Source organism: Dermacentor silvarum, chromosome 11, assembly GCF_013339745.2.
Source record: "Dermacentor silvarum isolate Dsil-2018 chromosome 11, BIME_Dsil_1.4, whole genome shotgun sequence".
Lineage (NCBI taxonomy): Eukaryota > Metazoa > Arthropoda > Arachnida > Ixodida > Ixodidae > Dermacentor > Dermacentor silvarum.
Window position 1 is genome coordinate 95,805,538 of NC_051164.1, and position 140,000 is coordinate 95,945,537.

The 140,000-nt window shown below is 44.9% G+C and overlaps 2 protein-coding genes across 2 annotated transcripts in view; both read left to right on the top strand.

Annotated features, from left to right (window-relative positions):
• The first annotated feature begins 38,530 nt into the window (after positions 1 to 38,530).
• Positions 38,531 to 91,128, top strand: LOC119433899 (neprilysin-1-like). The gene is made up of 21 exons (XM_037701182.2): positions 38,531 to 39,032; positions 41,971 to 42,075; positions 45,383 to 45,433; positions 48,780 to 48,941; positions 49,594 to 49,680; positions 53,016 to 53,212; positions 62,331 to 62,528; positions 65,923 to 66,009; positions 67,650 to 67,783; positions 67,862 to 68,087; positions 69,841 to 69,939; positions 75,993 to 76,070; positions 76,152 to 76,264; positions 76,634 to 76,692; positions 77,160 to 77,211; positions 81,689 to 81,756; positions 85,266 to 85,396; positions 85,754 to 85,819; positions 86,765 to 86,866; positions 89,723 to 89,799; positions 90,991 to 91,128. The coding sequence occupies exons 2-21, from the start codon at positions 41,988 to 41,990 to the stop codon at positions 91,100 to 91,102; spliced, it is 2,187 nt and encodes a 728-aa protein (XP_037557110.2). The 5' UTR covers positions 38,531 to 39,032; positions 41,971 to 41,987; the 3' UTR covers positions 91,103 to 91,128.
• Positions 91,129 to 128,367: 37,239 nt separating this feature from the next.
• Positions 128,368 to 140,000, top strand: part of LOC119433898 (neprilysin-1-like) — a 43,950-nt gene continuing 32,317 nt past the window's right edge. Inside the window, exons 1-4 of the mRNA XM_049659153.1 lie at positions 128,368 to 128,466; positions 131,775 to 131,825; positions 136,752 to 136,913; positions 137,547 to 137,633. Coding sequence (XP_049515110.1) covers positions 128,379 to 128,466; positions 131,775 to 131,825; positions 136,752 to 136,913; positions 137,547 to 137,633 — 388 coding nt within the window. The 5' untranslated portion in view covers positions 128,368 to 128,378. The remainder of the gene's footprint in view (positions 128,467 to 131,774; positions 131,826 to 136,751; positions 136,914 to 137,546; positions 137,634 to 140,000) is intronic.

Genomic DNA, 140,000 nt, shown 5'->3' on the forward strand with positions numbered 1-140,000 from the left:
TTGGATGGGTGACGATCTCTATTACTGATTTTTAATGAGTTTATATTACGTCATCTCAGCAGGTATTCGAAGAAATCGCCGAACTTTAACTGAAGTGTGAGCAACAGAAAGCTGTATCAGGAATTTTTCATGTTGCTGTACAATTATTTCATTGACACTTTTCATCTAATTTCATAGACAAGTTTATTAAGACAATGTAACAAGAAAGAATGCCACAAACATTACTGACTATCTCCAAGCGACGGCAGACAACAGTACCTTGGTTCTGTCCAGCTACGTGGCATTTGCATATTTATAAATCTTAGTGCATGATAGGACCAACAATGGCAAGCATAAAGATATAAAAAAAGAATTAAAAGAACTAAAAAGGAAATAAAAGCCGACTCTAAATCACAATTACACAAAGTCTCGTCCCATAAGTACCCTAATGCCACACTAAAACTGAAAGTCAACTCAGAAAAACTGCATACAAGGTTCAGTCACATAAGTGCAATAAAGTAAACACAAAGTCCGGTCCCGTAACTCTACTGAACACACGGCACGTAAGATAGCACTGATTCGATTCAAATGAAGGTATGTACATGAATCCAGGTGTTTAATTCTCTTGGTATCCATTCTGTAACTGTAATGGTACACCGGTTATCCATCCTACGCATTATATGGCCTGCCCAGCACCATTTTTTTTTCTCTTTATGAGAAATGTAATGAAGTACAAATTCTCCACAGATGGTCCAAAGTAGAATTGTCTTTCCTTCACTGTCACACTGTTGTAAAACAACTAATGCACAAGTTTGTCCAATTGATCAGTTCGAAATGTCCGTTGCACGTCACATGAAAGCAAAATGATGAAGATCGTCAGCATACGCTGAAGTTTATGTCCCGCAAAACGTAAGCGAAACGTGTAATCAAAGCCTACTTCTTTCTGGGGTTTTACGTGCAAAAGCCAGTTGTAATTATCAGGCCAATCAAAGCCTATGCAACTAATGGCGACGCGTCCAATTCTGCTTAATTACATCCTGTGCATCGTGTAATGCAACACAATTTCTGTCTATCCACCACAAATGTTACATCGCCAATATCTTGGAATTGATTTATGTTTATGATTTCTAAGAATTCCGTCTTATTACATAACTAATCATATTTATTCCACCTCTCAACTACTTTAATTAGATGAAAAATGTCAATGAGAAAATTGTAGATAGAGCAACATGAGAACTCCCTATAAACCTTTCTGCTCAATACGTGCTACATGAAAGTGTTTTGACGAGCGTGAAAGAAGCCCGCAAATACACGCAAGGTACCTCGAGCGGCCGGCAATTTTGCGTGTGTTCGCAGGCTTTTTTCACGTTCAGCCAAGCTCTTTTATGTAGCACGTATTGAGCAAAAGGAAGCTATATAGGGAGTTGCAGTTTAATTTCATCGTCCCACCTAATTTGCTGCCATCCTCGACTGCGCTTCTCTTCCCTTGACAATCATTCTGAAACTATAAAGGTCCACCGCTTATGCACCCTACCCATTACATGGCCTAAAAAATTAAATTATTGGGGTTTTACGTGCCAAAACCAGTTCTGATTATGAGGCACGCCGTAGTGGAGGACTCCGGAAATTTAGACCACCTGGGGCTCTTTAACGTGCACCTAAGTCTAAGTACACGGGTGTTTTCGCATTTCGCCCCCATCGAAATGCGGCCGCCGTGGCCGGGATTCGATCCCGCGACCTCGTGCTCAGCAGCCCAACACCATAGCCACTGAGCAACCACGGCGGGTTTACATGGCCTGCCTAGCTCTATTTCTCGCTGTTAATGTGAATTATAATATCGGCTATCTCCGTTCGCTCTTTTATCCACAGCGCTCTCTTCCTGTCTCTTAATGTGACGCCTAATATATTTCGCCCCATTGCGCTTTCCGCGGTCCCTACCTTGTTGTCGAGCGTTAAGCTCCAAGTTTCTGCCCATATGTTTGCATCGGTAGAATGCAATGATTGCACACTTTTCAAGGACAGTGGCAAGCTCCCAGTCAGGATTTTTTAATGCTTGCCGTAGGCACTCCAACCCAAATTTTATTCTTCTGTAAATTTCCTTCTCATGATCAGATCTCCTGCGAGTAATTGTCCCAGGCGAGCATACTCCTGCACACATTCTTTAGAGTCTCACGGACGATCCTGAATTCTCGCTCTCTTGGGAGGATATTGAACATTACCTGTGTGTTCTGCATATAAATCGTCAAACCCACACTTACACTTTCTTGGTTTCAACCCCAAAATCACGATAAATCGGCGATATGACGACTATGTGATGATGACTATGACGTCGGTGACATGCCCACTTAAGTGCTGCGGCAGAAAAAATATTGTAGAGAAACCATCGACGATGATTGCCAATGTAAGCCAATAGCAGAAACGACCGAATGAGAGAACAAGCGAACTGGCATACCAAACAATGAACGAAGGAACGCACAAACCACTGACTAAACAAACGATTGAGCGAGCCAACTAACGAATGACCCAGTGATCGAACGACAGTAAGAAATAACAAAACAATAAACGAACGAAGGTTTCCTTGACGAGTCGGACCACCTGCCAAGCACGAAAACGGGCGAAAGAGAAAAAGAAACTGTTCTCTAGAAGTTGGCAACCATAAACATCAAAGTGCTCGCTGCTGCTTTCGCCGCCACCGCTGCTTAAGCATAATCGTCAATGACAACGCACGGCTGCACATGTTTATACTTTACTTTTTCCTACCACAGCAGTTAAGTAGTCACGCCACCGACGACACTGTCATCAGGTCACTATACCAACGTCGATGTCTCGTAATCTTGTTGACCTTTAGGGTGTCACTGTCATATTATTATTATTATTATTATTATTATTATTATTATTATTATTATTATTATTATTATTATTATTATTATTATTATTATTATTATTATTCCCTAAGCTGCAACCGAAGCTGCATTGTTAGTTCCCCGAGGCTGCGACCCGAAGTGAACAAAAAAAAGAAAAGGTACGTGTTGCGCACAAACTAAACTTTCATAGATCGCCCACAAAATAAGCAAAGAAAAAAAGGCACTGGATGAAACAGACCGTTACACAATACACTGCTGTCACGAATAATGCCGCCTAATAATGCAGCATTCTTTCTCATTTTAACCATGCACGTTGACCTTCGACGAATACGTCCTTTCCCATAATGATACAATCACTCCTGAGATACTCAGGGACATCAGCACGTAACCACCACAGCGGAGGGTACATGAACCTCAGTTACCGTCTACGCAAAGCTGCCCGAACCGCGCTTTCTCAACATTACAACTACGTCGAATATCTCCCTAATACAGGTGATTACAAATGTGTCCTACTTATCTATGACATACATGTGTCATCAGCATCCTTCTCTTAACAAGCATGACACATCGCCTTCGTCCTCCGGACATCACCATGAAGACCTCTCACAATGGGCATCTGCCTGATTTGGCGTTTGAATTTTGGTACAGGATCTAGAAGGTGTAGATCACAGTTCTGAAAATTGTGTGAGGTGAAGGCTCTGCATAAACATTGTATGAATATACTCGTTGCGAATGAAGAAATCGAAGAATTGTGCGCATCGCCGTTAGTAGTGTAGCATATATTAAAAAGCTTCGATTCAAATAAATTATAACAAGTGCGTCGGATCAGCAGTATTCCCTGATGATGTCACGATAGAAATCCATCAAAACCAAGGGGAAACGCCAGTAAATGTAAACCTGCCTGCAGTGTTTCTCGAATACTCTATGATTAAGTTTTGAAAATTACACGACATCAATTTCATGAACGTGCTGCCCTGAACAGGTAGTTGTAGCACAATTTTCTAACCGCAGATATGCCCACATCACGAGCACGAAAGAGGACGCGGTTACAGCAAAAGGAAGCGGACTGGCACTTCACGTGACTGTATACACCAAAAGTCCATTGAGCGTAATTCAAAACAGTCACAAGGATTGTGCTCACCTCCTCTGCTAGAAAGCGGAACTTCGCCCGGCTGTCCATCTCCGCGTTTTTTGAGCCAAAAGCCACGGGGATGCCCTCCATAAACGAGCAGCAATCGTAGATCCAGCCACTTCATTGTATCTTCAAAAAAGCGGCGTGAGTTGAGTTCTCGCGTTATAGGTTAAAGAGATTCACGAAAGCAGATTATCACTCTCTCCCGCATCCACATCCACCGTCAATGGCAAAATGACAGCCAACGCGAAAGAAAACCGTGATATCCTTTCCGGATACATTGCCCGTTATTGCCGCAAAAGCAATATTTATAAATACACAGAAATGGCCGAAATCACACCGCGAAAGGAACGAAGTTAACACAGAGGCTGATTTTGCATGTTAACCAACAGCTCTGCCAACTGGTCTTATTGATATAATTGGTAGATAAAAATTTTTGGCCACCTGCGATTCCTAAACGCATGCGCGATCTTCTGATCAGCTGTCCAGGAGACCATAAAAACAGCTAGCCATCAGGACTGCGGGGCGCGCAGAAAGATGACACGAAACTGGAACAGCTGGACACCCGTTCATCATGGCCGGCATCGACTTACCAGGTCGCAAGATCAGCTGGACGCCAGATACGCAGCACGTAGTGAGGGGGGGGGGGGGGGGTCATTGCGAGTCCAGGCTACAAGTTGACAGTCGCTGTAGCATACGCTAAAGAGGATAGAGGCGAAAGCCTGCGCGCTCACGAGACATTCATTAAATAACTTGAATTTCTTATTGGAATGCCTTTTTACTTCTTAACACTTGTTCTCTCCTGCCAAAGGTGGTTCAACTCCCACCAAACGTCATGTGTTCGAGTGCCTTAATAAACTATTCTAAATAGCTGTGTCTAAATTAACTTTGCCTTCAGTAACACAAAGGCCATGCGTTCGACTCCAACCAAAGGTCGTGCGCTCGAGTGCCCTAATTAACTTTTGATTAAGATAGAGTTAATTAAGGCACTCAAACCCACGAACATTGTTGGTGCCACAATGGTGGCACCAACGCATGGTGGCAGTAGGTGGCAGAGTGGCACCAGGAATTTTGGTGGCATGACGCCAGACAACGGGTTTTTCGACGCATGCGCCATCTAAGGCTTTCACCGTAAAAGCTGGCCACCAGATGCGCAGGGAAGGCTGCCAGGCACTATCGTGCTAGAAGGCCTGGCCACCAATTCCGCAGGGCAGGCTGCGAAAAACCGGGCCGCTAGAAAAGCCCAGTCAACCAAGTTGGCGTCAAGTAGGTTGATAGAAATGAAGCGATACCCAGTGGCACACACCCAGTTACCCAAGTTCGCGTAAATGATATTGACTGAAGGGCAATGCGTACCCAACGGCACATAAAGCAAATAAATCTTGGGCTATTTACGTGCCAAAACCACGATAGCATTAGGTGGCACGCGTTAGTAGGGCACTCCGGAATAATGTCGACCACCAAGGGTTCTTGAACGGGCACGAAAGGCACGGTACACGGACTGTTTTTGCATTTAGGCAGCATTTAAATGCGGCCACCGCGGGCCGGGATTCGATCCAACGCCTGCCCTCGGGCTTAGTAGCGAAACGCCGAACCGACTACGCCACCACGCCGGGTAATGGCACATAACCAGAAACCAAAAGTGGTGTAAAAGAGGTTCACTGATGAGCAGAACATGCACACTGGCCGAGAATGGCGTGAAAAGAAGTTCAGTGAGGGTACCATCACATAACCAGTGTGCCAAGTTGGTGCGAAGGCTGGTTTTGAAATCTCTTAACTCAGCTCAGCCGCCAAATGTTCTATCCATTAGACCACGGACTGCCTGTCACCCAAGCTGGCGTGGAACAGGTCAGATTGGGATAAACAAACATACAAATAGACAGGCAAACGTACCGCAAACTGAGTTTAGTTCAGAAGGAATGCTAACGACAATAATTTCAAGGCACAACAGCGAGTGTCCGCAGCTATCGAGTGAGATGTGTTCCTGTTTACGTGTGCCGTAGTCGAGGGCTCCGGATTAATTTTGACCACCTGGGTTCATAAGTGCACGTTAAAGAACACCAGGTGGCCAAAATTAATCTGGTGTCCTCCACTATGGCGTGCCTCATAATCAAAACTGGTTTTGGCACGTAAAGCCCCAGAAAGGAGAACAGTGTGCGCGCGTGACAACGTGCTTGCTAATTTAATTAGCAAGAGAATGTGTAAAAGAGTTGATGCCCAAATAAAACGACTAACCTTACTTCGTACAGTTTAGTGCGCGTGAAATCGTTTTATTGGAAATACATTGGCAGAACGAAAGGCAATAGAAAGTTTACGACGTCACATGTAACGTCTCCGATGCGCTCACCTTGCTGGCCTGGCTCGTATAGCAGGTCACCGTGCTGCCTCGCATGGTGGACCTGGTGATGACGCACGAAAGGCAAGCATCGCCTTTGCCTGACAGATGCGTGAACGACAGGAACATGTCGATCTCGTGCCGTTCATAGAAATAGAAAAGACATCGCACATGTATGCAAGAAGCACGGTGAAAGATATGAGTACACCAAACCTTGACCTTCTACTGTGTACACTGTCAGATAGCGAGCTTTGCACAGAGCCAGAAACGCTGTTGGCCGTATACTCGCACAAATCCGGTGTGAATCGCCGAAGAATGTGATCGCCCCAGATGTTGCGCCCAAAGCACTAACTGACCGCGCCTCGATGATAGTTAGTCACCTACATTGTCCCATATACAACAACGCTAGCTGAAACACAAATGTACGTACCTTGGTGTGTTCTGGTAAGACAATAATGTCTGATGGACCATAAATGATGCACAGTAAATGAAGAACAGCCAAAAGCAACCGCATACGAACATATCCTCAGCGCCCAACAAATTACTGATTCTGAAAAGGTGACGGTAAATAGTGTGTCATCACAGCGAAAAAGAAAAACAGAGCAATAAAGCGCAAAATTATAGACCACGACAGAAACCTGCAAAAACCTGGCAAAACGTCGGCAAACGTAATGCTGCCTCCACTAGTCCTTGGATGCACTTCCAGCAAGTTTTGAATTGCGTTTAGAAATAAGGAACGAACAGGTTATGTTTTCCACGCACCGACATCAAATTCAGCGACGTGCTGCACTGAACAGGCAACTCTAGCACTTTTGTATAAGGGTCGATACGCCATTTCGCGAACAGCAAACAGAAATCATTTTACAGCTAACAGGAGCGGAAGGCACAAGTCACATAGCTGCTACACGACAAGTTCACTAAGCGCAATTACTTTGTGTCGAAAGAAACGCAAAGGATTGTTCTCACCTCGTCCGCTGCGAAGCGGAACTTGGCCCGGCTGTCCGTTCCTCCCGTTGTTCGAACCGCGGGGCAGTCCTTCATACACGAGCAGTCAGCATTCTTTCAGTTACTCTGTGGTCCCTCGGAAAAATCGGCGTGAATTGCGGCTAGACGAAAGAAGCAAACACACGTAACCACATGCACCGACATATGGCAAAATGGCAGTCAAGGTCAAAGCAAGCCGCGATATCAGTGCAGGCTATATACATCTTCGCTATTGTGGCGAAGGCCAACCTCCCAGTACAAAGAAACTGCCGAAATCAAACAGTGACAAAGGAATGAAGACAGACGCGATGTTAGCCTAGCAACTCGCCCAACTTGCAGTTTTGATAACGAAATTGCGGGAGAAAAGAAAGAGATAGGTAAAGAAACTTGCGCCGCTTGTGATTCTATAGCGTGCGCGTTAGCTTATAAATTGACAAACGAAATACATAGGCATTATTTGTATTTTACAGTACGCACTAGCAGTATATGAACTAGCAGTTGAATATGAACCAACGTCCATGTTTAATGTAGCCGAAGTCGAATAATTTCAAGAAACCGGCTATTAGGGAACCTTTCCACTCATCTTGCCATATTTAAGTCGGCAGTTTACAGGTCGAGAAGCCAACGAAGACGTTCCAGTTGGACGACGGCGACTGAAGGTCTTTTAATGTGGCCCTAATGATGCACTACTTTTGCCGCAAGAGAGAATTAAGTTGTGTGCAATTGTGAACGCCTTTTCGGTCGTCAAGAATGTTGCTATATCGCGGGAAGTTTTAACACAGCTGGAACCAAGACAACACGGACAGCGCTGCCGGCCGTCTTTGTTTTCTGTGAGATTCTGCACTCCGAATATATGTGGCTCGCTCGCCTCTACAGAGACTGCCGGCATAATTACGTGAACGAAGAAGGCATACGCTCTTACATGCTAGTAAAATAAAACTTCAACAGATCTGTCAGTGTTCTTCGTCTTGCCGGCGCCTGTTTTCAGTTTTGCGCCGTAAGTATAAGACAGGTCAGCTTATTGCCGTGCACAGCGCATGAGCAGGTAGTTCTGCACCGTGTTCGTGGACGACGCTTAGCTGCACTTGCTGGTTTTGATATTGTGAACAAAGATTCAAGCGCGAGCACGCAGATGTGTAAAATTGCGCACGTTGCTCTTCCTGAGCTGCAGCGCTTGATAAGTGTGTCCGTTTTGCCCTAGCAAGCTGCTTGCGCGCTCTACACAGCAATGAATGGGTCTGTATACATATTTAGGACTCCCCGCCAACTACACCAATCTTGCTATGCGTTATGTTGGCCAGATAACGGCAATGAAGTACAAGCCCCCATTCGAGTAAAATTCTCGAAACGCCATTTTCCTTCCGCGTTTTAATAAGCATGCTCGAACGCACCTTCGAGGCACTTGCCGGCTAGTTGCTCTTGCGGATGGTCGTTCTCTGCAACGTTTCTGCAACGCCGTCTGTGATGACCTGTAGTTCACACTGGGACGTTAGGCATCCGCAAGGAGGAACTTTTTCTTGCAGCCGCAATACCGAGTCGCTCACAATTTTCTGCGCCCTCGTCGCGCTTCGCAAGCGGCTACGATACGGTTCTCGAACTTTCTCGAAGACAACGAGGTTACGGCTGGCCACGCGATTCTTTCCGTCAGCGTTATCAGAAGAGTGCGCTCGAAACTATAGCGTTGCCGCACTTCTACCTGACAAAAGAATAAAAAAAAATACACGCTCATGGGCCTCGATTGCGTGCCAGCCACAAGTTCTTATCTTATTCACGCGGTTAACCGATCTTATCAATCGTGCCAATGTGCCGCTCAATTGTGGGCTTGTGCGCGTCGGTGTTCGTGCGACTTGACTGCATAATTATTGTCTCGACAAGAGGAACCTTAACCTTGTAATGCCCAACGTATCATTTCCACTATACGCAGAGTTACACAACTGAAAAATAAATTTAAACGTATTAACCTAAATCGCCTATAGCAGCATTTTAACACGAAAGTGTTTTATTCCGGGGTCCACCAAGACTTCACTGACGTATTTCCGTCACGGAAATACGTGACGTATTTCCGTCACGGAAATACGTCATAGAACATAATACAAAGAAAGAAACCAGAAGAAAAAGTTCCACAAACATGCAAAATTTGGGAATCGAACCCACGACCTCTCGGTCCGCGACGATAGATCGCCGAGCGTTTAACCCATTGCGCCACAAACGCATTCGCAGAGAGCTACACAGACGCGCTTTATATATCTAACACTCCTCCGTGTACCCGCGCTCTTGCTCGGGGCGGTGCCGCCGCCTATGAGCAGAAAAGAGAAGTACTGCATTATGACACTAAAGCCCGGGATACATGGAGCGAACTTTCTCGACGAACTTCACGCGTCAAGTAACGACGCGGCGACACGACGCAGGATGTTTGCTGTGTTGCAATACATGCGGCGAACGCCGCCGCGCGTTGGCCGCCGTGTTGGCGGCGGTCCCGGCCGCCCGCTTCGAACTGAATTTGGCGTTGTCCTTGTAGAATTCACTTAGTTGGAAGCAAATGACTGCGTAAACGGCTTTCGCTTAGTCTCAGGCCGCTTCGACGACAGAGTATTATGGATAACCTTGAGTAGTTTTCGAGATCGCTTCTCGTTTCGAACGCGTCTAAGCCTAGCGAAAGAAATATCCGATGCCAACGCCATCTATCGGGGAAGTCGGGAGATAGGCATGACGACAGCATGTGGCCTCTGAGATCAGAAGATTTCTGTTGAAGGTTGTTGTAGAGAGCTTGCACTGCTTGTCTGTTTCCTCGCAGATCAGCGGATATGGGATGTACAAATACAACGCGATTCCTGAGAGATCATACTAGGAACTACTCAATCGGTGCAGAGACATGAAGACACGGCAACACCAACGCGATTGCAGACGACGCGAAAAGGCGCGCGCGCGCGAAACACCAGCATGCATTGCGACCGGAACTAGTGCCTCCTGATTGGCTGTCGTCCACCGCTGCGCGCTAGACGCTTCCGGCGGCGGCGTTCGCCCGACGAAAATGTTTGGACAGGCAGATCGGCTGCGGACGGCAAATTTCTTGACGCCGGCCGTCGGACGTTCGCCGCCCGACGAAGTTCTTCGCTCGGACGCCGGTTATTCGCTCCATGTATTCCGGCCTTAACGCGCACCGACAGTGAACGCTTCGGTGGTCTCAGTACTACCACGCCTCGATGCCAGCATTCGAAGGGACGCTGGCATCAAGAAGCACTACCAACGCCACCTAGGTGGCGTTCACCGTACTCAGCACAGCGGAGCGTGGCCTCCGCAATTAGCTCTGAAAATGTTTCTGAAGTTGATCGCGGAGGCTGCAATTACGACGCGCTGTACGCGCTGATTTGACTCGGTGACGATTCAGTTACGTGCTTTGTCTTGCGCGTTGTATTAGTGTGTCAGTTACGTGCTTCGTCTTTCGCGTTGTGCTAGCGTGTGCAGCGTAGTGCAGCTTCCATATGCACGACGGTTGCTCATGGTCATCGACGTTGGTAGTCGTGATGGAGGAGACGTGCCACCAGGCGTCAGCGTGGGTGCATCAACGCCTAAGGGCGCTTTAGCCACAAAACACCAATAGACATTATATATCAATGTGCAATAAACATTACACTACTTCTGTGAAGACACGTTTCACTTTCGTGTTCTATACCGATTCCTATATAAGAGGGATCAACCACATTTTTTTATTACGCTGGAGCGACGTTACAGCTGTGGATAGTTATGAAAAATAATTGCCAATTAGGTTATTGCTTTACTAATTAACCCTTTACTGAAACATTTTATTGGGCTTTGTATTTTTGTATAAGTGTACTCTCCATGGCCAGAAATAAAGGCGAACAAATTGCATTTATTTTCCATAATATGAACTGTTTGGGCATTAAGGGGTCAATTAAACTGCAAGACACTGCGTGTATAGAATATGTAAGTATGTTTTAGGGAATAACTCTGGCCATTTGGAAAGAGGTGCTTTTCACTAAAAGGGAAAAAAGAAATTACGCAAACTGCATTGTGTGTGGGCGAGGTGCACAGTATTTCTTACATTTACTGCGCCAGGTATGACATACATATACAACGCGTTTCTACGGCGACTGTCTGAAATCGAACTATCATTACCTAACAAGCTAATTTTAAAATATTACTTACTCAATTTATAATCGCTGTTTACATGACTAAGGGGAAGTCGTAATATTCCAATAGAAGTAAGCCAGTGATTCGGCGTAACCGTTTATTAGAAGCCTTATGCCTTGAAAATGTTTCGCGACATGCCGATCTTAATATGTGCGGCGAAATGCATCACTGCCTCAGCAACTTTTTCGTAGTGTGTACTTAGGCTGGTTGCGGGTACAAATTCACTGCCACAGCAAAGCATTTCACTGCACATTCCGATTCTCGAAGTTGGCGCGAGCCACAGTATTTCTAGCACAGGATAGCACTTTCATTCCTAGCTGACCTCACCTCTGCAATTACACCACGCATTTTGAAATAAATCTTTATTACTGAAATTTCGTTTCTCTAGTTCTGTTCACTAAATGATCAAGGTATTCTACAAATGGAATATACTTGCATTGCTTTTTATTACACTGTAGCTATTGTATCAACACTTATTAAGTAAATTAGAATTTTCACCAGTTCTATAAAGTTTGGCCACTAATAATCATTCTGTCGGGAACCCCCGTTTTTGTCTATCTATTATTATTATTATTATTATTATTATTATTATTATTATTATTATTATTATTATTATTATTATTATTATTATTATTATTATTAGGCTGTTAACAACATGTAAAACAGTAAGTGGTATCCACAATTACCTCCTGAAGTTCAACGGGACAATAAATGTGAAAGCCGTTCCCCGAAGCTGCAACCCGAAGTGAACAAAGAAAGAGAAAGCACGTGTTGCACGCAAGCTGAACTTTCATGGATCGCCCACAAAATAAGTAAAGAAAAAAAAGGCACGGGTAGAAACAGACCGTTATACGATAAACTTGTCTCTCTAATAATGCAGCATAACCAAGACAGACGTGATTCTTTCCCAGTTTTACCATGTGCGTTGACCAACGACGACGACGTTCTTTCCCATAAGGATACAATTGCTCCCGAGACACTCGGGCACATAAGCACGTAACCACCACCAGAAGATGGTACATAGAGCTTAATTACACTAGCAAGTACACTAGCAAGTACACTAGCAAGATACTCTGAGTGCTCCTCCTCATTGCGAGAGTAAATTATATCGTTGATGTACAGGTTACAAAATTTTCCAAGAAACGGTCGCAAGACGCCATTAATCATTTTCTGGAACCAAGCGGGGGAGTTCTTCCATTCAAAGGGGAGTCGATTATACTCATAGATGTCAAAAGGCGTTATGAAGGCAGAGTATTTCTTGTATTTTTGAGAAAGTGTAAATTGCCAAAATCCTTTACATAAATCAATACGCGAAAACACTCTGCATCCACCCGTCTCGTCTATGATAGAGTCTATCGGTAGGAAAAGAAAAAAGCTCTGTCTACTTAATAATTTGCCTGTAATCTATGCAGAGTCGGAGGCTTCCATCTTCCTTAGGTGAAATAGTGATGGGCGACGCCAATGTAGACGTGGATGGACGAATTACCAGTGCATCCAACAACTTTTGAAGCTCGTTCTTCTGCCACATTCTCTACTCCCGCGACATGTTTTTCTTAATGACCGTTCTTTCCACTGTTCGCAATTATTAATTTCGTATATACGCCGATGACAGCCATTATTTTATGGAAAGTCATACTGTTAATAATTGTCGCATCCTGCATTCTGACTTGGTTTCTTTTTCTAAAAGGTGCAATAATAATCTGACCTTGAATGGTGCTAAGTCATGACTTTCACACGGAAAACGGCAAGCATTTTTTTCTTATTGTGTCGATTCTATGCCATTGTCTAAGGCCTGCGAGGTCAATGATCTCGGTGTACTTTTTGATAGAACCTTTCACTTTTCAGGTCACAGTAAACGCATTGCAATGCGGAGTAGGCGCTCTCTTGGCTCTCTTTGCAGACTATCGACTGAATTCAATTCTCCTACACCATTTCGCAAGTTGTACACAACTATGTCTTCCTCAACTCGAATACGCATACACCGGTCGTCTGCAATGTCATTTCTAGATCCAACAGTAGCATCATAGATCGGTTGAGAAAAGGTTTCTAAGCATATATCATCAACGCTTTTCTCACACAGAGACTTGACCTTGTTTGAGCAGGATATTGCTAGGATACTGAACCTTACCATAGCCATTGCCGTTACTTCGCTGCCGACGTAGTCGCGCTGAGCTTCGGTTTCTTTTTAAACTCGTTTCAAGGCATCCTCACCAGCCCGAAACTTCTCAGTTGTATCATGTTTTGAATTCGCGGAAGATCACCAGAGAACATAGACCTTTCCATGTTCCTGCCTGTCAATACCATTACTCTAAAGTCCACAGAAAACAGTCCTCATAACGCTTATTTTGACAATCTTGATATTTTTCTTAAGTCGATTTCACTGTTCTTTCCCGAGCTTTGCGTTGTTGTATCATAGTTTCACATATTGTTCAACTGCCCTTCTGCTCCTTTTTCTTCTGTATTCACCTTGCGCCTTGCTGCATTTACACTCTTCTTTTCCATATGCTCTTTATTCATAGATATTTTTTACTTCTATTTCCTACTCTCTTTTTCTATTGTTAATGTATGTGAGCACCAGCAGTAAGATCTCATGGTTGTTCTATGGGCACGGTAAGTTAAGCATTGATTGATTATTATGATAGTTTCATATTGAATGTAACAAAATAATTGCGGTCCAGAAATAACTTCTAAAGAATGACGTGACGAGAGAAGTGTAAACAGTCCCCGAAAGCCACAAACAGAACATAATAGAGAAGTTATATATTGTACACAAGGAAACGTTTCAAGGATTGTCCACAACAGGATGACAAGGTTTGTCAACAGGCACGGGCAGAAAGAGAATGGTTTACCACAAACTCATCTCACAAATGACGCAGCATGGAAATCGTAAACTCCATTGTTCAAAAATTTCACCTAGTGCATTGGCCAATGGTGAAGAAACTCATCTTTCCTATAATGGTAACATCGCTCTTTAGATAATGTGGAAGATATGAAACAAGGCACGTTTCCGTAACAACCGTGGGTACATGGCCCACTGTGACTTATCCACGCAAAGCTGCCGAACTGCACCTTCTCCAGATTACAAGTGCCGTACTGTGTCCAGATTTCACGTGATTACAAATGTGTCCTACTTCTCTGGGCACACACCTGTCATCAGCATTCTTTCCTCGACAAACATCACATATCGCATTCATCCTCGTGACATCACGAAGACGTGTCACGGTGTCCATCCGCCCGATTTGGTGTTTGCATTTCGGAATAGCTTCTGAATGGTGTAGTGCCCAAATATAAATATCGTACTAAGGTGAAGGTTGTGACCTTGCTATTCATAAATATTCATGAATTTACTCGTTGCATAGATGAAGCTCTATATTAAATGCAATAGAACTGAGGACCATGTGCACATTTAATTATAAAGCTTCGCTTCAAATAAATTCACACATGTTCGTTGGATCTACTTATAATTTTTAGTTCTGCATAATTTTTTGTTCTTGGAGTATCCCTGATTCGTGTTTTTTTTTTCACGAATGGTGCCACGACAGAAAAGAACAAAAACAGGGCAAAACGTCGGCAAACACAAATCTGCCTGTAATGCTATTTCAACCCACTTTCAACAAGTTTTGAATTGCATTTCAGAATAAGGAATGAACAAGTTCTTTTTGCAATGTACTGACATCAACTTCAGTGGCGTGCTGCACTGAACTGGAAAGCTGCAGTGCATTTGTGTAACAGTGTATACGCCCACTTAGCGAGCAGGAAAAAAAAAGAAAAAGCCGGCAGATCCCACGCCCTGTTCGAATCGATGTTATGCGAAGCAGTGTGCGGGGAGCCTACCAAGTTAACAAAACGACCATTAGAGCACCAAGACGTAGGCGGTTGTTTCATGACCTACATGACACGCATGTCATGACATTCATGTCATGAGTCCTCAGGAGTCCCTTTAGTTACGGCTAAGAGACCTTAAGGCGAAAGCCTTTGTAATGCTGATGACTATGACCTCGACTATCAACCTTTAGCCTTTTCCTTCACTTAGCATCTCATCCGAACCCATTCCATTGGTTTTTGAGCGTTAATCTTTTTTCCCTAAGTCATTCTCATTTTTGCTGAGTCATGGTCATGACTATGACTTCTACCACAATCCCTTAGTGTTTCCTTCACTTAGTGCCCACGTCCAAGCCCCATTCAGTGGTTTTTGAGTAATCTTTTTTCGCCGAGTGTCGTTTTTGCGGAGTCATGCCCATGATTATGACTTTTACCATCATCCTTTAGTGTTTCCTTCACTTAGTGCCCACGTCCGAACCAACTCCAGTGGTTTTTGAGTGTGAATCCTTTTTTTTTCGCTGACTCATTGTGATTTTTGCTGAGTCATGCTCATGGCTATGACTTCTACCACCATCCTTTAGGTTTGCTTCACTTAGTACCCACGTCAGAACCAATTTCAGTGGCTTTTGAGCATTAATGTTTTTTTCGCTGAGTCATTGTCATTTATACCGAGTCATGCTCATGTCTATGATTTCTACCACCCTCCTTTAGTGTTTCCTTCACTTAGTAACCACGTCAGAAGCCATTGCAGTGGTTTTTGAGTGTTAATCTTTTTTCGCTGGGTCCTTTTTCGCTGGGTCACATGACATGCATGTCATGACCTGTCACATGCTCGTCATACACTCCTGTCATACTATGCCAACTTTGGTACTTATTAAGGTAACGAAACGACCATGATAGCAGCAAGACCTAGACAGCTGTTTCATGACCTACATGACACGCATGTCATGACATTCATGTCGTGACATATCATTTAGGTTCGTCATATACTCTTGTAATATTATGCCAATATTGGTACATACCAAGTTAATGAAACGACCATGACAGCACAAAGACGTAGGCGGCTAGATAGACAGATCGATACTGTTAAAGTAGCAAATGTTCGCCAAGAAATGCTTCGCATTTAAAAAACTTTTCAGTAACATAGACCCGAAGGCACATATCGAATCACTGCTACAAGCAAAGTTAGGTAAGCGTTACTATACTAACTTCGAAAGTAGCAGCTTGGTTTGTGCTCACCTTGTCTGCTGGAAAGCGGAAGTTCGCCCGCCTATCCGTTCTGCCACTGTTCGCATCACGCGGACGCGGCAATGACCAAGATGCACAGACGCAGCAGTTTTACTATAGCAACATGCTTCCTGACACAGAGCTGCAAAGAAAACCTGATTAATTCGAAAGAAAACTCGGTTTATTGAACCCTAACATCATGTTTGCTTGATGTGGTTATTAAAACGAAAACGAGTACATCACTAGAAAACAAAAACGGTTATACGTTTACTTGAAAGCACACTGGAGAATTTTACATGCAATGAATTGCCATGAAGATTGCGGAAAACTCAGCTACGTCTCAGTGTAGACATTTACCGCCTAATTTTCTCCCGCAGAACACACATGGCTGACTTAAGACTAGCAGCAATCGGCATTTCCGAAGGATGAAATTGGCCCAGTGCTACACGCATCGTTGAACCATGCTTCACTGCACTGTGGTTGCCAACCTAGTACAATCGCTTTCACAGTTCAATAATTCCAGTACGGATGCAGCAGAGACAAGCTCCCGACAAAATATAAACTCCACTTTTAACATCAAAACGTGCAGCATTTCTGATCGCGAAGGACACAACCGAGTAACTTTAGCGCCACATTCGAATTGTGCGCCTCGGCCAGACGCACGATGAGGTCACGATTGTATTCGCCAATCACAGAACGCCATCTCCTCCGCACCATTCCACGCGACCACTACTGGGCCGCTATTTTGTAGCGATGCCTTTAAAGTAATAATGCCTTTTCGCGCTTATCGCGCTTTGTCAGTGGTCAGAGCGACGGTCCGCTCACGATATCAACGTTGATAACGCGAGCGGACCGTCGCTCTGACCACTGACAAAACGCGATAAGCTCGAAAAGGCATTATTACTTTAAAGTCATCGCTACAAAATAGCGGCATTGCTCGTGCGATGTTCTATGGCCTCTTAAACAGCGATTTTCGTATTCGGGGACTCAATAGGTATAGAGTTCGATGGAAGTTCACTTGCTTTAAATGTGCCTCAGCGTCGCTTTAAATAAGCACTCCGGTGAATAATAGACCTCTCCCGGCCTGCGTCACGACGAGTCGGTCACGTGGTCTTCGGGTACGCGCTGAAGTGCCTGGTGGGCAAAAAGCAGCGCCGCAGGCATCTTATCTGCAATGACAGATTGGTGTATTGGGGTGTCGTTTCTTTCCTTTAGGTTTTGTGCGCGTCCGCAGAGCCGGATCGTCATGCCGGCGAGTTGTTGCGCGGTTTGATGCGTAAATCGCACGAAAAAAGGCAGTGGAATCGGCTTTTTCCGTTTCCCGAGATATGACAAGCAGCGATAAACGTGGGTGCTGGCAATGTACCGCGACAAATGGCAGCCGCCAGACACGGACAAAATCTGAGGAGCTCACTTGCGCTTTTCTCGAAAATTAGAACTAAGCGGCTGCTGCTTTGGCAGTGCCCTGCTACTTTTATGCTGGGTGATGTTAAATTAGAGCGCGAACACAGGAGGCAACCACCTGGACATATGCGGTGACGTTCGCGTTTATGTGATTAAAAAAAGAAAACAGCACATGGCACGTAGGCAGCTCTCTACTTGACATATTGTATTAGAGCAGTGTGAACGGTGTGAACAGCAGTTTGCGGCTGCTGCGAACATGCATTTAAACCTCCTGCCACATCGACTGATGTCGCACGGGCAATTTTGATCCCGGCCGCGTATATTTAATATCTAGAATGCACAGCGCCTTAGCAACCGCCTTTGAATGCGATTGGCTGAAACGCCGTAGGCGACGCTCTGATGTCACGCCGAGAAGATTATTAACTTTGCATGACGCCCACGATAGGATAGGTTAGGTAAGGCTAGGCTAGACTAGGTTAGGCTAGGTTAGGTTAGGCTCGGCTAGGTTAGATTAGGCTAGGTTAGGTCAGGTTAGCGTAGAAGGCGTTAGGTGTCGCGGCGTACTCACAGCGGTCGCAAAGGGCGTCGAGCGTCACCGGCGGCATTTCAGCCCAACGCGTTCCACCGTGGTCGCTAAGGCGCTGTTTCTAGATTTTCAATATATGCATCCCGCCGAGCCAGATCCGGATAGAGTGCTGCTAGACGGGCTTTTCTGATCACTCGATCCGGATCCATTCAACCGTGATTGAGCTTCTTGATCGCGATCGTAGAGGTCCGTCGTCTGCCCCTTCAATGCTCAACGAGGTCAACGGCACATGCCCGATCATGTCCCTCCATGGCAAGGCGGTGCACCCTAAGCGAGCAGTACGGTTTCATGTCACGAGGTAGTACACGGTGTTTCAGCGAACACTTTCAAAAAGTTTTAAAAATTGCCTCTGGCAGATAGCGCAATTCAAATCCATGGGCTGTCCTACTCGAAGAGGTCTACATTCTAAGCACAATAAATTAAATTGCACAATGAACTATTAAAAAAATACACTAATCAGGATTCTAACTAATTACCTTGTGGCGCATATTGCAATTTACAAATTCTAGCGCGTGAGACTGCAAGCCATATTCATTTGACAAAAATTGTGTAGACACCACTTACGAGATATGCGCCGTTAAACTCAAGGTAAAAGTGAACTGCCGTTCCACTTACTTTTTTTTTACAACCATCGTTTAATGCTTTGAAGCACAAAAGTAACTGGAACGCCAATGCATTTATCCACGAAGTTCGGGTATTAATATCTCGAAACTGATGTCATCCTGAAAATTCCTTCGAACTGGATCCGCCTTGCGAACTCCCCGGCTAGAATTTGTAAATTGCAATATGTGCCATAAGGTAATTACTTAAAGTCTTAATTGGTAATTTTTAATTAGTTGGTTATGAATTTCAATTCTTTGGGCAAGTAATGTCCGCCTCTTTGAGTAGACCAGCTCATGGACGAGAATTGTGCTATCTGCCACAAGCAATTAAAATAAAATACACTCACTCAAGTGTCCTTGTGTGATTTGAATGCGAACTCAATATGACTTCTATAGGTTATCACCTTAAATTAAAACTCTACCTTAATCAACTTTATTCCACCTTAATTCACTTCACTTCGATTTGATTTAGTTCACTCCACCTTAAGTCATCTTACTCTAACATGTTGTACCTTTAATTCTCTTCGCTATTTTCCCTTAATTCAACATAATTCAGTTTATTTCACTTAAATTACATTAATTACCAATGAGAACAACTAATCAACGTTGTTATACCATTTACTGATGACGTCACATTGATTTTTGGTAACAGGTGTTCCGGACAACGACGGCTTTTCTGCCTCATGGGATATGTAATGCTTCCGCATGAACATTTTTGATAGTGAGACATCCGATACATGTCGCAGAATCGCACGTCGGCCTTCGTATCGTTTTTATAGCCATCCAGAAAGAAAGCATCAGGAAACTGCTTGCCGCTGACGAAGAGCTTTTCGACATACCTCTGACGAGCAGCTTCTGGCAGCAAATCAGACCGATCCATCGCAGCATATGCCATGGTAGCCATGACACGAGGCAAATGTTTCGCCCATCGGCTATTTCCACACTTCTCGCCCTTCGCTTTGCACACGGCTCGTGACGTCATGCTGTTTACACAGGGGAGAAGTAAATTTAGCTCTCTTAGGACACTGTTAAAGCACATTAACAAGTGCTTCCATACTCGAAGAAACAGCTTCGGCGTCGCAGCATGATAGAAAAAGTTCCGTCTTTTTGTATACCAGATCTTGGCGGGGGCTTGGTATGGCACATAAGATTGCATCTCGACAGCCACTCGGAAAAGATAACGTCAGCCAGAGGTCCTGTTGCATTCAGCTATTGACGGCCCCGAACTAAACGCGTGGGATCGGGCTTCATGGAAAGCCGGACTTCATGCAATCAATTCGGCGCAAACTTTTAACCCCGTTGCAAGCGTTAGATGCAACTGATACTGCGCCTAAAACTGAGTTTTACAGACTCGAATACTTCCCTATCCTTTGTCCCTGGTATTTTATGCGAAATCGTCAGATTCGCTTGCAAGAAGGGCTATAACTTAAGTTCGGCGGTTTTACATGCCAAAACCACGATGTCATTATGAGGCACGCCGTATATAGCGAAAATTTTGACCATCTTGATTTCTTATAGCGTAAAGGTTCTAAGTCAGTCACACCGGACCGTAACTGCACCTTCACCATTTCGCTGTTGGTATATTGCTGAACACGAAGACAGCAGAGAAACAATTACACTTGCTGACACTCATGAATTAAAACAAAGTTAACTTGGTTTACCAGTGTTGTTAGCTAGCAAACCTTACGTGGATTCAAAGTTGTAATTGAGTGAAACTGCATTGTAGTGGCAGGCCCTGTCCTGCCGTCTAAGCAGATTTGTTCAATCGAAGACGGGGATGTCAAATGGACGTTTTAAACAGTTCTGTGAGTACCGCGGTGCCAGGAGCACATTAAGGTTGCTACCCCATTTAAAACAGTATGCTTGTACCTGACTATGTAATTTTTTACGTATTAGTATTTGCGGCAAGTCGTGGTACCCAAAACCAAAGCGTAGAATGGCCGGCATCAGGGGTCACAATTGCTTCTGTTGTGGTACCAATAACGGAAGCGCATACAAAAGTTCTTCCCTCACCAAATCTCGACCAATATCTTTCCCACTGCTACGGCAGAGAGGCTTGCACGTGCGTTGCACTGTTTGAGCGAAAAATTTTAAGTAGCTAATCAAACCTACTATTTCATTCCCCCTGCTTCCAATCAGAGCGTCTGATCGAAGTAGATGCGCTAACGACTGTGCGCTTTAGCTAGAGAGATATGCACGTCAGGCTTACACGGCACGGCAATCTTTGGCGCCATAATTCGGCAAGACACGCTCAAAACGAAGCCTTCTTCGCGATTCCTCAGCAACATTTAACGCATTCCTAGTTCTCACCAGTGTATCTACACGTTAAGAAAGTTGCATTTCACTGACTTCCCCCCAAAAATTAATATTTTGCACCTTTTTGGAAGAAAAATTTCCGTTCGGCTCACCTTGCTTGCAGCCGTGGCTCCTGCAGGCAGCTCTCGACACTGTTCTGTCGGTACTCGGTGGGACTGCGCATGCTCGGCTGTTGCCAAGGTGACCGAGCCGAGTGGGCCGGCGTATCTACGGTCTCATCTCTCTGTCTGTTCTCCTGCGCGCACTACGTTTGCGCTATCGCGCTCAGTTACCGTCCTCAACAGTAGCAGATTCGTCGACACGTTCGTATGCTCAAGCTCGGTAATCGCGCTGCAGAACGCCGATTCCTGAAGCCTTGCATATTTTCGCAATCTCGCGTCGAATATTTGCCGATTTCCATCACCGACACGGCGCGTATTCATGTAGCGAGAATAAGGTCCTCGCAAAACTGGTGTTTGCGATATTCTTTTTTTATTGCGATAAAGACTTGCCCTTAACATACGTACACCCGTGATCAAAAGTACACGGACCTCAGGCTCGCCGAAAATAACTGAACTTATTAGCGGTTCAGACGCGCAAACTGGAATTGATGAGTGCACTGGAATGTTTGCAAGTCTAAGTTTCGACTGAAGTCTTCCATTTCAAGGTTCATTCACTACGGGAAAACGAAACTGCCTTTATCACGAAATTCTTGGTCCATATCTTTTTGCTCTCCAGAGTGCATATGCAACACTTCGCAGCATTACATGCTATTGCTAGTAAAGCTAACAGTGTACTCGAAGCTGGGGGTGCCATGCACACAATTTCTATGGTATGATGCGGGACACATTCTCTAATAATGAAGGGCCAGATAAATTGTATGCCATCACTTACGAGAACAAGCGCACCAAGAGGCTAAGTCGCTACCATCATCTCGCCTGCAGCGCTTGACAGAATGTATAAGAAAGGGTTCGAGACGTTTCAAAGTGTTGAGAAATTTCGATGGCTCAATACAGGTGCTTAATTCTCGTTTTTTGCCCTGACGTATTGTGCAGGTCTTTGTTGAAGCCCATCATATGAATCATCGCGCTCGCGACAATGGAATTCCTGCACACCTTGCCTCATGCAAGCCCACGTTGTCTACCGGGACTACCCAAACTTCATTCCTACCGAACCTGTTGTGTGCAGACCGCTATCCCGCTCCTCGGAAGGCGCCGAACCCGACACTTTGCTGCTGCACGACCTAGTGCTCGAGTTGGTCACGGGCCAACCTAACGACCGCGTACCGGTCGCCTTGTCCGTCCAAACAAGTCAAGACCAACAATTTGCCGTGTGGATCGCTGTCAGCACGTCGTTTGTCGAGCCTCTCCGTGGCAGGGATTGTGTCGCCAGCCTCCTGCATGTCGACGGCGCGAGTTCCGAACGCGTGACCCATCTGGCCGAGTAGCACCGGTAACGAGGAGCGTGGTAGCTGACTACTGATGGCGCCACCGCCAGAAGAGCAAGCGCCGAGTTCAAGGGGCCTTCATTTAGGCTAGAGTTCGTGTCTTGGGACGACACCGAGATGCTCGTCGTAGTCGCGAACTCCTCTGGCAACATCCCAGTAGGTGGCTCTCTGGGTGCCGACGAGAGGGCTGGTCGTCGCGCCTCAGGGTTATCGGGCCATGTGCTGCTTGCAGGACCCTGTTATACTGTGGATATGCGCAAACTCCTGGATGATGCTTGTGGAACATCAGAATAGCAACGTGCTCTTTTCAATTGGCGGCCTTTGCGAGGAATCTATCACCATCACTAACATCTGTTCAGGTAGCGAGTGGTCCCCGCACCGATAACGTGCAAGTATTTATCGGCGCTGTGTCAACGGGACGATGCCGGATGCGGTGCCGTTTCGCGTGGACGACGGTTTGCTAGACAGCTTGACGGCCATGGACAAAAGTGCGAATCTGCTTCAACCATGCATGGTGGTCTTGCGTTCAATAGTAGCCATCAGACCTATTGAGTGGGCAAACAATATGAAATCGTCGGGGCTTCTGCGTGGCATTGAGCATGCATCATGAATATGCGAAAATATATTGAGAGTTTTTTTATCTAGGTGAACTTCAGTCTGCGTCTGCTAATAAAGAACGGATGACCACTCGCATCATGCTCTTACTCTCTGAGCAACGCCCTGTACTCTGTACGGTTATACGCAATATCATGAATATGGCTTCAGGCAGAGCATACGCAGAGCAGGCGCTTCTGAAACGTCTTTTAAAGACCTTTTCACGTTTGGTGATGTTCACTTAATGCACGTGCTTCGAACATGTCACAGTGGCACGAGCGGTATGCCTCACCGCATCTGTAGGTTGCTGCAAAGGCAAATAGAGTCCTGCTTCTTCCCCGGTCGAGTCGCTCTGACAGCTTAGTTTGGTATGCGTGTCGAGCTAGCAAATGTTCGAAGTCCCCGGTTTGAATCCCGAAGCCTGCACTGTCATTGCACTGTTTTCTCTGGCATGCAGGGACCGGATCTCTCACCTAGCTCACTTTTCGCTTACGAAGCCAATACCTGGCAATAGCACGGCTACGGAGTGTTGTGTAAAAGGCGAAGTCGATATGTCTTTTCGCACTGTGTTTCTTTTCGGCGTGAATCTCTGTCGCCATTTTTCTGCGACTATGCTATCGCTTACTGTACATCGCTCACTCATGTTGGCAGCCCTCGTCGAGAAAAATTTATAAAAAAATCCCAGGAATCCTCACATTCAGTGCGAGAAGAAACACCGTTTGACATGCTCTGCATGTCAAATGATATTCATGAAGTATCGAAATACACATTACGAGGTGATCTCATTCATAAGCCAAAAAATCACGCGCCATTCCAGGGCTGTGAAGGGGAATTACCAGCGAAGCAGTTTAGCACACGACATAGAGGTGACGCAAAATTTAGATCACAGGTATGATCAGATTTTATTTCTCTTGAGCGGCGACGGCGGTACATCCCGAACAAAGACACACGCACATACACTTATTTTGATCGGTGGCATACATTCGCTTGGAAGACTACCGCCCCCTCGGAAGCCGGAAGAGGATGGACAGGCACGACGGGACCGCCACGCCGGGAGAGCGGAAGGAAACTAGGCACGCAAGTGCATCGGAACGACGACAAAGAGAGGGCGGTGCGAGCGTGCACATGGCCAACGCGGATCGCACAGCGGCAAATCTTTGAGAAACCTAATTATCAACCTGAGAGGCTGCTGATACTGAAAATTGTGCCTATTAACTAATCTACTGCAAATGCATATCCAAGTGACGGGACGTACAAGCTTTTGCATAGGATGAAGCGATTTTGCATTAAATTCGGGAGCTGAATTTTTGCACACGCAGATCTGTTGACGGGCACGAAAAATACATAGAACCCTAGCCATAGACAGCTTCGCTGTAAATGTGACGATCGCTTATTACGAGTGGAGCGGAAGGACCTCCTACACCAACAGCCGAACTGTGAGGTAAATTGCCGTGCGACTAGCGGTTCGAGGCACTTTGTGTGTATTCGCGGGCTTCTTTCACGCTCGGAAAAACACTTATGTAGCTCGCATTGAGCAACGGAAAGCTGTATCGGTAGTCTTTCATGATGCTCTACAATGTTCTCATTGAACCTTTCATCTAATTGTAATATTTGAGAAGTTGATTAAAAATTCATTAAGACTAATTAAGTAATTATGCAGAATGCAAAAAAATCTGAGTACCTCCAAGCGACGGCAGACAACATTACCTTGGTTCTGTGCCAGCTACTTGGCATTCGAGTAATTTTAAATCTTGGCGCCTGTGAGTAATTGATCTAGATAAACGTACTCCTATACAGACTCTAGAGGCTGACTGGCGATCCTGAATTCGTGTTCCCTTGCCAGGCTATTGAACATTATCTAGGTGAACTAGATAATGTGCAGTCGCAGTTACGCCCGAAAGCCTAACCGTCGATTGCGATAGCAAATGCGTAGACAGCTATGCGAAGTCAGGATTGTAGTTTTATCATCCGGGTAAACTTCCACACATTCGCTTACTATCTAAATTAACAAGCATGGCGTCAGCGAACACGGGCAAACACGTACACATCGCACTCGATGATTGCGGACACTCGCTGTCAAAACGCTGGCGTGAGGAAGCGCGGCGGCAGCAGCGAGCGAAGAGACCTCGTGCTGTGTGTCGCTTTAACGCAATCAGAGAACGACGAGAACGCAGCACGCACAAAGGTATGAGCCGCCGTCGCACCTAGACTCAGCTCCCGACGCAGATCGCTTTCAAGATAGGATGCGCGCAGCCGCACAATGCGCCGTTCTTGCCAAAGTACAATGCCGCCCCACTCCCTCCCCTCCCTCTGGGTCTTTCACGCGACGGAAGACGGCGCGTATCCTCCTCGCTATCCTGCCATTGCGCGCGCGTTATTGAGCCGCGATCGTCGGCACCCCTCGCACGCTTTCACTTGCACCTACAGGATGCTGCGCGCGGTGAGGGTGTTATCGGCCCTTGGACTTTATAGGGAACATCAGGGCGACGGCAGAAATGCGCCTGGAGTGTCCTTATAATTGCTATCGGAATAAAAGTTCTTGTACCAGAACTGTTTGTTTAGAACAGGTTCCAGTCAACTGTGACGTTGGACGTCTAACTAGGGATAGCGCAGGCCAACAGCAAATAGTATTTAAAAACGAAAAAATTAAAGATTTCTGCCAGTGAGGCTCATGTATAGACTAGCGAGATCGGCAGCTTTCGCGAGCTCCGCATGGATTTGGCTAAATCTATGCGGATCAAACACAAGTTGCTGGAGATAGCAGGGATAGATCATCAATCTGCAGTATACAAATAGGTTGATGATAATGACGATGATAATAATATTCAGGAGGGCTCCCAGAATTACTGACATTAAGGTATCTGTTGTCGAAGCACTGTAACGAAGAAAGTGTGGCGGCGATGGTATGACCACTTGTTTCTTGCACTGCGGCGAAGAAACGTTGCAACCAGTTTCGTTGCGATCTGGGCCAATCACGAAGGCGGTAAGTTTTACGAAGAACTATGGCAGAAGGGCTTGGTATAAGGCAAAAAATGCTTTCCATTAAACCGAAACCGAAATTCGGCTACCTAATTGGTCCGTCATGCTGAAATCCAAGCAAATGTAAAACTACAAGCGCGGACCTACGATGCAACAGGAAAGAGTGACGTGTGTTGCATCTTATGCCCATCGTAGACCTTTTCGCGCTAATCTGATTCCCAGCTTTGTACGACATGACCAGTATAACGGAGGATTGATTAAATCTCGCCAAATTCCTGTCTCTTTTATATGTATTGTGAACGCCTCTACCACGAAGACCACTACAACAAATTGGCCTGTACGTCGAAAGAATTTAGGCATCTCCGAAGGTTGATTAACGAATCGTTCAACTTGCACGCCGCTTGTTGTAACACAGCAGCTGGTGCGACTGGCTGACGAATGCTTCACAATTGATGGCGCGTTGTGATAACGCATTAGGAACTGACGAGCGACACTGTCTTCAAAGCCATCTAGTCCAGAAAATACGCAAATGTCCACGAAGTCAACAGTGACGAGGAACCTGTAAATGGAGCAAAAACTTTTACGGCAAGAAATCGGAGAGGTATATTCTATGATCTGCAGCTTTGCCTTACGTCGCGCCAGCGTTTCGTCGCGGAGAATGACATGTACTTCAGTGCAATAGGTTCGGCAGTCTTCACACATTACATGTGATAACATTTGCACACAATTACTGACTGCTTTCGCTATGTCTCTGTTGAATTCATGAATGTCAAACAAAGGTTTTCTCATGTTGAATGTGCTTTTCCTGCGCTATTGTGAGTGGTACGGTGCGCGATCTTTACAACGAAGTGATCTGTATGGCGACGGATTTGGGAGGTCCTGAGCACTGCGGAATGAAGGCGTTTAGCTTAAATCAGTTCTTGGAAACTAAGGGCCAGCGTAACTAGTTTCTCATATGCCATGGTTATCGATTACTAAATCATTTAGGCAGCTTGTAGCGCAACGTTTGCGTGCCAATTAAGAAATGCGTTGCATACTTCCTGTTTGAGTTCTATTTTAAGTATATTTATGAAGTGGGAAGTGCCAAAGATAAGGTTTCGGCGGCTAGAAAAAAAATGCAGAAGCGGTAACAATAAGCCTAAAAATCGACATCTGGATATAGGAGGAGGAGGAGGAACAACTTTATTAAAAATACCAGTCATTGAACGTCAGGAAAGAAATCCATCTCCCCCGTCACCCCTAGCCGTCGGCCAGAATACCTTGAGACATAGCAGCAGCAAGGGCTTGACCAATGATGTCCTGCTGGACGTTGTGGTCTGGGCTACGGAACAAAGCCTCCCAGGATTCTATAGAGTGCGCGAGCTATCATGCTTAGGCGGACATGGCCACACCTTGGGAACCAGATTTGCTGCCTCATCACAGAATTTGCACTTTGAACTGAATACTCCTTGATGCCACTTGAACCCCCGTCGTTATTTTCCCCCCATATAACCTCATCTTTCTTACCGAGCGTTCTGTCCGCTCCCGGGTAAATTTGTCGATTTAGCCTGTAGTGCACTGTTATTTCCTGGTATGCGCGCATATCCTCTCTTCTGTTTATAGTTTTGGTGACTTGGGAGGTTCCGGGGGTCGACCGGTAAGTGAGACCTCGGGCGACAGAATGAGCCTCCTCGTTCCCTATAAGTCTCTGATGAGCTAGTGCCCAAACGAGCAGAACCATCTGTCTGGGTCCTCCTTCTCTGTTTAATATACCGATGGCAGTCTCCGTCACCCTCCCCGATTCGTAATTTCTTATCTGGATAGAGAAGAAGAAATAGTTTGTGCGTTTCAGTATTCTTGCGAAACAAAGCACAAATGAAGGCAGATACGCCACTATCACGTTCTCTTGTCATGCATATTGAGAGGTATTCACGGATGCGCTTCATTCTGAGCAAAAATTTTCGGCGTCGTTTTTATACAGGTCAACAGTTTCTTTATGTAGTAAAAAGCATGGACAACATGAAACGGCAAATGTGCACAACCGAGGAAAAATATACGCACGACATGCCCGCCGAAAAAAAAGTCATATTTTTTTTTGTAGTTCAGACACAGTAACTAAAATTTACGAGTGTACTGGAAAGTTCGAATGCGAAGAGTGGGCTGCAGTCCTCGATTTCAAGTTAGCTTCATAAGCGGAGAATAAAACTGGCTTCATCGTGTAATAATTTGGGCTGTACATTTTTTGCTCAGAGGAGTACGTAGTTCTCGAAACAGCAGAATTAATTTTTATAGGTTTTCGTATTCTTGCGCAAGAGAAAACAACAGAACGTATTAGATTAATTATTAATGTGGTATTCCTGTGGGTTTCGAAGTGTTTACTGTTGTTTTATTTTCAGCAAATTTCCTTCTCCGGGTTCTACTTAGATAAGACCCTCCTTATTAAAAAGAAAGCTGCAGAAAAAAATTAGAACATAGAATCTATACCCAGCACATGTATTCAGTATTTTTGTCTGACTTTTGTCCATGAAATGAGGCTAGTCTGTAAGCCATGGACGCTGCCTTTCGCGGTACAGAAGGGAAGCGAATGCAGTGGAAAGGGCACGGCCTTTTGCGTGACTTCTGGCGCACTTGGCATATTTTCCTAACGATATTTACATGAACGCGTACGTCACCATTTGCGTCTGTGACAGCTGGAATTCGCCGCATTACTTAACTGAATTCTACCGTCAGCACGAACGTCAGTTGTACCAAATACTCCCTGCTTAGTGTCCTCAGGTGTTTCATTATTTACTGATAGAATAAAAAAAAAGAGAAAAAAAAAAAGGTCGCAGTGTCGCCCGAAAGGCACAGCATCGGTGGCGATAGCAATTTAGTAGACGCTATACAAAGTAAGCATATTAGTTTTATAGGCGGTATAAACTTGCACGCATTCGCTCACTAACGATATAACTGTAAAAATGTTTCTTGGAAAAAACAGAAATTGTCTGGCAGCTGGCCTGCCAGAAAATATCTGTTGTGTTTTGTTTTCGGTTTTCAGATTTTCTGTAATTTTACATAGGCTGTTCTGTTTAAAGTACAGGAAGTTTCTATGATTTGGCAATGTTTTTTTTCTGTTTTCAGTAACAGAAAATTTCTGAAATTGTAGAGTTTTTCTGTTTCCGGTAACAGAAGATTTCTGTATTTCTACATACTTTTTCTGTTCGCATCAACATATCGCTTTTCAGATTTTCTGTAATTTTACACAGTTTTTCTGTTTTTGTAACAGGAAAGTTATGTAAAATCTTAATTTAGAGAGAGTGAAAACAGAAAATATCACAAACACAAAACTTCAGAGCCTCATGCAGGGAAACACAAAGTTATTTAAATGCAATAAGAAATTTCAAAAGAGGTAGTCTTTAAGGCGCTTATAATGAAACCACTTCACGGTTCAAGCTGTGCTGTTTGGCATTGGTCCATTGTGTCTTAATTCCCTTCCCCGGGTTCTCAGTTGCAATCGTTGTAAACCAAAAAAAAAAAACGAAAGTGGCTCCTGTTTAGCATCATGGATGCAACAAAATATGGTTAGGTATGTTGTTACTACAAAGGCACGCACCTAATTGCTCCTCATAAAAAGCAACTACGCCCAAGTCTACTAAAACTGCCTTCACTTTAACGAAAGTGTTGTACGCTTGATGCACACACAATAATGCCACATAAGCATGACACAAAATATTATCCTCTCCAACACTAAAATTTGAATCCAGGCCTTCCAATGTGTAGGTGCTGTCAGCCAGTATTCTTGGTAATGTGTAGGTACTGATAGCGAGTAGCCAGTAAACTAACCATTTTGTTTATTATCATTGTTCCACTATTGAGTAGAAAAGCGTACATTAGGCACAGGCGACCGCATAAACGAGCATTATGTCAGTACAATTATTAAAGAGACCCCATAATTCGCATCTTACCACATTGTAATTATTGTCGTTGCAATAATTTCTTCACATCTACTATTATGTTAGCTTGAATTACATGGCGTATTTTGCAACAGGCACAAAGATAAACTCATGCCGCCCGTTTAATTGTTAGCTCGCATGTCGTGACTTCTTAACGCCGAACTAATGGCATGTGTGAGCAGGTGGTGTTTTCTCTTAGCATACCTCCATTCTTAGGCGGCAATTATTCTATGTCCTCTTCACATTGTCATTGTTTTGTTTCTGCTAATATCAAATATGAACTATCCTGCGCCATGCACACATCAGGCTTGCGAGACTCCCAGCAAAACCACCTGCTGTGTACACTATAAAGCAGCACAACTAATTAGTAGCCAGTGGACAGTTCTCACAAATTTCCTTCATATACAGCAAAGGCACGCAGCGCCATGCTTTATGACATACACTGTATTCAAGAAATTATGTTCATAAAAGGAAACTAGCACAGTTGACTGAGGCCAGTTTCTCCTTCACACAGCGTGAAAGCGTTTGACTACCTGAAGCCTGTTGCAGTTGTTCCTTAGTCACGCATCTGACAATAACACGTACTAAATTTCTGGAAGTGCAACAAGTATTTTACTGACAGTATTTTGCTGGAATCACCAGCAAGCAGTAGTTACCTTCTAATTGGACACATTATGATTTGATTTTAGTGATAATTTTGTTCCAAAAACGCTTTCTCTTCCTTTTAAATAAATGCAGCATTGTGCCTTATATGCATTTTATGTGGCCAATACACATTTTTACAAATATTACGAAACAGGCAGACGGTTATCGACTTAAATATTCTGTCCGAGTGACTAATTGCAACCGAGCAGATCTAGTTTCATTCCCACCGCTGATTAAACTCCACAGTAAGACTTGTCTCTTTGCGGTAAGCAACGTTGAATGCGAAGGGGGCCAGGAAGGCAATCTTGAACACTTCTCTCGGACTGGATGCATGTATGACTGGAATGTTGTCAATGCAAACTGTGAAGGACTTCGCCGTCAGAAAACCACCACGTGCATGCTGAAAATTTGGGTTCAGAATGGCCGCATGAATGGCCACTCGAGGCACTTTGCGTGTATTCGCGGGCTTCTTTCGCGCTCGGAATAACTCTTTTATGTAGGACGTATTTGAGCAACAAAAAACTGTATCGTGACTTTATCATGCTGCTTTACAATTTTCTCATTGACACTTTGATAATTAGGACAGTACTTCTCAAATTAGATAGTTAAATGCAATTACCTAAATAAATCTCAGTAACGAAAAAATTACTGCTTGGCTACTCAACTGTATCAATACTTTTTGGGCGAGTTGGTACATCTTGAAACTTTGGATAACAGCGCAAACAGACGACGACAAGAAGGGAGACACGTACACACAGCGCTTGTGTGTACGTGTCTCCCTTCTTGTGGTCGTCTGTTTGCGCTGTTATCCAAAGCTACTCAACTGTTCTGGAAATAATATGCACTAGTTTTTCTTCGAGTAACGCAAATGCTCTTTTTTTAAACCTTGGTTGGGACACTCTGTATATTGGAACCTCTCCGCATCTCTTTGCAACTGGAGAGAATGCAAAGCAAAAATACAGGGACAAAGAAGACAGTGCACTGGATGAGGGCTCACTAACAACTTAATGTTATTGTAGCGACCATTCGCTTATGTTTTCACAGAGCCATATCACATTTCCGCATGGAGAACGCCTCACTGAAATACCAGAAAATCAAAACTGTGTCAACACGGAGCGTTTGCCCCTATTATTTAAACGGTGAGCGCCCAACAACTTTAAGCACCACAACCATGCTCAACAAAAAGCACCGAAGAAGAACGAATACAAACAATCAACAAGCTATTTGACTGCAGACGGGACGTTTCTATTGGATATCCGCCTTGCGTGGCAAACAACTTAGACTTCACGCAAGTATTTTCCTACATGCAACACCGTGAAAAATAAAATGGGGATGAGGTAGTTTTCCTGGATCATCAACGGGCGAAGTTGTGCAACTGAATCAAGCGAATTCGCTTAAGCCACACTAGAAACGCAGCAGGTGTCTCTGTGCTGTTTAGCGCATGTACAGAGTCGTCCACTGCTGTAGACAGCGTGCGAGTGGCCCGTTGTAGAAATTAGTAGTGCACACAGCTATTCCTTCACTGCTCAAAGATTCTGTGTAGCTAAATAAAACTGATATTGTTTCTTATGATACTAGCCATGTTTTTCCATTACTGTGATGCCTGTTTTTGACATGGCACTCGTTGACTGTTCTCTCTATATATTTTTTAAAACAATTTTGTTACCGGTACATTTTTGCGGCCACTTTGTAACTGTGTATGAGTGATTCTTGTTGTGTCATGTGTATGTTTTCTTAAATTGCTGTCTACGTCATTTGAAAGAAACATTCGTAGTCCTAAGAAAAACTTGTTCTGGACCAGGGTGAATTTTTTTTCGACTGCTAAGTATTATTCCGGACGAAGATCTCAACGTTCAGCCCTTATACTGTCTTTATCTGTTCTATGTTTGTGTTCCTGCCCCGGTTTTCTCAGATGAGGGGCTCTTAAGTTTGACTACTTACTGTGTACTTACTTTGTTCATAATGTATGACTTAATTTGTAGAATTGTAATTTTATTGGACACACAAATAGCGTTCAGCTATGGTAATTATTGGAAGTAATGTGTGGCTTTCGAGACAATAAAGACGAATCTTGTATGTTGCTTGAATAAAAAAGGGACATCATGAAGGATTTTATGCTTCCATATATACTAGGAACTTTTGGCACACTTGAAATGTGAGCATGCTACTTCAACAGTACAGCAAGTAGCATTGCACACGATTGGCTATATATATATATATATATATATATATATATATATATATATATATCAGTTGTAGTTAACACAGTCACCAACAGGTTGAGCACACTTATCGAAAGCTGCGGCGGCCGCCTAAGTTATACGTACCTGGTAAACCTCAAACGTGCCCTGCAAGTCATTCTGTAGCATTACAGACCACTGCCAAGTGTATAGACTTGCCGTCATCGCTGTCGCCCCATCCGCACACTTGCATCATTCCGCTCACGATGTCATCCATGGCTTCTGTAGCAGGTAGGCGTAGGGGATGGTCGATGTCGAACGAGTTTGGAACCCTTATGGCCAGTTGTGGTACGATCACCTCAATTTGCGATAAGCGCTCGTCCATTGGGCGAGGTGGCGGACCGCCTCCTGTAAAATAGCATATCTCATTGCCAATTCAGAAGAAACGAGTAAAGCCTACCTGTGGCCATGACGTCGCGGATATTCCTTGCTTTTTTGCGCTTCCAATTCGGCTCCATGTTGTCCCACAACTTTTTCAGTTGCTCCAAGTCGCAGGGACGAACGAAAGGCCGGTCCTGGCCTTCGTGTGCATAGACACCACGTCTGAACGCTTTTTCTTAATGCACGCCTTATGCACATGAACAAGCTCTGCCATTAGGTCTTTTTGCTTCTTCTGTGAAATATGCTTTTCCCGGCATGATTCCTAAGTTATAGATTGCGCTGCTGGAGACAACCGCCGCTCGAGGCAAAACGTGACGAAAGAAGCGCGCCTTTTCACAACCGGTGGGCAGTGATGATGCGGGTGCTGTTGCCAGACGTCATCCGCTTTCGTGTTTTTCCGTTGAAAACCTTTAGATGAAATAACCAAAGTAGCGAAGAAGGCGTCTATACGTCTCCATCGACATTTTGTGCTAAACTAAAAGTACCAGCGTTCATTTATTTGGTATAATAAAGGTGTTTAGATGCAATTGTTCACAAGAACCTTCGGACCCAGACGGGCGACATTCGTTTCTCTCCTTACTGAGGCGGTCCTATCCTTGGGTCTGGGGTCTGGTGAAGGGGGATTTCAGAATGCGCTGCCGCCCTTCGCGCACCCTCAGGGGCTAGGAAGCACGAAGGGCTCCTTGCATAAGGATAGGAAAAGGTCGGAGGAAAAGAACGTTTCAGAATTTGGGCCTTAATCCTAATGTGGAGGGTCCGTGTCACTATCATGGGCATTGACTTCTCGTTGGCATTATGGTAGTACGGAAGCACTGTGGTGGCAATGGCATAGCCAGGCGGTGGCACACCGGGCACGTGAGCCACCAAAAAAAAAAAAAAAAATCTGCGTTAGTATGTGGCCTTCCCTACCCCCTCACCCATTGCTCCCCCTTCTCGTCCCCGGTCAAGTGTGTGTAATCCCCCTCCTTCCCGAAAAAAAAAAACATTTCTGGCTACGTCCCTGGTGTCTGGTCTTATTTGTATAAAAATGCACAGCTGTAAATGCGAAGGCCAGCGTATTAGAAGGAGCCGTAGTTACTCGCTCCCGATCAGCGCTCACTTCTGTTAAACTTTGTCTTCCCTCTTCTTCCTACTAAGAAAACACTTCAGGTTCGATTCCGTATGTCGCCCCCTCAGTCGCACGCATTACGCGCTCCTTCCCCAAGTGGGCGTGGTATAATTCTCAAGCTTAAATCTACTGTTGAGCGCAGGTTTAAGTTTGCTGATTTACACCTGCTGTGGCTGAGCGAGCTCTCTCAAACGCGAGCACTCCCACTCGGACCGACAGACGTACTGCCCAGCTACGCAACCCTGAGCGCCGAGCGAGAGGCTACATTTAGCTCCAGTTGCGTCACGCGTGATGCTACGACGGCACCGCGCGATGATCGAGTAATGGCTTCTTTCTTGTACACAATGATATCGAACTAAGGCGCGTAGATAGTACGGTTACAAAAATATAGGCAATAATAGCAAAACACGTTTTTAGTACACGACGTCCTAGCAAGCGACCCCCTATATGCTAACCGAACTAAAAGACGCTTCACGTCGAACAGAGACAACAGCACTCAGTTGGTGCGTAAACGAGAAGTTGCTGCAATAAAATGAGCCGCATTTGATGTGCCTATTCAACAATATTCGATAATTCTGTGTCGTATCGACTATAAAGGCGCGAAAAATTCCTCAGAAACATTCGACGGAAAATGCTAAAACGTTGTACTGCATTATCGCATGTAGTAATGCAAAGACCTATTGAAATAATGTACCTAAATTATGGGGTTTTACGGGCCAAAACAACGATCTTATTATGAGGCACGCCCTAGTGGGGGATTCCGGAAATTTGGACCACCTGGGGTTCTTTAACGTGCACCTAAATCTAAGTACACGGGCGTTTTCGCATTTCGCCCCCATCGAAATGCGGCCGCCGCGGCCAGGATTCGATCCCGCGACCTTGTGCTCAGCAGCCCAGCACCATAGCCAATGAGCAACCACGGCGGGTGAAATAATGTACCTACACGTAATAATGTAAGACCGTCTTTGGACAGTTTCCTTCGAAAGCTTCGGACAGGAATCATTCGTTAGGATACGAGCCGTAATATTAAACCGCAGCTTCGTAGCTTTAGTACCTTCCCGCAAAAATGGGCAGAAGTAAAACCAGAATTCTAAATATTGCTTAATTTCGGCAGCATTATTAGGAAAACTAATAAAGGTACATGAATGAAATTTTGCGTCCTAAATGGAAATTCTTTGAACTCTAATTTATCAAAAATTTAGCTTCCTGAAGCGTGTAGTTGCCAGGCTGTTTACAAAAGATGTTTGCAATGTTTGGCAATCTTCAAAAGCGAATTATCCAAAACGTAAAAATTCACCATTATTTTGCTGCATCTAGGAAATAGATAAATATGTCCTAAAGCTACAGAGCAAGCCGCAATGCAGTAAATGCGGTAGTTCCTCCTAAATATGGTCGCAACTGAGACACAGCTTGAAAAAACAATGTATCTCATGCTTGTTCTTGAACATTTATTTCTAAATCACAATAATCAATTTCTTTATATTATATATAGTTAGAATCTACAAGAATTAAGATTTTTATGGTATATGCCACAACTTTATATCCTAAGTAGAAGAGCCGCCACGGTTGCTCCAGAAGTACTGAAAACGGGGGGCTCGTGCCGCCGGAGTGGGACCGCCACCTTAAATGAAGTAGAGGAAGTCGCTATGTTCGAGATGTCTTACTTCAAAAGACGAACGAGTTCTTCGAGTGCATATGCGACCTATAACACATAGCTCGGTATTTCTGAAAGCTGTGTCCAAGGCCTGAAGTTTCGCCTATTGCAAAAATGTTTGACATTTATAGGTCGTACATGTACAACCTAGCTGCATGGCAAAAAATGTTCCAGCTGCTTTTGCTCGGAGAACTCTCAGACACGATGCCGTTCGTGATAAGGCAAACGTACATCGAGGAGGACTTCGACGTCAATGGCAAAAGTGACGTGAGTCAACTCCGCATTTTAAGCTCCTATCGTAAATACTTGAGAACGTAGAGCCATTTGAAGTCGTATATGTACTTTTTCGAGTGCATATACGACCCGTAAGACAAATTTCAGTATTTTTTAATGATGTGTCCAAGGACATGCACAACCTAGCTGCATGGCGACATGTTCGAGCTGATTTTTCTGCTTTTGCTCGGAGAAGTCTCAGACGCGATGACTTTCGTCATTTGGCGAACGTACATCGAAATAACTTCGACGTCAATAAAAAACTTGCGGCTGTCGATACCGCCGCCAACATGTGATGAAAAATGAATCTGGAGAATTAAGGAAAACTAATTGGCAAAGCGGGGAGGGACGCACTGTAAAGCTTCAGAAAAGTCGTGACAGTAAGTTGCTTAAATCTGCACTTAAGGGGAATAATTCCAGCCTGCAGGTAAAGCACATTGTTCGCCAAATAACTTGGCAGCCCAAGCATCTTGCCTTTCCAGCAGTATTTATTAAACGTCTTAGCTTGTATGCAGCCCATCCTGAAAGAGAACACAGCCAAATTCGAGAATGGAGCGGACGTAAAGTTTATAAATCATAGCCAATGTAGCCCTACGCATACCTGTGTTTTAGGGGCGAAGCACCTTAGGGCGGAGCCTTGTCCCTCGTCGTCGTCCGTAGCTCTGGTTTGCATGAAGACCGCTAGGGGTGCTGCGGTGCACAAGAGCTATATAAGCGCTGTATATGCTGTACACATGTACAGTATATATATGTATAGTATATGTATGTATATGTACGCGAAGCTCCGGCTTCCGGAGAAAGCTTCCGGCGTTTTGCCCGAATGATCCCCCGGTGCTTCGCCCACTCATCATCATTCACTTCGTGGATATGCGGTGTTTTTTTATTACAGAATCGACGCAACAATACCATTGCACGTACTCCTTCACTAGCATTTGCTTCGATTTTCTGCTGCCAGTTTAACATAAAAACTTGCGGTATTGGCTCATTTCATAATGAAGAGAAATAAAAACGAGATTTGAGATTGGAAACGCAAGTAACGAGCATTTCTTGACGTTAAAGTAAAAAGATGGTCCATCCAGCCAGGACTCGAGTTCCGACAAATATCATTGTAAAATTTGGTAAAACGTACTGATATCCCGCGATGAGGAGAAAAATGCAATGTCATCAACATAGAGATAGAGTTGCACGTCCTGCTGAACTGGGGCAAAAGATAACAAAATATTAAACAAAAGCGGAGAAACAAGTGATCCTTGTGGTAAGCCTTTCGACTGTTTATATTGTTACGGGGAGTATTTATACCCGATGTTACCCCATCTTTGAAACAAAACAATTGTGTACGCGATAGGAACTCTTGTATCCAGGTCACTATACAGGGTGTTTTTTTTTAGCTGCACCAAATTTTTAAAATTAGAAAAATATAAAACTTGGTCACGTTAAGTTTATCATTCGAGTGTACGGATTGGCGGCCTCTAGACACAGAGCAATTTCCTCACTTACGTGCGTAATTAGCGAAGTTACGGTATTTAACTTTCTAATTATCTACAATAGGTGGCTACCGCAAATGAGCACTTTGGGGCCCGTCCTCGACACTACCTAACCCAACGATCAAATTTTGAATAGCGGAGTTCATGTGGGAGCTACGCGAACAACTAGTTCCCCTTGGCAGGCTCCTTGAAAGCGAAACTGGCCGCAAAAAGAGCGTCTGTGTCGTCGATGTCGCAGCCTTGGTGTCGTGCAGCCGTTGCTTGCTTGTGTATTTTTATTGTCAGCTTTCAATAATAGATCATTTTCTACACATTAGCAACATACTTTTTATACCTGTTTGTTTGCACTCAGAGAACACGCTCAATCGTTAATGTTATCGAGGTCGCCAACACAGGTTGTTTTGTATATGCACATGATAGAAATAACAAACATGCGTCATTGCGCCCTTAATTACTATGATGTTTTCATAATTAAAGCAGGCAGAAGCGAACGAAAAAACAAGAAAGAAACTTCAGCTAAAGACATGCATGATATATGAATCAGCACGGAGTCATATCCCACCGTAGCGAAATACATAGTGGCATGTGCGTAGCAATGTTTAATGGGAACTAAAAGATAAGAGGTCAGCTTAGCTCCCAAAGTTCAACAAGAACAACAGGCCCTTCAGTTGCTGACGCGGAGCTGAGATACCACATTTAATATTTGTAGAGGGAAGCCGTAATGCTAATGCTGTACGAAAGGACCGAAAATATATCACTGGTCCCAAGATTGTTGAATGATTTTCATCAACATGACGAAGCTTTTCTCTATTGCCCACTCATCATGTTTTGAGCAAAGCTAGAAAGCTGGCCCAATCGACTCCAAGGTTTTCAGTGAAGACCAAGAGGATTCACAACTGTGCTTTAAAGTTTACTTCAGCGACGCCATATTAAAGTAAGTGTGCATCCTGTATACAGTTACATCGACGTAGGGTGAATAAGCGTAACGACAACTTCACAGTTCATAGGTTGTTTGCGAGTTCAGCCTATATACCTTCACCTTGCATAAAAAAGTGGCGTTTTCTCTCAAAGGCGAATCATTTATAGCAATAATTGGTCGAAGGCCCCCTTATGCTATAATTAAGACGACTTGAAAGCAAAAGTCCGAGCGCCGTTACCTGAATGGCACGAGGACGACTTTTTTGCTGAGCCATCTTCACTTCGAACCCATATTTTGCAAAGTCAATTTTGCAAGTCATCCTTATTTCTCCAAACTCGGATCGTGACTCAGCACGTTTTTGGTAAGTCATCATCACACTGAAACCACAACTTACAATCATTTTTGCGAGTCATGATTTTTAGCAAGTCACCCTTCCTATGATTCAGCAAACTGGAACCGTGACTCACCACTTTTTTTTTGCTGTGTAACTCCCACTTGGGCCCTCAAATCTCACATATATTTTTTGAAAGTCACTCCCTTAACCCATTGATTTACTCTTATTGCACACTTGATTTTTTCTTGATTCACCCTATGACTGCTTGGTTCACATTCATAAACTCTACCCATCTCGGTTTTACTTCCATCATACTTGGTTCGTTCTAGTACTCCAAATTCCCAATTTTCATCACTCTTGATTCACCCCATCACCAATTGATTCACCTTCATTCGTTCTCAATTCACTCTCACATGCTCTTCATTACCTTAGCTCACTATCTCATCATTGCTTTCGCGTTTGACTCCTATCACCTTACTAAAACCTTTTATTTCACCTTCAATTCACCCTAAATTCACTTTATTCACCTCTCTCTATACCCATTTTTATTCATTATCATTACCCATTACTACCATAAATACTCGGTTCTTTCGGATTTTAACGCGACAGCATTAAGGGCCCCGTGTCGCTGAAAATCCGGTGTCGGCGTCGGCGCCAGCGGCGTTGTCCGGCCAGGAAAACCATTCTAACCACCCCGACCACGCAGGCCCTACGCGTGGCGCAGACGCGCTGGTGAACTAATCAACTTTCTCGAAGTAAAATACGTCAGAAAAATCGTAAAGTACAACATAACCACAAACTACAGACGTGATAGCGACGGATTGTAATTTGAATGTACGAGAAAACAATTCTCTTACGCGGAAACTTAAACACGAGCCCCTTTACCAACATTTCTACCACTCATACAGCGGCACGCCGTGGTGTCCTACTTGCAAAAATACCATCCAGATGGCGCTCGCCTCCTTGGCAGCCTACAACAGCGTTGCATGTAGGCTCCCAATGGCAGCCGCATGTGGAGGTGAAGTTGGAGAAAAAGAAAGCTGCAGTTGCCGGGAAGCCTGATAAGCAGCCAGTGATATTTAAAAGCTATCGCGTTCCACTCTTAATTAAAGGCAAAGCTCAAGCGTCCTGCAATTTTTTTGACCCGTTTTCTGCTTCGTCATGCAAATTATCATATTTTAATGACTATCATAATCATTTATCGATATTTATATTCATCGTGTAATTAGCTATCGATTAATATATAATGTTGTGGGATTTGTAATGATCTTATTGAGTTATCGACTTTTTGTCCGATTTCTGGCTCCACTTTTTGAAGGTCACCTCAAAACGAGACATGTAAGGCTTTCGCCATAACAGTAAAGTGACGCGTGGCACTAGAGTTCTTTACCGGGTGTCCTGGCGAAACACGGAGGCGATATTGACCGATGCAGCACGTGAGCCAACTGCTGTGTGGCAGCAGGAACAGCGACCCGAAAGATACCAGGCGTCTCAAAACGCTTGCGCAATCAGGAACGCCGGCGGCTGCGCTACAGGCGTCATACCTCGACGGTGCACGAGCCGAGACCAATGGAAAGCCGGCAGCGTTTTTGGGGGCCCAGTGATAGTACGAGAACAATTCAGCTCCACGTGTACAGTCCTTTCATGTCAGCCTAATGTGTGAACCACAGTTTGGTATGCACAGAGTTGCTCAGCAGGAACGCTGGCGCGTGTACACACAACGCACATGCCAGTATAACGGAAGCAAGAACCCTGCCCTGGTTCTGGTATAGCAGATTGAGCAGAGCGTGAAAGTGCGTCCACTTGGTTTCGTCGGTGCCTCAGCCAAGCGCACTACGCCTGTCTGGAGACTTCCGAGCCTGCCATGGCCCACCGCGCATGCGCTTCAGTATCGTGACACCATGAAGGCGGTGGCGCCAACGGCAGCGCCGAAGGCTCGAACGCGCTTTAAGTACTGTATATGCAACCAAGTTGAATATGTACACGTGTGAAGAAAACCACACACAAAGCACCGAAAACGCCACACATAGCCGTGAAACTCAATTCACTAAGCACCACATCTCGATCAAAATTATCTTTGAGTGAGCATACGTCTTATTTAAATACGAGATCGCGGATTTTGTTATTGTTATCGAAGGCCCGCAGGCAGTGGTATTCATTATTTGAAGGCACAGCCTCCGCAGTGACAGTTTCCGCAGTGTTTTAGGGAGTCTCTTGTGAACAAACAGTTATGCAGCGGCGAATAGAATGTTTACCGCGTGAAGCTCCACACCGCTCCACAGATGCTTTCCGTATAGAACGACAGAAATCTGAGCAAGTTCACAAAGATTTACGGTTGAGATAGTGCAACGTGGATGTTGTGTTGTTTTTCAGGTTTTTCTGTGTCCCACTTTTCCGTATCATGCTGAAGGTATTTCGTGTCCCGTGATTTACCGCGACCTGTCATACCTGCTGCCTTTCTTTGAATTGAACATAACACTCGGCCTAGTATGTTCGCCATAAAACTGTCTGTGTGCGTGTTCTTTTGTGGCTGAAGGAAGTTCTTAGATCAATACATTCGCGTAGTCATTTATAAGAGGCACTGAATCCATGACACTCATGGTGCGTTCCTTGGTGCAGGTGATAAAAAGGAAAATATGCATCTCTCTACTGCAGTGGTCTATCTTCTGGCACCCACGTTCGGCCAGCTAATTCCGCACAGTCTATCTCTTGCCCCGAATAAAGGTAAATGCCTCATTGTCTCTTGTCCAAACCATCATAAATCAAAGTTGGGGCATTTGATGCACTTGTGTATAAACCTCAATTGAACTGCGCCCCCTGCTTTTGACCTTCTGCTGACCGCATAAGACACACAGTATGTATGCAACAAAAGTTAGCAAAATCATCTATTTCGTGCGGTGCGCTTCTAGTCGGCAAATTTCTAAATGAGGCTTTTGCAGAAAGTGTACACACAAAAAAAGTATGAAAACACCACTTATAAAGACGCTAACGTGTTTCAAGATAATAGAGAGTTTTAGATTTTATTGTACTCGGCTAATCGCTGGACGATTGGGCATTTTGCCGGATGGGTGGAGGCGCGAACTTGAGTGATGTGCATGGTGCAGCACAATGACGTTGACGGCCCCGCTCACGCGGTATTTCACCATATCTGCCTTCGTTCAGCGGAATACCGGACAAGATAAAACTCTCTAATGAATCCTTATCTGAAAGTTAGTTTCACCTGAATTCAGCAAGCACAAAATTCGGCAAGGGCAAATAGTTTTTGTCACAATATCCCGAGGAACACAGATAAAATATTTGAGAAATGATAGCATAAAGAACGTGGTGAAGAGCCAAATTGTACAAAAAAAAAAAAAAAAACGGAAGACGGCAGGGGCCCACATCCATGCAGACATGTTCTACAATACCAACCGGGTGTTTCCGAAATTTTTGGGGTTCGAAATGTTTTTTTTAAAAAGCCACTGGGATAATTAAGATATCTTTTATGGATTTCATTTACAACGGATGCGAACATTCTAAATGTAATGTGACATTAGAGAAATAACACATTAAAATTGGACCTAATCCCGTTTTAACCGAAATGGTCAGGAAATTGGTTATGCACCAAGACTCGAAGCTTGCCACCAGGTGTTTCATAATCGGTTCCGGACATTGAAGCAGAAACTTCTGATGTCTACATCCTAATGAAGTCCGACCAATTTTTATGGATAAAACTTAATCTAACTGCCTGACAGAGCAACTATCACACCCTCAGCAGATGCCCACGAGTGACGGGACCGTTTAGGCCTCGCCGTTCAGCGAGCGTGAAGCTAGCGAGACGAAGGCTTGAATGAATTTTATTGAAAAGGGGTTGCGCTATGTGGTCTATTCTTGAATACGATAAGATGGGTAAGGTATACAGAGAAGAGGGGCGGTGAACCTTACCGCTGTCGCCGATGACGAGATCCTGCTCAGAACGCCAGCGCCCTAGACGGTAACGAAAGGTGTCACCCCGACCTAGAAGACCTAGATGCAGGCGGCCACGCAAGTCTCCAGGACTAAGTCCCGCTGGGATTGTAGGGCAGTCCTGAGATGTGTCGGTTAAGCAGTTAATTTATCCAATATGCATAATTACTTGCCTAAATATACTAGCTCGAACAATTTTAATACACACAGCTCTCGGGTAAGAACAATTCCAAAGTTTGTGTCATCATCATCAGCCTATACCTATGTCCACTGCAGGACGCCCTGTCTTGCGCTAGCTGATTCCAACTTGCGCCTGCAAATTTTCTAACTTCATCACGCCACCTAGTTTTCTGCCGTCCTCGAATGCGCTTCCATTCTCTTGGTATACATTCTGTAACTCTAAAAGTCCACCGGTTATCCATCCTACGCATTAAATGGCCTGCCCAGCTCCATTTTCTTCTTTTAATGTCAATTAGAATATCGGCTATCCCCGTTTGCACTCTGATCCACACCGCTCTCTTCCTGTTTCTTAACGTTAGGCCAACATGTTTCGTTCCATCACCCTTTGTGCGGTCCTTGACTTGTTGTCAAGATTCTTTGTTAACCTCCAAGTTTCTGCCCCATATGTTAGCACCAGTAGAATGCAATGATTGTACACTTTTCTTCTCAAGGACAGTGGTAAGCTCCCAGTCGATGTAAATGGGCTTTAAAGACGAGGACGATAGGTGAAGAGGAGACACACACAGTGATGTGATGCGATGTCTTGGGCTATGCGTGTCCCGTCTTCACCTATCGTCCTCAAACCAAATGGTCCAACATTGTGCAAATCCCCAATATGCCGGTTTACGTACTTATCACCGATCCTCAAACATTAAGGAATTTTGAATATACTTTCTAAAACATTGTTTCGGGAATTAAAACGGCGAATTGAACGGGTTTTTTGGGATTGCAAAAAGTCTAAAAACGGGGGACGAAAGGAAATCGTCTGTTGTTCTTCGCGCTTTAAATGGTCTTTAGGAATTCTCATCTGAGCCCATAATAGTTTCATGCCCGGCTAGTCAGGGAAATGTCTTATAAAATCGCCAGAAAAGTATCTGGTATAGCTTATCTCCATATATCCGTAGTAGGCAACAGAAATTTAGACAATGTTTTAGGAAAAACACAATTTCTCCATCAAAGAGACCTACATGCTTTCGTATAATTTGATTTAAGCAATAAACAGCGTGACAAACCATGCGACCCCCCCCCCCCCCCCCAAACATTAGGTATATTTCAAATAAAATAGGACCTTGCCGTACATACCCCTCTATGGTTCTACTTTATCCGTTTATTGTTGCATCTTGTATCTTGCATGTCAATTTCTCTTATTTTTCGCCGTCGTACTTTTCGGTGTGAGCGTTTCCGATGGGTGCCTCTTCTTTTCCTTCCTAATTCAACCTATTCAACTTTTTGCGTGGTTGTTTCTATTCCTTTGCTGTATTCTTTGTCGTTAGTCTTTGTGATGTTATGATGTGATGTGATTCTGCTATGTATTGTGAATCACTCTTTTTTCGAGTCCAGACACCTTTTGATGAACCAGTATATCCACCCGTTCCCAATGACCAATCCATGGAATAGTGTAGTCCAAAATTATCTGTCACCGGGATGACTGGGTATCTATGATTAGGATGACCGGATGTGCACTGTGGCCACTAGAAATGCGCCACTACAGGCTCTACACTACGCAGTCACAAGGGCCTATAATCTGTACTTTAGCGTTCACTACACATTTTTTACAATCACCAATGCTTCACACTACGTAGATGACAACTACAGTTCAATCGGCCAAAACTTGTTTTAATTTCCCTTCTTTGTATTTGCCATCTCTGTTCTATTCTCTTCTTAAAGATCAAACAGCTGAGAACATTCCGGTTTCGTAAGTTTCCATATTTTTGTACGTTTCCATAATAAATTATATTTTGTATGGGATTACCTGCTAAGGTACTTACCTGTTTTTGTAGAACGAATAAAGGTGGAAAATTTTTTTAACATTTGAGAGGCAACAAACTTCTAATACAATATCACGGGAACCTTTTTTTATTGTCAGAGAGAGACAAGAACTACACTGTTTGCGAGACTGAAGTATGCCAGGAGAGAGGTAAGCCTTAAATCACATGTTTCCTACCATTATTCGAACTCTGTGAATTACAGTTATGGCACTTAATTACGTACCCCACATACCAGTGCCGCAAGCCGACGTTGTACATGATCGTATCTTCCTGAGAAGTGTGTTGAACTAATGACACCCAGTTACACCTTAAGAGGAAGCTTTAGGTCGAGGCCAACTCCGATTTGCCTATTCAAACTTAAGTATACGCAGAAATTCTATCATGAGCCAACGGCTGGACCGATTTAAGTGAAATTGGTTACATTTCAGAGAGAAAGTTAAAAAGTAGTGATTCTATTAAGGAGACTGCGAATTTGGAGCCAGGAGTGTTACAAAAATTGCCGAAAACCCAATGTGTAAAAGCATCAAAGGCGGACAAATTTGAATACTGAATTTACAGCCTACGTGAATGGCTTACGAAGTTTACGATGGTTCCGCAATAGTGATACTCAAAAACTAGCGGTGTTTTAGGCATGAAATGCTTTTAGCTCCCGTTGTCGGCGACGTTCACGCGAGCTTGAGCTAAAAGCTAGAGCCATTATCTGGACACTCAAACGAGAACATCCGGGCATCGTTGCGAGAACAAAACGAGATCATCCCAGCAACCAGTAAAAAGTTAAGGCGGACTCTGGCCCCGAACCCTTTGTACAGGACCCCATTACATACGCTAGTTACTGCCCAAACAAGTTATAAAAAATATTGCTTCCGAGTTCTTACTAATGTTTGTTCACAATATCACTCCAACTGTAACTTCTAGTACGCTGAAGTTTTGTCATTTCCAATAGCGATGTTTAAAAGGCAGATACATGGCACCATACACTTGATTATGATCTTTTGGCACTGAGTTTTGGTTGCCTGTGCTCTTTTCAGCGCAAGCTGTCCGTGAGTTCCGCGGCGCGGGTTTTGCGCCACCTCCTTCAAGAGATGGCGCCACGCTGCGCGCCGCAGATGGTTGTTTGACCGAGAGGAGACTTTCAACGAGATTCAGTTCAAAACAGATTCATTTCGGCTCAGCAAGCTTTCAGGTCTGCGTCACGGCACCAATCTGCTTTGCCGGTAGCCATTTCATGCTTAGATCTACTCTCAATTACGGGAGAGCCAGCAATTTTTTTTTGCATTCTTAATGTAAATTCTCGGGAGCAAGCACTATCGACCATCCACAAATGGTGGATGTTCTCTCGGGCGACAATGACGGGACATTGCGATGCGTCGGGTCTCAGTGTCAGGTGCTGTTGCTCCTTTTTTTACGACAAGCCAGCACAATGCATGTCCAGCGTTGTTTACTACGCTAATCACGACATTGCAGGCACAATCATGCTAACTTGATTCTGTGCTGATAGTGCTCAATGTCAAGGGGACAATTTATGCACTATTCTTTGTCATGATGACTGCTTTGTTGCAAAAAGATTGTTTTTTTATTTGTAAACACATGTAACAGCTTATTTCAATAACAGTTAACTTGATATAATTTATTTCCTCACATGCGTTAGTGTTTTCGTATGGGTGTTATGTCCGTGCAAGTAAATCTAGTCCTGCCAAAAGTCCGAAACGCAGTCAGCAGTATAATAGTAAAAACAAATAATGGCATCAATAAATTAAAAACAAATAATGAAAACGTGTACATAACCTTTTTATCGAGTTTACTATAGATACAATCCATTCATACCATGTTTCCGAGCAACTTCTAACCGGAGAAAAAGTCCTCTCAAATGTAACATTCTGCCTACGAATTGAACTTCGCGGACGTGCATTTTTATCTTCAATCATGTTTCGCGTCCTTAAATTTTAATTTTCATCGCTAGCCATTTTGCGTAGTGGATGTCAATTTACATTTGTAAGCGCCACGCTGAAAGTCCGACATTGTCTTCTTTTTGAAGCACATTTTCATGACATATGGTATATGGCTTGTACTCTATGGAGCCATTCACCTTTAGTTTCCAATCGCGCTAACTTGATTTTGTGCTGATAGTGCTCAATGTCAAGCAGATTATTTATGCACTATTCTTTGTCAAGATGACTTCTTTGTTCCAAAAAGTTTTTTTACCGATCAACAATTAAAAAACACAATATGCCTATTTGTGACGGTCCGTTGTTTGACATAACACAGTGAGACCGCCGAGATGATAGGCATTTCTTCGCCTGTTATGTGCTCATCTAAAATAAGGTCATTTAAGCATTTCTTTAACAGATGTTCCTTCTTTCTGTGAAGGAGGCGTGCGAGCTTTCTCCCCAATATTGAAGCGAACCACTGCTTAACTTTAGTTCACAAATGATCCTTTTGAATGGTATAGGAGTGGGAAAAATCCCTATCGAGTACTTGTTTAGATTATTCACCAATTGCCTGTCGGTGTGTAAGATACCTTAAAAACAACAACAAAATCAGAATTTTGTCAGATTTTTCACATACCTTCTTTACATTTCTTTGTGAACTCTGTAGTGTTTTTCGGAAGCCTGTGCACTTTGTCCTATGTCATATGACTAAGCTCACCAGTGCCGAATTTTATCTGGAAGCTACAAGTCTGGTATTCTTACTCTAGTACACTCCACCGATATAGTAACGCTTTTGTTTGCCAATCATTCGAGCAATCTCAGTCAAATGTTTTTATTTAATAGGAAACGACGATTCCTTGAAACTAATGAACAATTTTATAAACCGTGATTAAGTTTCGAATTGTCGACAATTTCACCATTTAAGCGCTACTGAGAAGTAAAATTTCGAACTAATTCCACGACAAACACTTATACCACAAATATGCAGACAGCACATTCTGCAGCGTTTTAAGGGATCGAAACTAATGAGTAATGAAGGGTTCAATAAAATATAGCTACCTTTTACTTCTAGGGTGCGAGTTTGGCACTACTAGCGTTTGTTAGAGACATAAAAATTGCAATTATGGATTTCTTGAAATCACACAATCTACCAAACTTAGTCTAGAAAATGTTTATATATGTCGTTATTACCGAGTTACACTCCCTGGTGGTAACTTTATAAGTCATTTTATAGGTCATTTTTTGAAGTATCGGCCCTATTTATCACATCTCCAACCGTAAGCTCGAAATTAGGCATTGGAATGCGCTATAATTGCTGTGGGACATTGTGTATTAAAATTTAAAATATCTAATTTGAGACTGCTCTTGTTATTGCCTAATGAGAACACATCTGTGCTTCGCACGTGTTCAACTTAGCGAAAACTGTATTTTATACTCGCCAGCTGGACACTAGTTCATTATGCAAATTTAGGATTAGTATGCGCAACTGTTTAATTTGTCTCATGCATCTTTAAACGTATATAAATACATCAACTGGCATTTCATTTCTTTGTCGTATGTATCTTAGCAAAACTGCTCAATGCAAGCATCAACGAAAGTATGGATCCTTGCGAAGATTTCTTTGGCTTTGTGTGTGACGGCTGGAACAGAGATCACCCTATTCCAGACGTCGATTCATCGTTTGGAACGTTTGAACTAGCGGAGCAAAACGTGCGCAATGAACTAAAAGGTAACAACTCACTCATATACGAATAAGAATAAATATAATTTAGCCTTTATTTTTATAATAGATTCTATCGAACGTTTCAGAACACTGTCTTGTTCCGCGTCGCATTTTCTTTGACATGAAATGACGAAAGGATAGGCGGCATGCCAAATTACATGAGCTAGAAAAATTGCTCTTGTATAGTGATACACAAAGTGTGAATGTAATCGCTCTATTGATTCGTTTCAATTGAACATTTCCAGTTGTCGCCTATTTTCTTGCGCAAAGTACAGGTGGTCTAAGCCATTGCTAGCGTCTGCCATATCTTTTGTTAGTATGTTTGTAATCGCACTGTCCCCCTTCTGAACGCAGGAGAATGCACCAAGCGCGAAGGTGTGTTATCGCTGGTAATTTTGAGCAAAGATAACATGTTTTGCGCACAGTCACTTTCTTTCATAAGTAATTCGTGTTCACATTGGGATCACTGAGGACAGATTAATACACCATTCTTGAATTTGTTTTCAAACAGGCTGCTTCTGCTGGTATTACTCTTTCAAAAATTACTAATGCTTCCTCTCCGATCATTTGTAGTGCCAGTTCCACGTGGTTTTCAGTGTACAACCTGTTATATAATTTTACAGCTTGCATGTTGAAGTCGGCGATTAAATCCTTGCAGAAATAATTGAAAACATAACTGACATCACTGAACCACACAATGTGAGAAAGATGGCTGCCACTATGTACAAGGCATGCATGTGTGAAGGTAAGTGGATGCAATTTCTTTTATTCTCTCCCTGACCTCTTCTGCAGTTTCCAAACATTCCGAGTTTTCATAATTCAGTACTCGCACAGTGTCCACCCGCTCCAACAGTGGAAGCGGAAGGCGTTCAGAAGTATAGCTTGACGACAAGTTTTGCGTTACTTTTTTTCATGCCGCGTAGTGATCGGATGCTGTCATATAATGCTAGTATAACCAGTGAGGCGTCGCCATTGACTACTGGTCATGCAAACGTAAAAGCGTTCACGAAGAGGTGATTAACCACGAAGAAAGGAAGGAAGGAAGAAAAAAAAACTATTTCCTCAGCGTTAGGAGGAGGTATTAGGCGCGTCTTCTTCAAGCGGGCCAGATGGCGATCAAGCGATGTTTGATGACGACCTATTCAGGTCGTTATAAGGCCTGGAGTTGGGTGTCCAGGCCAGAACAGAGCAGCACCGTCTCCCATGCCTCAGGCGAGGGCGAGGCCATGAGGTTAGGACGAAGATTGCCCTCCTGGCATCAACATATTATGTAATTCAGTGATGCTAGTTCTCCACAGAGTCTATAGAGTGGACTCACTTGGCCGGGGTATATGTGTGCATGTATGTGCGGATTTGAGTAGGAGTTGGTTTGTAGTCACCGCCACGTGATTTCTTGGCGTTTGGTGAGCAACTCGTGTAGTGGAACCACGTAATATTCATTTTAATACTTGAAATAGGCATTGCAATAGGCGGACGGCAAAAACCAGATTCTCCCTAAGAATTTTGGGGTACGGCGACTTCTGCTGGCACTCCCGGTTCGAGACGCCGTTTCGCCGTATGTGCATTGCTGTGCAATTGCTTCCTCCATGCTCAGTCGGTACTCGCGGTCGCTTTTACCGCCAATCTTTTGCATAAAATCCGGAGTGCGACGAAGCTTGGCTGATTAACCAATTCAATCACCGTTGCAGAGTTCCGGAAAGATTGAGCTCTCATTCGTTCATTCAAGTGTATACAGTTCCCGGAGTCCGCCCTGCTGCATTTTGTTTCGCTGCAGAGAGCTTCTTTGTCGCACGTGTTTTGTGCAACATAAACAGTTGCTTCATCTCACACCATAAGTATGACGACGTCCAATTAAACGAATTTATTTCATGGGGCTTGATGTTTCCAAGACGTGAAACAATATTTTATTTCATTCCGTATAACGCATCGCGTCCCTATATTCTAGGAGATAGCGTCCGTATAAAACCGTAAGTGTAGTGTACAACAATTTCAGACTCTGTACACTGTGCAGAGGAAGGAATTTGAAATGACCATCCCAGTGTAACTTTGGCTGTTCGTTCCGCTTGAATCATTTATTAGGCATACCGAAATGCGAAATTTCATTTAAGCAAACCGATAAAAGCAAACCCTGTCTGGATTCCTTTTAATTGAATCTTATTGAAACCTGAGAGCTAAGAGTGTAATTGTGCAGAACGCTCCGAGCGGCATCGTGTAATTCGACCTCAGAGCAACGCTGGCAGTAGCAGTCCTGTTACCAAGAGGGGTCTTGCAGCGAAACTGTTATAGGCTAGGTTTCCGGCGATTGCGTCCATAGAAAACAGGAAGTGTAGGGTACAAGATTTTCAGACACGTTGCGCCACCTCGTGGAGTCGTTTGAAAACGCCGGGTTGGAGGCATTTTCAAACTTAGGATTGTAAAAATGTGTGCATTATACCGCGGTTTTCACCTGATCTTACGTTTGCTTCTTCATTATGTGATGTAGATCCCCCTGGCAACCACATGAGCCCGTTAGCGCTTGTGTGCGCGCCGCGATTGGCGTCGCCGTCTCTAGCGTTCAACGCAAAGGTGTGAGCAATACGCCCCTACATGTCCCAGATATAGCCACAGTACTCCACGTCCCAGTAGCCCCCCCCTCCCCCCCCAAGTAATGGAACGGGTGTTACGTTTCTTGTTCTTTCTCGGCTCAACGTCCTTCATATATTTGATAGTAACTACTTTACGTAGCAAATCACGCAACGAAAGTATGCTGAATCGATGCCCTACTGTTATCAGAAACTCCGCCCGTCCGTCCGTCCGTCCGTCCGTCCGTCCATTAAAAAATTGCAGCCATAAAGTTCGCAAGGCGAATCCACTTGGAATTCTCAGGATGACACCGGTTTCGAGATATTAATTCCCAAACTTTGTGGAGAAATGCATTGGCGTTCCAGTTATTTTGCGCTTTAACGCACAAAGGGACGTTTTGTTAAATTAACTGGAACGCCAATGCATTCCTCCGCAAAGTTCGGGAATTAATATCTCGGAACTGGTGTCATCCCGAGAATTCGTTCCAAGTGGATCCGCCTTGCGAACTTTACGGCTACAATTTGTAATTTGCAGTATCGGCCATCAAGCAATTAGTTAAAACTTAATAAGTGAATTTTTGTCCATTATTCTATTATGTATTTCTATTGCTTATTCAAGTAATGTCCGCCTCTTCGAGTAGACCAGCTCATGAACTAGAATTGTGCTATAAGCTACCGGCAACCTTTAAAAATTTTTGAAAGTGTTCGCTGAAACACCCTGTATAGTGGCGGCTACGCTCGGCATCCAATCCTAACCGCTACCTCTCGCTCAATAACTGTGACTGCCCATTTGCACTTGCGCTTTGTTCCATGGAATCGGAAACATCTTTCCATTCACGGAAGATTTCAAGCAAGCAATCGTTGAGGAGCCAGTCATAATCGCGTCTCAGAAGTTTACTCCTTTCCTTCCTAGATGAATGTTTGTACCCCAGTGATTGTGCAAGTCGAAGCGATCAAGCTGATCGCGCTCTCCTTACTGTTCTGGGATTAACTGAAATTCACGTTTGTAACATATAGACTGTTTCTTCTATTTAACGTTTTTCTGTAGTGTGACCTGCAGTGACCTGCTGTGACCGGCCCTACTATGTGTGACCTGTACTCTGTGTTCTACTTTATTCTTTGTCATTTTTATCTGGCTCTTTCCTCTTTCCTCCCCTTCTTCCTATCTTCCCATCTTCCATTTTTATGTTCCTGTCTCCTGCTTTCTGAAGAGTAGGCAGGCGTTGTGCCCCTTCCGGTGGCAGTGGCCAGCCTTGCTCCTCGTTTTCCCTTCCCTGTGTGTGAGTTTTCAAATCAGACGATAATTCCTTTACGATTACACCGAAAAACACAAATTCTGGAGTATCGAAGAGCTGGGACATCGAACCGGAAGCGCCGTAGCAAAGGACGCGCCATTTTGCTATCCTCCTGTTATATCGAGTGCAGACCGTAGGCTAACCTTATTGTGTTTCCGCTTATTGCTCCGTACAATTTCCAACAAAATTGATTGCTCCCCTTTTAATATCGTACGTTCTCACAGAATTCACAGAAGATCAGCTCCTACAGATGGTCAAGGACGTTCTTTCTCGTAGCGGATTTCCTACATGGCCGATACTGAGACCATCAGAACTTCCTTATAGAAACTACACGGAGTTTCTCATGAGGACATCTTTATCGCCATTCTTTTTCATTAATGTCGCTCAAGACCTTAACGATACAACGCGCAACGTCATTGAGGTACGTATGTTCTGTATGGTTAAACGCGAGACACTTATTTTCGGGGAGTGTATGCATCATCTGGAAGCCAGATGACAATGTTCGTTTCAATTTTCATCGTCGAGTTGTAGTTGAATAAAAGTGCGTTTTGTGTGTGATGGCACTTATAGCGAATTCTTTGCAGAAATAACTCATAACTGCGAAAAAGGGACATGGTAACAATCATAGCGGTAACGCAGTGCGATTTTTAAACATGTCATAAGGTGTTCAAAAATAATTAAGGCTAGCAGAATTGAATACGTAATAGAAAAGCAGTTTTGCGGAAGCCCACGAGGTGGAGAAAGGATCACAAAAGGGAAAATTGTTATGCACTCGACTGAAGCACGAAGCCGCAAAGGAAATCAAACACAGGTTTCTCATAAATGAAGCTTCTCAATTGAGAAAAAAAAATTCACCGACGATTACGATACTCCCTAATGCAAAATTTGAGTGCAGCTCTACACGTGTTTTCATTTTGCGATATATTGGCTGGCGCATACAATCTATATCGAACTGCACGTTGCAAACAGCGCGAAATGTGGCGCGACCGCCTCGCTAATTTGGAGATCACGAGAGCCAGTGCGCGGGTGACGCGTGGGCGCGATTAAATGCAGCCGCCGCACACAGACCTCCGCTCATGCAGCGCTTTGTTTGGCGCGCTCGCCGCATGCCTTATCAATGGCGTCATCAGTGAACGGACGATACGCGCTACTCTGGCGCCATCTGGAGCGATCGTAGACGCAGAAATCCTCATACACACTAGCGGTAAAACGCACGCACCGTGCCGCCAGCGTTAAAACGCCGCAGCGGCAGAACGGCCGCACCAACTGGTACAGGCCGCTGCGGCAGTCACGTGACAGCATGAAAATCTCGCCTCCTTTTTGTAGGATGTAACGTGTTCTTTCCTTCGTCTGCTGATAGGTCGGCACTGCGTTTGCGTTCGTCGTCCTTCGTTCTTAACGCGAGTCTTGTCTTATGAAGATGATGACGTCGTTGCCAATGATCATAATCATGTTGGTGTGTTGTCTTCTATTGCGGCGTCGCCGCGTTACTTAGTGAATGAGGCACTAGGTGTCGCCTATGCGTCCTTGCATTCAGGGTCCATCTTGTACAGAATCGGATATGACGCACTGTCTCCAAAAAAGATTTCCATCAGGACGCCCAGGTTTAAGCTCATCTTTTAAAAACAACTAAATTATGGAGTTTTACGTGCCAAAACCACGATGTGATTATGAGGCATGCCGTAGCGGCAGGCTCCGGAACAATTTTGACCACCTGGGGTTCTTTAACGCGCACCTTAACCTAAGTACATGGGTGTTGTCGCATTTCGCCCCCATCGAAATGCGGCCACCATGGCCGTGATTTGATCCCGCGACCTCGTGTTTAGTAGTCCAACACCATAGCCACTAAGCAACCACGGCGGGTAGAGTCATCTTCGTAAAAAAAAAAAAAAAAAGAAATCTCAAACCACGACAATCGAAACAAGCGCGAACGAGACCAAACCAAGCAAACCAAACAAGCGCGAGCGAGATCTGACGCGAGCAGACGATAGGTACGAAACGAGCGGTCCGGCTGACACCAGATACAAGTACATGTCCTTTCTTTGGTTTCACGTGCCAAAACCAGTTCTGATGAACGCACGCCGCAGTGGAGGGCTCCCGAATAATTTTGACCACCTGCGGTTCTTTAACATGCACTACAACGCAAGCACAGGGGCGGTTTTGCATTTTCGCCTCCATCAAAATGCGGCCGCCGTGATCGTGATTCGATCCCGCGATCTCGTGCTCAGCAGCGCAACACATCGAGCGCTCGGGCGGGTCCGCATGACACCAGTCTCGATCCCGCGTGTGCGTCACTCATTGGTCTCCGCCGTTCGCGGCTGGCGTCTTTCATCTCCCGCTCCGCGTTCGGTCTTTCATCCTGCGCTGTTGTGCTCATTAGCTCGGCTACGCCGATGGCCACCGGAGGAACGGGCGCTTAAGAGCTGCGCACTAAATTATTCAGTCTCGGATACAGAAACGAGAACCATGACCAACACCTGTCCCGAGCACGAGCTCTACCATGAGCTAGCGCCAAGAGAGACTGGCAGAGCGACTGTCCTGAAAAGGCTTTGATCTGGGTTCAATCCCGAGACCCAGAAGAATTCCAAAGCGTTTACATTTCTTTGGGAAGTAATCACGTTTTTATTCTGGTTGTATAACCGGGTTGGTGGACAGATGCCAAAGATAGCGCCGTCCAACAAAGCGTTAAAAGCCGCACAGTTGTAGGGTATCACTATGCAGGGGTACCAGTGGTGCCTTTGGTACGGGGAGTGTTACCGCACTGTTCCCTAGAGACAGCTAGCGTTTGAGACACTTGTCGTTGAGAAGTGGCACCTCTAGTCGAAGACGCAAATGCTGTGGTTTGACACGCTGCTCATCTGGTCGCCGACGTTTCATAGGGGTTTCGAACTAGTCCCTGAGGAAGTGGCGCTCGAAGTACCAGTAACCTCCCGCGTGAATGTAAAGCACGGTGGTAAGGGGAGCGTCACCCAGAACACAAACTTCAACTTAGGGCCACAAATAAGAACCTCCCAAAGAATGATAAACGCATTATTGGATAGCAGCCAGCTTTGATTCTTCATGCATGTTTTTTTCAACGGCGAAACCTTTTTTTCTCAGGAACCCGCTTCAGATTTTCTTGCTAGCTTCGTGCAATATTAGTCGGATTTATGACGTTGGTGACCATAATTGAACTCGTGAAGTTTCATAAAAAATTGTAGGCAGCTAGGCAAAATTACAACTGTGTTGTTTACTGTGGATTACACAGTTAAATGAAAAACCAAATTATGCATTCTTACTTTTGCCTGTTCATAGAGTCTTGACACTTCATCTCCGGTGCCCACAGATTCCTGTAATTTGTTGTCTAGTCTGTCGGAAAGGAACCCGTGTAATGGTATTCTTCATGCCAGATTTCTTTTGATGTTGTGTTGTCCCATTGTCAGGAAAAGGAAGAAGAAGACGACCGAGGCGTGCAGACGTGCTTCGCATCGGCTCCGTGACTTTTGGAATTTTCCAAGCGCCCAAAATTTCCTGGCGCCGCTGGGATCAGCGGAATATCTTCGTAAACATCAAGGCGACTCAGCGAAACCACACCTTCGGTGAGCCGCAGTTTTTACGACCAACGAGCGCCCCATTCGTTCGGCCACGCCGACAGGAGGGTTAGCCCTAACGCCCAACGCTGGCGTGCGGGAGGCCGGGGACCCACAAGCAGCCGCCGCATCGTCGGTGAGCTGCGGAGGCGACCCAACCCGCAACGCTACGATCGCCCGAAACCCAGGCACCATGGCCCATCAGCCCACCACCACGGAAACTATGGAAATTGCATCGGAGAGTCACCCGACACACCTGCCTGACGAGGCCCTGCACGGGCCGTCTGCGGTTCTCTCTGAGCAGCTCCACCATCAAGAATCCCAGTGGCAAACGGTCGTTTCCCTTCATCGGAAACGCCGCCTGCAAAAACAACAAACCCCGGGTAAGCAGGACCCAGTCGGGCAAACCGCGGCATCGAAAACCCAGGCGTCAGCCACCGACGCGAAACCCAGTTCGCCAGCTACCTGCGAGGAGCGTGGAGCCCGAACACCCATTTCTGAAGACGCGACTGCAAGGAGCAGGCCTCGCCGACGCGCGCCTCCGCTCCCGCGCACCGACATGAAAATCATCATCCGCCCGGCCCCGGGCCTCATACTTCGAAAACTACAGACCCATCAAGTGGCCAGGGCGATCGTCCAAGCCACCGGAGGGGCGCCGACCTGCAAGGGGGACGATTTCATCACCCGCCTGCGACCCGGCTCGAATATCATCATTGTGAGCACCCCTCACGAGGGTACGGCGGCCACCCTCATGAAAATTATGAGCCTCACGTTCCACGGACGATCACACCCTGTGAAGGTGTATCTATCAACACCCGAGGACCTGCTTAAAGGTGTCGTACACGGCATCGACGTAGGCACCAGCGAAGAAGAGCTTATGGCGAATCTTCGAGTCCGCACACATGGAGTCCGCATCGTGCGGGCCCGTATGCTTGGTCAATCTCAGACAGCCCTGCTCCACTTTGAGGGACCCCAGGTGCCTAGATTTGTGTACTTCTACGGAGGGGAGATGCCTTGCCGAGACTACCAGCCGACAAGGCAGTTCTGCCCCATCTGCAGAACCACCGGACATCGACCAGACGTCTGCCCCAACCCAACGGTTCGCGCGTGCAATACCTGCAACCACCCTAACCCAGAAGCCGGTCACACTTGTGTTCCGAAGTGCGCCCTGTGCGGAGGGGCCCATCTCACGGCCGCAAAAGACTGCAACAATAAACTAAAGCGCATTCGCCCCCGAGGGAAACCAGCCTCCACCACCGCCCCCAAAACCCAACGACATCCCCGCCCACGGTGGTTCAGCTCCGAGCGGGAAGACTCCGACTCCGACTACTCGGAGTTGTCGATGACCTGCAGATCCCGGTCCGGTTCCAGCCCGAGGTCCAGGTCCCGCTCCTGTTCGCGCCCTCAGCGAACTCACCCTCAGCGAACTCACAGAAGCCCTTCACGTCTCACAACAACAGAGACTTGCGCGGACTCACACGGGCCTGCAGGTCCTACAAACTTTGGGCTTCAAAGCCACAACACGAACCCAAGAAACCTGCACGATACCTCGTCACGTCCAGGACAGGTATCATATTGCCCCAATACCACGCAACATGGACCCTAACCTACACTCCGGAAGGAGGAAAGCAAGGGCCCAATACATAGAGAAAACATTCAGGTTCGATACCACGGCCCGTTTTACGGACGCCGCTATGTACGGAACGAATAAAAAGGGCGCAGTGGCAGTGGTATGCGACCGCCGAGGCCACGTCACCTCCAGTGCATCGACCCGCCCCTGCACGATCACGGAAGCGGAAGAACTGGCCATCGCGTTAGCCATCCGCGAAGGTCAACACGCAAAAAAACCACTGACGATCCTCACGGACTCCCAGCAGGCCTGCCGCAACTTCCTACAGGGAAGAATCGCAAGACCTGCGGCACAAGTCCTAGCCCAAATACCTAAGGAGGACACTGACGACAACACCATCATAACCATCATTTGGATACCGGGTCACGCTGCCATCACGGGTAACCTGTATGCCGACAGAGCAGCTCGAGAATTTGCATATAACCGAGCACTCATCACGCCGACTGCAGATGACCCTGACCCAGTTGACCCCGAGTATTCAGCAATCCTGAACTACCACAGAGGGAGTCGCTTGCGATATCCCCCACCCCATCGAATACTAAAGACGGAGGATGCCGCTGCCTGGCGTAGGCTCCAGACAGTCACTTACACGAACCTACACATATTACATCGCCTGCACCCCACAGCCTACAGGGACGAATGCCCGTGGTGTGGGGCCACACCAACCCTATACCACATTACGTGGGAGTGCACGCTACACAACATAGAACACCATGACACGAACACCACGAGGGAGCAATGGGAGGCACTGCTGTCCAGCTCGGCCCTCGACGACCAGCTCAAGCTGATCCAGAGAGCAGAGAAGATGGCAAGAGCCAGCGGAGCCCTGGACTAGGGGCCCCGACCATTAGCGATGCCCCATTGGGGCAAGACAAAACTATATTTGAATTAAAGTTTATCTATCTATCTATCCCATTGTCAGCTGGATTTACGTTGTGTATTGTAATTATGTAAGGTTAGTATAGTGACATGCATTGTTTTATTGCTCGCTTTGCCGTTGCAACAAGCTTAATTTTTCAGCTTTTGTTGTAACACCTGTGATTCCAAGCGTAGCATGACGGTGCGTGGGATGCGGAGGTATACGAGGCAAAAACGTGTGCTGTGTTTGTTGAAGCAGGGTTAGCTGTGCGCCTTCTATTTATTTGCAATTCCGGTACTGGAAGTCAAGGTCTCTATACTTGTCTCACCATGATGGCGGCTATTGGCTGCCTTGAAATACAGTCCCCAATATAAAAAAAAATCATCTTGAGGCTGCAGAACATGGAAGGGCCTAAAAATTAAGAAGTGATCGCCTTAACCCATGACTGCACTACTGAGCATGAGAGGTGTGGTTAGTAATTCATCTTTCTGGTAGAATGATTCGCGTGGGAATCTATTTCAGAGGACAGCTCTTAGGTGCCCGTTTCTCTGTCGAGCGTCGGCGTTCCCGGCGTAACGGAGCGAATGAGCGCAGCGGATGAAAGAGCGAGCGCGGAGTGCAGCAGAGGATGAAAAAAAGCGGCGAGAGCGAAGAGGGCGTGAGGAGGAAAGCAGACGAGGAGAGTTTCAGTTTCAGTTTATTATCCATTCAATACAATGATTATGTAAACGATACTATACAGACGAGGGTCCCAAAGTCAAAGACTGCAACGGGACGCTCGGTTAAAATTTAAAAAAAAATGTATACAAGTCATGGGTTAAAGCAGCAACATTAACAACGTTGAAAGAAGACAAAAGAACGCGTGAAATACAATGGTAAGATACAAAAAAAAAACAAGGAAATCAACAGGCGTAATTATACAGGACAACATATTATCGGGCATGAAACTATTTACAAAGAAAAAAACACTTCAATTCATATTTGAATGTATTCAATGATGATGTTTGTTTAAGAGAATGTGGTAGGTCATTCCATATTTTGATCGCTGAAAACGAGGACGTCATTTTTCCATAGTTGCTGCTACATTTAGGTAGGAGAAAGTTGTTATTATGAGCAAACCTAGTGGAATTGGTATTAGTAAGTAAGTTGAAGTCTACAAATTCGTAAGCAAGCTGTTTGTTAAGCAATTTAAAGAAGATAATACTTAAATGATACTTAAACAAGCCAGATACAGGTAGAATAGAGTTAGCCTTAAGAAGCGGGAGAGCATCTGAAAAAAAAGGAACTGTTGGTGATTATGCGAATGGCCTGGTTCTGTATGTGTTGAATAGACAAGAGGTGACAGCTATATGTGTTTCCCCAGGAAGCAATATCGTAGGTGATATGACTATGAATTAATGCAAAGTATAGAGATAGTAATGCGTTTTCTGAAAAAAATGCTCGTGATTTAATCAATGCTCTTATGCCGTAAGCTGTTTTTTGTTTAACAAGTGCAATATGATTAGTAAATTTCAAGTTAGGATCTAGTTGTATGCCAAGGAATGACACACAGTCCGCGGCAGCAATAAGATGACTGTCGAGGGTAACTTGGGGTATACAAGGTAACATGCTCTGTTTTGTTTTAAATATCATGAACTGAGTTTTAACCGGGTTTAAAATTAAGTGATTCAACTGACACCATTCTACGACTTTCGCTAGTTCATTGTTCAGTTTAAGAAGTAAGCTTGGTAAAGACTTGTCTGACAGGGAAATGGTGGTATCATCAGCATATAGGATTTTATTAGAAATACTAAGAAAATCAGATAAGTCATTAATGTAAATGCAAAACAACAAGGGTCCCAGTATTGAGCCCTGTGGTACCCCTTGATTAATTACTTTTGATTCGGAATAAGCACCCCTCACACAGACTGTTTGCTCGCGGTCGAGTAAGTAGTTTTTTAGAAAAGTTAAAGCTGGACCTGTTATACCTAACGATTCTAGTTTGTTAAACAAAATGGGATGATTAACAGTGTCAAAAGCTTTAGTAAAGTCTAGAAACACTGAGCCAACGAATTCACCTCTATCAATAGAAGATCTCATGTAATCGGTTAATGCTATACAAGCTTAGCTGGTGGAACTGCCAGGACGGAAACCAAATTGGCAAGGTTTTAATAGTTGAAATTTTGTTAGGTAACTGTTTAAACGCTTCAGAAATAATTTCTCGATAAGTTTACTAATGGAGGACAAAATAGAGATTGGGCGATAATTGGACACCTGAGATTTATCACCTTTTTTATAAACAGGGATTAATTTGGCCTTCTTAAGCGAACTGGGAAAGATGCCACATTTGAAAATTAGATTAATTATGTGGCTCAGTGTTTCAGCAATACGAGGAGCAACAAGTTTTAAGTGGTAGGCAGAGACATTATCTAGTCCTGGGCTAGTTTTTTTTCAAATTTAATATGGCCGAACAGACCTCATCGGCTGAGACAGGAAAAAGAAAGAAGGTATGATTCCGTCTCGTGCAGCGGAAGCACGAGACGGAAAGCGGAGGAGGAGGGTATGGCGAAAGTGTGAGAAGAAAACGCTAGTGCCGCACAAGGCGCGCATTCTGGCGACGATGCTGAGAGATGGCACCAGAGTAGCACGCGATGTCTGAGAGGTCTGTCTGCGGCGGCTGCTGTTGTGAATCGCGCCCAGGCGTCACCCACGCGCTGCTTCTCGCGATCTCCCGATTGGCGAGGCAGTCACGCCACACATCGCTCCATTTGCTACGTGCCGCAGGAGACAGATTGTCCGCGCCAGCCAATATATCGCGAAATGAAAACAGGTATAAATCTGCGCTCGAATTTCGCGTTAGGGAGTATCGTAATGGTCGGTGAATTTTTTTAGAAAGTATAATCGAAAACTATTCTCATAAATGTCAGTGTGACCAATAGTAACTACATAAGTTGCCAACTTGTAGCTGCAGAGTAATATGACTATCCATCTAATTCCTTAGATGTCTATGCGTCGCGTCACTCTCACGTTGGGCGTTTTTGAAGCCTGCTGCCTACTGCATGTATAACCTGCCTCGGATGGCACAAAAATGGTTTTCAGATAATCTGTGGTCACATTTCATTCTATTGTCATTGTGAACAAAAATGCCTGAAGAATCGCATATTGATTAGAACGCATCGAGCTGCTGGCAGTTTATTATAAAAATAACCTTCGATTTGTTGCCTGAAACTCCAGTGAGAATTTTTACGTAATATTTATGCGTCATTGTCGTTCAGAAGCGCGTCAAACTTATTTATTTGAAAAAATTCCGATCAGAGATGGTTAAACGATCGAACACTTTATAACTAATCCCAAATTTTCCAGTTGCTTATGTGTTAAAGCTCCTTACCACTAGTGACTCTATGAGAACAGCAACAGGCTGCGACATAATAAATGAAACTGCAGGACTCTTTTTCCTGAACCAGAATTCAGCATTATTTACGCTTCTGTTGCATTCTTTCAGTTGGATGAGATACCATTACCTGTTTTGGGCAAACAACAACTGCTTAATCCTAATGCGACAGATTACAATCGACGGATTGTACAGGCATACAAAGATCTCATTGCCACAGCTGTAAAGGTACTACAGCCGAATGTAACTGTGTATGATGCTGACATGGTTGCTGAAAAAATTTTCGTATTTGAGGCATGGCTTGCTTCGGTAAGTAAAAATTGTACAGATGACCATTCTCACGATATTTTGTTGTGCTATTTAGCATGAAGCAGACAGTATCAAACCAAAGATACAATTTTCCGATTCTCACAAACAAACGCTTTTGTGTTCAGTTGAAATCGCAACGCGTTTAACGTATGCTTAATGACTCAGTTGAATCTCCAAGAACCATTCAGCTACATTCTTTGACTTGTCAGATACGCATACTACATTATTCTACGACGACGCCTTGTCTCTGGAATTTTTTGCGACTTCCTGTCACAGATGACCAGCCAGACTAGGAGCATTTCCCTGGTCCTTGCACTTAATTTTCGTACGTCCAAAAACTTATTCTGTGGAAATTGTACTCGTGCAGGTGTGGGACAATTATACTCGTATAGATGAAATTGCCAACAAAGCGTTCATTTTACCTCCCTTTATGAGAAAATAACTTCTTTCTACACTAGTTATATCAACTGCGATTCGCTGTGGTGCTGTAATATGCTCGTAAACACACACACGCACGCACGCACACGCGCGCGCGCGCACACACACACACACACACACACACACACACACACACACACACACACACACACACACACACACACACACACACACACACACACACACACACACCATCACATCCATATCTGAAAAAACAACAACGAACTGCTTTCAGAGTTTAAGCTGGGCCGGCCTTTATCGGGATTGATATTAGAGACAAATAAGAGCCATCTTGCGAAGACAGACGTAAAAACCTCGACACAGAGTTTTCTTTGGCCATCCGCACAACAGTTCGCCTTTTCCGTCCGGTTGACGAGGACGGCAGCAACCGTCGTCGCGATTGTTAACTCAGAATTCTTATAGATGTAGATGTAGAGCCTTAGTGGTAGTGGCACATACCCACTCTGGGGGATTGGCCAAGGACCGGGTAGTTCGATATAACAATGAAAAAGAGATGTATAAAATACTGCAAACATAAATTTGGGAATACGGACGCATATGAGAACGAATAGGTAGAATATATCACATGACTATAATAGAATAAAAAAAAACTTTAAAAATAAGCAGCTTGTCATCCAATTTGTAAAAATATTTCGGAACCCTAGGCCCTGATTTTATCATCTAAATCTTTCTGACCCTGCAATGAAATCCCGGATGGCATCGACAACCTTCCATTCTTATCATGACGTCAACAAGGCAACTTCTTCATCGTCACCTTCCGCCCCAACATTTCTCGACCTTAAAACAGTCATAGCCCCAGTAAACCGGCTTATGCGGTACGGAATGTTTCATCACAAGCTACTGCCAATAAAGGCATCACTGCTATTGTGATAAATTATCAGAAGATGCCTACATTATTAGAAACACGTGGAAGTGGCCATGTTCCTTACTTACAGACAAGGGGGCTAAACAATTTCTCCTCGTCGAATGCAGTATGACGTATTCACTGGCCTAAATTTAAACTACACATGGAAAATGCATGAAGAGAAGACCTTGGTCATAGCCGGAAGTATACCATCCCCAGAGGCAATGAGAGAAGCTTCATGCCTCCCAACGTAGACAGCGAACCATTCCCAATTTAACGTAGAACTGGAGAAGCTAACTGGCCGCTTCGTACTTACGACGCTTCTCGATGCGTGCGGCTTGTTCTTCCTCCGTCTCCTCGGCTTGCTGCCTCCTCTTGGATTCGTTCCGACGACGAAGCCTGGCTTCTTTCAGTCTCTCCGACTCACTTTCCCTGTCTGCTGATGAATCCCACTGAGCCGCCCGTTCTATATTTACGATGCAATGCCGGCTCCTCCGGCGATGCAATGCCGGCAACGCCGATGCAACGCCGGCGGTTGCTAGGCAACGGCTGAGCTCGCGGTTTCACCGGCTCCTCCTCTGACGTCATGCCAGATGGCGCGGCGAGCGGTGCTGGCAGCTGCGGCGGTTGCTAGGCAACGGCTCAGCTCGCGGTGCGGCCACCGACCGCAGCGAAACGGCGAGAATACGGCCAGTGTAGCTCTCGCTACAAAACCGCAGAGTACATGTGGCATGCGTCCGCTCGCTGCGAACTCGCCGTAGCGTCCTGATCTAAATCACGCCTGTAGCGAACGCGCCGAAGGAAAAGCAACGAGCGTCTAGGGCACATTCACGCCAGGCGTCATGCAGAAAGTCAAGCATGGGCTTCAACTTACGAAGCATTTCTAAATAGGGGGGCTATTAGTGATATCGCAATTAAACAACTTCTATTGCGATAGCAATTATATGGACACTCAAAAGCAGATTTCTGCCGTCGCCGTCGCCGTCGCCGTGAGGTTCCGTATATGACGTCAATAGAGATGAAATCGTCGCCGATATGATAAGTGGTTCTTGAGGGAAAGGGAAAGGTTGGCGCTATCTTCTGCAGCCCTTGAGGGAGCACGGCTCAGCGCCAACGTCGCCGAGCGCCGAACGCTGTATGTGCGAGTGAAAGGGCGCGAGGGGCGCGCGCTTTCACGGAGAGTGAACGCACAGCGGAGAACAAACGCGCGTTCTGCGCCGTGCTCGCTTATTAAGGGCTGCAGAAGTAGGCGTCTCTTTCCTCCTTTACAATCGCCATATATGTAGAGCAAACGCGCCTTCTTCCGACGCGCGAGAGGCCGTGGGGGAGGGGGGGGGAGGGGGAGGGAAGGGAGGCGACGTTTAGCTGCGGCACCAAGTGCCTATTTATATCAGAGGCTCCGGCAACAGTCACCAACGCCGCACGCATTTTGAGCGAACGCGGGCAAAACGCCGACGGCGTCGACAACAGTTCTGCGTGTTGCCGGTGCTGCTACATGTCCAAGCTGATAAAGCTAATATCATTACTACGTATAGCTCTCTACAAATTTGCTGTCGCAATTGATGCTTCGCCTTTCAGGTGAAACTGCGACAATGTTTTTTTCTTGTAGACGGGGCCTGCTGCGAGAGCCTCCTGATGTGTCGGTGAATCAGTTGAACGCCACGGGAATGGCTGAAGTTGGCGAGTTTTTATACGGCCACGGCGGAGCCTACAGATCTGAGTGCAATAAGTTACAAAAATGACTACACGTAATTCAGAAATACACGGGGAGGTACGTCAATGCGCCCTTACCGAAACATAATTTTGCAGAGTGTTATATAGTCACAAAGCCGGGAAAACTGAACCTACAGGGACGCTTACACAGATTCCGATCCAATATACTTCTGCAAGGACTTGTCAACATGTGTCACGGAAATTTCTGAGACTGCGCGTGTGTTATCACTGTACAGTGAAGTGATGCCTTGCGATTTACACTTATTCGCGCACTTTACTAATATTCAATGTTTTCTGCATGAAATTTGTCTACGTAGGCACACCCATGTTTATATTATTAGAAAGCTGCTATCCAAAAAAACTATGTCTTTTTTGCAGATGACAGGGCATCCGGACGACAAGCGAGACCTTAAGGACATTTACGAAACGTTCACTATTGGAGAACTGGAAAACAAAGTGCCTAACGTACGATGTTTCTCCGTTTTAGTTTCTGTCAAATGTTTTATTCTTCTTTGAAACATCTCATCTTTTATGTAAGTCTCAGGGAAGAAACCGAGTGTGGCAAAAAAAGAAAAAATCAGTATTACCCACCAGTTGACTGGCCTCGTCAGCCCGTACAGTCGGACAGTGTCAGCGCATGATTCAGGTGGATGTATAACAGACATTGCGCATTTTTTATAGCGAACTACCAAACGAAATGCACTGTCCAATACAAAATTTTGTTCTTTTGAAATGAAACACAGTTCAACAAATAAATATAACTGATTACAAAGAATAATAAATATTACAATACATGTAGAGTGATAAAAACGAAAAGTTTGTGCAGGAAAATATTTGGCTAAGAATGAGTCTTAGGTCAAGTTATAGCAACGGTAAGATGGCCGCAGTAGGAAGACGCCGTTTGCTATTTCTTTCGCCAGCAAGCTTGTATTCACATTGATAAAATAAACGTCATATTTACCGTTGTGTATATAGAAAATGAAGCTTCTAACGTGGAAAGTCGTTTACTTTTTCCTTAACACGGGAAAATGTTCTTGGGGCAGAAATAAAACGGCTGACTTTAGGGATGAATATGCGCAGAAGAGGAGGTAACAAAAAAGACAGCAGGTCCAATGCAGTTGTTGAGTCTACGTTAAGCCTCATTTAGCGAAGCTTTCGTTAAACATGTTGCTTAGATGCTATACAAAGAGACACATGATGCGCTCATTCTTATTATCCACTACGCTCGAGGAATTGTTCTCGTTCGCCCATCGCAGAAGGTTTTGTGCCGTTCGGCTTCGCAGTACCGCGCATGCAAATGTTCGCGTTCCGCACAGCGTTCAGCAAAATAGCGAATAGCACAGCAGCACATCACAGCCAGGCAACAGGTTTCTTCTTTACTTGGTGAATGCTCTTTGATGTCATGACAGAGGTGCGAATGACCCGAACTCCTCCAATGCAGGTGTTTATATGCTCAGCCTTAACCTAATCTCTCTAACCCGAGCACCCATACGATCGTGAGGGATCCCCCTCCTCCATCTACATCCCTCCGCCCCCCCCCCTCCCCCACCCCATACATGTACGACTCACATGGCGAAGAAAGCTTTGGCATGTGTGTGTCTTTGAATCATGGATTTAAATTAAACAATTGTAGCAGGCACCAAACACCGCCTGGGTACTTAGAGCGACAGATGATCTGATCTAGCATGAAAGCTTCGATGTAAGAACTGTGCTCATTGAGCGCGGGTATAGGAAGCGCTGGGCGAAAAATGTGGTGAGGAGACCTGAAAGCATTCTCTGAATTGTCACAGTACTGTCCATCTTATGCTAGTGTCGATCATCCCCATGCTCGGATCATACTACAATTCCAGGTCCGGTGGTAGGCTCGTCTACTTCCAGCGATAGCGCTTTCAGGTCTTAAATTGTTGAAAAGCACTCTCCGACCCTGTCGCACCATATAAAGCAAAAAAGTAAACAATATATAAATAAGTAAAAATGGAAGCATTCAAAAATAAACTGTCTGTGGCGTAAAGTCTTATTTGAAGGCCAGTTATTTTTCATTGTTTTTCAGTGTACGTACTGTTTTGAGATAATCGTAAATAAATTATCGACATTTCTTTTTCTAGATTCCACTACTACATGGCTTGAACAAAATGTTCTCGGTGGCGAACATCACATTAAACGAGACAGAGCAAGTCGCTATGTTTGGGATGCCTTACTTCAAGAAGGTCAACGATTTTGTTGAGTGCATATATGACCTGTAAGTTCTCAGTACTTTAAATATATATATGAACGGTCACGTATTTTGCCTATTTAAATAAATGATTGTGCTTTTTAGGACAGACATGTACAATCTTGCTGGGTGGAGACGCACTTTCCAGCTGCTTTTGCATACGTCGAAGCAATTCGCAAAAGCTTGGCAAGCGTATCTACAAGTTACGTATGGTGTCCAAAAAGCGAAGCCGCATTGGCAGTATTGCCTTGAAAATGTCGTCGACACGATGCCTTTCGTGATTGGTGGAATGTACATCGAGAAAAACTTCAACGTCACAGCCAAAAATGACGTGAGTTTACAAGAACACCTGAAACAGAGATATTTATGTATTTTGTGCAACTTGGAAAGGTAGATGTGCTTGGAAAGTATCTATGTTTGGAATTATACATATATATGTGTATGGAAAAACATACATACGCTGTGTGAAACTTAGAGACCAGTAGATAAGTTTTTGAGAAAATGTGCTGGTCCCTCTTGCTGCCAAATTTGTATACGCGCAGCTGAATGTGGTTAAAGATGCCCCAATGTGGCCCACGCCAACGGTGGTGAATGGTGGGAATGAAGAATGGTGGCGCCATCTAGTTAAGGCACTTGCAAACGCAGCGTGCGCATGCGCAGACGACGAGATGCAATTTAGACGAGACGCGCAATCAACGCGATCCCGAGCCTCCGCCATTGTGGTGGAGCCATCTAGCTAAGGTGCCTGAAAACGCAGCGTTCATATAGAAATTGCATGCTGCATGTAACTGGACCTGGTTAATTCAGGCTAGGTGACAATTTATCACCACCCCGTTTTGAAGATTCCAATAAACAATCATTATCATCATCAACAACAACAATGTACCATGCCCCGGGTATAAAGGGATGCGAGATGTGCGCCACGTATTCTGGATACCTCTTTGGTACACGTTATGGCGTCTCCTCGCAAGGTACGAACCACTGCTGAAAATGCGAATCATAGAGCTACGTCCACAGCTACAATCAGGCATCATCGGGCTCAGCAGACTGCTGTGCAGAGAGCATTACAAGCCGCAGCTCTCCGTCGAAACCGGGCGGACAGTTCAGATCGTTCTCGTCAAAACGAGGCGAAGAGACTTTGCCGCGAAGAGCTTGGTGTGCGTGGTGCCGAAATTGGAGCTACTTTTGAGCCGCTCCACCAGCTTACCCTGTGACTGTTCTGCGTGTGCCGCGCAGACCTGTGACTTATCTTATCTCACAGATGATCTGAAACTGAACTAGGTTAGGTATTTGTTGAATGTTTAAATGCACAAGAGCAGCGAAATAACGCAGCTGCTTCCAAAAAACAAAGAAAAAAGAAGAACCAATGGCAAGTGTGCGCGTATCCTCCTAGCAGTGCTGCGACATAGGCTGCGACATGGGCTGCGACATGGACAGGCGTGGTGCATCATCAACGCTGTAAAGATGAACTGCTTAGATGCGTAACACGGTCAAGGCACACCTTGCATGCGTAAGTTTGCGGTTAAAATGTCGTTTGTTACGTTACGAAGCAGCAAATCTAGGAATGAAGGTGTCTTAGCAAGACGCTTCTACCACCCCTTCCCTCCCCCTCTCCAATCCCCAAACTTCCCACCTGTCCGAAGCGGACGCACACAGAACGCCTCCTTTAAATTCTAGGTGCCTGGACAAACAACCGGATCCGACGAAATTTCTGCTGTACAATGCTTTGTGGAGTTGTGCATCTTTGTAGAGGTTGTTCTTTACTCTAGAATGTGGCTCGCTGGAGGAGTTAAAATTTCATTATGCCACCAAAAGCCCTAAGCGACCCTTCGCGGATAAATTTTCTCATCTGCAGAGCCAAAAATTCGCAAGAGTTACTGAGTATTACACGGTGGCCTTTAAGCGAAGGCAAATCTTGAACATTGTTTCAGTAACATTTGGCCGGTCGTAGGACCGTTGGTCACGCGAAGTGCCCATGACATTGAAGGTGCTTAACGCTGTCGTTGACTCCGTGCTGCGCAGTCTGTCAAACTTTTCATTAACATTGTTATAACGACATCCTTTCTTTTTCTATTTCATATCAGGTCGAAACGATGATTGAAAGAATAAAGAAGACCTTCAATGACTCGCTTTCAACAAGACCCTGGATGGACAACAGCACAAAAGAAACAGCACTGCAGAAGGTACCGCACAATGCGTTATTTGTTGCACATGATACGGTTTCTCCAGTTTTATGGCCAAACGTTTTTTCGAGCTATCATTTGGTTTCGCGGAAACTGTAAAAACTCTACTCTTCTGTGAAATATCTTGTGGTGTCTTGGAATCCGGCGTATTACATTCGTAGTTTTCAGCATCTGTTACACCATGCACTCTAGTCCAATTTCCTAGCTCCTACAGGAACTTCCTTCTAGCCATACACACTGTCACAAGCATAGTGAATTCATAGACTTTGCCAATTCAGGTCCACTATAACTTGTTTGCACGTCCTCAGGAATGTCCTTTAGAAGAACAATGTCATCTGGAAGCCATCGTCCACCCATAAGTGACGTGTCAATACTCCCACCGAAGCGTTAGGTTGAGACATGCTAAGGGCAAGTAACTAAGACGGATGTCTTAAAAATAATAACTCCGCAGTTGACGTCGTCATGTATACAATTTTTCAAGGTGACGGGAAACCAGTGCTTGATTGCCTGATTCAGAAAAGCCCACAAACGTGTTCAAGAATACTGAACAAAAGGAATAATAATCTGTTTTTGAAGTGACTGACAAGCATAAACGCGAGTTTACGATATAATCAGCAGTTAGAAGCACTCAGCGAGAGCAAAAGAATAATAGTTTCATTATACAGTCTCACGCACCAAAATACGACCTCATTATGTGGCATGCCATAAAGTAGGACTCCGCAATAATTTTGACCATCCGGGGTTCTTTAACATGCGCCAACCTGCAGTGGTTGCTTAGTGGCTATGGTGTTAGGCTGCTAAGCACGAGGTCGCGGGATCGATTCCCGGCCACGGCGGCCACATTTCGATGGGGACCAAAAGCGAAAACACCCGTGTACTTACATTGAGGTGCGCGTTAAGGAACCCCAGGGGGTCCAAATTATTCTGGAGTCCCCCACTATGGCGCGCCTCATAATCAGATCATGGTTTTGGTGCGTAAAACCCCATATTTTAATTTTTAATATGTGCCTAAATCTAAGTACACGAGCGTTCTTGCTTCTCACACCCATCACAATACGGCCGCCGCGGCCGGGATTTGACCCCGCGACGTCGAGCTTAGCAGCGCAAATCCTTCGCCGTTAAGCCAACCCGGCGGGGACTATGAGAAGATAGTTCTAAAAAAATAATAATAATAAAAACAATTTTACTGCGTTTGGAAGTCATTCCGAAGCCGTCACCGGCAGCTTATCAATACGCTTGATTTAACACGAAGACTACTCATGCATCCCACAGGCTGGGAAACTGGGGCAAAGGTTAAGGATGGTCACGTAGTTGATATCAGTACTCGACGAAAGAAATAAAGGCGGCCGGATGATGCCATGCATAGAATATGTAACCGCTATGCAGTCCGTTCGAGCAATATTAAAGGTACCAGCAAAAACGCAGTACATATTTACAACACAAAATTTACAGGTGGAATCTGGATTCGGTCGATTCATGAAGGATAACGGGATGATGGCGGCTTGCTTATGTTGAGTTTACAAGACAAAGTTGCCATTTTGAGGCTTAGACCGAGTATTGGTTCATCGATTGTTACAGCAGTTTTTGATAAAAAGAACACTGCAAAACGCCCCACAGATTAAAGATTGTGGTATACTTTCCGCGCTGTTTTCACTTGCCTCCTGTGTGCGCATATACCTATCACGTGCCTGCTGCATGAATATCGTATGGCAGCCTCCGGCCACCGTGTCTGCTCACATATAAATCTCGACCCCAAAACAGAATATTGCCAAACTTCTTTTGAATGAGGTGAGTATCCCAAGAGGGAGGTTGCAAAGCAACTCGGCGAACCATTTCTATGGGGGGTGCTATACGACTATCATCATCATCATCATGATGATGATAGTCGTATAGCACCCCCCATAGATGATGATGAATATCATCATCATCATCATGATGATGATGATATTCGACTATACCTACGCCAATTCGGTGGACACGCGCATAACGTTTTCTTGAAATTTTGCAAGCATGCGCGTAAAGTGAAAGTACAAAGGTGGTCACTAGCATTTTCCCTTTATTTTTCAAGGTCACGTGGGTGATGGTATGCTAAAGCTTTACTAAAATAGGAATGGCTCGTAGGCCTATGAAGGGTAATGAAGCTGGAGATTTTCCTCGGTGATAAAATGAGAACTGCCGGCTGATTCAAAACAGGCCGCTGTTTAGAGAGCATTGCAGTGATTGAAATTCGAGCCATAAAGTGTTGGGGAGAAAAGTGATTTATTTTCTGGTTGGTGACGCCTGCCGTTTTCTGTAGTGGCAGTGAACTAACCGTTTTTTTTTTTTTTTTTTTGAGAGAGATGGTTGTGGGGGTTCGGGAATTTGCTGCTCCGTTGGGCAATAAAATCTATTGTTACAACTTTCACTTTTTAAAAGGTCAGTCAGGAAACTTATAAATACCTTCGCATGAACTGAACCCGAAACAGAAGGTCTATACTGTGCGTTGTACTGCGGATTACACCTCAAACGCCTTATATATCTGTGTATGTGTGTTTGTGTGTGTGTGTGAAAAGGAAATCTGAATTTCAGTGCTAATCAATCACGTTATTACCCGCAATCTTTCAGTATCTTATGTACAGCAACAAAAGAACTGAGTTATGCAATTATCTGGCATTTATTTGCACTTCTGAAATGTATAGTAATCACAGAGCACATTAAATCAAGTTACATTCATAAGGGCGCTTGCTGTATGTCCATAACTACCACCCTTAATTCCCTCAAAATCGCTGTTGCGTTGGAAAAACAGAAAATGTTGATCGAGGGTAGAATGAACCTTGGCAATATGTCAGATTTTTATGGCTGTAACTATAAGAAAATGCCCTTCAGGCAGAAATAAAATGCACACTAAGAAAAAGGTATTTATGCTTACACAGTAACGTAGCTCAGAATACGACCGATGTTTCTTCTTTTAGCGTAAATATAGCGTATATGTTATCCCCAGACTAAATATGTACTTAAGAAATTTGCAAAAATACTTGTGAACAAACTTTCATTTCTGCGCGGACATGAACAAATCCTAACCGTTATACCCAGCAATCACTCAAATGTAATACGACAACAATGGTAATAGTGCACTAGATGGAACATGACAGCAAAGAGCACCTAAATGAAGAAAGGCGCAAATTTCTTTGTACTCCAGTGACGTCAGAAGGGCTATCTTGTCGATATTTATTTATTTATTTATTTATTTAAAAATACCTTACAGGCCCAAAGGGCATTGAGTAAGGGGGGGTTTACTTAATACAATGAAAGCACACGCAAACTAGTATAGAACAGGGTTACAATGCAAGTGAACATCAAAACGCAACGCAACAGAGTAAATTGCAAAATGTAAAAGAAGTTTCCAACGCAAGTCAAGAAAAAATACGTTTCCGAAATAAGCACTAAAAGAGCATTTGAGTGCAAGTGAAGAAAAAAAAACTAACAAAAATGCAACACATCGCAAAATAAACAAAAGAACTTAAACGCCGAGACCATGTTACAGCACTATTTAACAGAAAATATGTACCTCAAGCTTCTGGCGAAATGTGTTAAGGTTATTATCAGAGGCGATATGATCGGGAAGATCATTCCACATGCGGATGGCTTGTGGAAGTGCGGATGTGTTAAAAGCGTTCGTATTGCCAAAGATGCGCATGAAGCTGAGGTGATTATGTAGCCTGCGTGACGTGAAAAGAGGGCGTTCAAGGTGTAACGAGGCTATTTTATTGCTGTAGACGTACTTGTGAAACAGGCATAGGAGAGATATTTGACGGCGGATGGCCAATGGTTGAAGGGAATGATCAAGTTTAAGTTGAGTCACACTTGAATGATTGTCATAGTTCCTTGAAATGTAACGGGCGGCTCTGTTCTGAACTGCTTCAAGCATGTTAATTTGATAATGAGCGGAAGGGGACCAAACAGATGAGGCATATTCAAGTTGTGGGCGGACGAAAGTTAAATAGGATAATTTACGAACGTTTGAGGGGCAATGACGGAGGTTTCGTCGTAGATACCCTAAAGATTTTGAGGCTTTCGCGCACGTAGCAGTGATGTGTTCAAACCAGGAGAGGCCTGGTGTAAGGTAAACGCCAAGATATTTATAACATGATGCCCGCGAAAGCTTGTCTCCCTGTATGTGGTAGGAAAAAATGGAAGCGTCACGCTTACGGCCGAAAGAGAATTACCACTATCAATATTGATAGTGGTACATTGGGTGCCGGTCGGAACCGTGAGCCCCTGTGTTTTTCATAAATGTTAAAGAATATGTTAGCCGTCCAAAAGACGAAACACGGACCTGAACGAAAAATACAAACAGAGCAATATGCGCATAAATTAGCGCTTATCTCGCAAAAAATATGCGAAGGACATTTGCGAAAATATTGTGCATATTTACGTGTAATAGTGAGCAACACATAAATGTTACTATCGCAACTTATCAAGCAGACAATTGCACAAATAATTTTGTCATGCAACCTTCAGTATTACTCCATTGCCAAAATAAAACTCATTTACGCTCCTAGACCTTTGTAAAGGGTAAGCGGCCACATATGTCCTTTGTACATTCTTGAATAATTTGACTGTGCAGCACGGCCGTCTAAGTATGAGTTACTCCCTGTGTAAAACACTACAAAAGAGGGTGTGCCAATGGCGTTTTGTACGGATTTGTTCCCTCTGTTTGGGTAGGTCAGCGAGGCCAGGAATCGGGCGTCCTAAAAAGTCGCAGCTACGCCATCGGTGCCTCTGGAAAAGAGGTCGCTGGCCGACGCTATATCTGGGCGTCACACGGAGGCTAGGCACGCCCGCGCCTTCAACCTCACCTTTACGACGAAGGAGGCTTGTTGGTCAGGAGTTATAGTTCGGAAGTTGAATGGCAGGTATGAATGGGCATTTGCACTTTAGGGGATATCTTAGAGCATACATATTTACCGGATTAAGGGTTACTTATAGTTACAGGAAAACTGATGACTATCCGAGCACACATAGTTGGAGCACACAGCTACTTCATTGTGGAAAGACACTGGTAACACCTAAAATTGCGACTTCAATATGAGCCGCCTTTTCTCCAGATCTCTACGCCAGGGAAACTGATGATGTGATGTTCCTTCAATCAGGTTGACTCCGCCTTCATGGCGAAAGAGTGCAACAGTACGTTCGTCGTCGTTCACTGAACACCAAACAGCGGCACGTAGCTGACTGTTTGTGGTGGTTGGCTTGGGCTGCTTGCAGTGTTAATATACGACCGCCCGTCTAACACGCCTTTTGATGAATTTCTCGTATAGGCGTCCTGGGAACCATCGAGACGAACGGTGCGGTGCGCTTGATAAACAAACAGGCCACGGAAGACAATTTTGACAATAATGGCGAGGGCAAGTCGCTTGAGCAGAATGTCTTAACCACACTGCAATGATAAAGCGCCCTCCTGCAGAAATACCTTAGTTGACATAATTTCAGTGCTCACAGTGGTTCAGCAGAATGGTGTTACCATAAATACCGCAACGACGGCGAAACATGCCCTCCGGGCAATGTTCTGAACGTAACACCCTTTTGTACTACAGAAAAGGCTCCCGAAACATTTCCGGTTGAGTCTTCTCAAACACAGTTTACAATAGTATAAAAATATATAGAACTCTCTAGCTGGCACCCGTTTATCTCTAAAGATATAATGTTTGTCAAGTGTATTTTACTGGTAAGTGCAACAAGAAAGCTGGATACATGAGCTCGGAGCATGGGACATGTTTGTTATATTTGAATTCATGGTGACCATGCCTCAGGACGTTCATTAAAGTTTTCCATCCATCCATCCATGGTGACTATGTGCCGTTGGTGTGCTATGGAACAAAATACTTTTTGTTTGGCTAACTTGACTGTGAAACATGCATCCTCGGAAGTTTTTTGGGGACCTTGGGCACACTACTTCCACAGCGTGGATGAATGTGTGATCTTCTCGAGATCACACACACACACTGACACACACACACACACACACAAAAAAAAAAACTGGTGCTGCACTGCTTACTCTCTTTCTCATACAGCTGATAAAAATGACTAACAAAATCGGATTTCCCCCATGGATTCTAAATGAAACCGTTATGGAACATCAATTTCGATACGTAAGTAAATACTGCACTATATCTTGAAACTTGGGCACAGAATTCCTTCTTAAATACAATATTTTTTTGTGTTTCTTACAGGTTCCTCATTTCAACTTAAGTGACCCCTTCTTTAAAATTATATTACTTTTCCAAGACAATGCTGCCATCAAAACGCTGCTGCTACTACGAAAGACCCCCGATAAGAAAAACAAGTAAGTATACGTGTACACGACGGGACTTATAATGAGACCGTAGGTTTGGCAGCTAAAGCTCCCCCCCCCCCCCCCCCAATTTTTCAAATATGTGTATACTGTTGTCGGGAGCTTCGGTAAATTGTTCTTTTTTAATTTATTTTCCCACTCTATTAAGTTAGAGAAAGCAAACACATCTGAGCAATTTTCGTCAACCAATTCTTGGAGGATTTCTGGGTACTCTATTGCATGACCAGTGATGACCCCCCCCCCCCCCCCCAAATATTTTTATGTATAGTAATATAAATTCCTGCGACGCTTTTCTTATATCAACAAAATATTATCAAACAATTGCCTTTGTTTTGATATTTGCGTCTGATTTCTTTGCAGCTGGATCACTGCGCCTGCCGTCGTAAACGCGTTCTACAGCCCTGGGACGAATGAAATGGGTAAATTCAGACTAGTTTTCAAACAGATGCATTAAATTTGTTATCAAGCTTTTAGCGATACAAAACACGCCTGTTGTCGGTGTTTTCTTCCACTCGTTCTAAACCCTAGTGCTATAAATCTTATACGTTTCTTTGTTTGTTAGGTTGCGGTGAACTTATATTGCATACACGGACATTGCAATCGCGATTAAACGTTTAATGCATCAGGATCTAAGTGCTCAATGCATTCACACTGCTGTGATGAAAAAGCAAACTACGTCAATGAATCACAAGTCTGGCAAATAAGTTCAGCAGAAAGTTTCGGCGAGTTCAGCGGTCTGCTGATAAATCTTGAAACAAGAACTAGCCCTCGCGAAAAGCAAAGCCTGTTGTCATTCGTGTTTTGGCATCACACTTAGCACATCTATACGAGGTCCAAACACAAAACTGGCTTGCGCGTTAATCTGATATTGCGCCGCTCGTTTCAGTTTTCCCGGCTGGAATACTTCGAGACTCCTTTTACCAGCATGGACTACCGGAGTACGTATAAATCTTTAAAGCAATAACTTCTTTTCCCGTCTTCCCGCACTTTGGATGGCTGGTGTTTCTGTTATATGGAGGGTTTGTAGGGTTATCATTGCGATAGGAGTTATATGGACACTTCAAGAGCATTTCTGCCGTCGCCCTGGCCACGCGCCGTAGGCTCTATGTGCGAGCGAAAGCTTGCGAGGGTCAGCCGACGATCGCGGCTAAATCTCGCGCGGGCGAGGGAGAAAGGCAGGGCGGAAGCGCCCCGTCTTCTGTAGCGCGCGAGGCACGGGGGGGAGGGGGGCCTTCTACTCCGGCGGCTGCTGATTACGGCACGGACGCCTTATCTTGACAGCGATCTGCGACGTGGGCAAAGTGCGCAACCGCGCGGTCCTCATCTTCAAAGCGATCTGCGGTGTGGATAAAGTACGCCCAGTGCCGATAGCTTAGTATGCACTGTGCTTTCGACGTTTAGTTCCCGTTGAAGCGAGAGAAAACAAGAAGGTCAATTCGCTCGCTGCTACTGCCGCACTTCTTCACTCCAGCGTTCTGACAGCGAGTTTCTGCGGTCATCGGGCGAGATTTGTTCGTGTTTGCCTGTGCGCGCGTGGCATCATGCTTGTTAATTTATTTAGTAAGTGAACGTTTGCAAGTTTATGCGGGCGATAAAACTAATATCCTTACTTCGTATAGCTGTGTACTAATTTGCTATCGCAGTCATTGCTTTGCCTTTCGTGCGAACCTGCGACTTTTGTTTTCTTTTAGTTTTCAAACGACACGGCCTCATACACTATTTCTTCTATCTTTAACACTCATTCAGAAGCGTGATCCACGTTGACCTGCCCTACTGTGCGAAATCTGTAATCTGTGCGTGTTCTGCTTCATTATTGCGAAAGCATTACATGCTGCATTACGCGAAAATCCGGCGTTGTAGTCGGCGGCGTGACCGAATGATGGTTACAAAAATGGCCAACAGCGCAAGCAGTAAAAACATGTCAAACATGCCAGGATTGGCGTCAAATTTCTCAGGGAGATTCCTGTAAACGAAATAAATGAATGGCCTTGAAAAACAAATTTGGTAAATTTGGTCTGGGTGGGGATTGAACTCGGGCCTCTTGGTACGTGCGTCATTGCGCACGTCACGTCGCAGCCATTTTGATTTCTAAACGTGTGACCTAGTGCGTGCGTTGTTGGGCAGGTGGCGGCGCAGTCAAAGGGAGGAGGTGGCGCCACGTTATCAGTGTATAAAGGGAGTGCATAAAATTAAAAAAAAAACAATGTCGCACTGAATGGCGCTGAGCGGTCCTTCAAGTTATGCACTCTTTGCTGCCAAGCGAGCGCGTTGAGACGCTTGGCCTGATTTCATTCGGCCTTACCAAGGCGCAGCTAGATTGCAGGCGAGAGCTTGCGCGTACAAGGAGTGCGCGAAAAAAAAATTAAAAAATCATGTCCTCAAACCACGTTTTCGCATGCCAACGCGTAAGCAAAGCAGTCTTAAGTGTCTGCCGAAGTTTTATTTGACATTTGTCACCTTGCTTTCTTTCCTCTTCCTTCTTATCTACCATTTCATTTTTTTTTTGTCTCCTCTCATCTGAAGAGCCGGCAGGCGTCGTGCTCCTTCCGGTGGCAGTGACCAGCCTGATCGTCACTATCCATCTCAACTCAATATGTTCTCAAAAGAAATAGTAATAATAACCAATCATTTAAATAATTTATTTAACGGGCACAGGAACAACCATGAGGTCTAAGTGCTGGCGCACGCTGCGCCAGCACTTAGACATCATGGTTGACGAGAACAGAAACATAGACGCATACCCAAAGCGCTTTCTGTGTGTCTGTTCCCGTGCCGTCTTCTTCGCGCAGTTTAATCATTTTGCAGAATCTATGAACCGACTAGCCCAACAACATTCCTTACTCCAATACGGATAGTTACCGCTTAAGAAGACGTTTGGCGATTGACGTTAAGATAACATGGTCTATCAATAAGACAACTCCGCAATAGAGCGCTTGCGGATTTACTTCCATAATTCCGCCGGCCGGTCAGAGACGCTCTTCTCCAAGAATGCAATATATGAGTCATGATCCCGCTTGTAGAGGCGTTCGCAGAGAGTTCGAAAAAATCGTAATTATTCACTCCGCTGAATAGGCAAAGGACTTCTGGATTTACGGTGCGCGCGATCTTTATACTTTAGGGCCGTTATAAGTTCATATGAGAACCAGTTGGAATATCTAGAGTGTTTAGGACTGTACTGAGGAATGTATTTGCGCCTACTGCTAAAAACAAGCTTCGTAAACTGTTCTATTTAGTGATCGACATTGGTTTTATCTGTGACCAGTGACCAATCGCTGGTGGACAACAAATCATACAAGCCAACATAATTCCCCCGCTTGAAAGCAAAGAGAGAATATTCATTAATGCCAGTGAAGGAGTTCTGTCTCAAGGCTGACTAAGAGGCAGTAGCTTAAATGAAGGGTGTAACTTATCGGTAAACACAAGCGAAATGTCAGAACGGGAGACATCTAAAGCTTGAGCATTCGAGAAGCAAATGTCTAAAATGTTGAAGCAGGAATTGGCGATCAAGTTCTGCTGCTGAAGAGAACAGAAGGAAACCAAGTCCAACAACAGGCTGCATTTGTTGTCTATGATTATAATGATAACGTGTAAGCGTGTTCCAATCAATTCCTGGTGTGTTAAAATACGAAAGAAGGATTATTCTGTGCTTGCTTTGGGAGAATAAGACACTTTCAAGTGAAGGAAGAGATGAGCTCATCAAACAAGACAGGAGATATATTCGGTGGTATACACCGAATATAGCTGATATTAACAATTTTTCACAGCACGCTAGGATCGATTCCTGTACACCTGTCTATGTCGTTGCGTCTTACACATTTCAGTGAACTGTCAACAGCAATCAGTACGCCACCACCTTTTTGTTTAACTCCACTGAAGTCCCGTCCCTGCGAACGACGTTGTAATGTGGTGGAAAGAAATCTGAAGAGGAAATTTCACTGCAGAGCCAAGTTTCGGGAATAACAAAAATAGGAAAAGACGACGAAATGATATTGGCGAAAAATACACATGCTTTGGTGCGAAGTCCGCGAACGCTTTGGTAGAAAATGCCCAGATTACACTCGGAAGCATGAAGCATGCCGTCGTGTAGCAAATGCGGCCGCCGCGGCCGGGTTTGACAACGCGCCCTCACGCCTAGTAGTGCACAACGCCATCCCCGTCGCCAGCCTTTACACTATACCTTTTTCAGCGCCTTACTTTAGTATGCGGGTGCGATCACACCTATCCCGAACACGCTTTGTGCACATTTTTTTCATTCTTCAAGCGAAGCCCGCCTACAGACTTCCAATGGCATCACCTTGAACCTGCTGCCTTTTGTGGTGGCTTCTTTTTACATCATTTATGAGCAGCATCATGAGGAGTGTACAATTAAATCCCAGGGTTTTACATGCCCAACCACGATGTGATTTCGGCCAAAATCAAGAAGGGGGCCACCAGATGGAGTAGCACACTGTCATATAGAAGGAATAAAGTGCATCATTAAAGCTGGCCTACGCTTCGATAGGTGGATCTACCTTGGTCAAAGATAGGTCCACCTATCAAAACATGCAGCAAATGCGGAACTAACTTCTGTATGTATGTATGTAACTTCTGTACCATGATATAATTATGCGACGCGCCGTCATGGGGGACTCCGGAATATATTTGACAACCTGGGGTTATTTCTAGTGCGCCCAATGCACGGCTCACGGATGTTTTTACATTTCATCCCCATCAATAAAAAGGTCGCCCCGTGGTCGGGTTTGACTCTGCGCCCTCAGACTTTGGAGCGCAATGCGATCGCCGCTACGCCGCATTAGCTGTGGGTCCAAAATTGCACTCAAGGCGCTTGCAAGTTACAAGCTTAGTAGCAATATTGCAGTTCGGAATATTTCGTAATTGTTTAGAATTTATATTTAAAAAAAAGAAATTAAGACTATGTTTTTAAGCACACTAAGCTTTAAGAACACTAAGAACTCACCTGCGGTGAGTTCCATATGGACAAGGAAAGTAGCCTCAAATAGATTTGGAAGTATCTATTCGGTTTTTTAAAGGGATGATGCGCTTAGAGGCGCATATTTGCTGCAGTGCAGATATTCAGGTAGCGTGTATTGGTACGTAGCGTCGTTCCGTAGAGAATAGAGTCGGCAACCGGTACATCTGCAGAGGTAGTACAGATATGCCTACTCAATAAATGTGCGCCGTTTTATCTTGAGCCATGTTATACGATATTCGATTATGTAGTTTCGAAACTGCGGAGGCCTCGAAACGAAACTGCGGTAGGCCTCGAGAAAAGTCGTTGCTGCAGTAAAATGGCACCGAGTTAACTTTCTAGTTCATATGCACGCAGTTTACCAGTTTCATAACAATATCATCTACATGTGTCCGCGCGCACCTATTTGGCTGCTTGAGTATTTGCTAATAAAAATTTGTTGGCAGATCGGTTAACTACGGGGCGATTGGCACCATCATCGGGCACGAAATGATTCATGGCTTCGACGACTTAGGTAAGTTTTGAGATTGGCATGTTCATAACTGCTCGTAAAGTAGTGGTTTCTGTATGTCATATCGCGATAGGAGACGACATTTCTATTTAGACTATAAAAAGTTAACGCGAGACAATATTTATGGCCACCCCTACCTACTTTGCTGAATGTGGCTTTCTGCTGTCTGCGGCGATGCTATAGCTCCATAGATGGTGCATCAGTCTGTCTGATGGTAGGCAGCCTACATGCGACGCTGTTTTATCTGATGGGTATGCATTGGGCGCGTCGCAGCAACGGCAGTGCTATATGACGCTACACTATGATATCCGTGATGACGCCAAGATTCATGATTACGCCTACGATGACGATAATGAGGTGCCGTAAGGGGAGCCTTTCTTTAAGTACTCGGCATTTACAGGCATCAATTTACTTTTTCTACCGGGAATTTTTGGCCCACAATACCTTCACAGAACATTTTATATTTTGGCTGCACTGTTTACTTTCTTTGGCGCAATAAGCCTCCTTGTTTTCCCGATAGAACAAACCAGGGAACGTTTAAGAAAAAAAATAACATATACGCACATGTTGATACGTTGCTTTCTCTGGCGCAAGGGCGAGGTGTGGCCGGAGAGCGATATGTCTATTTTAAAAACATTTAGCGGACATGAAAAAAAAAAAAAAAACATCACTCCTGTGTAAGATGTTTGACGAAATATTTAAGAAAACGGCATTGGCGTGTGCAGCCGCTGGAAATTCTCGGCGCGCCTAATGTATTGAGCATTTGGAAACGCTCAGTAGACGGTGTAATGTTCGGAGCGATTACTATTTTACCAGTTCTCAACATGTGGAGGCATGTATCTGAAATCCAGACGCAAACAAGCGCATGGAAAGTGAGACACGAGAAGTACATTCTTACAGAAACTAAAATTTCTACAATAGATGTCCCTATGGACAAATGATTCAGTATCACCTACGAAATTTGAACAAACGAATTATCTTTTTTTTTTCCTTGACATTTGTTGTGCTGAAGTATGGAACGCTTGGCCGCTGTGCATTCTGTGAGCCATGAAGTAAAGAAACTGTGTGCTGTCACTGCGATGCCGTTGTTGGCAGTGACGCTGTCAACGCTGTCGACGGTGTCGGCGTTGTTTTCCGCTAATCAACAGGAGTTTCAAGCGAAGCTTGTTTACGCTAGCCTGCGCCGTCAATGTAACGCTGAAACTCGGACTCCAGCGATGGCTTGCCGGCGCCGGAGCGCGAGTCATTAGGCACGGTGCCAGCTGCCTAGGCGCGCGCTCACGCCACGTGCGCAGCCAATCAGAGCTGTTTCACTTCTGTAGGGGAGGGAAAGGGCAGGAAAGGGCTTCGCGCGTGCTGCGCCCGCTTCGTTTCCGTTCAGTTTTTCCGTTGCGTTCAGTTTCCGATCCTACGGTACAAGCGCCGCTGAAGCTGCGGCACTCCGCCAACGCCGAGCACATCACCTAACGTTCCCTTGGTCACGGTCAAGTTACAAGAAACATAACCGTCAAACACAAGGTGTACCCAGGACACGCATCGCTTACCCCCATTTTCCGGTAGGGGAATGGCCTACGGTTTTTTTTGTGCATCTTCAATTCTAGGTATGCGCCATGTTCGACGCTCATCATTATCAATGTCTTCTTCTTTCTTCTTCTTTCTGGGGTTTTACGTGCCAAAACCAGTTCTTATTATGAGGCACGCCGTGGTGAAGGGCTCCGGATTAATTTTGACCACCTGGGGTTCTTTGCCCCTTAACCGTTTTATTATTTTGACAATTTCTGTGTACAAACTGCTTATTTAAAAAACTTTATATTGAATATTTTCCTTCTAAAAAGCGAGTTATCGGTGTTGGAAAAACTTCAAGCACATATTAAGTCAAATTACCATATAACAGTTTATTATTGCTGATGATAAAGGAGGCCAGCTACCTGCTGGTAATCAACAATTAAAAACAGAGCAAGAGCACTTTTCGGAAAGTGTTATCGTCATCAGGCAATTTTATATTTAATGCCTTACCAGGGACGCCCAAAAACTGAAGCCGAGGACCCTTCGTGGGAATGTCCCTCACATCGACGCGCCGCCAATGACGCGCACTCGCAATAGTGTCTTCTGAGCGGCTTTCTTCATCTGATGAACTGCTAATTTCGAAGTCATCGCTATTGTTTGCTTCCAGAAACAAAGCAAACTTCCGTTTCCAAACAACTATCGTCCAAAGAGATGGACGACGGCGAAATGTTTCTTTTCCAGCCGCGACGACACAGATGCGTCACCTACACCAGACGCCATATTTTAAACACTAGTCCCCCCCCCCCCCCCTCAATAAATGTGAAACGGCATTTGAAAAAACAGAAATTACCTGCCCAGTGCTGCCATCTGCTACGCGACACACCAAATAGCCTGCCAACGAGCGTGTCTCGTTCAAAACGTTCAAAAGGAGATATTGCCTCGTGCGGACGAGCTACACTCGTTAAAAACGGTTTTGGGTCAGCTCGGCAATGACGAGCTGTGCTCGTCCGAAACAGTTAAGTGGTTAACGTGCAATACACCGTGAGCACACGGGCGTGTCTGCATTTCGCCTCCATCGAAATGCAGCCGCCGCGGCCGGGACTCGATTCCGCGACCTCGTGCTCAGCAGGGCAACGCCTTAGCCACTGAGCCATCTCGGCGAGTATTTGTCATGGATGCATAATCTTCAGCGTCGAGGCTGCTTTCAAAACTATGATGACGAGGCATCTCAGACAAACACTCCGTCATGCATCGTAGAACGATTTCTACGCGATACACACATAATCCAGACCCGCTACAGTAGTGTCTGTTGTGACGTCCGAAATACACGCAGAAACGCCACCGCTTTTAGTGTTTGTGTCGATAGCAAGAGCTTGGACAAAAATATTGTACGATTGCGCTCCCGAGTGCACATTGTTGCAGTGTCACGACTTCAAATCCCAGTTTTCGTTTGCGCACTTCTTCAGCCACCCTCGGCGTCTTTTTTCCACGTTCGTATGTACAACCTCATTTCTTACAACAACTTAGGTGCTCTTTAAACTACGAAACGGTTAATATGATCTGTTATAGTACCAGCTCTGCGTGATTTAGAAAACCGTACAAGACGACAATACGTTATTCCGATAATATGTAGGGATTGATTTCTTAATTAGGCAGAACAGAGATATGCTCATCTTTCTGTAATTGAGAGGAGTTTGGTTAATTTGTTCTCTGTCTATATCCTCGCGAAAGAGGATATTAGATGCAGTGTATAATTTTTTTTCTTGCGATATAGTAAGTGCATGCGGATTCACAATTATTTGTTTCTGTTTAGCAGCATGCACGCAAATCCAACATTGGTGTCGCGGTTCTACATGACAACAGAAGCCTGTTCTTCTCCTTATAAACAACTTTCAATCCTTTCCTATAGGGAATCGTACACAGATGTCTTGTAAGACTCCTTATGTACGGCATTTATAAATACTGGAACTGATTTCCTATGCCCGAGTTATCACATAATCTTGCAGGTAAACAGTTCGATGAGGATGGACGGTTGAGAAACTGGTGGAGCAATTCGACGCAAAAGAAGTTCGACGTGAAGTCAGAATGTTTTATTCGCCAATACGGCTCCGTGTTCAGCGAATTGGCCAACAGAACGGTGGGTGCGAAATACGGAGTCATGTCAATTACACTTGAAATTTGCCTCTGTTATTGCCTTGCTACTTTTCTCAATGATCAACTCGAAAAGTCTGTTTCACTTAATTACTACACAACGACTGGTGCTTTCATGTGGATATTTGGGGAAGGCTTTCTAAGCGTTCTTGCTCTCGTATAAACCTTCGAGAAAGAAGCTTTCTGGTATCCGGCAGCGGCTAGCCGAAAGTCAGTACTCACAATATTTTTACTCCTGGCCCAAACCAGCAACAAGTTCTCACAGTCTAGCCCGCGAAAATCAGTTCCTCAAAAAGCGTTTTCATTTTTCGATGTGTAACCGAGCTTTGTGGCTTACTTCCAGTTGGATGGTGTGAACACATTGGGCGAGAACATGGCGGACAACGGGGGACTTAGAATGGCTTTTAGGGTGCGTATGACTTGTGCACATGAAGAGTTGTGGTAGGGATATCGCGCAAGAATGCCAACAGCGAAAGCTGAAAGCAGGATGCTGCGACGCTGAAGGCAGGTGTTCGCTTTACGGGATTTCTCTGTACTCAGCCCAACGCAATCAGTCAAAAGCCAGTTGTCTTAAAACCTTTTGCAAAAGACTGTGCATACGAATTACGGAGTCGCATAAGACAATCATGATAGTAACTAAAACAAAGGTCACGGAACTATCAGGACTAGAAGTTAACAGCCATCGAACAAACGCTGTCGCTGTAGCTAACATACGTATCGATGAGTGTAAATTCTTTCGTCAGGGATTGTCGTTGCCATGACGAAGACATTTCTACTTGTCGAAACGTTTGCTTCAGTAACATACCTTGCTCGATTAGTGTTGATCATTGTAATGTTAACAATCCTTCGAAAAGGCTTGCTTTTTCTGTCGTATAATAAGAATAGTGAAATGGCTGTGTTTTGTGTTTCACTTTTGCCTATTTTTAGGTTGACAAAAACTTAGGCTATTCACGTCTAAAAACAACCTTCAGACAATGTGAAGACTAAGTAACCGAATGGTCGCTATTGTTTGTGAAAAAATAACACCATCTTTACATACAGTCATTAAGTAACGTTGCAATTATGCCACAGGCAAATGAATTAATCAAAAAGAAAGGAAATGCAGTCGATGGCGCCAAAGAAATATATCAGCTAAAGAGATCAGGAAATTTCAAGCCATAAAATAAGTTTGCCTGATTCAGGACAATAGTATGCAGGCAAATACATAGGAAAGACTATCGTTCTTCATTGAGCGAAGAGCGGGCTGCTTAATATGAGGAGGGTGATTGTGAACGTTTGATTGAAATAAATAAAAATAGTAGTCGCATAACTCATTTGTGTGTGTTCGTGTGCTTTTTTTTTCTTTTTTTTTCAGACACTTGACCAACAGTTGAAGGCCTTCACGATGCCGGACGTACGCCTTCCAGGACTAGAACGATTCTCCTCCAAGCAGCTGTTTTTCATCTCAGCTGCTTTTGTAAGCTTCGGCTTTTATCCGCTGCTTACAGCTAAAGCACAAGACATAAAAAACGTTGTAACCATAGGCACAAAATGACGCAACAGGAAGAGTGGCGGTTTGGTCACCATATATCGTCGTCATGTTGCCAGCTGCTTACACAGTGGCATTCATTCGGAACACATGTTTTGTATCGTTAGCTACACTGGCCTAGCCAAGCCCGTTTCGCGTGGCACATCAGGAGCCATGCTGCGCATGCGCAAGGATCAGTGATGTCACACGGCTTGCGCACCGGAGCCACCGGAGCCGGCACCTCTCGCGCACTCCGCCGCCGCCGCGCGCGACTCACTGCCGCCGGTCTGCGCATTCCAGAGGAGTGACGTCGTAGCCGTGGTAGACGCACTGGCGCCGGCGCGCGCTCGCTGTGCAGTCACCGTCTGACACTGCGCTGGAGTCGCTGCGCTTCTGACTGGCGTTTGCCAGTGTGGTATAGCCATGGAGAAGGAGAGCGAAAATGCTGCTCAACAGCGCAGAAGAACGGAGAAGCTTGACTCATCGGATCCCGAAGTAGTTGCCTGGCAATTAGCGGTTGAGCGTAGGAGGAATGAACAGAAGAAGGCTAAACGTGCTGAGGAGACACTGGAGCAAAGGGACAAACGTCTAGCAAAGCGGCGTCGCCAGGAGGCTGAGCGACGTGCCCGACCACCCCTGCAGCAACAACAAAACGCCGTCGATGACGTCAAGGCTCGCCGATCGACTGAATATACTGTGAAACTCAGCGAAAGCGCATGTGCCACATAATACGTATACCGCGTGTGTGTCATTGGAGCAGCAGTAAGCATGACAATAAAGCTAATCCTTGACAATCTAGACAACCAGGAAAGCTAAGAATAATCAGCTGAACCTTTGCTAACGCTACGTATAGCCTGGCATAGCCGAGCTAAGCCACTGCAACTTTTTTTTTCTTATAAAGAGTACGAACGGACAGCTGCTGGTGCGTCGAAGGTGAGGGTAGGAAGCGGGGGGGGGGGAAGTTTCTCATTTCACTGGACCTAGGTCATGTTAACATGCATATAGCATGCCTTGAGATATGCGCGCTATACGCATCAGTGACAGCTTTTCAAGTATTTCGCGTTCGCTTTCCATCACTGAGACTTTTAGGTCGTCGTGCGTTACCAGAGGAATGAAGGAGTCAGGCCACACATAAACCAGTCGTATAGAGGACGAAAGTAGCCAACGTCTAGCTGCAATGGTCTGCACTGCGTCGCCTGAGGAGAGCTGAACTACCTAGGTGCCATGTCCTCTCAGCCTCCACTGCTCTGACTTTAACCAAGAGCACACTCCTCGGCCCACACGGTCAGCAAGAAGAAGCACTTCGTCGTCGTCGTTAGAGGCTGGCGCTTCATCAGCTGCACGGTAAATTGGTAACTGCTACCAGATGCTACGCCATCAAACACGTGTTGAGGGAAATGAAACTGTCTCGGTAAAATGTACCAAACATTAAAGGCGATTCCAGATAGTGCGAGCACACGCACTTCGTTAAGGTTGCCTGTTTGATCGGTCCCTTATCAAAAAGGACGACGCAAAGAGCAACGGAACAGAAGATAGCAAGTGCAACACGGATATACATCAGTATGAGATTAGGCTGCGCGATAAGACGAGGGAAATTGCAGGCATACAATGCAGTCAGCCGACGCATAAGAGGCGCAGTTAGAAATTGCTAGGAAGCGTTGCAGTAGATGTCAAGGCGCTCGTTGATTGTTATGTCGTGATTTATGTGAAAAAAAAAAAAGATCGGCGAATCCAACGCATACGTGATAAACGAAGCTTTCTCCGATCTTTACTAAGAATACATACACTTCATTTTGATGTCGCTCAATGCAGCTCGCTGAATGCCCAACTCTTGTTCCGTTTTATTTTCTCTACTGCTTGTTTCTCCACACTCGCCTTCTTCGCTTCTCTGTAGCAAAATTCATCTGTTTATTTTTTTGTTATTTTGCTTGCCAATACAAATACCTACCCAATAGCATATACCCTTGCTATGTGATTAGCCAAGGATTTTTACATACCCACTGCTACAAACCCAGTTAGGCACACCTAGTACCCCAAGCTGTCTATTCGGGTACATACTCAATGACACATGGCTAGTGGCCCAAGTTCTATACTCGCTGAGACAGCAGTGGTCGACAGCCAGTAGCCTGCACCAACAAAGTTGGGGGAAGAGGCAAAGCTTTAAAACTAACCAGAAGAAACGAAAGCACATGGCCAGGAAGTGGACGGGACGGATATGGACGTGTCCCGTGTCTCTTCACAAGCAGTACCTGTGCCTATGACCGGCTTGTCTTGTACCACTTATAGCTTGTATTATCATCTCTTCACGTCTTCTCCGGTGCTTCCGTTCTCTCCAAGCTTGCACGAAAGATTTTTCATTTGAAGATGAGCTATGCTGCTTCCTGGTTCTTGTTGATGAAGTTTAACCTAGATCTAGCCACTTGTCGGTGTTCTTTTTTTTTTCAGAACAAATTACAACATATAGATGAAGCTAAGTGAAAGGCGTTAAGACATAAATAAATCCTTAAATCAACTGAGCACCAGCGCGTTCCCATAAGTAGTCGCACTTGATCTTTTTACTTTGAGTTTGTTTATACTGCCAAACTCATTTGGTACATTACTATTTGGTGCTAAATTGAAAACTAAAGAGGGAAGGAAAGGTCAATCCAAGGTGTCTTTCTCGTTGTGGACGCTAACGAATGCTGTTATCATTCAAACGCAGGCTAATTGGTTGAATCTATGCCCCCCCCCCCCCTTTTCCATTAAACATGAAAGAGTTTACAACACCTTTACATTATATTAACAACCATTGCATTCGTCTTGCAGGTGTGGTGCGGCAGCTCACGTGCGGACGCACTGCGTTCACAAATAGAATACGACTCCCACAGCCCGCGCCGGCAAAGGTAACTTTTGTTCCTGCTCTTTCTGCACAGTCTCTTACTTCCTTAATAATAGAACATTGAAAATAACACTGCTACTAATTAGCAATTTTTCATGAGAGATGTCCCGGTGTGTAAATTTTATGTTGGCGCATATGCAATGTTTACTCCTATCTCAACACAAAAAAAAAGCAGAACTTGCCGTTAAAAAATGTAAGAGCTGTTGCACTTTGATTTCATTTATTTCACTTTTCTTTAGCGGTACCTAGAGCTATTATCGCAATTTTTCGGAAAGATCTGCGGAGAAATCTAGGGCCCAAATCCCCGGCTAGCTGTTCGGAGCCACACTTACGCTGGTGTGACGCGAAAGATCTTTACATATCACCGCAAATCGATCATGCACGCAATAACAGTTCCCGAAGTTCTCGACTGAACAAAGAGACAATAAAAGGACCTCCCCCCTAACCAACCACCCCCACCCCCCCCCCCCCCCAAAAAAAAAAACCTGAAAAAAAAAAGAACTGGGTTACCGGTTTGACCCTCGCAGCGTAATTTATGACAAAGGTCTGAGAAGTTTGAATAAAAGATACCTCCTTTTCCTCCTCGAGACTCTCTAATTGCCGTTTAAAACGTTCTCGATTACTAATACTGCTGCTTTTGTATTCAGTAAATGCTGTGTTAATACATACGTGTAACTTGAGTGTGTTTTTAACAAATAGGAAAGCACAAATGGCTCAACGCTCCTCGCTCATGCTGGTTGCTTCACTTCTTGCCTCTTGTTCTGCTTGACTATCCGGTCACTTACCCCGTGGAGCACACTCGATCTGGAGGACTGCGCCAACCATGTTCCCGTATCTGCTGTCACATTCCCAGCTGCAAATATTCAATGGTCCAAGTTGGCTATTCCCAAAGAATGTTCATACCCATGGCACAAAGCTAGTGTACCAAGTTGGTGTGATGACCTTAGATACCTACGGACATACCGAAACGTAAACGCGCGTGAAGTTCCCAAACAATGATAATCCCATTATAAGAGAGTATGAATGACATGCTAGGAATATTTATCGCAGTTATCGTTTGAAGAGCCTTTGACATTACGGATCAAAGTAAAATGGGTCCCGCGATGTATTAGCGATGTTTTCGCGATATCGTTTGATTTACTTGTGTGGCATGTTTTCGGGGTCAAAACGCCGTTTCTTTTTCTTCTTTTTGCAGGATAAACGTCTCCCTAAGGAATATGAGATCATTTACCTCGGTATTTCACTGCGAAGAAAGGGGGAAGATGCACTTCAAGCCAAAAAGCAACGAGACTTGCGTGCTGTGGTGACTTTGCTATAATAAACTTATGAAGTTTCAACCACCTTCGGGGAACTTTTTCATCTCGTATCTGTTTTATATTTTCTATTCAAGAGTTACTTGCTGACGACAACTTGAAGCTCTCGCAGAGCCTTATGAATCTCGCGCATACAGCCATAAGCAATTCATGCAAGATCCCACACGTATCAGAACTGTGCGACTGCTGGTGTTGCCGTGCGCCTTAGCACCAGCTCATACGTGACAATGCATACAAAGGCGGTGTTAGACATGCATCTGCGATCCATCGCAGTGACATAGCGGCAATGGCGTTGCGCTGCTAAGCACGAGGACGCGAGTTCGACTCCCAGCCACGCTGGCCGCATTTCGATGGGGGTAAACTGCCGAAACTCTCGTGTGTTCTGATTTAGGTGCATGTTAAAGAACCCCTTGTGCGGTCGAAATTAAACCGGACTGCTCCACTACTACGTCCCTCATAATCCTATTGTGGCTTTGGCGCGTAACACGTCAGAATTTATAACATATATCCACTAACTGTCTATAGCAGCTACATTGTCCGAATAATTAAACATGATAATATTTCCTCGTATAATTCCGTGTTTCGATAGTAAAGCATAGGAAAGAATACTACGTTCCAATGACATAGCTGAAAATTTAAAATGTAATATGCCTTCACTCAGTACTCCGTAGGCGCGAATATGACGTCACACCGCCACGATTCGCAAGCCAAACCTCCATGAAGCTGTTTTTTTTTTTTTTTCGTTCTTCCCTCTCCCTCACTGTCTCCGAAATGAGACCCACCAGGCGACCTCCGAGTCTCGACTGCGCTCGGTGGATTTGGCCGGGAATGTTCGTTCCCGGGAAAGCTTTAATTAATCCATGCTTACTTGTCCTAGTGTACTGCCAACTTCTCTGCGCACCTAATTTTCTTTCGACATACCTGTGCAACATAGGTGGCTCATTCCAACGTCGACATTTATCTCGTTGAAACGTGTGAATGCAGCAGCCACGCGTTGTTGTGGCGCACGTTCTATTTTCGGAAGAGCGTGCACTCAGCCCAGCGGTGGGAGACAAAGGCATACACTCTAAGAAAAAAAAAAAAACATAACCATCTCGGGCATGTTTTGTTGCCAAGCAATATTGATCATCTGTCTTGCTTGCGCTTCTTTTCTTGAAAACTCTGCGTTCAGTACTTTCTTCTCGAAGTGCCAAGTCACGCTGATATACCGCCGATGTACTGTAGGAACTTTTCACCGTCATGTAATCGGCAGGTACTCGCTTTAACTCCTCCTTCCCACAGGTGTCACATTGAGTGCCTCAAACTCCTGCACTCCATATTTTACTCGCCACATTACACCTCCTATAACACATATCTGTCACGTGCAAAGCCCCCTAGCCACTAACAAACAAAGCCCCTAGCCACACGCTCGCACTAACACATTTACATACATTTTTTTCCCTGTGGCAATTGAACACTGAAATCATCTGCCTGGTACGACCCGCTGTTTGTCCTTTAAGGACTTCCTGAATCCTATTAGATGCCCCTTTAACCACCTTTCATATATCTGCCTTGTATTTGAGTGTTTTATGTCTGTTTTTAAAATTTTTATCATTGTTAGGTATGTTCTGCTCCCCACTTCTGCGATAACCCCATTACGGGATGCAGTACCTGAAACAAATATATATATATATATATATATATATATATATATATATATATATATATATATATATCAACAAACGAATATGCCATTGGTGACCAGGAAGTACCGGCGCACAGCATTAAAGAAAGCAAAGGCACGCAATATAAATTACGATAATTGTTTGGTGACAAAGTAAGTCTCAAGAGGTGCAATATTTTCTGATGATATCTTCGGGTGGTCGTTTAGGAGCGCTTGAGAGGTAGTCATCTTGTATGGATGGTCAAGAAAGGGCGCTCCGAACGCGTTAAGTGTAGGGACGTTAATTCACTGGTTCTTCCAGATTGCTGAAGTCCGACTTGCGGCACCCAGAAATTTTCAGACTGACAACGCTGTAGCAATTGGAAGGTCCGGCCTGTTTGTTGCCACGTGAGCTGCATACGCAGCTTCCCAAGTAACGCAGAGCATTGTGTAAACGTTGCCTGATTGTAACAAATATCATGCAACGTTAAACAGATAACCTCAACGTTCAATATACGTTGCCAGTTGTACGTTCAGGTGATGTCACAAATAAATGTCACAGCAACACCATGACACCCACGTTATGTCAACGTTCATTTAAACGTCAATTTAACGTATAAATGGTATCAATGTAGCAATGTTGCAAAACCGCATGTCTCCAGAACGTTGCCGGATGCCACTAATGTTGACATTAATATGATGCCAGGCTGCTGCAGCATTTCGCATGTGTACGTTAACGCAAATATGAGATATTTTCGTTTTCAACTGAACATTAATCTTTATCATACAGTGAGGTATTTAGCAGTATAGTGGTTATGCAGTAATTCATAATTTCTCAGGAGCACCATGGTAAAATGTGTTTATAGCGCTTCCTCCACAGATAAGAACTCCTACAAGTTATATTAATTAAATAATAATAATTATAATAATAATAATAATAATAATAATAATAATGTTTATTTTTTCATCACACTGATGAAGGAAGCTGTAGGTAAAAGCTGCTCTTCATAGAGGCAGCTTGCACAAAGGCCCACAGCTACCTTTGTACGAACAGTCAGCGGTGGCAATTACCATAAAATGCAACATACAGCAATTGAAATTAAATGCAACGCACAGCAAATCTGCTTGAAAAAAGAATACAGAGAAATATCTCAGTCCCATAATCACACAAAGCACGAGAACAATATAAAGGTGAACAAAGGGCCAATGTAATTTAAAAATCTAGCATATGTAGCTCTGGCGTTGCCCCTCGTTACGAGGCACGGAACAAATAAATGAGGACAAGTGGCTCTCCGCTATCAAGAGCCCCGATGCCGGGGCGCAACTATGGGCTGTCCAGAGGGCCCACAATGCGGCGGTCTGCATGGCGTGGACCTGTCCCTAAAGTGGGAGCGGCCCGCTGCGCGCTGAGTCGGTACCTCAAGGACGGTCATTAAAGTTTTCCATCATCCCATCCATGTTAGCTTGCACAATTCAGTCGGAGTACATTGAAGAAAATCTATACCAGCTTTCACATATTTATCAAGTAATGTAGGTATCCTCAGCGCGCTCTTTGCCGCCGTCGGCTAGGCTGTTTAGGCGGTTTAGTAATTGTGCTGTCAAGCTCGGTGTGTCTCACGTTGATGAGGGCGAAGCTACAGCGTTTGCATTTGTTACAGGCACTTTCCCTTTTTTTTCTTTTTAGTGGAGAGGAAAAGAGTGACAGCGTCTTCAATTTGTGCTGTGAAATTGCTGTGCTGACGTAGGGCTGTCTTGCAAGCGATGGCCGCTAAAATTTAAATTCTTGTGTTTCCCCCCGGCACACTCCTCGCTAAGTAGACCGCAAGCGACAGTATGGCGCTTGTTGCAAACAGAAACAGTTGCAAACAGAAAGCAGTGGGAGACTGCGCTGCTCAGCTATGCACCGGAAGACCAACTTAAGGCAATCCAGCAGGCCGAAGATGCCGCCAGAGCCCAAGGGCTCGAGGCCGTCGTCTAGGTAGAGAGGCCTAGGTCTCACAAATCTGCTACACAAATAAAGTTTATTCTTCCTCCTCCTCCTTGTGTTCTACGTGCCAAAACTACGATCTGATTATGAGACAGGCCGTAGTCGGGTACTTCTGATTAATTTTGACCACATGGGTTCTTAATCCTGCACCCAATGCACGGTAAAAGGGCGTTTTTGCATGTCACCCCCATGCAAATACGGCCGCCGTGGCCGGAATTTGGTCCCCTGACTTCGTCTTTAGCGTGTAACGCCAAAGCCATAAAGCAACCACGGTGGGTCATAAGTGCCTTCGTTGGCTTACATCACTTACCAAGGCGGGTAAGCGATGGCCACTGTAGTGGTCGCTGTCGTATCCCACTATTTTATTACGATAGCAACTATGTGGACACTCCCAGCGCATTTCAGCCGTCGTGGACGAGGTCGTGGACGTAGCTGTGAGGTTTCGCATAAAGTGTAAACACGGTAACATCGTCGCCGCGCGCCGTACACTGTATGTGCGAGTGAAAGCTTGCGAGGGTCAGCCGACGATCGCGGCTCAATCTCACGCGCGCGAGGGAGAAAGGGGCCTCCTAGTTTCTTTCCTTCGTCCATAACTATATGGACGAACTACAACTATAAACACATGGCCTATGTAACTTATAGAAGATAGCTCACTATTGTCACGAGCTTAAAAACGTGCTTAGTTATCTCGTGGTTAACAAACTGCAAAAAATTTAGTGGGCGAACTGGTGCCTTCTAAATTACGACACCACTCGGCGGCTGTTAGGGACCAGAGCAGTCGGCGATCACAGAAACCAATGACGGCGCTTGTGCCTCACCGCGTTTATACACACGCCGTCGAATCTTCAAGAGGTGCTCGTGGTGACCACGTAACTTCGATATCATGCCACAAATACGTATACGTATGCGCGTCAGCAGCCCGATATCAGCGGCAGGCCTTCTGCAGCGTGAGGTGTTATAAGCTCATTCCAATAGCTCATTCCAGCCACTGGTCAAGGAACGTGATATGTGTGCTGCGTAGTTACCTCGGCTGTGTTTACTCTTCGGTACACGTTACTGCGCCTCCTCGCAAGATACGAGCCGCTGCTGAAGAAACGAATCGTAGAGCTACGCGCGCGGCTGCAGCCACGCAACGTCGGGCTCAGCACACCACTGTGAAGAGAGCAGCACAAGCCGCAGCTCGCAGTCGACGCCGGGTTGACAGTTCACATCGTTCTCGTGAAAATGACACAAAGAGACTTCGCCGCGAAGTCACTGCAGTGCGTGGTGCCGAAAATTGAGCTGCTATATGCAGCCGCTCCTCCAGCTTACGCTAGGACTGTGCTGCGTGTGCCCCGCAGGCCTGTGACATTTTTTTCTCTACTGCGGTATTAGAATGTACAAGATGCCTCTTATTGGCACTGCATCTGGCGCGGCTGTAGATTTATGATAAGAGTGACTGGGCGAAATAAAAAAAAAGTCAGCAGAGACACTTATGACTGCTTACGTGTGGGAATGCGAAAGCATTATAATCGCTTAGGTGAAATATTTTCGATTTATGTTTTGGACATGCATTAAAGTTCTTTCCGCTGAGTCGGTGTGCGTGTTTGCGCATACGCTGTACACAGACCGGAAACATTCGGACCATTTTACTGCAGAACGATGAACGTATTTGTATTCTCTTGCTTTGTTTTCTGAGGCGTGCATCCGTGGGCGACCACGTTTCACAGCTGCCGCTGAGGTAGACGCTTCGGCGAGAATTGCGTAGACAAATCACCGATTCAATCCGAAAAGCAAGTGACACGTGGGAGGCGGTGACGGAAGCAGTGACGTGACGTGTGCATTGACGCACGCACTAGGAATAACTTTAGTCAGCCATAACCTCGGAGCGAAGGTGGTGTCGGCAATACAGGAAAAAAAAAAAAAAAAGCCACCGTGGTGTCGGAAAAGCGTGCTCGCGTCTCGCACTCCGTAGGGCCGGGTTCGATTCCCACCCAGATCGAGATGTACCAAACGTTCTATTAAATTCCAGTAATTGAATTTGTTTACCGAAACCTACCTGACAAATTTCACGTCAATCCGAGCATTTCTGGCATGTTTTTACTCCTCGCGCTGGTCGGCCATTTTCACGCCGCCGACGACAACGCCGGATTTTCGCGTAATAGGGCATATAATGCTTTCGCATTAAATATAACGCACGTGTCAATATCGCAAAGCTAACAAACTATGCTGCTGATTTTTGGGAAACCCCATTACATGTAAGATGCAGGTAGCAGGCTATCACATGCGGGATGATGGCGTACGCAACGAAGCAAAGCAATTTAGACAGGTCACATAGCTAATGCATAAAGCGTGTATTGGCGCTGCTAATACACATCCGCGATAACGATAAGTAAGAAGCAAAAAAAAGTCATTGATATGGTATGTAGACGACCGTTATGGGATAAAAGTTTCGTCCACCATCATTCCCCTATAGACCATCGAGCATCCAGTTAAATGCTATGCCATTAAAGAAATCAAAGCAACAAAGGGCGTAATGCGCTTGCTTCAGTGATATCGGTTTTAAGTAACATAAAACGTAGCCTCCACAAACATGGTATCTCAGAGCAACGTTCCGTGTGGCGGTGTCCTGCGGCAGTGGCTGGCATTTCCGCATCGCGGTAATGTCACGGCTGTGATGGCTATAATTCGTATCCTGAGCTATCTGCAGGGATTCACAAGCCACATGGAGCAAACTTCAGCAGTGATTTGTGTCATGATGACACCACAGCCACGAGAAATTAACGCACCGATCACGAGCTACATCACGCTTAAAAGGCGCCTCAAATACATGGCCTTGTGACTGTGGCTCGAAGAAGGACCAGGCGCGGTTGGCATTGCACCTTACTCGCAGGCTCTGGCTGCTTTCCACGCAACTACTTTAGGCCGTGCCTCATACTGCTACGTAAGCAGTAGTCTGACGATGGAATGGGCTCCCCATGGTTTATATCTAGTGTTTACAGATGGTTCACCTTTAACTCTTTAAATGCCGAAATAAACTTTCAAAAATTGATTGAAAGTGCGAATCTTTTAAAAAAAACGTATTTATTTGGCGATTTTTCTGAAACCTTGCCACCAAGAATTAGCATAACTCTTTTACTGGTCTTATTGAAAAGATTAACACAATTTGTGATATTTCTTTTTTGTGTTAGAACTACAAGTTAGAGCAAGCATCATAATAACGAAAAAAAAAAAAAAAACAACTCATCATCCTGTGAAAGGTTGGAACTGCTTCAGTTTTTAGTCATGTATATCTGAAATGCGCGCCTCACATTGCGCCCACCGAGAAACATACCTCACCATTATCCCCCCCCCCCTCCCCCCAAAACACTATAAGGCAAAGCCGGTTTGTTGTTGCTGTTGTTTGTGGTACGCAAAATTTGCGGAGCAAGAGCTCCTCGCGAGGTGCAGGGTCCGATAGCGTTCGCACCTGACTTAACAGTCATGCTAGCTTCTATATGGTGTTATCGTGTTTCGTGTCACGCAAAAGAAAATATTTATTGAAAGGCACGTTTCTGGTCCATACAGGCGCGCTTCTCAAGTTTCTCAAGGAAGTGGTCGGCAAAGGAAAACCCGCAACATGACGCACTTGTGAGCGCGCCGTCGATAGTGTGCGTTGTTAGGGCGTAACTGCCATGCTGGCCTGACCTCATGTACCTCGAACAGATATTTCTGCGTCTATATATGAAGAGATAACGCAAATTTACAGACGTTTCGGCCGCGGGACCGGTCTTCGTCGGTCGCAATGTCAATAAGTTCCCGTTATTTTTCCTTAGATGCTGCTATTCTTTGAACTATTTCACGGCCGGATTGATGAATCAGCGGCCGGATGGAAGCGTTGAATCACGGTGTGATTCACGCTTCACTGATATTTAAATACCTTTACATACATACATACATACATACATACATACATACATACATACATACATACATACATACATACTACATACATACATACATACATACATACATACATACATACATACATACATACATACAACATACATACATACATACATACATACATACATACAACATACATACATACATACATACATACATACATACATACATACATACATACATACATACATACATACATACTACATACATACATACATACATACATACATACATACATACATACATACATACTACATACATACATACATACATACATACATACATACATACATACATACATACATACATACATACATACATACATACATACATACATACATACATACATACATACATACATACATACATACATACATACATACATACATACATACATACATACATATGCCCAGGCAATTTCTATTGGTTTTCACGCTATCACTAGCTCTGGCTAACCAAACCTTCTTTCAGGTGATCCAATATGCTTGCATATTGGCCCTGGTAAACCGAAGTACTTTCCACATAGGCAGGCGTGAAAGAGGGCATTTTGTTCTTTCCTCCTTCCACGTAGAGATGTAAATGGTTTTTCATAGACTCGACTTAGGAAAATTAGAAAGATCACGAGATAAAGAAAATGATTGATTGATGTAGTTCTACGACCACAAGTGAAACGCATTGAGAGAGAGCGTAGTTGAGTGCTTTGGACTAATGTGAAGCATTTGGGCTTCTGTAAAGCACGCACGCACGCACTTTTGGAGTCTATGTGCAATTGAATGTTACCACTGGAGACAGGGAATCAAACCGGCCATCTCAAGCTCAGAGAAGAAGACCATAATACCTGACCCACTATAGTGGATCAGACATTATATATATATCAAAATAAAATTCGGATTAAATGTTCCCGAAGTGTTCACTGAAAGACACGATATATATCGCACAATGGCACGTATGCCTTCACTTCGGATCGTATTTCCAGCCGTCTACACACAAAGAATCGGGAAACTGCTTGCCACTGACGAAGAGCTCTTCGACATACCCCTGACAAGCAGCTCCTGGCAGCGGATCAGACAAATCAATCGCAGCATATGCCATGGTAGCCATGACACGAGGCAAATGTTTCGCCCATCGGCTATTTCCACACTTCTCGTACTTCGCTTTGCCCACAGCCCGTGAAATACCGCTGTTTAGCACGGATATAACATTATCAAGTGCTTCCATACTTGCAAAAACAGCTTCGCTGTCACAGCATGATAGAAAAAGTACTTTTTGTGTGTCGCGGCTTGGTCTGGCACATAAGCTTGCATCCGCACAACCACTTAGAAAAGATAACGCCATCCAGAATACCTGTTGCATTCAGCTATTGACGGTCCCGAACAAAACGCGAAGGATCGGGCTTCATGGATAGCCCGACTTCATACAGTCAATTCTGCGCAATTTTTCTTGCAATGCTGCGAGCATTAACTGCAACTGATATGGCGCCTAAAGCTGAGTTTGTTACAGACTCCCAGTTCTTAGCTATCCTTTGTTCCAGGAATTTTATGCAAAATCGTAAGATTCGCTTACAAGAAGGGCTCGAAGTTAAATTCGGTGGTTTGACATGCCAAAACCACGGTATCATTATGAGGCAGGCCCTATGGGGACTTACGGAAATGTTGACCATCTGGATTTCTTTAGCGTAAGGGTTCTAAGTTGGTCACACCGGACCGTAAACTGCACCTGGAGCATTTCGCTGTAGGTATATTGCTGAACATGAAGACAGCAGAGAAACAATTACGCCTGGTGGCAGTAGGCACTGAAAAAAATAAAGTTAACTTGGTTTTTTATAAGCTAGTAAACCTTACGTTGATTCAAAGTTGGCATTAGCCGAAAACGTGCAATCTATTGGCAGGTGCTGTCCTGTAGTTTGAACAGATTTATTCATTCGAAGACGGGGATGTCATATGGACGCTTTAAACTGCTCTGTGAGTGCCTTGTTGCCAGGACAACATTCAGGTTGCTACACCATTTAAGATAGGATGTTTGTACCTGACTATGTAATTATTTACGTACTAGTGCTTGCGCCAAGTCGTGGTAACCACAACCGAAGCGTAGAATAGCCGGCATCAGGGGACACAAGTGCTTCTTTTGTGGTACCAATTACGGAGGGGCACAGAAAAGTTCTGCCCTCGCTAAATATCGACCAATATCTTTGCCACTGCTTTAACAGTGAGGCTTGCACGTACGTTGCCCTATTTGCGAACAAACTTTTCAATTAGCTAACCAAACTTACTATTTCATTTCCCTGCTTCCGATCATAGCGTCTGATCGAAAGTAGTGCGCTAACGACTGCGCGCTTTAGCAGGAGGAATATACGCATAAGGCTTACACGGCAGGGCTATCGTTTGCGCCAGAATGCGGCAAGAAACGCAAAAAACAAAGCCTTACTCGGGATTGATCAGCAAAGTTTAACGCATTCCTTGTTCTCACCAGTGTATCTTCGCTTTAAGAAAGTATAATTTTACTGTCTTCCTACGAAAATTAATATTTTGTAACTTTTTGGAAGAAAAATTTCAGTTTGGGCTCACCTTGCTTGCAGACGCGGCTTCCGCAGGCAGTTCTCGATACTGTTCTGTCGATTCTCGGAGGGACTGCGCATGCTCGGCTTTTGCCAAGGCGACCCAGCCGAGTAGCCCGGCGTATCTACGGTCTCATCTCTCTGTCCTTTCCTCCCGCGCATACTACGTTTGCGCTTTCGCGCTCATTTATCGCCTTCAACAGTAGCAGATTTGTCGACACGTTCGTAAGCTCAAGCTCGGTAATCGCGCTGCGGAACACAGATTCGTGAAGCCTTGCACATTTCTCGCAATCTCGCGTTTAATATCTGCCTGTTCCCATTGCCGGCACGTCGCGTATTCACCGTAGCAAGAATCGCAAAAATGTTCCTAACCATATGCGTACACCCGTGATCAAAAGTATACGGACCACAGGCTCGCTGAAGAAAAACAGCTTATTTGTGATTCAGACGCGCAAACTGAAATTGACGAGTGCACTGAAAAGCTTCCAATGCCAAATTTTGACTGCAGTCTTCCATTTCAAAACACATTGATTTCAGGAGGAGGAAACTGCCTTTAGCGCGCAATCCTTGGTCCATGTTATTTTGCTCACAAAAGTGCATATGCCACACATCTCAGCATGACACACTGTGAGTAAACTCGAACGGTGTACTCGAAGCTGGGGGTGCACTGCACACAATTTCTATGGTGCGGTGTGGGACACATTCTCCATTAATGAACAGCAAGATAAATTGTATTCGAGTACTTACGAGAGTAATCGCCACAAGGGCCGTCGAAGCCGCCACAGTGCAAATCGCAAGAGGGGCACCTCGCGGCAACACTGGGATATCGGCGGCGCGCAAAGAGTAAACGCGAAAACATGCACGCTTGCAGTCGCGGAGGGACGGGCATGCGCGCAAGCGTTGGTCTCGACACCAGTGGGTCAAGAGGAGGGCCGTTTCGCCACGCGCTCGTGTGCCAAGACCAAGAGCTCTAGAGAAATCGTACCGAGTGCATAGTAGCGACAGTCGTGTGTCCTTACAGCCAGTATATTTTTTCATCACGAAGTATTGTTAATTAATAGTACCTTTAATTAATTAATACCTCAAAAAACCTCCAAATCAAGCATTTATTATGTGCTGAAGTGTGCCTGGTTGTTTTTTCTAAGAAAATAGAAAAGCCCGCGAAATACGCGAAATATGAAATATATGCAGGCTCGCGCACCGCTACTCAAGCGCTCCCAAGTAAAAAGCCACGGATACACGGCTTTACTAGCGGCGACAGATTGATACAGGGCTTGACGCTATTTGATGCTCACGGCATCATGAGAACATGTCGTCGACGCATTGATAAGCGTAGCGGAACCGTAGGGGAGGATTTCGAAGCCGGGAAATCGTGACGACGCACTTAGGACTGTAATTTTGCGCTCTGTTTTTTTTTTCGTACATTGGTTGAATTTCGTTTGTAGCTTTGTTTCATGATACGCGAAGGTTAAAGCTATCCCTAGTGTCTCATGATCGGGCACAACATTCTTGCGTCCGCAGACGCTGACGCTTATCACAGCACGCTAGTGAGGTCGCGATACCTCTCGAGCCATCCTACATGACGAAGCCTTCTACGATGCGGCGATAAACGAATGCAGCCGCATATCTTTCAAAGGTTACTTGGAGGCGCTCATCCATTTCATATTTCGTGTATTTCGCAGGCTTTTCTTTTGGAAAAAACAACCAGGCACACTTCAGCACGAAATAAATGCTTGATTCGGAGATTTTTTGAGGTGCCCTACAACTTTGTAACTTACATGTTTGCGATTCAAGCAATAATTAAATAGTGCACTAATTAAAAGCAATTATTTATTATACTTCGCGATGAAAAATATACTGGCTGTAAGTACGCACGACTGTCGCTACTATGCACTCGGTACGATTTCTCTAGAGCTCTTGGTCTTTTTTTTGAAAATCTTGGTCCAAGTTAACCGGGACACCCGGTATAATCAAATGCAACAAGAGTTAACACGTTTTATTTAATTCGTAGGTACGCGTTTAACAAACAAACATAAACACAAGCACTTAAAGTATCAAAACTTCAAATTACGGCGAATATAAATATTTGCAAGCTGTAGTAAGAAAGTCTTATAAATAAGTTACCATCAGAATGAATTACAGAGTGTACCATATGTTTGAAATAACAATAAGTAACAGTAGACACAACATTATCAATAAATCAGGAATAAGATCAGAATCAGTAATTTAGGCCAAGAAATTACGTCTTAAACATTGAAGACAAACTGTTTTCCTGTCTTATTTCTACCGGTAGTTTATTCCAAACATGAAACTGCAGGTTATTGTTGACAACGCTTAAAACACATGTGACAATTTTGAATTCATGTATCATATCATAAAGCAATACATTCATTCTACTAAACAAGCATGACTAGATTCATTAAAGCCTGAGTGAGTAATCATTCTCAACGCTCGTTTCTGTAGGAGGCGGATCGGTTCAAGATAAGTTTTGTAAATGGCACCCCAAGATTCGCTACGTGCTCCCACACGTAGCAGGCGAAACACTCCTGGTCCGACCACAGAAACCCTCCAGCGGAAATAAACCTGTCGAAAACCCATTGACAACTCGCGTCTCGTTCACTTGGTATATTGACCTCGAGGGCCACCACTGGAGAGACCGGAGAACTGTGACGTAGAAAGTGACATGACGTGACTCGCGTGCGCGCCTTCTCCACCTTTTCTGCTTTTGCCGCAGCCAACGCAGCTCTCTGGCTGGGCGATTGAAGCCTTGGTTGTAGGATTTTAGATAACGTGTTTCATTCCAAAGGCAGCCGTTTACTTGCCCACTCTTACAGCATCGTTTACTGCTCGGTGTCGCAGTTGCCGGACGTATTCGGCCGAGCCCGGCGTGAATTGGCAGCGAGATGCTTGGCTAATGAAGTCACTGAAAAAGTAACAATATGATGATCGCATGAGTCGAGGAAGCAATCAATGCACACACGACTTTTAGCGAGCTCGCTTGATATGACATCAGTCAAAATACCCTGCGTATAGAGGGGCATGTGACTTGCATGCGCGCACACGGCGGAAGCGCGGATTGAGGAGATAGATATATAAGCAGTGGAATTTCCAGGTGATATGATAGACCGATAATAAATAATCGGGATGGAAAAAGCGCTACTGAAACGATGACTTAGCAAGAACACAAGACAAAGCGCTGTTCTTGCTAAGTCTCCGTTATGGTAGCGTTTTTTTTTTTCTTTTTTCCATCATGAACGTCTACCAATGCATCCTACTGACAGCTATTCTAACTGTTATTTCTAGTACAAAAGGCCCTTTTCCATGTGTGAGTAACGCCTTCTTCTAAAAAAAAAAGGAGCGAAAAACACAAAGAAAGAAACGTTTTGTCCTGTGTTCTTGCAAAGTATCTGTTTTAGTAGCGCGCTTTTTCCATCATGAACGTTTACCAACACGCCCAAGTGACAGCTGTGATAAATAATCACCCGCGATAATTCGGCGAAATTGGCAAGCCGCACTCCCCAGATGAATGCTGTGAACAGTACTGTTATTGCAGCAAAAGTACTCAAAACTACTTTTATGAAAGATCATGCGAACTGAATAGCCAATAATAAAGCATCCGTTTGTTCGCTCGCTAAAAGCATTCGCTTCCCTACACACCAGATTGGGATGTACGCGCTAGGTTGTTATGCAGCCAACATGCCACACATACAGCACTTAAAGCATGCAAGCACTCGTTATGAACCGTGGCTGAACCGCTGGAGATGCCGAACCGTTAGTATAGCCAGGATCGCATGATGTCGCTTTCTACGTCACGGAGAGCTTTCAGCAGATGGAGCCAAGGCATGTCCTCGAGTCCAATAGCAAAATTGTCAGGGAAGGGTACAAAAACATGACTAACATCGCATGCTCGTCAGTTACGTCACGATTAACGATAATAAAATCACGTGCGGGTGATACCCGCATCGGATATGCGGGCATTAGCGAGGGATAAAAAATAAATAAATAGCCAGAAAGAAATAAAAAAGAAAAAAGGATGGAGAGAAGGAAAGAATGAAATAAAGGAGGAAAGAAAGAAGAGGAAATTAAATTTTATGCGTCAATGTCAAATGACCCACTGAGCGAAATGCAGCTCCACTAACGTGAAACCTGGGGAGGTGCGCAGCATGCAATGCTGCACCGCTAATGGGCTCTTAAGCAATGGCTCATAACCCCGTAAACACGGCCTCCCCATTACGACGACAGAAGAGAAGTGAAATTCTACGCTGGAATGATGAGCGGCAACGCAGACAGCCGTGGAAGCCGACGACGACGACGAACGCGGGAGCGCTCGGCCAAAGCCACCTAGAATTTTTTTCTAGGTGGCTTTGGCTAGGCACGGGGGACGCTCGGCACGCGCTCATGCCGAGAGCCTGCCGCTTGCTTACCGTGACGGCGACATGCTTTTGGAGCTCCGTGATAAAAAGCAACACAAAAAACAGTCTAATTTAGTATCATTTGGAGATGTACCAGTAGCCTCTTTCTTAAGGAAAGATGGTTGAACGCGAAGCTTTCTCCATGCAAACTGAATCAAGTCAAAGTCCAAAGCCAACGACCACGCAACGAACCCAAGAAATGCTGAGCAACCCGATGCGATGCATATGTGATTTAATTCCTTGTTTAGGAGTGTATATTTAGAACGTTGATGTTGAATGAAGCCACATTTCGTTAAGTTGCATAGCCCTTATTTTAGATCATGTAGCCGTTGATTACACGCACACACGCACACTTTCACGGACTGCATGCCGTTGCCGATACACGGGATCGGCCCTACGGGCACGATCGCGCTCGCGCTTACGTTGTCCTGCCGCTTGTCCTGCCGTGCGCTGCACCCGCATTAGGTCTTCTGTATCGGCCTTTTGAACGTGGCTATTCGAAATGACAAATAAAACTTCAGCGTACTAGAAGTTACAGCCTTGAGCAATATTGTGAAGAAACATCAAGAAGAACTCGGGAGCAACATTTTTTGTAACTTGTTTGGAGAGTAACTAGCGTATGTAATGCGGTCCTGTAGTCCTGTAGCAAAGCGTTGGAGGCCAGAGATCACATTTTGTTGAGTTGGCTTTCCTGCAGTGTGTTTTCGGCTCTCACGGACGAATCAGTGAGACATCGATAGCTTCGCTTTAAAATCACAAGTGGGTTATCTGTATTGGGTATGTGGGTATGAGCCGCCGAGAGCAAGAGCGGGAGAGATATCGTCGGCGTCGCACCAACGCCTTGCCGCTTGCGCTACCGCACCCACGATGCGCAAGCGGCTATGTCGGGCCGATCCGGCGGCTCGTAGGGCCGAGCTAGACAAGGACGTAACCAATAATTGAGAAAGACTGAATGAACCGTCGGGATTAACGGAGTGATAAACACCGGGGCCGCACATTTCAGCTTCGCTGGTTTACCATCTTGTACGGGGTTCACGGGCTGCGTATTTTTCTTTTTAACAGCTGAGGTGTTTAAGCCGAGCGTTAGTCCGTAACGCGCGATCATAAAATGTGGCCGATCCTGGCGGTAGTGCAGAAAGGGTCCAAGCGCAATGGCACATACCCCTGTGAACTAGTGAAGCTGAACGTGGCTATGTCTAGCTAAGCAAGGGACTACTTAAGCCTAGTTAGTCATCGATAGCCAATTGATAGCCAATCAATAGCTAATCGGTAATCAATCAATAATCAATAAATTCCGGAAAATTCTGGGGATACCTTGGTGGTGGTTAGCCTAGCTGGCCCAAATACGTGGCCAATACCTCGCGATAGCCAATCGATAGCCAATCAATAGCTAATCGATAATCGACAAATAATTAATAAATTTCGGGAAATGCTGGGGACGACTTGGTAGTACTTAGCTAGTCCAAATACGTGGCCAATGCCTTGCGATAGCCAATCAATAGCTAATCGACAATCGATCAATAATCAATAAATTCCGGAAAATTCATGGGGATGACATGGTAGTGCTCAGCCTAGGCCCAAAGCCACGACTAGCTAGGTGCCCATCAGCTCCGCTATCTGTTTAGCATTGCGCCTCCAGTGCAAGCTACGCTAATCCTTTTGTAAGACTTTTTCCGATGCAATGACGCTGACTGTAAACCGTGGACACTGCCTTTCGCTATACAGAAGGGAAGCGAATGCAGAGGAAAGGGCATGGCCTTTTGCGTGACTTTTGGCGCACTTCGTATATTTTCCAAACCATGTCTACATGAATGCGTACGTCACCATTGGCATCTGTGACAGATGGAATTCCTCTCATTTTTAAACTGAGTTCTACCGTCTGCACGAACTTCAAGTGTACCAAATGCCCCTGCTTTGTATCCTCAGCTGTCTTATTATTTAATGATAGAAGAAAAAGAAAAGTCGCAGTTTCGCCCGAGAGGGGACGCATCGATTGCGAGAGCAACTTTGTAGGCAGCTATACGAAGGAACGATATTAGTTTTATTGGCCATATAAACCTGCAGACATTTGCTTACTAATCAATTAACAAGCACGATGTCACGCGTGCACAGGTATACATGAACACATCTCGCTCGATGACCGCGGAAACTCGCTGTCAAAACGCTGGAGCGAGGAGACGCGGCAGCAGTAAGCGAATTGAACTTCGTGCCGTCTCTCGCTTCAGTGCGAACTAAACGTCGAAAGCGCAGCGCATACGAAGCTACCAGCACTAGTTGTACTTTTTCCACATTGCAGATCGCTTTGAAAATGAGGCCCGCACAGGCGCGCACTTTTTCCACGTCGCTGATTGCTGTAAAGATACAGCGCCGCGCGGTCGCAGTAAGCAGGCGCCGCCGCCAGTGTTGCCAGGTTTGGCTATATATAGCCGAATTGGGCTACAGGAAAAAGATTTTGGCGTCGACTAGGACGAGTTGGCTATGTGGCTATATTTGGGCTACTGAAAATCTGCGACTTGGCTTTGTTTGGGCTATAAGTGGCGCTCTAATCCACGCTTCAGAGGTGGCTCTGATCGGGTAGAAGCAAATCTCGAAGGCTATGTTTTAGCTGGCTGAGCCGACCGCGTGGCTGGCTGTGCCTGTGTGCACGAAATGACTCCCCCTCCCCTCCCCTTCCCTTCCCTCTCTGCGCCGTTGTCTGAGCCGGTGGCTTTGATCTTTGATGCACTTAAACTTACACCCCGCTTGACCATTATGCACCCGATCCCCGGGCATCGGTATGACCCTGGCAGTGGTGGGTTTTTCACAGTATACCGCACTAACATGGCTATGCTCAGGAAGGGAGAGCAATAACATAGGTTCGGGGCCATCGGGCGATCGTGGCACGGACATGAATGAAGGGAAGCACGGGTGGATGACACGCTCCAGTGTGTTCATGGCCATGTCTTCTAGGTGAAGTATCGCGCCGGGCACAGCTTTCGATCTATACTCCACGTTTCTCGCGCGGACCTTTACTGCCGTTTTCCTTCTCCTGCTAGATGAATTTTTGTTCGTGCTCATATTAGAGATTCATTTCGATAGGTTGGACGTAAGATCGGATCCTCCTCAGAGAGAAGAATCCAAACATGGGGAAGTGGGCCAAGTATGCGAGAACGTATAGAAAACAATGGGAGCAAGACCCCGAGCCAAAGGTGCGTTCTGGTGCTTTTACTTCTAGGTGGTTTGCCCGTAACATCACGGATGCAGATACCCATTCTGCTAATATCGAAACATGTTTGCCACGATGACATCAGTGCACCACGTCACATGAACTTCACCCTAGCTTGTGAGGTGTCGCGCTGCTGGCTCGAGGACGCGGGTTTGATTCTCGGCAGCGGCGGCCGCATTTCGATCAAGGCGAAATGCAGGAACACAAGTGAGGGTGGCCAAAATTAATGCGGAGTCACCCACTGCGTCATGCCTTCCAATCATATCGTGGTTTTGGCACGTAAAACTCCACCAATTATTAGAGAGTTTTAGAATAGGGGCCTCAAACGTTTTGGGGCCCCAAAGAAATAGCGTCGAAGCCACTGCGCATGCGCAAGTCGCGATATGTGTTTGGGTTTTGCGTCGGGCATGCTATCTCATCAATTTAGCGGGAGCCCCAAAAGCTGCCCCAAAAGCTTTCGTCAACAAACATGGCAGCGCCCATCGAAGCGACGGCTCTAACCTAGCACCAAACTGGGTTCGATTCGTGGTAACGCGTGAAGTTCGTAAGCTAGGAAAAGTGATTGCGGTTATCGCTTTCTCTCAACTAACATGTGTAATGAAGCCTGATTCATTAGACGCCGCTGATTCCGAATTCAATTGTCGATTTCATGGCTCGTAGGCCTAACACGCATTGAATTGGCTAGGTGGAGGTACGTAAAGTTGGTTACTCAGAACTAAGCGCAGCAATTCGTTTGCTGCTAATATAATAAGTTCTAAATTGTAATTATTCGCGAAAAGAAGAAAATATAAATTACTCTTCTTATCATAAAATCGTATATTTTATTTTATTATTTATAACAGCTTTACTTTGACGCCGTAGTGACGCTACAAGCGCAACACGCTATCCGCAAACGCAAAATGCCTATTCTAAATCTCTTCACTCCTGCATGCCCCAACGCTAACACCCGCAAAGCTCTTTGGGGCCCCAAACTTTGGGGGCCCCTATTCGAAAACTTTATTAGCACATCAACATGATTTGCTTTTTAACAGTAACCTGTTTTCACAGCATAACCACTGTTATCAATTTGTTGTTTACTTTTGCTCTTTGTGCGCCGTCGCGGCTTCTACCATTTCGAGCGAGTTACGTTCGGGACGTGCTCGCCGCCGAATACGACTGCGCGCTTCTTACACTGGTGTGCCGTTTTGCGCAGTAATCTTTTAAAGCTTGCATTACACCGATTGAGACAACGAGTGGCATCTGTTATCTGACACTTTATTTTAACGCATGTTCTTGCCGTGCTAGAGACCTAAGATGGCGGCCAGGTTGATGCTAATGGACAGTGTATAGAGCATGTACCAGCTAACTCTGGCCAAGCTAATGGAAAAAAACGAGAAAACAAGATAGGACGATGAGACAAATAACGCGAGATATCATAGCGCGAAAGACTTGTTTTAGCTCATAAAAAAAAAAGAAAAGCCGTGAGCACGTCGCAGATCGCTGGACAGCTGAACTTCTACGCCGTAGGCAGAGATGACGTGAGAGATCGATGATGCTAAACATTATTTTGCGTTCACGACAGCCAAAAAGCAGAGTTCGTAGTTAATATTACTATAAACACGTATAAATAATAACTTAGTACTATCTGTCATAAAATAAAAGGACTGATTTCGCCCTCTGCAGCGATTCGCTGCAACTTAAGAGCTTCCGGGCCCAACCAAAAAGTGTTCTGTGCAAGCATGATGTCGCTGTTGTTGATGTAAAGGGCCGACCGTCACGGCGGCAGGGACATTTTATTACAACGAGTTGTGCAAAAAAGGATCGCCGTAGTCGAATGTGAAAATCTATAAACAAATAAAACTGCAAATGAAAATGGCTATATTTGGCTACGAAATTTTTTGCACTATTTTGTGTTTGGCTACATTTGGGCTACAACTTCTCTAGCTATTGGCTACGCCGCCTCGTCGGACCTGGCAACACTGGCCGCCGCCGGAGTCGAACGCCCCCCCCCCTCTCCTCCCCCCATGCCTCGAGCGTGACAGAAGAAGCGCGTTTCCACCCCTACTTTCTCCCTCGAGCGCGCGAGATTGAGCCGCGTTCATCGGCTAACCCTCGCAAGCTTTTACAACGCACATACAGCGTACGGCGCTCGGCAACGATGTTACTGTGTTTGGACTTGATACGGAACCTCCCAGCGACGTCCACGACCACTTCCACGACCACGGCGACGGCAGAAATGCACTTGGAGTGTCCATATAATTGCTATCGCAATAAAACAGGCAGTCTTACCGCGCCGGTTTGTAAGAAAAGACGCGAAAATGAAAGGTGTGTAGTAACGCCGTCTTGAAGTTCCCGCATTAGCTCGCCTTGACGTTGTTGACTCTGGCGGCCTTTGCTCGGGCCTGGTTGTATATTTATGGGCAAGGATGGCCTGCCGTGTATTGTAAAAGAGCCAAAGACCAAGCTCGGCAAGTTCGAGAACATTGCCGGAGCAAGAATAGCTCAAATACGAGAAGCAAAGCTGAAATTTATGACTTCACACTGACGTACCCAGCACTGGGGTTTTGGCACAAAAATTCAAAGTATGAAACTTCGATCATCATTTTCTCTCATAAGAAAATACATATCATCGCGACTTCGATTTCCAGCTACCAGAGGGCAGGCACACAGCATTAGCGTTCATGACGCATCGGCTGAATTCTTTGTAGCACCACTGTAATTTCGCGCTGTGCTCTAGCACGGAACGCGATGATCGTAAGCTAGTACGTTGGTTTCTTGGCATGTCTACCGCGCTTCTGTGGAGACACAGCACATGTGCAGAGGGCCTATATACAACCAGTAATCTGTCTCGTATCACGCATACCTTAACCTCTTTATTGCGTTCTGAACTAAGAATACCACGGGCATTTAATAAACACGAAAATGTCCAGGGCACTATTCCGGCGAGATAGAGAGACACAGACAGAGAGAGGGAGACGCAGAGGTAAAGGTAGGAAAGTTAAGCAAGCATGGGCCCGTTTGGCTACCCTAAACTTGGGGAGGGGAAGGAATAGATAAGAAGGAAAGAAAAAAAAGTGGGACGCTTAAGCTTCAGATTTAAGGGTGGAACATGACGGGATACAAAGTCAGATCCCTGACTGCTTCCCACGTTTCCCGGCAACTGCAGTTTACGTAACCGTTATGTTTACCGGGAAACTCTTGCGGCGAACGCTATGCACGAAGGCGAGCTTTCTGGTATAAACGCGGCATCTAGCGTGGGCCGATCCCGGAGGTTGGGCAGAGCAGCGCCAAAAATTACATCATTTTCAGGTTTCTGTTATTGTTTCGCACTTTTAATTTTGCATTGAGAAACTTAATCACAAAAGGCATGCGCTGTCAGTGTTTTGTTTCATGACATTTGTTTGTGGGCTGTCATTCTCAAAATTGCGAGGAAAGGCTTTGTCAAGAATGTAAGACAAGATATGAGCAACTTTAGAGATAGAATGGTATGGCAATATAACCCGCATACACGGCATGTCTTATAGCAAGGCGTGGCATATACCTAAATATATACGGCAATTTTCGCTCACGCATAGCTCCGCCGATGCCGGCGCCGACATCGACACCGGATTTTCTGCGACACGGGGCCCTTTACGTTATCGCGGTAAAAAATATGAAAAGCCAGATATATTGCTTCGTCCGTGCACGAGAATAGTGGGCACAGCCGCCTAGACATGAAAAACACCCTGACCTTTCTTCCTTTGTACATCTTTGTGTTCTACAACCCGCGCAGGCCAGATGCCCTTCAATAACTTACGCGCTTCTGACGTCAACAGAGTTAGGTTGAATAAGCTACGCATTACTCATAGGGCTTTTGAAGAGAGAAGGAACGTTTAAGAATTTCGTCCTTACTTTTCGCAGGCCATTATGCTCATTGCAACTCATCCAATAGTTCTTTTTAACACACTTGATTAGGCTTACTAGTGAGAAAAGTTAACCCTATAAGCGGCAGCTAGAGCATTTTCTTTTGAAGAAAATTGAAAAGCAGAAATACTTTCGTTAGAACAAGATCTGTCAAATTTATTTTGTACTTTGACTGAGGTGCACGTTAAAGAACCCCAGGTGGTCCAACGTATTCCGGATTCCCCCACTACGCAGGGGGTAGCGATCACTCGGTGATCGAGATCTAGGTCGACGCGGGACCGCACCACCACGACCACCGTCATCGGGACGGCACCAAGGACAAGCACCATCGGCTGGTGGAATGGGTCGCGTTTTGCAAAGTGCGGAAGTAGCATAATCGCGGCAGCGCGGCAATCGAGAACATCGAGAGCTGGACTGCGACGCTCAGGGGGAACGTAGAAGCGGCATCGCGGGAAGTCGCGCAGGAGGCAGACCTCGAGGTGATAGATAGCAAACTACTACAAATGTGGGAAGCCAAGCGCAGTCTGCAAGACAGGTGGAAGCGTCAACGACACAATGGAACGCTACGCCGACGCGTAGTATACGTTTAAACCGGCACACAGAAGGCCACACCTTACAGGTTTGTAAAACGCAATGTGAGGAGACGTGCAACGGCATGGAGAACCAGCTAGGAATGGCCAAGATGTGGCACCTCCTCCGGCATCTCTTGGATCCGGAGGAGACCAAAACAGCGCGCGCGCATAAGATGAACAGGTTAGTGCACGACTACAAAGGCCCGTGCGCGGACTTTCTGGAAGCCGTGCGAACCCGTAACGTCAAGGCACCTATCCCCGTCGCGCACCCGGCGTACGCGGGGGAAGGGGCGCGGGCGCGATACCGAGCTCGTGGAAAACGACATGCATAATCATTATCCCCAAACCGGGCAAACGGGTGCAGATCGACAATCCTCGACCGATATCCCTGATGTCCTGCGTCGCCAAGGTCATGGAACACACGGTTCTCGCTCGCCTTAAGTACCTCGAGGACAAAAACATGCTACCACAAACGATGCTGGGGATCCGTCGTGGCCTCTCCACGCAGGACATCATGCTTAAACTCAAATACCAAATCATAGACAATCCTACGCGATCCACAAAAGCGATACTCGGCATCGACCGCCGCGATACTTGCCGCGATACTTGAAAGCATACGAGCGTTGGGATTGGTTGAGAGAACGTACGAATACGTACGGGACTTCCTTACGCGTCGCCGGGCCAGCATAGCGATCGGCGGACTGGAATCGCAAGACATAGTCATGGGTTGCACGGGCACGCAGCAGGGCTCCGTCATCTCGCCCATACTTGCCTCTCGCGTCGTGCTTCTCCGGTTTTCCTGAAACTAGCATAGATAAAAGGTCTCCACCATAGCTTGTACGGCGATGACATCACCCTGACGGCCGCGTAGAGCAAACGTTACAGGCGGCCGTCGACGCGGTGCAGGAACACCTGCGGGACAAGGGCCTCGAACGCTCCGCGTCCAAATCGGAGCTTCTGCTCTATACAGACACACGCGCAGGGGCCGTGAACCACAGAACGCCGATTCCGCAGCCGAGCGCGCAGACAGAGAAATTGGAGTAGTCCCATCGGACGGCACCGTCATCTCGCAAGTTGAAGACATTAGGGTACTGGGCTTGCATATGTCAGCCAACGGCCACAACGGCGAAACCATACGCAGACGAGAGTGCGCGGCCGATGAAACGATCCGGTTGCTGAAACGCATCAGCAAAAATTACTCCATCTCCCGCTAAAGGGAACCATGTGTGGATGCGAAGCAGCTGGGAGATGGTTAGCTTGAGCGGGAGATTGTGATTCGTTTGCGTTGTGATTCGGCTTCCCGGGAGATTGTAATTCGATTCGGCTTCCCGAGCCCGGAGTTCAGGGTCTGCTTGCCGCTCTTCACGTTTCCTTTCGGCTTCGCGAGCCCGAAGTTCGGGATCGCCACATCGCCGCTCCCGTTTCGCGGCAGCGCCCCGAGCGCTCATCGCGGCGCTGCACAGGAGAGAGAATGAGGCGCGCTCGCTCCGTCATTTTCATACCGCGGAACTACCGTGGCGCCCCCAGCGGAGTATGCAGCTGTCGCACCACCTGTCGTGCGCGCTGCTCCGTAGAGTAGAGGATTCCTAGAGGAGAGAAAGGGGGGGAGCGTAGGAGAGGAGAGAGAGAGAGGGAGCGGACGCGCATGCACTGTGGGGGTGTGGGACGCGGGCGCCGCTCCGTAGAGTAGAGGATTCCTAGAGGAGAGAAAGGGGGAGCGTAGGAGAGGAGAGAGAGGGGGAGGGGCCGCGCATGCGCTGTGAGGGTGTGGGTCGCCGCGGGACGGAATGAGGGACGGACAAAGCCCCCGCCATAAGCTGCTTCGCATCTAATAGACACAGTGAAATGAAGAAAATAAATACGATCCACTTGGTGCAGGCGTTCGTAACCCGCCACATAACGTACGTCGCCTCCTACACCAAGTGGCAGGCGACCAAACGAACAAGCTATCCGCTCCACGGCAAAACCACAAATGAAGCAGTGCAGGGTGGCATGGGTTGGGCCTCGTTTGAAGTCGGAGAAGCGCAGAGCAACATTAGTTTCAAAGAACACCTCAGGGGCGTGAATCAAATTAAATAGGCGGCTTAAGTGCACAAGTATATCTGCATCTGAAAGGCGGGGACACAGAATGGAGGGAGGGGTCAAGAAAGTTGGCAACTAAGTACAGGTAATTGAAAGTGTAAATAGACAACCAGGAGTCATCATAAATAAAGCAAGAGAAACAGAGTTGGATGCAAGGAATGGAAACAAAAAAGACAATGAAGATTTACAAGAATGAGGAGAAAGAAATTAGAAGGGAGAATCTGTACGATAATACGAAGGGAAGTGCTTTGCTATTTGAGGCTCGAGCTGGTTGCCTAAAGACAAGAACATACGGGAACAAATATTCGCAACAAGAAAATCCACAGACAGCTCAGCACATACTAATGGAATGCGTTAGCATTCACCCAGTGAGACCCGTAGGTAATGTACACCTTGAAGAAACGCTTGGATTTGAAGTGGACGGAAACATCAACCGGTCAGCAGTCGAGATAAGCAAGAAAGATTTAAAATATTGGTGAGGAAAAGCAGGGCAGAAACTGATACGGCCGGATCCGTTATAGGCATAGGCCTAGGTAGCGGTACAGGGAATACATAGAAGTTTTGAGGAAGAGAAAGAAGTTTAAAGAGATGTACTATCGGCGTCAAATGAAACGCGAACAGCGGAGCGCCTACCGGAAGGTATAGTGCGCGCCGTCCAGTCGTCAACATTGACAGGAGCGCACATCCGATTTGACTGCACTGCGTGATAATGTTCCCCCTATACTGCAATATTTTCGATTCCACCCTGGTTGTGTTTTATTTGAAAGCGACAAAAGATGACGGCGCAGTAATGATGACTGTGCAAACTGTACCACACGCACCGCTGTTCGAGTTTCATTTGACGCCGATAGAAAGTATGGTTTCACCACGCTTGGCGATAATACTTGCCATATGCTGTGATATTTTAGCTCCTGTTTTCTTTGATTTTCCGTTCTCGCTTTGAAATAAAGGAGAGACAAAAAGAAACGAAAGGGGAGAGCATCATCACGCAGTGCGGTCAAACCGGATGTACGCGCCTCTCAATGTTGACGACAGGACGGCGCGCACTGTACCTTCCGTTAGGCGCTCCGCTGTTCGTGTTTCATTTGACGCCGATAGTACAGTGTGTTTCAACCAACACTTTCAAACATTTTTAAAGATTGTCAGTGGCAGATAGCACAATTCTAGTTCATGAGCTAGTCTACTCGAAGAGGTGGACATTACTTGCGCAAAAAAATGGAAATGCATAATTGACTAATTACCAGAAATTCACTAATTAAGGTTTGAGCTAATTGCCTTCTGGACCACATTGCAATTTATAAATTACACCCATGGAGTTCACAAGGAGGATCTACTTGGAACGAATTCTCAGGATGACACCAGTTTTCAGTTATTAATTCCCGGGCTTTGCGGAGAAATGCTTTGGCGGTGCCGTTACTTTCTTAACAAAACGTCAATATATGCATTCAAGCACAAAAGTAACTGGAACGCCGATGCATTCCTCCGCATGGTTTCTAAAAATTCATTGCTTCGTTTCTGATATCGCATGTTTTAATAGCTTTCACAGAGGAGCTGTTACTCCACAGGGTAAAGACACGTGTTCGGTGTGCAAAAAAAAAAAAAAAAAAAAGGCAACGTTGGCACCATTGTCTCGAAGTCTGAGACACGATGCCTTTCGTCAAAGGATGAATGTACATCGAGAAGAACTTTGACGTCAATAACAAAAGTGACGTTCAATTTTACATTTTAAGCTTCTATTTTGAAACTCTGACCTTATGGATCAATGATTCCCAGCGTCCGTATTTGATGCGAAGGGTTTTGCTGCAGAGTGGCCCTTTCTACGATCTACATCAAGAAACATTGAGACAAATTCTTCAGCTGTATTTCTGATAACGGATAGTACATTTATATAATAATATAAAATGGCATTTGATGGAAAAGATAATTAGTATAGTAATTATTTCATTAGTAATAGGTTTACAGACGTAAAACTTCCGCTGAAGCTTCACTCCAACATATAAAAACGCAACTATGGTCATTGCATCAATTAGCCGGGCCTAAATCAGCATTTCGAGGCATAAAACTAGGCGTTGTATATATGACAAATTGGCCGTTACAGTGTTAACATGTACATAGTTTTAACATATGCTGTTCAGCGTTAGCTTTCTGAAATTCATTTTCGGTTCTGCCGTCAAGCAGAACGTGATGTTTCATTCTTCATGCGATGTTTCTTTATTGCTAGGCAGCTATTCCATTTTGCTAGCGGCATTCCGGTTGCGTCTTTAAATTATTCTGAGTTTATACCCCCTAAAATTTCTTATTAATGAAGAATGGCTGTGGAGTTGCAAGAGGTAGATTTTTATTTGGTCTCAACTAACAGCTGACCCATTGTTTAGGGAAAATGAGCGTCAGAACCATGGTGCCACTCAAGTTGGCTACGCCTTGTCATGCTTTAGGAACTATTTATTTTAAACGGTACTTCTTGATACTCATACTGATACGAATGTATGAGTATATCTTACTTTGCATGGAAACGCATGGATAACCATTGCAGGCTTTCTATTCTCTTCAATTTCATTGCGATAGCAATTTTATGGACACTCTAGGCCCATTTCTGCCGTCGGCATCGTCGTCGCCGTGCGGTTCCGTATAAAGTCCACGGACGATAAAAAATCGTCGCCGCGCGCCGTACGCTGTATGTGCGAGTGAAAGCACGCGACGGTGAGTTGGCAAATTGGCTCGCGCACGCAAGTGCGGGAAACGGGAAGGAAGCACGCAGTTTTCCAGTCACGCACAACGCTCCGGAGGGAGGAGTGGTGGGCGTTTTGCGTCGCGAGCGCCTGCCAGCGCGGCTGTCAGCGGTATTCGGAAATCCGGCCTATCACTTTCTTCAATAACTTCGCGTTTTTCGACAGGCTTTACATGAAATAGACTAGAGAGAGAGAGAATAAACTTTATGCAAAGGAGCACACGAGGGTAGGTAGCTCCTCCGCTCTGCAACGGGTCGTCCCCTCAGTCCAGGAGTCCATCGGCCTTAGCTGCCCTTCTCGCTCGGTTGACCAGGTTGAGCTGGTCCGTCGAGTCAGAGCTGGACAGCCCTGCGTCCCTTTGCCTTGTGGTGGGGTGTGTTATCGGTGTCAGCTGTGGTGCGTTTGCGCAAGCCCCTGTATACCATGTGGTAAAGCTTTGCGCATTGATCGCAGTGTGGGCATTTATAGGAACACTATCGCGAACGACATTTGTTCTACCTGTGCATATTATGACAACTCGCATATATACTTCGCCCGATCAGATCCTCAATCAGTATTTCTACTTCTCCAAAGTTAGTTAAATGGCGAATTACTCCTGAAAGTCATGTGCTCACCTACCCTTCTTCACACGTTAATTGTTGCGCAGAAGTGCTATGTCATGAAGGACCAGGCCACGCAGCGACAGGGCATATCTCAGCTATCTGCACTGTGCAGACAATATTGTCCCGTGGTAAACTATTCATACAACTTTGCTGGTCGTAGGATGTGGTGTTTTGTGTTAAAAAATTAGCTGATTTCAGAAGAACAGTGCGGATTGAAATGTATTGCTATTGTTTCACCTTTAAAGAAGAAGGTGAGAAACGTTTTGGCATGTAACGCCGCATTAGCTTACTGAGAGAAAGATAGTACGCATACTGCCTTGTACCGAACGTCAAACTTTCGGTATAAATTACTAATAAAATAACCTACTTTTCCGGCAATTTTCAGCCCGTTTAGCGCCGCTAAACGGGCTGAAAACGAGCATTTAGAATTCTTATTAACCCTGTAGGACAGACACCGTTTAAAATGTGCCTGCCTATCACCCGTAACATTCCGCGCATTTCCTTAAAATATTAGCTTAGTCAGTGATTCTGTCTGCTTTTTTTTTTTCGGGGGGGGGGGGGGGGGGGCTCATGAAATATAGTATACGTAAAACGTTTTTGAGCACTTGTCTCATGAACAGCTTCGCTGTAGAAAAAACACTCGCAGGAAAATAAATTTTCTTGGCGTCAGACAGACGTTCCGTGTTTCATTGTAACCTAATGTTGCCACTCAATTATACGTTATTTTGATGCTACATGTTGACAACTGCCCTTTCATACCTCTTTGTGTGCACTGAAAATGCTTGCTAAATCTTTATTGTTATGGAGGCTACCAAAGTAAAGTCGTCGAAAGACGCCAGTGATAGAAATAAAATTGGGAGGACGCTTAAGCTTCGCTTTTAAGTGTGGAACGCGATAGCATTCAAAGATCTCTGACTGCTACTCATGGTTCCCGACGACTGCAGCTTATAATGCAACCGTAATGGTTACTGGCAAACACTGGCGGCGAACGCTATGCACGTAGGCGAGCTTTCTGGTGGAAACGCGGCCTCTTGCGTGGGCCGATCCCGGAGATTGCCCACAATCGCGCCAAAGAAATTACATCATTTTCAGGTTTCCGTATTTGTTGCGCACATTTAATATTTTAGTCTGAGAACATTTATTATACAAGGCATGCGCTGTGGGTGTTTTGTTTCATGACATTTGTTTGTGGATTGTCATCCTCAAAATTCCGAGGAATAGCTTTGCCAAGAATGCAAGACAAGGTATGAGCAACAATAATGATAGAATGGTGTGGCATACCTAAACGTGGTTGGGGCTGATTTTCCCGGCCGCGGGCGCCAATGCCGACGCCGACGCCGGATTTTCAGCGACACGAGGCCCTAAGAGCTATCAAATTGATGCGTGCGTCACCGTGCCATAGAAGGTTTCGAAAAGGGACGGAAACCGACGAAGAGGAAAAATCGAGCAAAAAACATGCGAGACAAATGCGTCTCCGAGCGGCAGGATACTTAGGCGAAGTGCACGCCGCCACGTGCGTAGCAAGAAACTATGCGGACTAAAATATGAGAGGTCGGCTAAAGCTCCCAAAGTTCAAGAACATACCTCATCGGCTGACGCAAAGCTGAGAGATGACTTTTAATGTTAGTTGAGGGAAGCCGCAAAGCTAGCGCTATACGAAAGGATGTAAAATACCACTGGCCAGAAGACCGACGCCCGGTGTTCACCAACAAGGAGAAACTTTTGTGCGATGGCCATTCATCGTGCTTCGGGGGAAGCCTGATAGCTTGCCCAGTCGTCTTCAAGGATTGAAGTACAGGCCAAGAGGTTCGACAAGTGTGCCTTTAAGTTTACTTGAGCGCCACCGAATCAACGTAAGTCTGCTTTATACATACACGTCTACGAACAGAGAATCAACATAACTGCGCATTTCATAGGTTGTTCAGGAGTTCTCCCTCCACCTACATTGTAATCGGCTGCTCTGCATGAAGACGAAGCAGGGAAAGCGATAGCAAGGCTTAGCTCCTCACACGGTGTTCTAACAGTGCGTGGACGAGACATGGCGCGAAGCAGCACGCGAGACGTCTACTGCTGAGGCATAGCAGGAACGGCGCCCTGTCACCGAATGTCACCATGGAGAGTTTTAGCATGTCTGGTATTCGGGTAAATGCGAGCAGACTGAGCGTTTTACCAGATAAGCGGAGGCGCAAACGCGAACGGCTTGCGCGGTCCAGCCGCCTGGTGGCGCAGAGCTTCAGCCAGAAAAACACAGCTAATATTGCAGCAACGAAGTGTATTTTACTTTGCTGCTGGTGTAAATTTTAGGCAGCAGTACGATTACGTCACTGCCGAAAACTTACACCAACAGCGAAGTAGAATACACTTGGTTACTGGAATACTACCTCTGTGTTTTGTCTGGTTGAGCGCTGCACCACCAGGTGGCAGCACCGCACAGGCCACTGCCGTTCGCGCCTCAGCTCATCCGCTAAAACGCCCACTATGACTGCGTTTACCGGAATACCGGACATGCTGAACTTCTCAAATGATGGCGCGATGAGGAACTCCGGCAGTGGTGTTACAGCTGTCGCATCTCGATGGTGAACCAAATGAGACGAAACCTTCGGTGTTTGTCAGCTCTCAATGAAAGTATCGGATAGATCTAGATTGACGTTTACTGTCCACTCCGCTCTGGCCAGTTGAGGACTTCTTTACAAGGGGCCTGCCATGTGATTTGCTTTCCCGTTTGAACGGCGGTTCCCGTACTTCCAAGGAGTCGCGAATGGGTGATGCTCACTTCCGAACATATTTCCGACATCCTGGAGAAGTTGAAGTTTTATTGCGACAGCAATTATGTGGACACTCCAGGCGCATTTAGGCCGCTGCCACTGCCGTCGGTGTCATGGGGATGTTCCGTATAAAGTCCAAGGGCGTTAACATCGTCGCCGCGCGCCGTTTGCTATGTGCAAGTGAAAGCGTGTGAGGGTGAGCCGACGATGGTGGCTTAATCTCGCGCGCGCAAGGGAGGAAAGCGGGGAGGAAGGGCGTCGTCTTCCGTCGAGCGCATGGCCCCGAGGAGAGAGGAGGGAGGGGGGGGGGGCGTTTTGCTCTGCCGGCGGCTGCGTATGGCCCCCTATTTTGAAAGCGATCTGCGATGGGAACAGAGTGTGCCAAGTGCTGATGGCTTCGTTGTTCGCGTTGTAGCGAGAGGCAGCATGAAGGTCAATTCCCCCGCTTCTGCAGCCGCGCTTTCTCACTCCAGCGTTTTGACAGCGAGTGTTCGCGGTCATCGAGTAAGATGTGTTCATGTTTACTTTAGCGGGTGTGACACCATGCTTGTGAATTTATTTAGTAAGGGAATGTTTACCTGTTTACAGGGCCGATAAAGCTACCTTACTTCGTATAGCTATCTACTAATTTGGGATCGCAATGGTGCTTCGCCTTTCGGCCGAAACTGCGATTCTTTAACCGCAGGAGCTGTTTAAGCCGGGCGTAATGTGTCTGCTGAATCCAAAAATGTGGGCCGATCCTGGCTGTAGCGCAAAAAAGGGTCCAAGCGCAATTGCACATACCCCTGTGAACTAGCGAAGCGGAGACTGGCTAAGTCTAGCGAAGCATCGTTGGGACTACTTAAGATTAGGCAGTCATCAATAACCAAACGATAGCCAATCAATAGCTAATCCGGAAATTTCGGGGAAATGCTGGGGATGACTTGGTAGTGCTTAGCCTAGCCCAAATACGTGGCCAATACCTTGCGATAGCCAATCAATAGCTAATAGATAATCTGTCAATAACCAATAAATATCGGAAAATTCTGGTGATAATTTGGTAGTGTTTAGCCTAGCCCAAATACGTGGCCAATACCTTGCAATAGCCAGTCGACAGCCAATCAATAGCTAATCGATAATCGCCAAATAATCAATACATTCCGGGAAATTCAGGGGATGACTTCATAGTGCTTAGCTTAGCCCAAGTACGTTGCCAATACCTTGCGATATCCAATCGATAGCCAATCAATAGCTAATCTATAATCGATTAATAATCAATAAATTCTGGAAAATGCTGGGGTTGACTTGTTAGTGCTTAGCCGTGCCCAACAGCCAGGACTAGCTAGGTAGGTGACCATCATCTCCGCTGTCTCTTTAGCATTGCTCCTCCAGTGCAAGCTACGCTATTTTTTTTCTGAAACCTTCTGCCTTGCCCCGTTACCTGTGCATCTGCTACACGCTAGATAAAAACATGTATAGCACACCTGATTAAATCAAGCAGGCTAGGTGACCATTTGCAACAGCCTCGTTTCACAGGGGATGCAATTAAATCATTATCATCATCATCGTGTCTACTCGCACGCAAGGGCGCGTTTATAGGGCATTTTTCCGCTGCCTGATAGCAAGCGCTTGCGCATAGTGGGAGACTGGTTGCATGTGATTTTTTCTGGATTACAGTGGCGCATAGTGGGAGACTGGTTGCATGTGATTTTTTCTGGATTACAGTGGCGCGCTATGTGCAGTTACGCACCAAACAAAATGCACGAACGTGAAATTTTTTTGGGTATATGCTGAAGGGTTTTTGAAAACACAACGAAATGTTGTGGTTCTAGGGGACTTTAATTGCGTCTGTGGAGCTGGGGATGAAACGACGAACCTTGGTGTGCGCGATAGATGCGCTGAGCTGTTGAGCGCAATAGTGATTGAGAGAGCGCTGAAGGACATTGGTTATGTCATGACGCGAGATCGCCAAGCGCGGTATACACACTTTCAAGGTGATTCCCATGCGAGGCTAGATAGAATAAACATACCAGCGAAGTTTGTGCCGCTATGCTCTTCTTATGAAACACAACATCTTAGTTTTAGTGACCATTGTTTGGTCGCGATTGCCATTGGCGAAAAACGAAAGGTTAATTGTGAAGTTTAATTGGTTCCTATGGAAGTTTAATGAGAAGCTGCTACAAGATGAAGTGTTTGTCACAAGAGCCAAAGAATGTCTTTCAAATGCCGTGCATACCAAAACTAACAGCTTCATACCAGTGTGAGAACAGTTTAAATGTGATATAAAATTGCTGCAATCGATAGAGCGTGTGTTTTGCGTCACAATGAAAGGCCACAAGAGAAACAGTTACACATTGAGCTGGAGCATGGCCGTAGAAAATGAAGCACCTGGGCCGGTATTTTGTAGCGATGACTTTAAAGAAATAATGACTTTTCGCGCTTATCACGCTTTGTCAGTGGTCAGAGCGACGGTCCGCTCGCGTTATCAACGGGATCAGCCGACCGTGAGCGGTGGATGATAAGACTATTCTAAAATAAGTCATAAGGCATCGCTACAAAATCGCGGCCCTGGAGCGTTTTAAACGCTCCAGGGCCGCGATAAAAGGAATAAAGAGTTGAGAGCAAAGCTCGAGTTGATCGACGAAGTACCGCGGCGCAATGATAAGGGCGCGTACTGAAAGATTGTGGCTGGGCGAAACGCCCACTAAGCGTGTGCTTAGTGAAGAAAAGAAGCATGCCGCAAATAAAGCGATTAATGAAATTCGATATCGCAATAAAATTACCAGAGAGAGCAAAGAGATAACAGTTGCATTCGTTGAATTTTACACAGAGCTTCTTGGCCAAAAAATTAATGCCCCCAAGTGCTTCCGAGTTGACTTTCTGTCCGTTAGGCCAAGATTAAAAGACACGGTTAGAGAATCCCTGGAATCTGAAATTACCGGGGCAGAAATTGAAGCGGCAGTAGATGAGCTAAGTCATGGCAAGTAACCTGGGCTGGATGGGCTGGGTGCAGCCATATAATTTTTTTAAAGACAGATTTGGCAACTGCTTTACATCGAGTGATCGTTGAATGTTATGAAAAAAAGGAAGCAGCTTTCTCTTTTAGGACAGCGCACGTAGTACTGATCTACAAAACTGATGAACCTGCAAAGTAACTTTCAGACGAGTCTTACCGTCCCATTACATTGACCAATACAGATTACAAAATATACATGAAAGTGTGAGCTAGACGGCTCCAAAATGCTATTAAATCCCTTGTTGGCCCGCATCAAACATGTGGATTAAAGGTAGGACAATTTTTACGAACATACACATAGCTGTAAGTATTCCGGAATGTTGTGACGCAATGCATGATCGCGTAGCCATGATTCAGTTAGACTTACATAAAGCGTTTGATAAAGTTGTACATAAAGTTGTGTTTTTACTGCTGGAGCATGTAAAAACCTGGATGTTGCATAGGCTGTTGATGTATCGGTTGTCATTACTGATGTATAGATTGATTTATTGTATATTGTAGTCCCGCGTGTACCTCCAGATCCACTCTCTGTAATGGCCTGCGTAAGGCTGACAGAATTTCTTAAAATAAATAAATAAATAAATAAATAAATAAATAAATAAATAAATAAATAAATGTCGGATCTGCGATTGCTGAAGGTGTGCACATGGTGTATAATGATTGTACAGCCAACTTAGTGATTAACAAAAAATTTAACCGATTCAATTCCTGTTTGGTCGAGCGTGAAACAAGGATGTCCTTCGTCTCCTCTTTTTTTTTTTTTGCAATTTACCTGTAACCGTTGTATATCGGTTTGTTTGCAACACCACGTATTCGAGGCTACACATTTTTGAGCAGTGAAATTAGGGTTCTAGCGTATGCGGGCGACGTAGCCGTCTTTTGAACTGATGAAAAAAAAAAAGCGTGGATGAAGTTGTCAAAATAGCTACTGCTTTCTCCACAGCAACAGGTGGCACGATCAGTTGGCCAAAATGCCTTGGATTTTGGCATGGCAACTGGCAGAGCACACCCGAAGTGCACTGTAATATGAACTGGACAGTTTCCCCCGAAGGTACCTCGCGGTTCTCCTAAATTATTACCGAAATGTTTAGGAATTTAGGTCGGAGGAAAACAAGCGCGTTAAAAGTGCTACCGATAAATGGGTGGCTAAAACTTTTCAGTGTTTGCAAGAGCTTCCGTTTGCATTACGTTTTTATTCGCCAAAGCGTTCTACGTGTTGCAAGTGATGACCATGGCTAGAACTTCAGTTCAAAAAATCCACCGAGTGTTTGTGACCTTTCTATGGGGATCGCAGTGGGAGCGCACGAGCTGGTGCAATTTGTTTCATGAGGTGCAAAATGGGGATCTAGGGGTCTCGCACCTGTTCTTCAAACAGTTGGTGAACAGATTCTTCTTTGTGAGGGATCAAACTGATGTTTTCTTTAAACTGTGATCCCAGCACGATTACAGAATTATCGATCTGATTTTGCTGTATCATCATTTTATTTGGAAGCTGGACCGCTTAGTTCTTATTTGCGTGAAGTGGTTATGTCTGTACGCTCGCTCAAGGCAAGATTTTGATACGAATACTTGTCTGATGTTACGAAAAAGCGTTTGAATTGTGATATTCTCGATCTGTTCCTAATAATACCTGTCTATCGAGCTGTCTACAAGCTCGATAGACAGGTATGGCACATACTTAGATTCATACTCCTGAGCGCGATGTGCTAAAGCGTGTTACAAAAATGCCGGTCAGATCCTGAGTTAAAATGTACATACCGACACTCTCCATATAAAGCCATGGTTACATGGAGAGTGTCCGCACCGACCATGCGCCTCGCGCATGGTCAGTACGAACTTGGAGGACGTCGTTTTCATGTATGAAGTTCAGTTGTTAGTCCAGCCACCTTCCTGTCACTTTGTCTATGTCTGCTTCTCGATTTTTTCTACTTTCAAGTTTCTGGCATTCTCCAAGTATAACCATGTACCAACTAGCCCAACATGCCACTCTCATGTACAATGTAAAGGTCTTTTTGTGCCTTGGTCAGTAAACTGTTCAACCTGTAACAAACCGGAAACAATAGAGCATATTTTTCTAGACTACCACGATGCCGTATTTCTGTAGGATGTCCTATAAAGAACTCGTAAAAAAGAATTGCCGTTGAGCCCTTTTGGAATCCGGTTTCTTCGACGTGTGGATGCAGGGGAAGTGCCGAGTGATATGCTAATGTTGCTTTGCATGCATAGCGCTTGGAAGACGGGAATGGATATTAGGCATGCTCATATACAGGCTCACTCAGCAAGACACTATTTTGCTGAGAGTATGATAAAAACATGAGGCTTGTTCAGAGCACATTGTGAACCCCCAGAGTGCCTACCTGTACTAGACCAATTGGCTTCTGTGAAGCCTTTTTAAACCGCACACGTTGGCGGAGTTGTGGCTGGTGTATTTATTGTGTGTATCTGATAATGTTGCTTGTGTTTGTGAAATGGCAATAAAGAAGAAAAAAGCTTGCGTGGCTCAGCGGTAGAGTATCTGACTCCCGCGCAGCGCGCCCGGGTTCGATCCCCGCGCGAACTGGGTACTTTTTCATTTCCCGGCGATAGCGGTTACGGACACCGGGTACCGGCGGCGGCAGTGGACACCATCGCCTATCGAAACGCCTATTAGAATGAGCCCATAACAGCTTACGCTGTAAAAAAAAAGCAATACACAAAGCACTTCAAACGCCACGCATAATGAGCTGTAAAGCTCCTCTGAGTAATTAGGACAACTCCGAAATTGACTCTTCGTTCGTAGGCCTTATCTGAAAACACGATCGCTTCTTATGTTATTATGGTCGAAAGCTTCCAGACACGTGTGTTCTCAGAGAAAGCAATGTAGCGGGCCTCAGCAAATTACCGTGTTTCCTGATAATAGTTCTACTCGATAGTACTAGTTCACAGGCAGTCACAATAAACGAGAGCGGTGTGAGCCTTTTAGTTCGTAGAGAAAGATTTATGTTGCGTCCAATGTAATGTGTGCCTCGTGAAAGCGGGATTTAATAAACCAGTCCACAGATACTCTCTGTATAGAACGATAGAAAGCTCGGCAAGTTCACAGATATTTATGGTACTGGAACTCTACTAGAGATGTTGTCTATTCCTCGAGATTCTTGACCCTTAAAAAAGTTTTGCACCCCTTTGGGGTTTATCTTCACTTCCAACGATAATCGTCATCTGCCTTGATTGCGTTTCCTTTCTGGAAACTCTGCGCTCGCTACTATCCTGTCGAGAATGCAATTTCATGTTGATAACAGCGTATGCTGTTAGTGACCTGGAAGTACCGGGCCCTCAGCGTTAAAGAAGTGATATGCGGGATGATAAGAAGGGATGACGATAATTGCTGCGCGACAAAATAAGCCCCGAAGGGTGGAAACTTTTTGAAGAGTGTTGTTTTGCTCGAATTTTGTGCGCCTGCGTTTTCGGACCCACTCTTGGTATGTCGAGTCACGCGGTTTGCCTGTTCATGCTTTCGCCTCGCCCTGTTACATCTCGTGCCCTTCCTTTAAATCGAACAAAATAATCCGGCCCAACCTGTTCAACGCGAAAGCTGTATTTTAGCGGCGTTAGCTATAAGGCTATCATGATGTAAGTACTGAAACTGGATTTATATGCTCTGAAGTAAACATATTCTACAAGTTACGTTGAAAAACAGTCTCACGGCGCAAGACACATGTATTGTTTATCAAACCAATATATCTGACGGTGTTACAAGGTATACAGTTGGCCTTGTGAATTCTAACCGCAAATTCATAATTAATATATTTAATGTGGTGCACCTATACAACGAAGTATGTGCCATGCCGCTAGACCAAAACTCTCTTGTGGTCATGTATAACATGCATTGAAGTCTGGATACTTACATGCGATACCTGGCGCAGGTGACAAAAGCGAAGAGATGCAACTCACTACAGCAGTAGTCTATCTCCTGGTGGCCACGTTTAGCCCAATAAATCCGTACAGCTTATCCCTTGCTGCAGCGAAAGGTAAAAGTCTCATCGTCACTTACTGTCCTAAAATATCATGAAATTGAATCGGCATACTCTGTAGACATAATTGTACGCTTTAATTGTAACGTCCTCTTCGAGACATTTTTCGCTCAGCAGATATGTGCGAGCAAAAAACTGTAAAAAAAACTTTTTATCTCGGTATTTTTCTGCTCTGTAAGCTTCCAAACGGATCTCTATAGCAGGAAGTTCAAACTATCCAGAAAACGCGATGGCCAGGAATCCGCAAACTCTAGAGAGGCGTTCTTCAGATAATAGAAATTAGTACAGTTTTTGCCAATGAACAGTTCGGTAAGAATAATGAACTCTAAAGTGAATGGTTCCTACGCGGTTGTTACAAATAGCTTCTCGTGTTTCATGTGCTACCAGCACCTAATATGATGCAAGCCGTAGTGGGGAATTCCGAATGAATTTGCACTATAAGGGGTTCACCTTTTTTTTTTTCGAAAGTTCGCCCAACGGCATAAACTATTAGATATGGAAATGTAGGCTGATTTCGGCGATGAACATCAATAGTGCTCGATGGTCGTTTCCATAGAGCCAAGAATTATAGTCCGGTGGTCGCCTGGGATGAAGGCCCACTCTTCACTTAAAATGCCCCAAATGCACAGTACACGATTGTTCTTGTGTTCCGGCCCCGCCGGGATGCACTGGGGCCAGGATCGAACTCCCGACCTCATGTTCCGCAGCGAGACGTCGCAGCCAGTGAACTGCCGCGACTTGTACTTAGGCGGTCGTTTTGGAACATGCCAAGTGCAACGATGTCACCAAATTATCAGGTAATGTAAAGTACTTATGCGCGAAAATTTTCTTCCTCGAAATGACGTCATTAAATTGCTAAAGAAGGAAGTTTAAAACTGCGCTAAAAAACAAGGACAAGCGGAAGGAACACACAATACACCAGGAGCACAGTTTTTTTTTCTCACACATGAAATTACTGCATCTTGCTTTGGTTGAGAAAACAAAATAGAGCCCAGTGGAGAAGAAATATGCTTTAAACGTACTTGCTGCCTAGTTGGTTCCAACTTGAAGGAACGTTAAAACTACGCGAAAAAAACGAGGACAGATGTCCTCGTTTTCTTTCACGCAGTTTTACCCTTCCTTCAAGTATGAACCAACCAGCCAGCGAGAGCGTTCTACTTAAGATTGCTAAAAAACGGGATAAAGTGTATGATACTGAGTGAGGCACGATAACCTCAGCTACACGGAAGAAATATTGAAGGGTCGATATTTGAGAAAGTGGGAGAAAAATGCACCTCACAAAAAAAGAAGAAAAGGAAACTTACGGAGCGCTCACATCACTGCAGACCCATTGTGCAATTTGGGGAAAGTGTTTCGGAACATGCGTTCAGTATTCCTTTAAAATGGGGAACCTTTGCTAATAATGCAATCTCCTCATTATTTTTTTACCGAGGAGGCACACATTTTAAAATTATAGTAGTAACTAACCTATGTAAATTAGGCATACGACCTTTTTAACTACCTAAGTCAGGCAATTCATCGTAGTGCCATACTTGAAGTCAGTCAACCGAAGTGTGCCTAACCTGTTCCACACGTGCAAAAAAAAAAAAAATGACGCCTCTAGTTTCTTCTGCGTAATAAATTCTGGCCAATTTCATTAACAAAAGCTTTACTGACCTGCCAGAGGGCTCAGCTGCCATGCCCATAGAAAACCCACATTAGTGACCAGACCGTTTACACCTGCGCTGTCGGGGAGGCATAAAGCGCGAGTTCATCTGAAGTCGCGATCTCGCAGGCTTCATGCTCACCCGACGGTGAGGCGTAAACGGCCAGGTTACCCATGGGCGTCTGCTAAGGGCGTGACATCTCCGGTCTTCGGCAGATCAGTCTCGATTTGGCAATAAAATTGGCTGGAACTCATTGCGCTGCAGAAATTAGCAGCGCCAAATGTTTTCAGGAAACGGTTATAAACTTGTCTAGGCTTTAAGTCTTGCATCATAGATAAATTGTCTTGACGTTTCGGGTAAAAGGGTAATTGGTCTGGTTTGCATAATTACTTGCTTAATTAGTAGCTGGAGTCATGTTATAATAATGCACATGCCTCTGTGGTAGGAACAGTCCAGAGGAAATCATTTTTTTTTGTAGCGAAAGCGTCAAATGGCCCATTGAGCGAGAAAGCCGACGCCTGTAGACTGTAGCAGTAAACCGGCACCCAAATTCCCATTGGTTGCGACGCCACGTCACAAGCGTGCCTAGACGGAGCCGAGCGGGCGAAAAGGAACACCTGCTGCCTGGATAGCGCGCGAGGCGTTCATAACATACAGTTCATAGGTTCATAGGAACGTAAAAATGCTTGCTATGTTTAAATAATTTCGAACACATTTGCTAAAACATCCAGTATGTCGTGGCAAAGTGTAGAATCGGGAAAAGAATGTTTGCTGGGATTCTTTCGTAAGGAGATACAACAGCACTGGAAAGAAAAGAGGAAATGCAGTCCGAAAGACAAACTTTCCTTACGTGTCTTGTTGTTACCACTTTCAACAATTCTTAGGAATACTTACTTTAAACTGTAATAGCTTGATACCCGATTTTAGTTGACGGCATTAGTTATAAGTACGCCCGACGAGTGTCTTGGGCAATTTATATGTTTTTCTCTATATCTATAGTAGGCCGCCGGACTTATTTAGGTTTCTTTCTTCACAAATTACATTCTCTGGATGAAAGATGCAATCACGCTCTCCCGTACCTTCATTGAAACATTTTACCGCATTGCAACGCACGCGAGAAGACAAAACACTTAATATTTTTTAAGAAAATAGAACCCTCACGACTTTAACCGTCCATCATCCTTTATACCTGTATGGTGGCTTCTTGTAGCTTGCATATGCTATTTTCTCCTATTGTGTTTTGTTGTGCTCACGGCATAAAAGTTGGCCATGACCTCATTTTTCTCCTTAAACAGTTCCTACATGCTACAACTTTAGCATTATTGTTTCTATTGGCATACCCTATTTCCTCTCATTGTGGTGTTTTTTTTTTCATTTTTCTATCTGTTCTTCGTATCTTCCACCTCTATGCTTTAACCCACTTCCTACAAAGCAAACAGTCGTTATAACCATTCCGGTGACATGCGGGAGCCTACTTCCACATGTTTTATATAATTTGTATACTTCTGTATTATGTATGTTTATATATGACATGTTTTTTCTATGGAATTACCACATAAAGTATGTTGCCTGCTTTTTGTGAAAAAAAAATTGTAGACAATTTTTTTTGATGACAGCATGTGTCTAAACCATCAATATGTGAACATTTTTTATTGCCAGAAAAGGTCAAGAACTACACAGTTTGCAAGACGGATGTGTGTAAGGAGAGAGGTAAGCTTTGACTCACACGCACGCAACCATTATGTCCACTCTGCGTCTTCTTGTTATGCCACTTATGTGCCACATACCAATGCCACCAGAGGACACCCAGTGTGATGATATATCCGCTGAGAAGGTCGTTGAACTAATGATGCGCATTTAAATTCTAACTGTCAGTTTCAGCTCGAGGCCATGGAAACTGATTTTCCTATTGAAATACACGTGAGGCGCGGAAATGTTCCCATGCGACTGCCGATCGGCTGACTTAGGTGAAATGTGGCGCACTGGAGAAATAATGTTGAATTCTTGTGATTACTCTAGGAGCAATAAGTTTATTTTGGGGTTAAGGGTGTTTGACAAAACTTGCCGGAATATGGTAGGTTCGAAAAAAAAGAAAGACACAAGCGTGAAGTTTACTAAATCATTACTCTGCGCCAAGAAAGTGATGTCGCGGTTCTGTACGCTGCATGTTTCGAAGTGTCCAAGCGGAAAATTTTATAAATGTACAGCCTACGTGAACGTGCTATAATGTTTACGAGGGTTCTGAAAATGTTAGACTGACAAATACGTTGTATATGCCTGAACGGCGGCAAAACATCAATCTTGCCCATTTTAGATTACTCAATTGGTAAAGTATACAGAATTATGATAGGATTATCTATTACTGTGTTGCAGAGTCCTAAACCTGATTAATAATTTTTTGCGATACTTTAGAATTTTCATAAAACCTATGGCATTACCTGAAATAAACCTTCACTCTTTGAGGGTTTTCCTTGGCCTAGCTGGACATTTCAGGGCCTTCATTAAGGGCTTTGCCACAAAAACAAGCTGTTTGACAGCATTAACCCAAAAAGACACACTGTTCATTCGGAGCAAAGAATGCGAAGACATTCATCAAGAACTAGTGAACACAATATCGTCGGATCCTGTCCTAGTACTCTCAGACTTCAAGAAACCTTTTGAGTTGTGTACTGACGCATCCCTATATGGAACCGGCGCAGTCCACTATCAATGGGATGCCAGTAAACTTTTTAATGCAACGAATCTAATGAAAATGAGTGCGCGTCTTGCCGCAAAAATCATTTCAGTGTTTCAATGTATTTAAATTGAAGCTCCCAAATTAAAGTTACTTCTTAAGAGGAAGCTTTAGCTCGGGCCCCACTCCAATGCCACCTATTCAAGCACATGTAAAACGCAGATCTGAGGAAACCACTGGGCCGATTTTAATGAAATGTTTTGCATTTGAGAGAGAAAGTTAAGTTCCAGTGACTGAAGCGGAATTTCGATTTAGAGCCTGAATGTTTTAAAAGGAATTATCAATTATTGGTAAGCTTGAAAAAAATAGAAGCACGATGTTTACAAATCCTTAGCTCTGCACCAAGAAAATATATTGCAGGTCTTTAAACTGCATCCGTTAGAGCATCCAAAGTGCACAAATTTGATACAAAAATGTATACCTTAAGTGAATTCGTTACATTGTTTACAGGGGTATTGCAAAATCCCTACTGACATATTAGTGGCATAGTCGAGAGGCTTGTATATTACGTCAATTTTGTCCGCTTTTGATGCACTATTCGATGCAAATTACCAAATTGTGATATGATTTTCCTTGCTGAGTTACAGAGTTGTAAACTTGATAGTTTTGTTTTCTGAGAATTTCTGATTTTTGCAAACTTTAATAAAAGTTGACGTCTAAATATAGAATTCGCATACAACAGTCACTAGATTTTAACCTTTTCTTTTAAATGCAACCAACCTCATCAAATTTCGTGAAGTGGCTGCTGAGAAAAACAGTTTCTCCTTTCTCAATGTATTTAGATTGGAGCGCCCGAGCTAAAGCTTCCTCTGAAAGTGATCGTTTTTTTCCACGAATCATACTTATCGGATTGTCTTGCACACCTTTGCAATGGCTGTTGTGTTTGCTGTTAATGATCAGAATGAAGAGGACGATTATTAACTATTTCACGCATCCAAAAAGGCGGATATAGGTGAAGAATCGGGCGTTCTTCTTAAATGCCCAATAATGCATTGTTTTACAACTATTCTCGATGAAATACGGTATACTTGCTTTCACTCTGTGGAAACGTACCCTTTAGTTCCGAATTGCGCTATCTGGAGTTGAACTGCAGCTTGATTCTGTGTTCAGCATGCTTAATGTCCAGGGTAGTAATTATGGAATGTATTCTGGCATGATTTTCTTTACTTGTGGATGTTTCGTTTTTTCGTAGAGACCTGTTGGTGGCCAATTTTTCAAATTAACTATTACTGGACTTACTTATTTCCAAATATGCGTTGCCCTTACCTCGTTGCTTCAGTGTTTGCGCAAGTAAACGCAGCCTTGCCAAATGTTCAGAAGGTCAGTCAGATCCATAGAAATAAAACATAATTGACGCATAATTGACCTAACGGTACCACAATAAACGGGTATCTAAATATTTTCGTCAACGTTTATCTGCAGTTCGACTCCGAACCGCAGGTTTAATGTCCTTGTCATTGGTATTTGCCACGAATGCTTCTCTGAAATGCAAGGTTCCTTTGTCTGCACATTGAAGCGAGCGGAAATATCAGTTTTCCTTCAATCATGTTTCGTGACATATTTTCTTAATTTTTATCACTGGTTATTTGCGCGGTTCATATCAGTTTATATTTGTAATCGTTAGGCTGTGTTGTAAACTTTACCAACCCAAATTTTAAATGCACGATATGCAGATTTGTGATGCCCTTTGAATTTGCATAACGCAGCAAGAGTGCTGAGATGATCGGAATTTCTTCGCTTGTTGACTTCTTTAATTATAAGGTCAGTCAAGCACTCCTGTAAAATATGTTGCTTCTTTTCGGTGAGGGAGCCTTGCGCATTCGCTCAACAACATTGAACTAAACCATTTCTTCATTTAAGACTACCAATAGCCATTTTATACTATATACGTCGCGCAAAATTCCTTTCAAGCACTTCCTTAATTTGCAGGCCAATTGACTGTCGGTCTAATAGGTACTTGTTACTTTAGTGAGACTTGAAACAACTTCTTTTTCCAGAATTTGAATTTAACTTTACGCAAGCTCTGTTTACATTTCTTTTTTCTCGCTAAACTGTTCTACAAAAGATTGCGCAATTTGTCGTATATCTTAGGTCAGTTAACTATAGTGACAAATTTGAACGCCTTGCTTCAGGCCTGGCTTTACACTTGAGAAGTACACTTGAGAAGTATAAGTGAAATACTTGAGAAATACATTTGAGAAGTAGAAATGCTTCAGCTGCCCTCCCCCCCTCCCAATTTCTTAAACACACACAGTCAAATGTGTTTTACCTAATAGAAAAGGTAATTTCTCGCAACTACTTAGAGATGATTCCTAAACTGTTACTTAGTTTGACGGTAAATATTAATAATTGGTTATTTCAGGGTAATTCCACTCTGTAAACGCTCCTGAGACAAGCTTGTTAACTAGTTTCACAACAAAATATTCCGGCTGATTCCATCTAAAGGTGAATGTCAATGTTAATAATAATAATAATAATAATAATAATAATAATAATAATAATAATAATAATAATAATAATAATAATAATAAGTTCATTTTCACCATCACGTCTGATATGATGACGGAAGGGGACCAAAGTAAACGCTGTCTTTGAACAGCTTCACTGAGCAACGGCCCCCGTTTTTGACAGCAGCATATAAAGTCACATAAAAATGGGATCAGCATTGATGAAATCCAGGGTCACATCGTTTTGCCACCGCCGAAAGGCCTTAACTTGGCTCCTTTCTTGCGCTTCCGTCTGAAGGCATTGCGCCACCAAGCGCATCGCCTCGAAATCTGCGGGTGGCACGTGTCTGAATATACACCCAGAGAAATATTTCTGAATATATATGACGCAGGTTCGATTTCGCCCTGCAAAGAAGAATGTTTAAACTTTTAAACTTTTTTTGCAAAGGAAGAGCAGCCCAAACCAAGTGACCCACACGCAGGGACCCGAATTGCTTCAAAGAAATTCATTGAAGACCGGAACAGACCCAGACGATCAAGTTGGCATGAAAGAGGGTCATTATAGAGCGTCACATACCTAGAGTCACATGACCAGTTACCCAAGTTGGTGTAGCGGTTGGTTTCGAAACCGGTTCTCTCAGCACAGCAGCCTCATTCTTTGCCCAGAGGACCACTGACTACACAGTAGCGCAAGTTGGCGTGAAAGAAGTCACCCGAGGACAGAAAAAACATAGCGCAAACTGGGTGAAGTTCCAAAATAATGCTAATTGCTTTCAAAATAATATTGCAATTGAAATAAAAAAATAAAAGGAATGAATTTCTGAGAGAACACGATTTACAGTGTTTTAAGGGTATAAGACTGATCAGCAACATTAACCAAAAAAATTGCCACATCGAACGCACATTTTGGAATCTATGTAAAGCAAAGGTTTCATGAAGCCAGTTAATGAAGTGCTATACTATTTTCCATTTCAACCCTGAGTCTTTTGCGCAATGGAAACTGGCGCGAGCATGCGGTCTCACACACCTGTCCTTCGCAATGTGTTTTGAGGCAACAACTCTGATCTTACCTTATATTTTTTATTTCTTCTGATTTAATTTAAATGTACGACCTGCTTATTGGCCAAACTCTCGCTGTGGGTATGTCATAGTATGAAAATCATCATCATTATCAACATGCGGTGATCATACCAGACAGGTAGTTGGTGTTGGCCTGATAGAAGTATGAATTCAAAGGAAAGATTTTCCAGCCACCACGGTCATTGCTTAATGATACTGCATATGTGTTTCACATGCACTAGACTGAGGTAAACCTCTGTTTTTTTTACGTTCCCCAAAGCGACCATAGCTCTTTATGACGCCTGAAAATTGTAAGTAGCCAGCTACTGAAATTTTGTGCTTACTAACGTGTAAAAAATTGACCTCTGTTTCATTTCTACGCCACGTTTATTTTAGCAAGATTGCTCAACAAAAGTATCAACACAAGCATTGATCCCTGTGATGATTTCTTCGGCTTTGTTTGCGACGGATGGATTAAAGATCACCCCATTCCACAGACTGATGCGTCGTTCGGAACGTTCCAACAAACCGAAAAAAACGTGTTGCATGATCTAAGAGGTAAGAATTACTTCAAATATAAAAAAAAGAAGCAGAACTTGGTATTTTTATATATTGAAAGTCAGCAAAAAACGTTTTTCTGCATAATACTTTCGTGTTCTTGAGATATTTTTTATATGACAACCTGAGAACACGATAGGGCACATGGGAATTAAAAGGGAAATTCATTCCGGACAGCACAAATATAAGCGTGGACATATTCAAAGTATTGAGTTACACAAACGACCGTTCTGAAGGGATGACTTCATTATTTGTCGGTGCAGAGTACATGTGGTCTACGCTGTTGCGAGGATCTGCCTTATGATTTGTGGATACATTTTTAATCTCACTGGCTCTTCTCAGTACGAAAGTAAATCCAACAAATTGGAGGCGTATACACCATTGTGCTCGAGAAATACTTTTCCTTGCAGGAGTTCATTTTCTCCTCGATCTATTCAAGTGCTCCCTGCCATCACTGAGCAAATATGAGCCTAAAAATAATCAATTTTACACAATTCCTTGGTTTTACTGTTTCCATCTACGCTTGGCGCTTCCTAGCAGAATGTTTGCAGTGTCTCTTCTGTTAGTAAAAATTATGTATATAATATGCGATGGAATGCGATGGACTTGAAACTGGTATCTCGCTCCTTGCAGGGATCATAGAAAACATAACAGACTTTGCTGAACCTCGTAATGTTACAGAGATGGCGGCAACTGTATATCGGGCATGCATATGCAACTGTGAGTAAATTATTTCTTTTTTTTGTTTTGTTTATCTGCTCCGACCTCTTCTTTATTTACTTTTTGCAAAATAAATAAGTCTTGAATTTTAAATGATACATTGTTGCATGTACTGACAGCATCGCATCAGCAGCTCCCTGTTATGTCATTCCTGTTCGATTTTATAAGAGCAAGAGCACAATTTTAACGCAGGCGATCACATGACTCTCGCGCGAAGAAGCCTTAGTCCAATGGTATATTAGTCTGCATGTTTCTGAGTCTATACTTACTCGCGTAGCTGAGGGGACCACATCATGACTTCTCCCAATAAGCCAGCGTCGTTCGCCATATGGCTGTGGAAGAACATTCGGAACATAGACTTGAAAAAAATAATTCAAGTGTGTTTCTGCTGAAGACAATAAAGAGGGCGCGGGAACAACATGTAAGTTTAGGTGCCTGAATTTCAAGAAAGGTTGTGAGAGCTTGGCTTCTCATGCAAGTATACGAGTTCACTTATAAGCTGTAACAGTACAATAATAGCGTGTTTTCTTCGAATGAAGAAATGCGCTAGAGATGATCTGGCCAATGTGAGAAGTGGGAAGGGAGCTTACAGAACATTTAAATAGTCAGTTAGGCATAAATACTCTCGCTTAATTGCAGCGATTGGATGCTGAAAGCCGCATCTCTATGCGGTGAAGGTAACTGTTCTCACATGTTTCGTGTCACGAAAACCATTTTCATTTGCCTAAACAAAGAGATGGCGGTATAACAGCACGTGATAGGAAGGTACGTTCGTGCTACAAGCTGGATTCCTATGTAAACTCAGGTTATCAGGTTATTCAAAATGCACTGCACGGGCATTTCTCGTCTTCTGTACGACACAACGTTCTAGATCAAGTTAGTGTAAGTTTTCGCGACAGCAGATGACAATAAAAATTCACAGGCCTGCGCGGCAAACGCCGCACAGTTACAGCGTAAGCTGGATGAACGGCTCCAAAGGAGTTCCATTTTCGGCAGCGCGCGCTAGTAACCAAAGAGTAAACACAGGTATCGAGACTACGCGGCGCACAAGTCACATAAGGTGCTGCTGCTGATGATGGTAATGTTTTATGGGCATCACCCTTGAAACGTGGAGGTGACAAATAGTCAGCTATCTGCTTCACTTATTCAGGTATGCTGTGCACATTTTTCATCCTAGAATGTTTGTATACACCATCTTAATCTTCTGTTTCTTCCTCAAAACGTCTCTGTCTACTTTGTGCCGCTACCTGTGCAATTGTTACATGGAGTGCCACCTGGTACAACAATAATATGGCACTGCAATTCAAAGTGTGCCCGTATCGATGCTACGCGGCGCGCATTTCCCATCGCGTGACTCTTCGCGCGCTATGACGACTGTATAAGGCATGTTCTCACGACAGCAAGCAAGAGCTGGCGTGGTGCAGTGGTAGAGTAACTGACTGCCACGCAGAGTGCCCGGGTTTGATCCCGGCGGGAACTGGGTGTTTTTTACAGCAAAGCTGTATTTCGCTATATATATATATATATAGGTTCTGAAAAATTTTGCGTCCGTACATCGAGTCGCTTCGATAGAGATGTTTGCCCCGTACTCCATACCACCTGTGCGCCGGCGGCGCTCCTTCGCTCCCGATGGAAGGGCCTGAAAAAGGAAAGAAAACGTCATAGGCTACCCAGAAATCATTATGGCTCGTTTTTTTCTTCTGACGTAGTCATCGCCCTAGCGACGTTATCAGCAGTTACTTTGTGCTTCCTATGGGCAGGACGCGAGTAGTTCACTCTGAAGAAGAACATGCCTTTAAAGAGCGCTCACGTCAACAACAGCGCGAATGGGCGAGAAAGCGACGGGAAGCCGCTGCCGCCGAAGGCGCAGTGGCCGATGGGTCGGGACCATCGAGTAGCTGCTCTCTTACCGACGAAGAAGTACAGACGGCCAGCCGTCTGGAGCGTCGGCGGCAGCAGAAGTGAGAATATTTGCGGCGACGGCGGGCGAATACGACTGACGAGGAGCCGGCCGCGGATGCCAAGCGCAAGCGTTGTGCCCGTCAGGACCCCGAGTACCGTGATTTTGAAAATGCAAGGCGTCGACGTGGCTACAATCCATCAGAACGTTTCCTCGGAGCGACGGCGCGGTTCGAGCGGGAGTTTGTGGGAAACCAGTTTGGGCGCCACTTGTGTGGTGCGTGGTCGACTGTGGTTTGCCGGGGACTTGACCTCTATCGGCAGCGTGCGCGATCAACATCAGCGTGAATGTGGGGCGGAGGCATTAAACCAGTTAAGATTAAATTATGGGGTTTTACGTGCCAAAACCACCATCTGATTATGAGACACGTCGTAGTGGGGAACTGCACCTAAATCTAACTACACGGG

Excerpts from the sequence above, each read along its gene's own strand:
- LOC119433899 (XM_037701182.2), top strand. The coding sequence starts at position 41,988 with ATGCATCTCTCTACTGCAGTGGTCTATCTTCTGGCACCCACGTTCGGC. Across the intron at positions 76,693-77,159 it reads CCCTGGGACGAATGAAATGG|TTTTCCCGGCTGGAATACTT; the intron begins GTAAATTCAGAC and ends CGCTCGTTTCAG. Across the intron at positions 89,800-90,990 it reads CACAGCCCGCGCCGGCAAAG|GATAAACGTCTCCCTAAGGA; the intron begins GTAACTTTTGTT and ends TTCTTTTTGCAG.